The sequence below is a fragment of the Pongo pygmaeus genome, chromosome 2 (genome assembly GCF_028885625.2).
Source record: "Pongo pygmaeus isolate AG05252 chromosome 2, NHGRI_mPonPyg2-v2.0_pri, whole genome shotgun sequence".
NCBI lineage: Eukaryota > Metazoa > Chordata > Mammalia > Primates > Hominidae > Pongo > Pongo pygmaeus.
The window spans coordinates 95,809,937-95,911,439 of record NC_085930.1 but is presented as its reverse complement, the minus strand read 5'-3'; the positions used below and the strand labels follow the sequence as shown (position 1 = coordinate 95,911,439).

General features: G+C 40.4%; 1 protein-coding gene and 1 non-coding gene across 5 annotated transcripts; one reads left to right on the top strand and one right to left on the bottom strand.

Moving 5' to 3' along the window:
* Window positions 1–11,456: 11,456 nt before the first annotated feature.
* On the top strand, window positions 11,457–11,582 carry LOC129034430 (U6atac minor spliceosomal RNA). Its single transcript, XR_008501907.1, has one exon. It is a non-coding gene; the product is annotated as a U6atac minor spliceosomal RNA (small nuclear RNA).
* Window positions 11,583–17,480: 5,898 nt separating this feature from the next.
* On the bottom strand, window positions 17,481–86,254 carry DENND6A (DENN domain containing 6A). 4 transcript variants are annotated; one of them, XM_054479672.2, is made up of 20 exons: window positions 85,906–86,254; window positions 64,631–64,669; window positions 64,487–64,529; window positions 58,357–58,469; window positions 55,872–55,952; window positions 53,698–53,803; window positions 52,999–53,078; window positions 51,358–51,420; window positions 49,911–49,966; window positions 38,404–38,526; window positions 37,747–37,842; window positions 33,847–33,941; window positions 26,732–26,797; window positions 26,585–26,649; window positions 25,281–25,370; window positions 22,946–22,999; window positions 22,737–22,846; window positions 22,446–22,548; window positions 20,830–20,904; window positions 17,481–20,368 (listed from the first exon to the last, which is right to left on the bottom strand). In XM_054479672.2, exons 1-20 carry the CDS (start codon window positions 86,140–86,142, stop codon window positions 20,237–20,239), a joined length of 1,827 nt encoding a protein of 608 aa, XP_054335647.1. In that variant the 5' UTR covers window positions 86,143–86,254; the 3' UTR covers window positions 17,481–20,236. The 4 variants fall into 4 exon arrangements, with proteins under 4 accessions (XP_054335647.1, XP_063517115.1, XP_063517116.1 ...); XM_063661045.1 differs by lacking the exon at window positions 51,358–51,420 and having other exon boundaries at window positions 85,906–86,225; XM_054479673.2 differs by lacking the exon at window positions 22,446–22,548 and having other exon boundaries at window positions 20,309–20,368; window positions 85,906–86,225.
* Window positions 86,255–101,503: the final 15,249 nt, after the last annotated feature.

Sequence of the window (101,503 nt, the reverse complement as noted above, 5' to 3'; positions counted from 1 at the left end):
CACCTCAGCCCCCAAAGTAGCTGGGACTATAGGTATGCCACCACACTTGGCTAAATAGTGTTATTTTTTGTAGAGACAGGGTTTTGTCATGTTGCCAAGGCTGGTCTCAAACTCCCGAGCTCAACCAATTTGTCTGCGATGGCCTCCCAAAGTACTGGGATTATAGGCCTGAGCCACTGTTCCCTGCCAAATTTCTTTTCTTTTCTCTTTTCTTTTCTTTTTCTTTCTTTCCTTTCTTTTCTTTCTTTCTCTTTCTTTTCTTTCTTTCTCTTTCTTTTCTTTCCTTCATCCTTCCCTCCCCTCCCTTTCCCTTCCCTTTTCCCCTCCTGTCCCCCTTCTGTTCCCTTTTCCCTCCTCTCCCTTCCCCTCCACTCCCTTTTTCCTCCTGCCTCAGCCTCCCAAGTAGCTGGGACCACAGACATATCCCACCATGCCCAGCTATTTTATGTATTTTTGGTAGAGTTGGCGTTTTGTAGAGACCAGCATGTTGCCCAAGCTGGTATCCAACTACTGAGCTCAGGCGATCCACTCGCCTTGGCCTCCCAAAGTGTTGGTAGTAGAGGTGTGAGCCACCGTGCCTGGACCCCAAATTTATTTTTATTTTATTTCATTTTTCTAGGTCAGGCATGGTGGCTCACACCTGTAATCCCAGCACATTGGGAGGCCAAGATGGGAGACTCACTTGAGCCCAGAAGTTCCAGACCAGCCTTGGCAATATAGTGAGATGCCATCTCTATTTTTAAAAATATTTAAAAAATAAAATATTTTTCTATTCACCTTTTATCAATACAAACCCAGAAGAGAATCTTTCTTATTTTTAAAAATAAGGAAATTGAGCCCCACAAGAAAAATTGCTATAGTTTATTGATCACTTGCTAAGCCATGTACTTCATTTAATCATCGCTTTTGAACACAGTGTTGTATAAAGTTGCCCAGACTCAAAAGCATGTACTCATAACATATTACACTAGGTATTATGTTTTCCTCATCTCTGGTTATTTTTCTTTCTTTCTTTTTTTTTTTCTTTGAGATGGAGTCTTGCTCTGTCGCCTAGGCTGGAGTGCAGTGGGGTGATCTTGGCTCACTGCAGCCTCTGCCTCCTGGGTTCCAGCTATTCTCCTGTATCAGCCTCTGGGATAGCTGGAATTACAGGCACATGCCACCGCGCCTGGCTAATTTTTGTATTTTTAGTAGAGAGGGGGTTTCACCATGTTGGCCAGGCTGGTCTCGAACTCCTGACCTCAGGTGGTCCACCCACCTCGGCCTCCCAAAGTGCTGGGATTACAGGCGTGAGCCACTGCACCCAGCCTCTGATTATTTTTCTTAGTGAGATCTTTTTAGTCACAAATATATATACAGAATTTACATTCCAGTCCCTTGGGTTTAATAATGTACAGACAGCAGACCCCCTGTATCTTCAGGTTTCAAACCCACAGATTCAGCCAGTAGCAGATGTGGATCCTGCAGATGCAGAATGGCAACTGTAAGGGCCTTGAGCATCTGCAGATTTTGGTATCACGGGGATCCTGGAACCAATCTCCCCAAATACCCAGGGACAACTATAATTATTTTTGCTGATTGTTATGTCTCATTAGAATGCAAGCTTATTAAGGAAACCATATCTCTTCCTTTTTTGTTTCCTTCTTTTTTTTTTTTTTTTTGAGACAGTCTTGCTCTGTCACAGGCTGGAGTGCAGTGGTGCTATCTCAGCTCACTGCAATCTCTGCCTCCTGGGTTCAGGTGATTCTCCTGCCTCAGCTGCCCAAGTAGCTGGGACTACAGGTGCACACCACCACACCCAGCTAAGTTTTTTTTTTTTTTTTTGTATTTTTAGTAGAGATGGGGTTTCACTATGTTGACCAGGCTGGTCTTGAATGCCTGACCTCAAGTGATCTGCCCACCTTGGCCTCCCAGAGTGCTGGGATTACAGGTGTGAGCCACCGCGTATGGCCTGCCTTTGAATTTTTTAAAGCATTTGAGCAGATATATTCTATAAATAGCAGTACTATTTAATAGCAGTAAGTGGTTATTGAGCGCTTACAATATGCCAGTCATTGTACTTAATGTGCATTATCCCATTTAATCCTCTCAACAGTTTAATCCATGCCACTCACCTTGTTCTCTGCGAGACTGATTCAATTCTGTTTTAGTCCCCTTATTCATTGCATGACAGTATAATTTTTGCCATTTCCTTCTAACCTTTGTAAACTCTACTTTGATCTCATCTGACTGTAATTCACCACTGCTCTTGTTTAAAGTTCACATTCTCTAAACATTGTTATTTATCTGCACAGTACAAGAATATCTGTGCTTCTACAGAGAGTCTTGTCCACCCACTTTCCCTTCCAGAAGGGGATTGGTATGTGAATTCTGAGTGTTTGGATCGTTTGGCCCACCCTATTACCTCTCAACAACTCAAGTTCTCTGCCATGAAGTTAAAAACCTTCCCTTACTTTCAGTGCCCTTTATTGTCTCCTCTTTTTTTGTTTTTTGAGACAGAGTCTCGCTCTGCCACCCAGGCTGGAATGCAGTGGCACGATCTTGGCTCACTGCAACCTCCGTCTCCTGGGTTCAAGCAATTCTTCTGCCTCAGCCTCCCGAGTAGCTGGGACTACAGGCGTGCGCCACTACGCCCGGCTAATTTTTGTATTTTTAGTAGAGACGGGGTTTCACCGTGTTGGCCAGGCTTGTCTCCAACTCCTGACCTCAGGTGATCCACCTGCCTCGGCCTCCCAAAGGGCTGAGATTACAGGCGTGAGCCACCACGTCCGGCCTACCATTTAGCATTTATAAAAGTTTCCCAGTTAGGCCAGGTGCAGTGGCTCATGCCTGTAATCTCAGCGCTTTGGGAGGCCAAAGTGGGTGGATTACCTGAGGTCAGGAGTTTGAGACCAACCTGGCCAACATGGTGAAACCCTGTCTCTACTAAAAATACAAAAATTAGCCAGCATGGTGGCGGGCACCTGTAATCCCAACTACTCAGCAGGCTGAGGCAGTAGAATTGCTTGAACCCAGGAGGCGGAGGTTGCAGTGAGCCAAGATCGTGCCACTGTACTCCAGCCTGGGCAACACAGCGAGACTCCATCTCAAAAAAAAAAAAATTCTTTTCACAGTTAAAGAAATTAGGTAGCTTAAAGCTAAATATCCAAGACTACTTACCAGGTACCACTGCAACATTAATAAGGTTATTTCACAAAATCTTCCTCCCCTTGCCCAAATCTCCATCCTTCCTGACTGTACAAATATTTTCATGTTTATTATTTATTTATTTATTTTTTTAAGACAGAGTCTTGTTCTGTCACCAGGCTGGAGTGCAGTGGCATGATTTTGGCTCAGTACAACCTCTCCCTCCCAGATTCAAGTGATTCTTGTGCCTCAGCCTCAAGAGTAGCTGGGACTACAGGCATGAGCCACCACGCCTGGCTAATTTTTGTATTTTTAGTAGAGACAGGGTTTCACATGTTGGCTAGGCTGGTCTCAAACTCCAGCCTCAAGTGATCTGTTCTGGGATTATAAGCATGAGCCACCATGGCTGGCCAGAAATTTTTTCTTTTTTTTTTTTTTTTTGAGATGAAGTTTCGCTCTTGTTGCCTAGGCTGGAGTGCAATGGTGTGATCTCAGCTCACCACCACCCCCGCCTCCTGGTTTCAAGTGATTCTCCTGCCTCAGCCTCCCAAGTAGCTGGGATTACAGGCATGCACCACCCTACCCAGCTAATTTTGTATTTTTAGTAGAGATGGGGTTTCTCCATGTTGGTCAGGCTGGTCTCAAACTCCCGACCTCAGGTGATCCGCCCACCTCAGCCTCCCAAAGTGCTGGGATTACAGGCGTGAGCCACTGCACCCAGCCCAGAATTTTTTTTTTTTTTTTTTTTTTTTTTTTGTGACATGGAGTCTCACTCTGTTGCCCAGGTTAGAATGCAGTGGCACGCCCTTGGCTTACTGCAGCCTCTGCCTCCCAAGTTCAAGCAGTTCTCTGCCTCAGCCTCCCAAGTAGCTGAGATTACAGGCGTCTGCCACCACGCCTGGCTAATTTTTGTATTTTTAGTAGAGACAGGGTTACACCATATTGGCCACGCTGGTCTTGAACTCCTGACCTCGTGATCCACCCACCTTGGCCTCCCAAAGTGCTGGGACACAGGCATGAGCCACCACACCCAGCAGAAATTTTTTTTAATCTATCACAATTACTTAAATATCTTCTAAGCTACAAAACATAGAAATGAGAGAATTAATCTACAAATTTTTTTCCTCTAAAAATTAGATTGACTGATTCATGTAATACCGTCTTCATGGTAAATGGTGGTTGATATTGTTAATGAAATAATCACCTAATGTTAAATTCATCTATATGCTTCTCAAATTTTAACAGAATTCTCAACTTAAGCCTGAGGGTTTGTTAAAACTGGAATGCTTAAAGCTGGGCGTGGTGGCCCACACTTGTAGTCCCAGCTACTTAGGACGCTCATTGGAGCCTAGGAGAGTCTAGCCTGGACAACAAAGCAAGACCTCCTGTCTCATGTCTTTCTTTTTCTTTCTTTTCTTTCTTTCTTTCTTTTTTTTTTTTTTTTTTTTTTGAGACAGAGTCTCACTCTGTTACGCAGGCTGGAATGCAGTGGTATGATCATGGCTCACTGCAACCTCGAGCTCTTGGGCTCAAGTGATCCTCTTCCCTTAATCTCCTGAGCAGCTTGGACTATAAGCATGTGCCCCCATGCCTGGCTAATTTTTAAAATTTTTTTAGAGATGGGGTCTTGCTTTGTTGCTGAGGCTGGTCTTGAACTCCTGGCTTCAAGCAATCCTCCCATCTCAGCCTCCCTAAGTATTGTGATTAAAGGTGTGAGCCACCATGCCAGCCAAGACTGCATCTTTTAAAACAAAATAACTAACTAAATTGCTGGGACTCTCACTTCTAGCCAAGATCAAGTAACAAAAACCAGATTTACCCACTCACCTAAAATAAACAGAAACAAACTAGACAGCAAATATGAAATAATGGTTTTTGAAGACACTGGACACCAGGCATCAAAGGACAATGATTCCTAAAGAGAGGGCACAAATGTGGGGAGCTGGAACATTGTCCAGTTTATTGCCTTGGGAATGTGTCCAAGTTGCAGCACAGAAACAGGGAACAGAGTTAGCCTGGTGGACTCTTTGAGCCGAGAGTCTAGGAAAACCAAACCTTAGGACAGAATTCTAGAGAGGAGACAGCAGCACAGAAAGAGAGAGATCTGCAGAAGTTTCCTTAGAATATTCAGCAGAGTAATTATTAGCACGTGAATCTGAGGTTTTTTGAAAAGATCAACAAAATTGATAGACCGCTAGAAGACTAATAAAGAAGAAAAGAGAGAAGAATCAAATAGATGCAATAAAAAATGATAAAGGGGATATCACCACCGATCCCACAGAAATACAAACTACTATCAGAGAATACTATAAACACCTCTACACAAATAAACTAGAAAATCTAGAAGAAATGGATACATTCCTGGACACATACACCCTCCAAGACTAAACCAGGAAGAGGTTGAATCCCTGAATAGACCAATAACAGGCTCTGAAATTGAGGCAATAATTAATAGCCTACCAACCAAAAAATGTCTAGGGCCAGATTCACAGCCGAATTCTACCAGAGGTACAAGGAGAAGCTGGTACCATTCCTTCTGAAACTATTCCAATCAATAGAAAAAGAGGAAATCCTCCCTAACTCATTTTATGAGGCCAGCATCATTCTGATACCAAAGCCTGGCAGAGACACAACAAAAAAAGAGAATTTTAGACCAATATCCCTGATGAACATCGATGCAAAAATCCTCAATAAAATACTGGCAAACCAAATCCAGCAGCACACCAAAAAGCTTATCCATCATGATCAAGTAGGCTTCATCCCTGGGATGCAAGGCTGGTTCAACGTATGCAAATCAATAAACGTAATCCGGCATATAAACAGAACCAAAGACAAAAACCACATGATTATCTCAATAGATGCAGAAAAGGCCTTTGAAAAAATTCAACAACCTTCATGCTAAAAACTCTCAATAAATTAGGTATTGATGGGACATGTCTCAAAATAATCAGAGCTATTTATGACAAACCCACAGCCAATATCATACTGAATGGGCAAAAACTGGAAGCATTCCCTTTGAAAACTGGCCCAAGATAGGGATGCCCTCTCTCACCACTCCTATTCAACACAGTGTTGGAAGTTCTGGCCAGGGCAATCAGACAGGAGAAAGAAATAAAGGGTATTCAATTAGGAAAAGAGGAAGTCAAATTATCCCTGTTTGCAGATGACATGATTGTATATTTAGAAAACCCCATCATCTCAGCCCAAAATCTCCTTAACCTGATAAGCAACTTCAGCAAAGTCTCAGGATACAAATTCAATATGCAAAAATCACAGACATTCTTATACACCAATAACAGACAGACTGAGAGCCAAATCATGAGTGAACTCTCATTCACAATTGCTTCAAAGAGAATAAAATACCTAGGAATCCAACTTACTGAGGGACCTCTTTAAAGAGAACTACAAACCACTGCTCAAGGAAATAAAAGAGGACACAAACAAATGGAAGAACATTCCATGCTCATGGATAGGAAGAAACAATATTGTGAAAACTGCCATACTGCCCAAGTTAATTTATAGATTCAATGCCATCCCCATCAAGCTACCAATGACTTTCTTCACAGAATTGGAAAAAACTACTTTAAAGTTCATATGGAACCAAAAAAGAGCCCACATTGCCAAGACAATCCTAAGCCAAAAGAACAAAGCTGCAGGCATCAAACTACCTGACTTCAAACTACACTACAAGGCTACAGTAACCAAAACAGCATGGTACTGGTACCAAAACAGAGTTATAGACCAATGGAACAGAACAGAGCCCTCAGAAATAATACCACACATCTACAACCATCTGATCTTTGACAAACCTGACAAAAACAAGAAATGGGGAAAGGATTCCCTATTTAATAAATGGTGCTGGGAAAACTGGCTAGCCATATGTAGAAAATTGAAACTGGATCCCTTCCTTACACCTTATACAAAAATTAAGTCAAGACGGATTAAAGATTTAAATGTTAGACCTAAAACCATAAAAACCCTAGAAGAAAACCTAGGCAATACCATTCAGGACATAGGCATGGGCAAGGACTTCATGACTAAAACACCAAAAGCAATGGCAACAAAAGCCAAAATTGACAAATGGGATCTAATTAAACTAAACAGCTTCTGCACAGCAAAAGAAAGTACCATCAGAGTGAACAGGCAACACACAGAATGGGAGAAAATTTTTGCAATCTACCCATCTGACAAAGGGCTAATATATCCAGAATCTACAAAGAACTTAAACAAACTTACAAGAAAAAAACAAACAACCCCATCAAAAAGTGGGCAAAGGATATGAACAGACACTTCTCAAAAGAAGACATTTATGCAGCCAACAGACACATGAAAAAATGCTCATCATCTCTGGCCATCAGAGAAATGCAAATCAAAACCACAATGAGATACCATCTCACACCAGTTAGAATGGCAATCATTAAAAAGTCAGGAAACAACAGGTGCTGGAGAGAATGTGGAGAAATAGGAACACTTTTACACTGTTGGTGGGACTGTAAACTAGTTCAACCATTGTGGAAGACAGTGTGGTGCTTCCTCAAGGATCTGAACTAGAAATACCATTTGACCCAGCCATCTCATTACTGGGTATATACCCAAAGGATTATAAATCATGCTGCTATAAAGGGACATGCACACGTATGTTTATTGCGGCACTATTCACAATAGCAAAGACTTGGAACCAACCCGAATGTCCATCAACGATAGACTGGATTAAGAAAATGTGGCAATATACACCATGGAATACTATGCAGCCACAAAAAATGATGAGTTCATGTCCTTTGTAGGGACATGGATGAAGCTGGAAACCATCATTCTCAGCAAACTATCGGAAGGACAAAAAATCAAACACCGCATGTTCTCACTCATAGGTGGGAATTGAACAATGAGAACACCTGGACACCGGAAGGGGAACATCACACACCAGGGCCTGTTGTGGGGTGGGGGAAGGGGGGAGGGATAGCATTAGGAGATATACCTAATGTAAATGACGAGTTAATGGGTGCAGCACACCAACATGGCACATGTATACATATGTAACAAACCTGCACGTTGTGCACATGTACCCTAGAACTTAAAGTATAATAATAAAAAAAAAGATGTATAGAATATACCTTAAAGTAACCACTAAAATAATAAAAGAATATATACTTAATAATCACTCAAAAGAGATAAAGTGAAACCATTAAAAATATTCCATTACGGTGGCTCATGCCTGTAATCCCAACACTTTTGGAGGCCGAGGCAGGCGGATCACAAAGCCAGGAGACTGAGACCATCCTGACCAACATGGTGAAACCCCGTGTCTACTAAAAATACAAAAATTAGCTGGGCGTGGTGGTGCACGCCTGTAGTCCCAGCTACTCGGGAGGCTGAGGCAAGAGAATCACTTGAACTGGGGAAGTGGAGATTGCAGTGAGCTGATATTATGCCACTGCACTTCAGCCTGGTGACAGAGTGAGAGTCCACCTCAAAAAAAGAAAAAAAATTAATTTGAAAGAACCCAGGAAAAAAAGAAAAGAGAAGACGAGATAAGACAAACAGAAAACAAATAGCAAGATAATAGACTCTATCCTAACTCTATAATTACGTTAATGAAATGAAATAAACATACCAATTAAAAAGGCAAACATTGAGTAAAAAAGCAAGAATGAACTATACGCTACATACAAAAAACTTTTTTTTCATTTTTTGGTGACGGAGTCTCGCTCTGTCACCCAGGCTGGAGTACAGTGGCGTGATCTCAGCTCACTGCAACCTCCACCTCCCGGATTCAAGCGATTTTCCTGCCTCAGCCTCCCAAGTAGCGGGGACTACAGGCGCCTGCGACTGCGCCTGACTAATTTTTTGTATTTTCTTAGAGATGGGGTTTCACCATGTTACCCAGGCTGGTCTCAAACTCCTGAGCTCAGGCAGTTTGCCTGCCTCGGCCTCCCAAAGTGCTAGGATTACCGGCGTGAGCCACTGCCTGGCCATAAAAAAAAACTTTTTTTTCTTTTTTTTTGAGACAGTCTTACTCTGTCACCCAGGCTAGAGTGCAGTGGCGCGATCTCGGCTCACTGCAACCTCTGCCGCCCGGGTTCAGGTGATTCTCCTGCCTCAGCCTCCGAAGTAGCTGCGATTACAAGCGCCTGCCACCGCACCTGGGTAATTTTTGTATTTTTCGTAGAGACAGGGTTTCACCATCTTGGTCAGGCTGGTCTCGAACTCCTGACTTTGTGATCTATCCACCTCAGCCGCCCAAAGTGCTGGGATTACAGGTGTGAGCCACCACGCCTGGACTAAAAAACTTTTAAAATATAAAGACATAGGCTGGGCGCCTGTGGCTCACGCCTGTAATCCCAGCACTTTTGGAGGCCGAGGAGGGCGGATCACGAGGTCAGGAGATCGAGACCATCCTGGCTAACATGGTGAAACCCTGTCTCTACTAAAAATACAAAAAAATTAGCCAGGCATAGTGGCAGGCACCTGTAGTCCCAGCTACTTGGGAAGCTGAGGCAGGAGAATGGCGTGAACCTGGGAGGCGGAGCTTGCAGTGAGCCGAGATCACACCACTGCACTCCAGCCTGGATGACAGAGCGAGACTCCATCTCAAAAAAAAAAAAAAAAAAAGAAATATGAACACACAAATAGGTTAAGAGTGTAAGTATGGAAAAGATATACCCTGCTAACTAACACTAGTCAAAAGAAAGCCAGGATAATTCTACTAATATCAGATAAAGTAGATTTTAGAACAAAGAATACATGAATCCACAATTATAATTATTATAGTCAAGAGATTTCAATAGCCCTCTCTTATATATACAACAAACAGGCAGAAAATCTGACATGAACAATACTATCAGCCAACTTTACCTGACATTTATAAAACACTCCATCCAACAACAGCAAAATACACATTGTTCTCAAGTGTGTACCCAGAACATTTACCAAGATAAACTATATTCTAGGCCATAAAACAAACCTTAAATCGGAAAGGATTCAAGTCATACCAAATATGTTCACAGACCACACTGAAATTAAATTAGAAGTCAATAACAAAAAGATTTTTGGAAAATCTGCTGCTTTCGTTTGTGTTTTTAGAAAAAAATTTTTGAAGGGGAAATCTCCAAATATTTGGAAAGTAACACTCTTCTAAATAACTCTTGGATCAAGAAGTCATTATATAAGAAAGACACCTGCCAGACACAGTGGCTTACGCCTGTAATCCCTTTTTTTTTTTTTTTTTTGAGATGAGTCTCGCTCTGTTGCCCAGACTGGAGTGCAGTGGCGCGATCTCGGCTCACTGCAAGCTCCACCTCCTGGGTTCACGCCATTCTCCCGCCTCAGCCTCCCGAGTAGCTGGGACTACAGGCGCCCGCCACCACGCCCGGCTAAATTTTTTGGTATTTTTTAGTAGAGGGAGGCCAAGGTGGGTGTAATCATTTTTTTCTAAAAACACAAAGGTCAGGAGTTCAAGACCAGCCTGACCAAGATGATGAAAACCCGTCTCTATGAAAAATATAAAAATTAGTTGGGCATGGTGGCAGGCGCTTGTAATACCAGCTACTTGGGAGGCTGAGGCAGGAGAATCGCTTGAACCCGGGCAGCAGCTGCATTCTAGCCTGGGTGACACAGTGAGACTGTGTCTCAAAAAAAAAAAAAAAAAGTTTTTTTATGGCCGGGCAGTGGCTCCACCTGTAATCCTGGAACTACAGGCACCCGCCACTGCACCTGGCTAATTTTTTTATTTTAGTAGAGACGGGGTTTCACCGTGTTGTCCAGGCTGGTCTTGAACTCCTGAGCTCAGGCAGTTCGCCCCCCCTCAGCCTCCCAAAGTGCTAGGAAAAAGAACTGGAAGCCATTATCTTAAATGAAATAACTCAAACAGAAAGTTAATATTAATGAGCTCACTTATAAGTAGGAGCTGAACAATATGTACAAATGGAAAAAGAAATTATAAGGTATTTTGAATTGAATGAAAATAAATATAGAATATACTATAATTTGTGCGATGACACTAAAGCAGTACTTAGGGGGAAGTTTATAGCACTAAAAGCTTATATTAGAAAAGAAGATGGTCTCATGTCAACAACTTCAACTTCTACCTTGAGTAAAAAAAGAGAGAGAAAATTAAAACCAAAGTAAACGAAAGGAAAGACTAAAGCAGAAGTCTGTGAAATTGAAAGAAAAATATAGGCCAGGCGTGAGCCACTGGACTCTAGCCTGGGTGACAGAGCAAGACTCCGTCTCAAAAAAAAAAAAAAACAAAAAAAAAATAACAACAAAAAAAACACCTCTCAGGCAAAGTAGAAACAGAAAGGGACTTCATCAACTTGATAAAGAACATCTACGTGTTGTATGAAAGGAGAGAAGGTTAGCACTTCCCTTGGCAAGGATGGAAAAGGCCCTAAGGCCTGACAACATGCATATGGTTAAGGCATTGCCACCTACTTCGTGGCATCTAACCATCGTTATTTTTGCTGGGTGCGGTGGCTCACGCCTGTAATCCCAGCACTTTGGAAGCCAAGGTAGGTGGATCATGAGGTCAGGAGATGGAGACCATCCTAGCAAACATGGTGAAACCCCGTCTCTACTAAAATACAAAAATTAGCTGGGCATGGTGGTGGGCCTGTAGTCCCAGCTACTCAGGAGGCTGAGGCAGGACAATCGCTTGAACCCGGGAGGCAGAGGTTGCAGTGAGCCAAGATCACACCACTGCACTCCAGCCTGGGCAACAGAGCAAGACTCTGTCTCAAAAAATAAATAAATCAATCAAATAAAAAATTTAAAAAAGAACATCTATAAAAAACCTACAGCTAGTATCATAATTACTGATGAAAAATTGAGGCCGGGCATGGTGGCTCACGCCTGTAATCCCAGCACTTTGGGAGGCTGAGGCAGATGGATCATGAGGTCAGGAGTTTGAGACCAGCCTGGCCAAGATGGTAAAACCCCGTCTCAACTGAAAATACAAAAATTAGCTGGGCGCAGTGGCAGGCACCTGTAATCCCAGCTACTCAGGAGGCTGAGGCAGGAGAATCACTTGAACCTGGGAGATGGAGGTTGCAGTGAGCTGAGATCATGCCGCTGCACTCCAGCCTGGGTGACAGAGCAGGACTCCATCTCAAGAAAACAGAAAAATTGAATGCTTTTCTTTTAAGATCAGAAACAAAGAGCTGGACAAAGTGGTACATGTCTGTAATCCCAACTACTCAGGAGGCTGAGGCAGGAGGATCATTTGAGCCCAGGAGTTTGAGAGCACCCTCAGCAACATGGCAGAATCCCCTCTCCAAAAAAAAAAGGTTTTAAAAAGAAATTTTTTTTTTTAAATGAGTATGTCTGCTCTTACCAATGCTATTCAACATTGCATTGGGGATTCTAGCCAGTGCAATCAAAGAAAAATAAATAAAGGTCATCCAGATTGGAAAGAAGTAAAATAGTCTTTGTTCACAGATGGCATAGTCTTCTATGTAAAAAATCTGATGGAATCTTCAAAAAAGGCTACTAGAATAAATGAGTATAGCAAGGTTGTAGGATACAAGATCAATATATAAAAACTATATGGACAGTACTAGTATTTTGAACTAAATTTTTGAAAAATTGTAAATTTAAATTTAAAAAAATATGATTTGCAACATCAAAAATATGATACGCTTAGAGATAAATCTGACAGAAGATATGAAAGACATGTTGATAATTACAAAATATTGCTGAGAGAAATTAAAGAAAACATACATAAATGGAAAACAAACATACATATACTTTGTTCATGGTTCAGAAGACTTGAAATTATTCAATTCTCCTTCAAATTTATCTATAAATTCAATGCAATCCCAATCAAAATCCGAGCAGGAATTTGTGTAGAAATTCATAAGCTGATTCTAGAATTTGTATGGAAATGTAAAGTAATTAAGTAATCAAAACAGCCTTTAAAAAGGACACAAACTGGAGGGCTAACACCACTCAGTTTCAACAATAAAGCTACAGTAATCAAGCTATGTGGTATTGGCATAAAGATAGACATATACACCAGTGGCACAGAATAGGAAGTATAAAAATAAACCCACATATATATATGGACAACTGAATTCTGACAAAGGTACAACAAAGCCAATGCAACTGATTTTTGGAAATAATAACCTTTCAACAAATGGTGCTGGGAAAATTGGATATTCATATGCAAAAAACAAAAAATCCTTAAATCCATACTTCACATACACACTAAAACTAATTCCAAATAGTTGTAAACCTAAATGCAAAACCTGGAACTGTAAAACTGCTAGAAGAGGCTGAGCGCGTTGGCTAACGCCTGTAATCCCAGCACTTTGAGAGGCTGAGGCAGGTGGATCACTTGAGGTCAGGAGTTGGAGACCAGCCTGGCCAATATGGTGAAACCCCATCTCTTCTAAAAATACAAAAATTAGCCAGGCTTGGTGATGCACGCCTGTAATCCCAGCTACTGGGGAGGCTGAGGCAGGAGAATTGCTTGAACCCAGTTGCAGTGAGCTGAGATTGCACCATTGCAGTCCAGCCTGGGTGACAGAGCAAGAGTCCGTCTCAAAAATAAAATAAAATAAAAATAATAGAAGAAAACATAGGTCTTTGTGACCTTGGGTAAGAACACAACACTTAAAAGAACAAATTCATAAGTAGAACTAAATCAAAATTAAAAACTGCTTTTCAAAAGACACTTTAAAAAATGAAAAAAAAAAAAGTCATGAACTAGGGGTGGGGGGATCTTTGCAATGTATGTATCTGAAAAATAACTAGTATCAAGAACATATGGAGAGCTCTGGCTGGGCTCAGTGGCTCACGCCTGTAATCCCAGCACTTTGGGAGCCCAAGGTAGGTGGATCACTTAAGATCAAGAGTCCAAGAGCAGCCTGGCCAACATGGCGAAACCCCATCTCTACTAAAACTACATAAATTAGCCAGCCATGCTGGCGGGTATCTGTAATCCTAGCTACCCGGGAGGCTGAGGCAGGAGAATCACTTGAACCCGGGAGGTGGAGGTTGCAGTGAGCCAAGATAGTGCCACTGTATTCCAGCCTGGGCAACAGAGTGAGACTCCGTCTCAAAAACCAAACCAAACCAAACTAAAACAAAAAAAACAAACAAAAAGAACATAGAGAACTCTCAAGGCACAACCACAGGAAGTTACATAATAAGCAAAAGGTTTGAGCACTTTACCAAGAAGATACAGAGAAGGCTAATAAGCACATGAAAAGATGCTCAGCATCAAAGGTCATTAGCAAAATGTAAATTAAAATCTCAATAAGGTACCAATACAAACCTATTAGAATGGCTGACATTAAAAAGGCTGACCATACAAAATGTTATTTGGGACGTGGAACAGCTGGAACTTTCATACAATACTTATAGAAAACAAAATAGTACAACCACTTTGGAACAGTTTGGCAATCTCTTAAAAAGTTAAACATTCACCCACCATATGACCCAGACATCCCCCTCATACCACTCCTAGGTATTTACCCAAGAAAAAAGGAAATATATATCCATCCAAAGACTAGTACATGAGTGTTCATGAGTGTTCACAGCAGCTTTATCTGTAATAGCCAAAAACTAGAAACAATCCAAATGTCTATCAACAGGTAAGTGGGTAAAAAATGTGTTATACCCATATAACAAAATACTACTTACCAATAAAAAGAAATGACCTGCTGATACAGGCAACAACCTGAATGAATCTCAGAATCATAATGCTGAGTCAAAGAAGTCAGACCCCCTCCCCCCAAAAAACAGAAAGAGTATATACTGTATGATTCCACTTACATAAAACTCTAGAAAATACAAACTATAGTGATGGAAAACATCTATAATGGTATAATGGTTGTTTGGCGGAGACAGAAAGGAGTGCAAATGGGCGTAAGGAAATTTTGGGGGTGATGAATATGTTCACTATCTTGGCTGTGATGATGGTTTTATGGGTGTATTCTAATGTGAAAACTTATCAAATTATACACTTTAAATACGTTCAGCTTATTGTATGTCTATTGTACCCCAATAAAGTAATTATTTTAAAGTATTATAAATCATACTTTAAAAAGTATGATTTGTGGCTGGGAAAGGTAGCTCACGCCTGTAATCCCAGCACTTTGGGAGGTGGAGGTGCGAGGATTGCTTGAGCCCAAGGAGTTTCAGACCAGCCTGGGCAACACAGTGAGAACTCATCTCTACAAAACAACAACAAACAAACAAACAAAAAACTGATTTGTTGAGTTCTACCACCAGAGCCTTTGATTATAAAAATATTTACCCATTTCACTAAATGAATGCAATCATTTCAAGTTTCCTACTGAAGTATAAAAATTCATTCACTTAAGGCTGGGCGCGGTGGCTCACATCTGTAATCCCAGCACTCTGGGAGGCTGAGGCGGGTGGATCACCTAAGGTCAGGAGTTTGAGACAAAACTGACCAACATGGTGAAACCCCATCTTGACTAAAAGTACAAAAATTAGCTGGGTGTGGTGGCGCACGCCTGCAATCCCAGCTACTGGGGAGGTTGAGGCAGGAGAATAGCTTGAACCTGGGAGGTGGAGGTTGCAGTGAGCTAAGATGGCACCATTGCACTCCAGCCTGGGTGACAGAGCAAGACTCCCTCTCAAAAAAAAAAAAAAAAAATCATTTACTTAATAAGAAGTATAACTCTGGAATATAAAGTTACTATTTTCCAAAAGTATTTCAGTAAATGTAGAAGCAATTTATACCATAATGTATTCAGACTGGCTGACATGGATCCATGAAGTCCGGCTTTCTAATGGTTAACACAGAAATAGTATAATGATGACAAGAATGGGGAGGCAAAAATAAACAGAACAACACAAGTCTAGTGGTGAAGCTAGTAAAATGGAATGAGGCATGATTATCGAACAACAAAATCTTTTAAAATTTTTTTAAAATATTTTTTATTTTATAGACAGGGTCTCACTCTGCTGCTCAGGCTGAGTGAAGTGGCATGATCACAGCTCACTGCAGCCTCGAACTCCTGGGCATGCACTATCCTCCCACTTAGCCTCCCAAGTAGCTGGGACCACAGGCATGTACCACCATGTCTGACTACTTTTTTTTTTTTTTTTTTTGAGGTGGAGTCTCGCTCTGTCATCCAGGCTGGAGTGCAGTGGCACGATCTCGGCTCACTGCAAGCTCCGCCTCCTGGGTTCACACCATTCTCCTGCCTCACCTCCTGAGTAGCTAGGAATACAGGCGCCCGCCACCACGCTCGGCTAATTTTTTGTATTTTTAGTAGAGACAGGGTTTCACTGTGTTAGCCAGGATGGTCTCAATCTCCTGACCTTGTGATCCACCCGTCTTGGCCTCCCAAAGTGCTGGGATTACAGGCGTGAGCCACCGCGCCTCGCCATCTGACTACTTTTTAAAAACTTTAGAGATGCAGTCTCAGGTGCAGTGGCTCATGCCTGTAATCCCAAGACTTTGGGAAGCTAAGACAGATCACCTGAGGTCAGGAGTTCAAGACCAGCCTGGCCAACATGGTGAAACCCCATCTCTACCAAAAATACAAAAATTAGCCAGGTGTGGTGGCACATACTTGTAATCCCAGCTACTTGAGAGGCCGAGGCAGGAGGACAGCTTCAACCTGGGAGATTGCAGTGAGCAGAGATCACAACACTGCACTCCAACCTAGGTGACAGTGCGAGACTCCGTCTCAAGAAAAAAAAAGAATAATATAATGTAGTTGCTACTTTTAAAAAAGAAGAGGAAGAAGTAAAAATAATTGGAGATTTGGGTTTTTAAAAAGGTAGCAAATGAAGGAGAATCTAGAAATAATTGAGATTATTCAACTAAAATAATTATTTTTTTGAGACAGGTCTTGCTCTGTCACCCAGGCTGGAGTGCAGTGGTGTGATTATGGCTCACCACAGCCTCAACCTCCTAGGCTGAGGCCATCCCCTCACCCACCTGAGCCACCTGAGTAGCTGGGACTGCAGGCGTGTGCCATCACGCTCTGCTAATTTTTTGATTTTTTGTAGAGACGTGGTCTCACTTTGTTGCCTAGGCAGATCTTTAACTCCTGAGCTTAAACGATCCTCCTGCCTCAGCCTCCTGAAGTGCTGAGATTATAGGTATGAGCCACCACATACGACCAATATTTTTACCAGAACATTTCATAAAATCAATGCACTGCTAGGAAAGATATGAAGTCACTTAACTGATCTGTCTAAACAGAACTGTTCACCTGTTCATAGTGAAGTACACAGGGTTTTCATTTGAAGTCCTTAAAAAAACAAACAACCTGGCAGGAAACGAAAGGAATCTCATAATGCATGAGTTTCATTAACTATGCATTTTCTCCAAGCAGTCCAACCCCACTCAGAAATAACACAAAATATCCAAGTGCTTTAAAATCCAAGGCCTTTAATTTAGTTTTTGGTAATGACCATAAATGCCTTCACAAAACCTCTTTTTCACTGTAAATAGAAGGCACTAGGCATTACATAATACCCTTAAAGCAGTGATTCCTCCTGATGCTGGTAGAGATAAAACATTTAATGTCAGGGTTTACATAGTAACAAATTCTTCTTAAAAAAAAAGACAAATCTGAAAATCACACACCAAAAATTATCAGTTAGTCTTTCCCAGGTTCCCAATGCAAATTTACATCATTTTTACAAGTACATAGTTTGAAATTAAGAGATAAACTAGGTATGATATGGTTTTCAACATGTGTTAGGTTTCAGTTAAATACAGTAAAAATGAAGATACCATTATCATGCTAATTGGCATCTTTTGCTACTGTTTAGCTGTGCAAAATAGACTTGAAATGATACATCCTGTAGTGGCATAATTTAAAAGATCCTTGATATGACACCAACAACTTGCAAATTCTGGTCACAAACTGTATATAAATTGTACAGTTATTAAAATATACCTTTTTGAAAAATAATAAGATGACCATTTATACCTAAATAAGGTTTCCCAGAAAGTTATGAAATACTTTTAGCATATAAAAGTAGTTGCCCCTTTTCTGAAAAGTCAGCTGTTGTTTCACAAAATAACTCATATGATCCAAGGCAAACGATTTCTTTCAAATGCCATATTCTCTCTATGACTTTGAGGTATGCTTCAAGAGACTGTATCCATAAGAACAGGGCACATTTGGGTATTAGACCACAGTTACAAACGCAAGGAGTCTTTCTTGGGTCAGGAATGCCCTTAAGAGTTATATCGACAGAGAACAAAAGATAGCTTCTGAAGCCATATCCTTTACAAATACATACAACTAAATTTGGTTATTTAGAGGATAATTCAAGACACAGCTATTAACCACATGCTGTGTCATATGTGCCTATTTTAATTAGTGGCTTCTGCCCAGGCATGGTGGCTCACGCCTGTAATCCCAGCACTTTGGGAGGCCGAGGCAGGCAGATCACCTGAGGTCGGGAGTTTGAGACCAGCCTGACCAACATGGAGAAACCCCGTCTCTACTAAAAATACAAAATTAGCCGGGCGTGGTGGCACATACCTGTAATCCCACCTACTCAGGAGACTGAGGCAGGAGAATCGCTTGAACCCGGGAGGTGGAGGTTGCAGTCAGCCGAGATTGCGCCATTGCATTCCAGCCTGGGCAACAAGAGCGAAACTCCGTCTCAAAAAAAAAAAAGTGACTTCTGCAGGATACTCTTATTCAAACACAAACCAAACAACCTTACTCTACCAAATCACAGTCTTCTATTTTTGGCAAGGTAGTATTGTTTAAACAAAACAGAAACAAAAACAACAACAACAAAAGCTAACCATAACAGTGACTCAGGCGAAAGTTCCCATGTCAAACAACAGTAGGAAAAGTGTTCTAAGAAACATTAATGTTGGGAAAAATAAAACACTACCAAACAAATAATGCCAGAAATCAATCTTATCATCACTGAAATAAGTATCACATAAAAAACTCATGAATGCCTTTGAAATAAGAATAGTTCAGTTTAAAAAAATAGCTGATTATGAGATTTATAATTAAAATGTCTTTGAAAAGCATCCAAGTTCATTAGTTTAAACATTTAGTAATATTTAAATTAGTATTTATTATATTTTTAATTTTTGTTGAGACAGTCTCACTGTGTCACCCAAGCTGGAGTCCAGGGGTGTAATCTCAGCTCACTGCAACCTCTGCCTCCCAGGTTCAAGTGATTCTCACATCTCAGCCTCCCAAGTAGCTAGGATTACAGGCGCGTGCCACCATGCCTGGCTAATTTTTGTATTTTTAGTAGAGACGGGGTTTCACCATGTTGGCCAGGCTGGTCTTGGACTCTTGACCTTAAGTGACCTGTCCGCCTTGGCCTCCCAAAGTGCTAGGATTACAGGTGTTAGCCACCGCACCCAGCCTAATGTTTAAATTAGTAAAGGGTAAGAGAAAATAAACTCTTCCATAATTAATACTAGATGCCTTCTTGTCTTTGGAGAAACTGGTAAGATTAAATTTTGAAAATGGAAGGGAAAATAATGAAAATCTATATGACAACTGAAAAAAACCCATCATGTCTATTAATAAACACAATGAGTAGCAAGAAACATTTTTTTTTAAACAATGATCACTCAACAGAATACCTTATAAAATTACATACCATAATGAAGCTAAGGAAAAGCTTCAAGACTAGCAGCTGAACTGTGAAACATGTAGGACAACAGAAGGCACTACATAAGCATCAATTCCTTCTAACCATAGGACAGTTCAGTCTTTCTGTTCTTAAGAAGATAGCCAGTGTGAATGTTATTTTTATATCCCCCTGAGTTTTAACATGATTGGGCAAAGCAGCACCAATTTAAAAAAATATCTGCAATGCCAGCACTGCAGTATGAAATCACTAATACTGATGGCCCACAAGTCTCTCATAAGAGCACTTTAGAACATGATTAAAAATATAGAAATGCCTTTCGGTGTTTCAGTATTAAAGTGGAACCACCACAGATATCCACTTTAAAAAGTAATGCACTAAAAAGGTCTGTTTATACAATATAGTCTTTCTACCCTGTAACTAGCATTCATGGCAATTTTCCACTCTGCTGCCGCTGAGAGATCTCCTTTGTGCGTCTGGTTGAAATGTCAGTATGCTTCATGATGCATAATCCTTTTTGGCTGGAAAATCTTGGCAAATATCATGTCATGCCCGTTTTGAGCAGTATGCCTTGCAGGTCCTCTGGCAATGCTAAGATAATGGCATCTATGTGTGTCCGTAACTTTTCCATAGTGTCAGGTTTCACAGGTAAGTGCTCTCGATCAGCCTGCAACTACATAAGGAACATTTCATAGCATTTAAATTATCCTCAGAATCTGTATTAATACATTACATTCTCTAAATAAACCATTTTAAAGGTCTAACAATTAGATACTTTCAGTCTTATACCAGAATTTATAGAAACTAAAAAAGGAGCATTCTATTTAAACAATTAGTTATTGAGCTCAATAAAAGGCTTCTATGTAAATTCATAATAATACCTAGAAATATAAGCGACAATGTTTTTATAGAGCTTATTAGATTCTATATACATAACGTTAGAATAATATGGCATCATTATGGTCTGTTTCAGTGACCAAGTATTTTCAGCAATATCTACCATCAATTGACCAATTTCAAGCCCTCTCATTTAAAAAGTTACTTCTGCGAACTATCATGGGTTGTCAGCTCACATGAGAGGAAAATGTCTTCAAAGAAAAGTCAATTTAATCTTTGGCTGTTTTGGCTACATACCAGCTTATTTTTCAACTTCAAGACAAGGTCTACTGTTTCTACTTCTGTGTGTTTCTGGATCCAGAGAAGTAAGTCCTAGAATAAATAAAATCCCAAATCAGTAAGTTCTCAAAATAATATTCAAACCTCTCTATTTCAATAGGTAAGGCTACTGTGAAGGAAAGACAAGAAGGAAAAGGAGAACAAAGTATTTAACCCAGATATAGCATTATAGTGCAAGAATAATTGTCATAGTATCCTAATAACTGTTAGATAATTTTCTGCATTAGCCAGAATAATTGTCTCATATTTGGAAGTAAAACAAAATATACTGAGGTGGCTTTTTTAGATCAAGCAAGAAAACCAAAATTGCAGCTCAAACTGTAATAGTAACCCCCACTGCCACTAAGTAGTGACTAATTTATAAGGAACATTAGTTAACAAATCAAGAGAACTGAACATGAATTTACTACTGGATGTAAACTTCGTGTTTTCAGATATGCTCTTCCTAGGCTTATGTTGCAGGTGCATTCATCATATTCCTTTTCTCAAAGCCACAGTCACTGGGAGTTTATGAGTAGAAAGTTAACACTGAGGTTAGCACATCTCACATTTAAAGCTAAATATAAATGAAAGTGAGACTATTCCTTTTATTTTCACAAGTAGTTTAATTTAAAATAGACTGGTAATACAGAACATAAAAAAAAAAAAAATCAGTCCACTTTTTTTTTTTTTTTTTTTGAGATGGAGTCTCGCTTTGTTGCCCAGGCTGGAGCACAGTGGCATGATCTCAGCTCACTGCAAGCTCCGCCTCCCGGGTTCACGCCATTCTCCTGCCTCAGCCTCTCAAGTAGCTGGGACTACAGGCGCCCGCCACCATGCCCGGCTAATTTTTTTTTTTTTTTTGTATTTTCAGTAGAGATGGGGTTTAACCGTGTTAGCCAGGATGGTCTCCATCTCCTGACCTCGTGATCCGCCCGCCTCAGCCTCCCAAAGTGCTGGGATTACAGGCGTGAGCCACCGCGCCCGGCCAGTCCACATTTTTAAAAGTGTTAATACTAACTAAAAAAGGTAAATACGTCATACAGAAAAAGATGTGGAGTTAGGCTTCTTGGATTAGAATCCTTACTCTACCCAGTAATGTGCTGGTAAATATTTAACAAGTGGTTCTCCAAAAGAGGTCTCTGGTTTGTAGCATTTGCCAATTTCTATGGTGTAGTACTCCATAACTACACCATAACTGTAGGCTATTTCAAGCTGCCAAACAGGCCACTGAATACAGAGCTGAGAAGAGATGTGCACAGTTGGCTCTTGTGAGCCAATGCAAATGGACTCCAGCACACTGTTGGCTCCACTACTTAGCAGGGATGTGATCTGAGGCAAGTCATTTAACTTCTAAGCCAAAAGTTTCCCATGATGCAGTTCATAACACACCTACCTCAAAGAATCATTGTAAAGATTAAAGAGATTATCTATATAAAGCCCCTATACTGTCCTTGGCACATAGCACATGATCTTTTCTAGTCATCATTACTATTTATAAAGAGTGGATAAAGGGTACAATCTTCAACCTCTAAGCATAATTATCTTTATTTTCAACAGTTGTTAATCATTACACAAACACACAGTTTTCGAACCTCTTCACAAAGAGCTTCTAGATGGAGTGCCTCCAATTTTTGGGTCATTTCCTTCCTCCGGGTCTTAAACCAGCCATCAAAATTTGGAGACTTTAGGAAATGCCTATAAAAATACATTTTAAAAAAGTAAAGTTTGATTATAACTTATTTCCTTTCCTCAATACCTTTCCTAGTCAGAGAACCATGTCAAACTTCAGAATTTTTTAAAAAGAATAAGCTTAAGTTTAGCTTTTTGTTTTGTTTTTAAATAAAGCACGACACATGGGTGTAAAACAGGTAAAAAAGACTAACCGGTAAAGTCCAATCCAATCGCCTTTTATTCTAGAGGTTAGCTGAGGTCCTGTTTTCTCAAGTGTTTTCATAAATTCTTCTGGAAGAAACTGTCTTAATTGAGGTGGACTCTAGAAAACAGGACATATAATATTTAGAAATTAGGAGTGGATATGTTCACAGAAGTTAATACAGTTAGAGGACCCAAATAGATTTGAATATATTCATACCTTCCATGGGGAAATACTTTTCTGCAAAGGCATCAGGCTTGCCACATATCTTTCCTAAAACCAAGAAAAAAGTTAATAAAAGGAGTGTTTTCAAAAATATTTAAACAGACCTACTTAAAAGGAATGGGTCTTTTAAGTTTTTAATCATATGCCCTTTCAATGAACAGCAACAACTCCATCACTCCCCACGAGATATAGCTAAATTTAGACTGACTTGGGAAGTCAGATTTCAAATAAAAATTCAACTAAATCTTGGATAAACCAAGGGACTACATTTTCTTTTTTCTTTTTTGAGACAGAGTCTTATTCTGTTGCGTAGGCTGGAGTGCAATGGCATGATCTTGGCTCACTACAACCTCTGCCCCCCGGGTTCAAGCGATTCTCCCACCTCAGTCTCCCAAGCAGCTGGGATTACAGGTGTGCGCCACCACGCCTGGCTAATTTTGTATTTTTAGTAGAGATGGGGTTTTACCATGTTGGTCAGGCTGGTCTCGAACTCCTGACCTCATGATCTGCCCGCCTCAGCCTCCCAAAGTGCTGGGGTTACAGGTGTGAGCCACTGTGCCCGGCCCTTTTTTTTTGAGATGCAGTCTCACTCTGTTGCCCAGTGGCATGTGGCAGTGGAGTGCAGTGGTGCTATCTCAGCTCACTGCAAACTCCGCCTCCAGGGTTCAAGCAATTATCTGCCTCAGCCTCCCGAGTAGCTGGAATTTCAGGAACCCGCCACCACGTCTCGCTAATTTTTATATTTTTAGTTGAGACACGGTTTCACCATCTTGGCCAGGCGGTCTTGAACCCCTGACCTCATGATCCACCTGCCTCGGCCTCCCAAAGTGCTGGGATTACAGGCGTGAACTACCGCGCCCAGCAACGCAGTCCATTTTTTAACGGTAATAGTTAACCTTACTGAGTAACTATAGGCCAGATAATGCACTCAACATTTTACATGCATGATCTCTTGTAATCCTTGGAATGATCCTAGGTGGTAGGTATTATTGGGAAACTGAGGCTTCTTCAAAAGGCTAAATAACCTGACAAAGGTAATACAATTTAGACTTGAAATGAGGTCTACTTGACTTTGGTCTCTGCTCTTTTTTTTTTTTTTTTTTTTTGAGATGGAGTCTCACTCTTTCGCCCAGGCTGAGTGCAGTGGCGCGATCTCAGCTCACTGCAACCTCCACCTCCCGGATTCAAGTGATTCTCCTGCCTCAGCCTCTACAGCAGCTGGGACTACAGGTGCGTAGTTGGCCATGCCTGGCCAATTTTTTGTATTTTTAGTAGAGACGGGGTTTCACCGTGTTAGCCAGGATGGTCTCGATCTCCTGACCTTGTGATCTGCCTGCCTCGGTCTCCGAAAGTGCTGGTATTACAGACGTGAGCCACCACACCCAGTCCATGCTCTTTTTTTTTAAGAGAGTCTTGCTGTTGCCCAGGATGGAGTGCAGTTGTGCAATCACAGCCTACTATAGTCTCAAAGTCCTGGCCTTAATCAATCCTCTCACCTTGGCCTCCCAAAGTGGCAGGCTTGAGCCACTGTGCCCAGCCTAGTCCATGCTCATAAGCACTACAGTAAAGTTTATTTATTCAAACAAATAGATTTAATGGAATAAATAAGTTGACACCCATAGACCAAGAAATAATATTTCTTTCTAAAATATAACAGCAAAGATCTCCAGGATGCCCTATATAATATTCATAGATATATTACTTTATATTAATAACTGCAGAAAGTTTCTCTATGATGCAGTCTCCAGAGCAGAGCCACATCATGGTACTCCCTATACTTTAATATGACATCCTTCTGAATTTCTTAGAATAACCACATTGTCTAGTCATTTATTCCATAAATATTTGAGGGCTACCATATGCCAGTCTGATGAATTAATAACGAGCAAGACAGATATAGTCCCTGTTATCATAGAGCTACAGCCTCATAGACATTATATCAAATTGTATTCAAGGTAACTATCAGAGAAAGAAGCTCTACTATAATCTTCTTTTAAGGTGAAAAATGTAGTAACTACATAACATTTCATATGAAGTATATCATTTAAGATTCACAACAGTCTTGAAAAGGTACTTAGGAAAATGGAATCAGCCACATTTCACAGGTGAGAAAATTGAGGGTCAGAGAGAGGGAGTGGCTTACCAAAGTTGAACAGTTAACACTAGAACAAATAATCCAGGTCTCTTGCAAAGGGGTTTATTTTTAATCACTAAATATACCAGGCTGGCAAAACACACAACTTAAGATATGGTTTTGGAGGGCGGGAAAAACATTTATATACCCTTCACCAAATCATTAAATTATGCAAAAATGTATTTATTAACTTACTAATGGAATGATGAAACTTTGTGTCAGTTCCAAAAAATAGCGTCGAAGAATAACACTTTGAGCCTCAGAAGGACGTTTCTGTTGTACACCCTTAAAAGAGGAAATAATGAGAATCTGTATTCTAGTGCTGGAATATAAAACAATGGATAATTATCACATTCAATTGCTATGTAAATATACATTTATACTTGATATTTAAAAAACTAGAACTTCACCTTGAAGTAATTTAATGTGAAGTTCATTGTGCAATATCCTGTGAAAATAATCTTTACCAGAGCAAAACATAAGAGTTCTTAGCTTAGGGAATACTGTTCATCCCATACTGTGAAAATGTGAGTTCACAGCTGGGCACCGTGGCTCATGTCTGTAATCCCAGCACTTACAGGTGAGGTGGGTGGATTACCTGAGGTCAGGGGTTCAGGACCAGCCTGGCCATCATGGTGAAACCCCGTCTCTACTAAAAAATACAAAAATTAGCTGGGTGTGGTGGCGGGCACCTGTAATCCCAGCAACTTGGAAGGCTGAGACAGAAGAATTGTTTGAACCCAAGGAGGTAGAGGTTGCAGTGAGCCGAGATCGTGCTACTGCACTCCAGCCTGGGCAACAAGAGCGAAACTCCATCTCAAAAAAAAAAAAAAAAAAAAAAAAAAAAGTGAGTTCGCAATAAAGACAATCTTTATTTTATATTTGCTATATTATACTATTTACATTTTTTAAAAAATGATAACAATCCCCTACTGTTAGATGCTACCATGGTAGAATCTATGGCTTTTTCACTATAACTTCCAAGTTTCTAGAAAGACTGACACTCGTGTGTAGCTACAGCCCCAAATTCATGCCCATATTGTTGCTGACTTAGTCTCCTGATTTTCATAAAACTTTGAGTCAAAAAAGAGACCCCGGCAGGGCATGGTGGCTGACGCCTATAATCCCAGGACTTTGGGAGACCGAGGTGGGCCTATCACTTGAGGCCAGGAGTTCGAGACCAGCCTGGCCAACATGGTAAAACCACGTCTCTACTAAAAACACAGAAATTAGCCAGGTATGATGGTGCACACCTGTAATTCCAGCTGCTCAGGAGGCTGAGGCATGAGAATCACTTGAACCCAGGAGGTGGAGGTTGCAGTGAGCTGAGATCATATCACTGCACTCCAGCCTGGGTGACAGAGTGAGACTCTGTCTCCCAAAAAAAAAAAAAGGAGAGATCCTATTTCACATTAGTATACATAAAGGACATATTGCCTAACTGGATATTACATACCTGAACAAGGAAATTTAAATTAATAATATGAGCAACTAATTACCTTCTGTAATTGTTTTATGATCTCTTCATCTCTATTTAAATATGGCTTATATGAAGTATAAACTCCTAAGAGCAAAGAAAAGAAGGTAAACAAAAAAACCCCAAGTACCATATAAATATATATTTAAAAATCAATAAAAGTCAATACCAGGTTTGGAATCCAGAGTCTTTAGATTCTTCAGTTTTTTCACTTTAACCTGCTTAGGAATTTCACCTGAAGGAAGCAGCATAAAGATTTTTATAATTATTCTAATCATACATATTACAAAATTGGAACTTTATAAGATTTATAATCTGTTTATTACTTAAGTATGTTATAATGAAAGCATTCTTAACATCTATTAATATGTTAAGGGTTCATTCTTGGTATTTTAAAACTGGATAACAAGAATACTGGATTACTACAACAGTACAGAAACAATTCATGTAAATTATATAAAATGGATATTTGATCTTTCATTAATATCTATCGTTACTTCAATTTTTCCCTTTTTGTCACTCAACCTGTAATTTAAAATCTATATGCCAAATACAAAAAACTGAAAATTTAGATGCTGAATAGGAATAAAATACCCTTTAAGTATAAATGGAATAGAGAGCAATTCTTAAATGACTATGCAGATGTAGTCTTCAAGGGTTTGTGGGGTTTTTTTGTTTTGTTCTGTTTTGGTTTTGATGCCTCCTCAAATTCGGCTTTTCCATTATAGAAACTTACACTGCCAGCAAGTGGTGATGGTGTGTGCAGCAACCACAGGTCTGAGCCACAGATGGACAGGACTCCTGAGCAGGCTGCTATGTTGAATAGCTTGTGTAGTATATGCAGGCCCTGGTCTTAGGGTCAAAGAAAGCTAACACCTAAACAACCCTTATAACAGGCAGAAAAATGCCTCAAGGTACACACTTAAAAGTGTCATGAACAAACCTAATTTCAAAGATTTTCTCCACCCTCCCTCTTCTCTGCATAAGGGTTAAAAGAACCTAAGAACTGAAAGACAATCTAGAGATTATATTTATAGAGATTATAATATAATTCAAGCCTCTAAATTCACAAAATACCTTTGTTTAAATAGTTACATAGATCAAACTGCTAATTGTGGTATATCTGGGGGTGAGATTTTAAGAAAAAGGAACATTTTCCTTTGCAATCTTATATTGCTAAAAAATTTTAAGAGTATGTATTATGATAAAACAGCTATTTCTATAAACTTTTTACTTTGAAATACAGTTGAACATTGAACAGCATGGGTTTAAATTGTGCATATTCACTTATACATGATTTTTTTTCCTGCTTCTGCCACCCCTGAGTTAGCAAGACCATTCCCTCCTCTTCCTCTTCAACCTACTCAATGTGAAGGCTATGAGGATGAAGACTTTTATGATGATCCACTTCCACTTAATGAAGAGTCAATATGTATTTTATCTTCCTCATGATTTTCTTAGTAACATTTTATTTCCCCTAGCTTACTTTATTATAAGGATACAGTATATAATACATAAAACATACAAAATGTGTGTTAATTGACTGTTTATGTTATTGCTAAGGCTCTGATCAACAGTAGGCTGTTAGAACTTAAGTTTTGGAGGAGTTCAAGGTATACATAGATTTTCTACTACACAGGAAGTTGGCATTCCTAATCCCTGTGTTGTTCAAGGGTTAACTGTAATTTCAATCTTGCAGAGAAGCTGCCAAGTAACACAGTCTATAAAGGAAAGAGTGAAAGAGATTAAAAGAAAATTAGTCTATACTCCAAATGTGTCAACTGCCCCAATAATAATTTTAAACAGATACTTGTTAAAAAAGCAGTATCATGGATACACAGACTTATTTTTTCATTGATTCAGTAAATATTAAGTAAATGCAAGATACTGGCAATACAGAAACAAAACAGCTAATTACCCATATCATGAGCCACAGTCTAACAGCAAAATATGATACAGAGAAATGACAATACAGAGGAAAAGGTGCTAGGATAGAATTATGAACAAGATACTATGGAGACACAGAAGAGTGTCCTGGCCAAAGAGGAGTAAGAAAATTATTGAGGATTCCTAAAGGAGGTAACATTTAAGCCAACTTGTAAGAGAGATAAAAAGTTGGCCGGGTGTAGTGGCTCACACCTGTAATCTCAGCACTTTGGAAGGCTGAGGCGGGTGGATCACCTGAGGTCAGGAGTTCCAGACCATCCTGGCCAACATGGGGAAACCCTGTCTCCACTAAAAATACAAAAATTAGCTGGGCATGGTGGCACACGCCTGTAGTCCCAGCTACTTGGGAGGCTGACACAGGAGAATCACTTGAACCCAGAAGGCAGAGGCTGCAGTAAGCCGAGACTGTGCCACTACACTCCAGCCTGGGTGACAGAGCGAGACTCTGTCTCAAAAAAAAAAAAAAAAAAAGTTATCCATAGGAAGGAGAAAAGGCTTTTTGAGTAAAAAGTTAAATACAGAAGCATGAACATGTTGCTTACAGAGTTGCAGATAATGGTAAGGACAATAATAGCCACCATTTACTGAAGATGTCCTCCGTGCCAGTCTCTGGTCCAAGAACACTGCACAAATTATCACATTTAATCTTCACAATAAGAATTTATTTATAATGCCCATTTCACAGATGAAGAAACTAAAGCATGGGCAGAACTTGATATTTACCTGGTATGCACCAGAACCAGATGGTTACTGCCATCATTCATTCTGATTAATGAGTGCCCTATTAAGACAGGTTGTTAGCTCTGTCATAACTAGACACAGAGGAACATCTTGTCAAGGATGTGGGTGCACTAAAACTAGGTACAATCCAGAAAAAGCAATCCCTTTATATCAGGAGGAATGATCCTTCTGCAAGGTTAACACTAAATATATGTTTCTGGTAAAGTTTCAGGACACAGGAGAGCAAAATCTTAATTCTGCTGTGCCTTCCCTCTTGGTCCTAAAGAAGATGCTTTTTTCTCTAATTTTACTGACCCTGCCAGATTTTTTTTCCCTTGTAGAACTCACAGTGTATCTCAGGTTTCAAAGCCAGAATCCTGAGCAGGGCTGTGTTGCACAACTTGTGCAGCATTTGCAGTGGGCCTGGCTGTTTTTTAACTCAACAAGCAGAAAAATACTCCAAGATATAAACCACTCATAAATTAAAAGATATATGAGATTTCATGACTATGACACCAAATATACAAGCAATACAAGGAAAAAATAAATAAGACTTCAAAAAAAAACAGAAGAAAAAAACAGAAGAAAACAAAAAAAGATAAATAAGACCATTAAATTATAAACTTCTGTGCACAGGCTGGGCGCGGTGGCTCACGCTTGTAACCCCAGCACGTTGGGAGGCTGAGGTGAGTGGATCACGAGGTCAGGAGTTCGAGACCAGCCTGGCCAAAATGGTGAAACCCCACCTCTACTAAAAATTCAAAAATTAGCTGAGTGTGGTGGTGCACACCTGTAATCCCAGCTACTGGGGAGGCTGAAACAGGAGAATCACTTGAACCCAGGAGGCAAAGGTTGCAGTGAGCCAAGATCATGCCACCGTACTCCAGCCTGGAAGACAGACCAAGACTCCATCTCAAAAAATAAATAAATAAAATAAACTTCTGTGCATCAAAGGACACCATCAAGAGAGCAAAAAGACAATACAAAATAGAAGAAAATATTCACAAAGCATATATCTAATAAGGATTACTATTCAGAATATATAAAGAATTCCTATAACTAAAAAAAAAAAAACCCATTCAAACAACCCTATTAGAAGTGGGCAAAGGACTTGAGTAGACATTTCTCCAAAGAAAATATATAAATGGCCAATAAACAGGCTGGGTGTGGTGGCTCACGCCTGTAATTGCAGCACTTTGGGAGGCCGAGGCAGGTGGATCACCTGAGGTCAGGAGTTTGAGACCAGCCTGGCCAACATGGTGAATCCCCGTCTCTACTAAAAATACAAAAATTAGCTGGGTGTGGTGGTACATGCCTGTAATCCCAGCTACTTGGGGGGCTAAGGCAGGAGAATTGCTTGAACCCTGGAGGTGGAGGTTGCAGTGAGCCAAGACTGCGCCACTGCACTCCAGCCAGGCAACAGGGTGAGACTCCGCTTCAAAAATAAATAAATAAATAAATAAATAAAATGGCCAATAAACAATGGAAAGATACTCAATATCACCGATCATGAGGGAAATGAAAATGAAACCCACAATAAAATACTAACTCATGCCCATTAGGATGGCTACTATCAAAAAAAATGGAAAATAACAGGCCGGGTGTGGTGGCTCCCACCTGTAATCCCAACACTTTGGGAGGCCAAGGCAGGAGGACTGCTTGAGCACAGGAGTTTAGGACCAACAACATTGCAAGATCCTGTCTCTACAGAAAAAATAAAAAATTAGCCAGGTGTGGTGGCGTGAACCTGTACTCCCAGCTACTCGGGAGGCTGAGGCAGAAGGATCACTTGGGCCCAGGAGTTCAAGGTTACAGTGAGCTATGATTGTGCCAATGCACTCCAGCCAGAGCAACAGCACAAGACCCTATCACAAAAAAAAAAGGGAAAATATTTAAATACACATTTCACCAAAGATATATGAATGAAAGGAAGTAGATGAAAAGGTGCTCACCATCATTAGTCATTAGAGAAAAGCAAATTAAAATCACCATTTCAAAAGTTCTAGAATGGCCATAATGAAAATGACAACATCAAATGTTGGCAGAGATGTTAAGAAATAGGAACGCTCATACATTGCTGGTAAGAATGTAAACTGATGGGCCACTTTGGCAAACAGTTTAGTGATTTCTTAAACAGATTTATCAATTCATGCTGCTCTACCAATGATTTTGTGCAAAAGTTATCTACCTACATCTAGCAGACAGACTTCTTCCACTGGAAACAGAAAACAATCAGTAGTCTACTACATTATAATTAATAGTCTAAATTAGTAGGCCCAAACCATGAAAATGTCAAGATTAAATTAAGCTTTAAAAAAATTTATCATGTCATCTCATATCCAAGACTCTAGCAACTGTTGTTCTCTGAACTATCATTAATACTCAGACAGAACAGTAACAGAATGGCAGGAGACCATGCCATTTACAGAGTACCATGCATCAGGCACTGTGTTTAATCCTCCTAGCAGACAAAAAATTTGAGGCTTAAAGATGCTATTCAGCCTATTAGCACACAGTTCTGATTGCCAAGGTGAAGCTCTTTGCTTTTTCCTCTATTTCATAAGGCTTCTAAAAATTTCAGTAAGACTGAGTCCAGAATTTGTAAACAGTACTATTTAAAATGTTATCCTTGATTCTAATACTTCCATTTAGATATATGTATATACCAGAAGGAAAATCTTGTAAAATCAATTTATTAAGTCATGTTTTAAATATATATCTATGTATAACAAAAGGAACAAGTTTTAAAAGTAGTGGCTGCTGGCCAGGCGCAGTGGCTCAGCCTGTAATCCCAGCACTTTGGGAAGCCGAGGTGGGTGGATCACTGGAGGTCTGGAGTTTGAGACCAGACTGGCCAACATGGTGAAACCCCGTCTCTACTAAAAATACAAAAATTAGCCAGGCGGGGTGGTGGGCGCCTGTAATCCCAGCTCCTTGGGAGGCTGAGGCAGGAGAATCTCCTGAACCCGTGAAGCAGAGGTTGCAGTGAGCCGAGATCATGCCACTGCACTCCAGCCTGGGCGATAGAGTGAGACTCTGTCTCAAAACAAAAAACACCAAAAAACAAAAAAGGTAGTGGCTGGGAGTGGTGGCTCACACCTGTAATCCCAGCATTTTGGGAGGCCAAGGTAGGCAGATCACCTGAGGTCAGGAGTTTGAGACCAGCCTTGCCAACATGGCAAAACCCCGTCTCTATTAAAAATACAAAAATTAGCCAGGCACGGAGGCGGGTGCCTGTAATCCCAGCTACTTGGGAGGCTGAGGCAGGAGAAACACTTGAACCTGGGAGAGCCAAGATAGTGCCACTGTACTCCAGCCTGGGCAACAGAGTGAGACTCTGTCTCACAAATAATAAATGTAGTACATTATAAAGTTATTAGAAAATAACTTTATAATCCCAACTATTTCAGTGGAAAATTCATGAATGTGCATTGTCATGTCAGAGAGATGTCTTCCACTGGAAAGAGAAAATAGTCAGTAGTCTGCTACATTACAATTAATAAAATAGTCTAAATTACTATGCCCAAACCATGAAATAAATGTCAAGATTAAATTAAGATTTAAAAAATTTTCTCATATCTTCTCATACACAAGACTCATGTCCTTAATTAATGTACCATTTAGTTGTCATCTAGGTTAACAAAACTTCCAACCTCAGAATTCATATACTTAAACATCTGTTAAACTCCTACCATGAACAAGGTACTGTATGTCTTTTCCATATGAAAAGACACTGTGAACCGCTCCCTATATCAATAACCTGTGCTACACGGACATACACTTGTTTTGAGACCTAGCTGAGTATTCTGTGGTAAGTCGGGAATAATTCTAGTTTTCTATAAGGTTTTACTCAAGCAGTATTGGAAAGTTCTGTTTTATTGGGCTTCTATATATATAGAAAGTTCTGTTTTATTGGGCTTTTAAATATACACATTATATATTTAAATATACATTACATATTTAAATATATTACATATTTAAATATATTATATATTTACATATTTAAATATATATTTATATTCAATATATTATATTAAAATATATATTTAAATATAATATACTTAAATATATATTTAAATATATATTTAAAAATATTATTTTTAATATAAATTTTATATTTAAATATAATATATTTATATTTTTATTTTAAATATTTTTTATTTATAAAAATAAATATTTTATAAATATAATATAAATATAACATAAATATAATATAAATATCAATATAAATTTAAATATATAAATATAAATATTTAATATTTAATATAAATATATATTTAATATTTAATATAATATTAATAGTATATTTAAATATATTTAAATATTATATAAAAATATATTTAATATATATAAAGCTAACATTTTTGAGACTTCATTTTACTATAATTCACTCAATGTCTATAACACTGTAAGTATATTTTTGGTAGGAGGACATGACAGATTATACATATTATAAGAGCCTGCATATTTTAGTGGGAAATTAGCAAGAAATTATATTCTTCTCCAAAGGCCTTGAAGAAAGCTGCCATCAACATAAAAAATAATCAAGGATGAAAAGAAAGAAACCTGTTCAGCAACACTGCACACTAAAAACAGAACACCAAGTTTATACTTTACCTGTAGGTTTAAGGTCTCCTATTCGAATAATGTGTGGCCAGTGCTGGAGTGTCTTAGCAAAAAAAGGGTTGGTTACTCCTAATATAACTGAGGGCCTATAAAAAACAAAACAAAACAACACAAAAAAGGTGAGAAAAAGATGAATGTTAAATCAGTGAAGAATAGTTTACTTTTTTTTTCAATGAACAATACACAGATTGCTTTTTCCTTTATTCAACACATTACATATCAACTACATGCCAGGCAACACGTTTTACACTAGACATATAAAGATGAAAGGACACGGTCCTTCCAACAGCACACAGGAAGATATACACACCCAGTTATGATGCCAAAATTAGAAGACAGTGAAGGTGGTTTAAAATGCACAACAATCGGCCAAGCGCAGTGACTCACACCTGTAATCCCAGCACTTTTGGAGGCCGAGGTGGGCAGATCACGAGGTCAGGAGTTCGAGGCCAACCTGGCCAACATGGTGAAACCCCATCTCTACTAAAATTACAAAAAATTAGCTGGGCGTACTGGCGGGCACCTGTAATCCCAGCTACTCAGGAGGCTGAGGCAGGAGAATTGCTTGAAACCAGGAGGCGGAGGTTGCAGTGAGCCGAGACCGCACCACTGCACTCCAGCCTGGGAAACAGAGTGAGACCCTGTCTCAAAAAAAAAAAAAAAAAAGCACAATAATCACAAAGGAAAACCTATGTCTACCAGGGGATTAAAGGACAGCCTCACCAAAGAGATAATATTTACAGGAAGACATGAAAGATGAGTAGGCGTTTTTTGCCAAGTGGATGAGAGAGGGAAGAGTGATGCAGAACAAACTATGTGCAAAGCAATGAAGTGACATTATGGCCTGTCTGTAGAACTACACAGAGTTTAGCATTCCTGGAGCAAAAGCAGAAAGGATGAATAGTCAGAAATGAGAATATTGTTGCCTGATCATTAGTACCATGTTAGTATGCTAAGAAGTTTAGATGTTATCTTACAGGCAAAGGGAAACTACTAGATAACCAAGTGGAGGAATGCCGCATGAAAGAAAAAGTGCTTATTAGAAAGATCAATCGGCCAGGCGCGGTGGCTCACGCCTGTAATCCCAGCCCTTTGGGAGGCCGAGGTGGGCAGATCACCTGAGGTCAGGAGTTCCAGACCAACCTGGCCAACATGGTGAAACCCCATCTCTACTAAAAATAAAAATTAGCCAGGTGTGGAGGCAGGCGCCTGTAATCCCAGCTACTGGGAAGGCTGAGGCAGGAGAATCACTTGAACCCAGGAGCTGGAGGTTGCAGTGAGCCAAGATTGCGCCATCACACTCCAACTTGGGGGACAAGAGCGAGACTTCGTCTAAAAAAAAAAAAAAAAAAAAAAGATAGATCACTCTGGAAGAAATTTGGAAGTTATCTTATGAGGAGAGAAGGGGTTGAGGGAAAAGCAAATTTGGATATGCAAAACATGAGAGGCAGTAAGACTGGAAAGGGAGCTACAGAAAGAAGATAAGAAATGTAATCAGAGATATTTTAGGATATCAAACTGACAGAATTTGGTAAAATTTAATGTGGGGCATGTTACGAAGGAGAAATTTATGACAAGGTTTTGAGAACTAAGTGAAAACTAATGCCATCCATGAAAAGAAAGAAGAGGTATGAGATTAGGGGAGAAAAGAGGGAGACAAAAATAATTCAGTTTGCACATGTTTAGTTTCAGATGCCATTAAGACTTCTATCTTCTATGGTGCAATGTGCTTAAAACATCCCCCTCCTCCCACAACACACACACACGCCTGGTTATATAGGTCTGGACCTCACAGAGATATTGCTAGAAAGACATATTTCGGTCATTAACATGGGGTATTAACAAAAGCCATGGGTACAGATAAGACTGTACAGAAAGGGCCAGGCACGGTGGCTCACGTCTGTAATCCCAGCACTTTGGGAGGCTGAGGCGGGTGGATCACTTGAGGTCAGGAGTTCGAGCCAGTCTGGCCAACATGATGAAACCCCGTCTCTACTAAAAATACAAAAATTAGCTGGGTGTGGTGGTGCGTGCCTGTAATCCCAGCTACTTGGGAGGCTGAGGCAGGAGAATCACTTGAACCCAGGAGGTGAAGTTTGCAGTGAGCTAAGGTCATGCCACTGCACTCCAGCCTAGGCAACAGAGCGAGACTCTGCCTCAAAAAAAAAAAAAAAAAAACTGTACAGAAATAATTATCAGTCTGGGCCAGGCGTGATCGCTCACGCCTGTAATCCCAACACTTTTGGGAGGCCAAGGTGGGCAGATCACGAGGTCAGGAGTTCAAGACCAGTCTAGCCAATATAGTGAAACCCTGTCTCTACTAAAAATACAAAAAATTAGCTGGGCGTGATACTGTGCACCTGTAATCCCAGCTACTTGGGAGGCTAAAGCCGGGAGAATCACGTGAACCCGGGAGGCAGAGGTTGCAGTAAACCAAGATGGCGCCATTGCACTCCCTCCTGGGTGACAGTGCCAGACTCCGTCTCAAAAAAAAAAAAAAATTAACAGTCTGAAATCAGAACTCAGAACACAATACCTAGCAAACACCAACATTTAAGGGATTCGTAGAGAAAAGAAGTCTGCAAAGAAGATTGGGATGCACCACAAGACAGCCCAGGAGAGAATGGTATTAGAGATTTAAAAAAAAAACTTTTTTGAGACAGGGTCTCACTCTGTCCCCCAGGGCTGGAGTCCAGTGGCATGATCTGAGTTCACTGCAACCTCTGCCTCCTAGGCTCAAGCCATCCTCCCACCTCAGCCTCATGAGTAGCTGGGACTACAGACGCATGCCACCACATCCAGCTACTTTTTGTATTTTTTTTGTGGAGACAGGGTTTTGCCATGTTACCCAGGCTGGTCTCTAACTCCTGGGCTTAAGTGATCTGCCTGCCTCGGCCTACCAAAGTGCTGGGATTACAGGCATGGGCCATCATGACCGGCTGGTGATTAAAATATTTTTAAGGTTAAAAGTGTAAATGTTACAAGAAGGAAGAGGTGGCAGACCACCCTGGGTAACAGGGAAGGGAGGGGAGAGGAGAGGAGGGGAGGGGGAAAGACAGAAAGAAAAGGAAAAACAGGGCAATGATATGCCCACTGGGTGAAACAGTGAGAAGGGTCTTGATGATTTGGCAAGAACAAATTCGGTGAATATGAAGAAGTCAATCCGCAGTTGACTAGAAGCAACCAGAAAATCAGGAAGTGGAGATAGTACATGCAGATTTTTGTTGTTGCTTTAGAAATCTAGCTGTAAAAAGAAGGTGAGCGATAGAGCAAGAGCTAAAAGGGAAAGGATAAGATTATTTTTTCTTTTTACAGATTGAAAAGATTTTTCTTAAAGAAGTAGAATTGAAAGTACAACCCAGTGGCTATTAATGACAATATAGCTTCCATTAATAAATAAAATCACGTGGGCTGGGCGTGGTGGCTCACACCTGTAATCCAGCACTTTGGGAGGCTGAGGCAGGCAGATCACAAGGTCAGGAGTTCGAGATCAGCCTGATCAACAAGGTGAAACCCCGTCTCTACTAAAAATACAAAAATTAGCCGGGCGTGGTGGCGCATGCCTGTAATCCCAGCTACTCAGGAGGCTGAGGCAGGAGAATCTCTTGAACCCAGGAGGCGGAGGTTGCAGTGAGCCGAGATCGCACCACTGCACTCTAGCCTGGGCGACACAGCAAACCTCTGTCTCAAAAACAAATAAATAAAAATAAATACATAAAATCACTCAAATAAGGTACTAACTCTTAAAATCTAAAATTATTTCCAGCAGCTCCTCAAACTTTCCTTTTATAAGATCATTCTGCCTATAAGCTTTTATTACCAAAAATAATTATACACAATTTTGGTTATAAAGGTAATACCTGGTCAATAGAAGTTATTCTGTTTACTTACGGAGCTTGGGTACGGGTAGTATATTCTTTGAATTCACTATCATGAATAGTGAAATAAGGTCGGAAATCACTGAAGTACTTTAATGGAGAAATACAGCTGTGGAGCAGGAAGAACATGTAAAATAAAGGACACAGAAATTAAAGGTCCTAATCTATAACTAGAAAACATCTATACAAATGGTATACACACAAAGGGATACTTTGTTTATTTTAATAAATGGTAAACTCATTTCACAGAATTAGAAAGACAGATATATGTAATGTGAAATGGCATACTGAAAGAACACACTGGGTTTGGGGCAGAAGATGCAGTGAAATTCTGGCTCTACTGTTCACTAGCTATGTGCCTTTGACTCTATACTGATCATTCACACAAGTAATATTTATCAAGGAACAACTTCATGTAATGAATCAATGTGCCTGTCACTCAGAACAACAAAGGCATGGTTCTAGCCCTCACGGAGCCTGAATCAATTTTCTCATCCATAAAATGGTGCTATAATAAGCATTACCTTCTGATAGGGTTTTTGCATGGATCAATGCAATAATGGGTGGGGAAAAATACGACAGGTGGGAAGTGCTGCAAATATCACCAACAGGTTAAGTTCTGCAGCATCCAAAACAAAAAAAGCCAGAAATAGTAACCAAATAGACTCACTTAACAAGTGCCAATACAGTCTCTGATGATTCCGATGGTGATGGCGCCATAACCACAAGTGGCTCCCCCAATAGCACCAGCTCCCAGAGCATCTGACTATGAAGGAAAACTGGGCAGAAACACCTGAAAGGTGATGCACAGTAGAAATATTTTTTAATGTAGCCAATCCTGTTTTTAAAATTCCTACATAATCTTTCTAAAAACTCCACATTGATATAAATTCTTCCTGCTATTTGTATCTTGATCTGATACACAAATTCATTTAGAATATGGTGATGTATAGAGACTAAGTCCCTTTTATCCACACAAAAATATCAATTTGACTCATCCTAATTTTTACAAAATTAAATGTAATATATTGACACACAGAGTAACTGACAATAAAAGCATATAATTCTCAAATTGTTGTACCATATGATAGATCTATTTTATCAATATTGCTTTGATACTTTGAATTTCAATCCTAAATATTTTTAAGCAAACAAGAAAAATTAATTTTCCAAGGGCACTTATTGGATATACTTAACTTAAAACCCAATACTTTTGACATTAAAGAATGATGACAAATCACAAGGGGGAGTGCTAATGCTGAACAAGAGCGAACCTCCTGGGCAGATACTCCCTCTACAGAAGTGCTGAGTATTTTTACAGCAGCCTTGGAATTGGGTGGAGGCCTGTTGGGACACAACTCTGCTAGTATGTTACCAGGCCTAAGACACTTGGTAACTTTCACTTATTTGGGAATTTCCTCCTGGCTTGGTAAAAATTTTTCCTAGTAGATTAGGGGGGAAAATCTTATCTATTTATGAAAATCACAACCAATCCACTCAGTTGAAAAGACACACATGCAATAAAAAGGAAAGAAAAATCAAACAATTAAGTGCAAAAATATGCAACAAATTATGAGATGGAAATTAGGGGAGTTAATTTTAACTATTCAAAAACAAGATAAGTGCCACAAAAGAAACAAACAACAACAAAAAAAACCAGCTCATGGTTAAGGCAAAGGAGCTCTTCCTCTTCCCTTCCCAAACAACTCAGTCCTAAAGCAGAACATGGTAGGTATCTCTGCCAGGAGGGAAAGAGAGCCATATTGACCAGGGAGGTGTGTCAGAGCTTATGTAAGGTAAGGTGGACATCTACACGCAGATAGTGGCCTACTGTGGAACTGCTGGAGCCCAAATGTGGTGAGGAAGGTATACATGTGTGGGGATTATTTGGTTTCAGTTCACAGAGCCCAGGAAGCACAGACGGGTAGCCTGATGAGTAGCATCAAAGACAGAATGAGTTGAGGAGGTTGTCACAATGTGGGACCACCTGGCATAAGGTGTCAGAGCAGAGAAATGAGGGTATCTCCATGGAGAAGTACCCTGGAGTAGGGTAAGCACACAAGCAGGGTAAGGAGGGCATTCATGTGAGGCTTGACCTGGTGTTGAGAGTCAGAGCCCAAAAAGGGGAAGATGGCACCCACTTGGAGACGTGGTCTAGTGGGACAGAGTAACCTGAATGAGACAGGAGGGTATCCATGGGGGTGGGGGTGGGGGGTCAATCCAACAAGAAGAATCAGAGAGTGAGCAGGGTAAGGAGGGTATCCATGCAGAAGGGAAGCCAGGTGTAGAACGTCAGGGCCCAGTGGGAATGAGAAAAGTATCAGTATGGGGGACAAAGTTGCAGCAGAGTCCTAGCCAGAGCAATCAGACAAGAGAAAGAAATAAAGAGCATGCAAATTGGTAATGAGGAAGTTAAACTGTCACTGTTTGCTGATGACATCATATACCTAGAAAACCCTAAAAACTCATCCAAAAAGCTCCTACAACTGGTAAATGAATTCAGCAAAGTTTCCGAATACAAAATTAACGTACACAAATCAGTAGCTCTCCTATATACCAACAGCAACCAAGCTGAGAATCAAATCAACCCCTTTTACAATAGCTGCAATACATAAAATAAAATACTTAGGAATATACTTACCCAAGGAGGTGAAAGACCTCTACAAGGAAAATGACAAAACACTGCTGAAAAAAATCACAGACGACACAAACAAATGGAAACACATCCTATGCTCATGGATGGGTAGAGTCAATATTGTGAAAATGACCATACTGCCAAAAGCAATCTACAAATTCAACGCAATTCCCATCAATGCCCTCCTTACACTGCTTGTTCCCATCATTCTTCACAGAACTAGAAAAAAACAATCCTAAAATTCATATGGAAGCAAAAAAGAGCCTGCATAGCCAAAGTAAGACTAAGCAAAAAGAACAAATCTGGAAGCAATACATTATCTGCCTTCAACCTATACTGTAAAGCCATAGTCACCAAAACAGCATGGTACTGGTATAAAAATAGGCATATAGACCAATGGAACAGAACAGAGAACCCAGAGATAAAGCCAAATGCTTACAGTCAACTGATCTTCAACAAAGCAAACAAAAACATGAAGTGGAGAAAGGACACCCTATTTAACAAATGGTGCTGAGATAATTGGCAAGCCACATGTAGAAGAATGAAACTGGATCCTTCTCTCTCATCCTTTACAAAAACAAACTCAAGATTAATCAAAGACTTAAATCTAAGACCTGAAATCATAAAATTTCTAGACAATAACATTGGGAAAAAACCCATCCAGGCATAAACTTAGGCAAAGACTTCATGACCAAGAACCCAAAAGCAAATGCAACAAAACAAAGATAAATAAATGGGACTTATTTTGCTTCTGTACAGCAGAAGAAATAATCAGCAGAGTAAACAGACAACTCACAGAATAGGAGAAAATCTTCACAATCTATACATCCAAACAAAGGACAAATATCCAGAACCTATAAGGAACTTAAATCAGCAAGAACAAACAAACAATCCCATCAAAAAGTGGGCTAAGGACATGAATAGACAATTGTCAAAAGAAGATATACAAATTGCCAACAAACATTAAAAAATGCTTAACATCACTAATTATCAGGGAAATGCAAATCAAACCCACAATGCACTAGAACCTCACTCCTGCAAGAATGGCCATAATCAAAAAATCAAAAAATAATAAATGTTGGTGTGGATATGGTGAAAAGGGAATACTTTTACACTGTTGGTAGGAATGTAAACTAGTACAACCACTATGGAAAACAGTATGGAGATTCCTTAAAGAACTAAAAGTAGATCTACCATTTGATCCAGCAATCCCACTACTGGGTATTTACCCAGAGGAAAGGAAGTCATAAAAAAAAAAAAAAAGATTCTTGCACATGCATGTTTATAGCAGCACAATGCACAATTGCAAAAATATGAAACAAGCCCAAATGCCCATCAATGAGTGAATGAAGAAAAAAAAAAAAATATATATATATATATATACACACACACATAGTTGTGTGTGTGTATATACATATTTGTCCCCCATGCTAATACTTTTCTCATCCCCCCTGGGCCCTGACATTCTACACCTGGCTTCCCTTCTGCATGGATACCCTCCTTACCCTGCTCACTCTCTGATTCTTCTTGTTGGATTGACCCCCCACCCCCACCCCCATGGATACCCTCCTGTCTCATTCAGGTTACTCTGTCCCACTAGACCACGTCTCCAAGTGGGTGCCATCTTCCCCTTTTTGGGCTCTGACTCTCTGTTTTTATATATATATATATATATATATATATACATATATATATATATATATATATATACATATATATATATATATATATATATACATATATATATATATACACACACACACACACACACCATGGAATACTACTCAGCCATAAAAAGGAATGAAATAATGGCATTCAGAGCAACCTAGATGGAATTGGAGGCCATTATTCTAAAGTAACTTAGGAATGGAAAACCAAACATCATATGTTCTCACTCATAAGTAGGAGCTAAGCTATGAGGATGCAAAGACATAAGAATGATACAATCAACTTTGGGAACTCAGTGGGGAAAGGGAGGGAGGGGGTGAGGGATAAAAAGACTACATATTGGGTACAGTGTACATTCCTCGTGTGATGGGTACATCAAAATCTCAGAAATCATCACTAAAGAACTTATTCATGCAAACAAACACCACCTATTCCCCAAAAACCTTTTGAAATAAACAAAAAACCTAAAAAAAAAAAAAGTTGCAGCATTGATTACTAACAGAGGTACTGATTAAATCAGTTAATAAAGAATAATTTAATATATTATATGAGTGTGTATACACGCATTTACATATATACACACACACACACACACACACACATACATACATACACACACAAATCCTAGCTTTGTCCACTCGAGAGGGTCTAAAAGCAATGATATCTCAATATCAATAAGCACACCAAGTGCCCAGATCTTGTCTTCTAAATCTTATTCTCTGCTAAAAAGAACCAAGGCTTTTTAGAGAAATGGCTGGTTCTAGGGCTTGGGAAGAGAAAATACAAGATGATCTGGAACCCAAGAGAATGGAAAACATGTCCACACAAAGACATATACACAAATGTGGACAGTAGCATTATTCATAATAACCAAAAGTGTAAACCATCCAAACCTGCATCAAAAGGTGAATAGATAGACAAAATGTAGTATATCCACATGGATTTTTTTTTTTTTTTTTTTTTTTGAGATGGAGTTTTGCTCTTGTTGCCCAGGCTGGAGTGCAATGGCATGATCTTGGCTCACCACAACCTCCGCCTCCCAGATTCAAGCGATTCTCCTGCCTCAGCATCCCAAGTAACTGGGATTACAGGCATGTGCCACCACACCCGGCTAGTTTTGTATTTTTAGTAGAGATGGGGTTTCTCCATGCCAGTCAGACTGGTCTCGAACTCCTGACCTCAGATGATCTGACCACCTCGGCCTCCCAAAGTGCTGGGATTACAGGCGTGAGCCACCGCACCTGGCCCATCTGCATGGAATATTATTCGACCATTAAAAAAATGAAGTACAGACAGTCCCCATGTTACAATAGTTCGACTTAGAATTTTCAACTTTATGATGTTGCAAAAGCAGTACGCATTCAGTATGCTCCTCAACATATGACAGACTTACCTCCAGATAAGCCCATTGTAAACTGAAAATATCAAAAACGCACTTTCAACTTACAATTTGCAAACTTACAATGGGTTTAACAGGACATAACCCCCTCGTAAGTCTAGGAACATCTGTACTGATTCATGATACTGCACAGATGAACCTTACAAACATTATTCTGGGTGAAGGAAGACAGACACAAAAGGTCACATTTTGTATGATTCTAGTTAAATATAATGTCCAAAATAGGCAAGTCCATAGAGACAGAAAGTAAGTTAGTAATGGCAAGAGGCTGGGAAGAAGAGGGAATGGGAACTGCTAATAGGTACAGGGTTACGTTTTGAGGTGATGAAAATGTTCTAGAATTAGCAGTGATGGTTGCACAACTTTGTGAATATATTAAAAAACTAGTGAATTGTACTTTAAAAGGTTGAATATTGTATGATATGATAATTACAAACCAGTTTATTTAATTACCAAAAAAAAAAAAAAAAAGATAAACCTGGAATATCTCACACCAGAAAGCAAGAAAGTGTTCAAAGAATGACAGAGATATGGCAAAAGAACATAGAAGCCAGCCTGTAGTAAGTTCTCACTGGCTAAACTGGGACAATCTGAATATCAAAATAGGTAATAATGGATTAGAATCCACTGAATAAAACAAGAAATCAGAGTCCAAACAGACATATAAAAATAGTGTGATGATTTAAAATATGTCCAGGCTGTGCATGGTGGCTCACTCCTGTAACCCCAACACCTAGGTGGGAGGGTCACTTGAGGCAAGAGTTTAAGACCGGCCTGGGTAACACAACAAGACACCCTCTCTACAAAAATAATAAAATAAAAATAAAAATAAATAAATAAATAACATCTGTCCACAAATTCTTTGACACTCCTTTCAAAACACGGAGCCTAATTCTCCCGTTCTTGAGCGCGGACTGGATTACTGGTTTGATTGTAATTAACAGAATACGGTAGAAATGACAATGTACAACTTTGAAGGCTGAGTCATACAGGACACTGTGGCTTCAGCCTTCTCTCCGTGCTTGCTCTGGGAAAAGTTAGCTCCATGTTGTGAGAACATTAGGCAGCCCTATGGAGAAGTCCATAAGGCTAGGGATGAGACCTCCTAACAACAGCCACAGAGAACTGCGATCGCCAGCCAACAGCTGTGCGAGTAAGCCTTGTAGGGAAGCAGACTCTCCAGACGCCTATGTCCAACTGACTGAAACCACAGATAACAACTTGACTGCAACCACATAAAAAACTCTGAGCCAGAACTACCCACCTAAGCAGCTCCCAGATTTCCAACCCTCAGAAACTGTGTGAAATGTTTGTTCTTTTAAGCCTAAGTATTGGGATAATTTGTTACACATCAATAAATAACATATACAGTTTCAAATATCTCCCCCCAAAATATCTAATTACAAAAGAAAAAACAATTAACTTTATCAGTGGAGAAGCTTGGAGGATACCACATTAATCAAGTGATCAAACTGAACATCATCAATAACAAGTCAAGCTCAACTTGTGTGCCACCTCCTGACAGATGCAGAGCCTCAATCTAATCAGGAGTAAATACCAGACAATCCTAAACTGAGGAGTTTCTGCAAAATAACTGTCCTGTAATCTGCCAAATATCAGGATCATGAAAGTCAGAGACTAAAGAACTATTCTAGGCTGAAGACGACTAATGAGATGTGACAGCTACATGCAACAGATGATTCTCAACTAGACATTATTGTAACAACTGGTAACATTTGAACTGGTCTTAGTATTAGATATTAACTTATCAATGTTGATTTTACCAATTTTGATGGTTGCGTTGTATACTTGTTTGTAGGAAATAGACTCTAAAGTATTAAGGGATGACAGGGCACCAAGTCGCCAGCTTACTACCAAATGGTTCGGGAAAAAAGTCTTCTGCATTGTACTTGCTACTTTTCTGTTGGTTTGTAAAAATAAGCAAAGGAAAAATGAAAAAGGCCTACATGAAAACATCTGACCAATTGACTTTAATAATGGGATTCCTTTAAGGCACCAAATTGCAAATTATTGTCTTTCAAGTATATTAATATATTATTAGCAAAGGGCACAAATAGAAGATAGGAAGTATAGTTACAAGATCAATCATTCTTTGAAAGCTTTGTATTATACTGATAATATGTTATCAAAGCTGTTTTTTTGAGTGGGAGGTAAGTTTTTAATATTCAGGGAAGGAAACTTCTCTCGAACTAAAAAATATTAGTAGTAGGCCGGGCACGGTGGCTCACGCCTGTAATCCCAGCACTTTGGGAGGCTGAGGCGGGTAGATCGCGAGGTCAGGAGATCGAGACCATCCTGGCTAATAACGGTGAAACCCCGTCTCTACTAAAAATACAAAAAATTAGCCGGATGTAGTGGCACAAGCCTGTAGTCCCAGCTACTCGGGAGGCTGAGGCAGGAGAATCGCTTGAACCCAGGAGGCGGAGGTTGCAGTGAGCCGAGATCGCACCACTGCACTCCAGCCTGGGCAACAGGGCAACAGAGTGAGACTCCATCTAAAAAAAAAAAAAAAAAAAAAAGGTAGCGCGCACCAAATTAACTGCAGTATAGGATTACTGAAATGAAGGTCTGTAAGGAAATCACTGGGTCTTTTTTTTTAGTACCACATTTATATTCCCATTCTGGAGTACCATGCCTTTATGCTAAGCTCCCACCACCAAAACAGCCATGCCTTGGGAAAATAATTAGAAATTCACTTCTTTTTTTTTTTTTTTTTTTTTTTTTGAGACGGAGTCTCGCTCTGTCGCCCAGGCTGGAGTGCAGTGGCACAATCTCAGCTCACTGCAAGCTCCACCTCCTGGGTTCACGCCATTCTCTTGCCTCAGCCTCCCGAGTAGCTGGGACCACAGGCGCCTGCCACCATGCCCGGCCAATTTTTTTTTTTTTTTTTGTATTTTTAGTAGAGACGGGGTTTCACTGTGTTAGCCAGGATGGTCTCGATCTCCTGACCTTGTGATCTACCTGCCTTGGCCTCCCAAAGTGCTGGGATTACAGGTGTGAGCCACCGTGCCCAGCCAGAAATTCACTTCTAAGAAATAAACAGTGGTTTCAACCTTTTGAGTAAGATATAATAGGTTATTATAATCTGAAACCTAAACCCAAAGGAAATTAACATGTGTCAGATAGCATCAGATACATTTTATGTGGTGACAGGCTTTCTCAATCTCTGAAACATAGAAACAGCTATAACTGTTGTCTACTCAGCCAATGCGGTAGAAAGCCAAAATAACTTGTTTCTCAAGTCACAATAGGGAACAGGGGAGAGAAGCAGGTGGCAGGAGGTGATAACTGATGTGTCTCTCATTGTACTAGGAACAAATAGCAAATATCATCAGGTAAAATGTCCCTGACTCTAAGGCAAGAAAATGTCTATTTCTTCCAACAGAAAACTGCCCTTCAATTCTAATCTCACCTCAAAAACAGAATGAGGAAACTATTTCTGTGATCAAGAAAGCTGAAACCAAAGGCGTGGTCCATGGAATAGACCTTGACCTAGTGAAAGGAGCGCCTACACTCAACTGTATCTCTGCTACTCAAATTCAAATGCCTTTCTAGGTCTCTTTACTTTGCTTTCAAGCTCAGTCTTGGTGTAAATATATCACCTTCAATATAACTGGATAAATATGTAAACTTTCATTCACACTAATAAACATGAAATGTAAGCTCTACAGAAACAAAAAGCGCACTGTCACAAATAAAGCATTAATCTAATCATTAGATATTAAATGCTTGATATAATACTATCACTGTATGAGATTATTTTTCAAAATTTGGTTTTCTCATCTCTTGGAAAACAATAATTTTTTTTTTTTTTTTGAGATGGAGTCTCGCTCTGTTGCCCAGGCTGGAGTGCAGTGGCACGATCTCAGCTCACTGCAACCTCCGTCTCATGGGTTCAAGCAATTCTCCTGCCTCAGCCTCCTGAGTAGCTGAGATTACAGGCACCCGCCACCATGCCCAGCTAGTTTTTGTATTTTTAGTAGAGATGGGGTTTCACCATGTTGGTCAAGCTGGTCTCAAAATCCTGACCTCATGATCTGCCCGCCTCGGCCTCCCAAAGTGCTGGGATTACAGGCGTGAGCTACTACATCTGGCGGGAAACAAGAATTTAAAAACAACAAACTAACTTGCCCCACTCTTAAAACAATATTATGTAATCCATATCCAGGAGACGAGACACGTGCTAATCAAAGGTGTTAGTGATGGGGGTAATTAACTAAGGGTTGAGCATCCCTAATGTGAAAATTTACATTACAAAATGTTACCAAACGCAAAAGGTTTTGAGCATTGACATGATGCCACAAGTGGAAAATTCCACTCATGACCTCAAGATAAGTCAAAGTCAAAATGCAATCAAAATTTAGTTTCATGCACAAAATCATTAAAAATATTTTTTAAAATTACGTTCAGGCTATGTGTATAAGGTGTATATGAAGCATAAGTGACCCTTGTGTTTAGACTTGGGCCCATCCCCAAGATATCTCATTATGTATATGCAAAAATCCCCAAATGCAAAAAAGTCCAAAATCCAAAACACTTCTGATTCTGACCATTTCAGATATGGGATATGCAAGATGTACCACAAAAGCTAAGATAATTAGTAACAAACAATAAAGCGTAAGACTCATACCCAGAAGTTCAAAAGAAAAAATGTCCGATAATTGAACTCTATATTAATTTATGCCAATTCTGCAAATTATTCCTTAATGAGTCAAGTATCAAAGCGAGAAATGTACACATTCTTCTTAGTATATTTTGCCTGTAATATTTATTCATTTATTTTGGGGACACTCCCTCTTTTCATCCTAATAATGCTATAACATGTAATTTTTCAGAAAATTAATTTGTTTTAAAAGTCACATTTATAATTTATATGCAGTAAAATTTACCCTTACCAAAGATCTAGAATAGTTCCATCACCTCACGAAATCCCCGCAGCCCTTATGTAGTAGATTTCCTCCCCCAGCCCCAGGTAACCACTGATCTGATTTCTGTCCCTATAGTTTTATCTTTTCCAGAACATCATATAAATGGAATCATTCAGTATCTTTATATTATCTGGAAACTTTCACTTAGCATAACGCTTTTGGAAGTCTTTCACATTGTTGTATGTATCAACTGTTTCTTCTTTTTTTTTTTTAACTGCTGAATAGTATTCCATGTGCATTCATGTATTACATTTTGTTTGTCCATTTACCAGTTGATGGATACTTCGGTTGTGTATAGTTTTATACTGTTATGAATAAAGCTACTGTATAGACATTTGCATACAGGTCTTCATGTAGACACATTTTCATTTTTATTGAATAAATACCTAGAAATAGGATGACTGTACTGTGCTAGAGCAACATATAAAACTAACCAATCTTTTTTTTTTTTTAAACTAACCAGTCTTTTGAAGCAGTATTCCATGTAGTTTACAAGTCATAAAAAACAAACAAAAAGGTCAGCCAGGGGCAGTGGCTCACACCTGTAATCCCAGCACTCTGGGAGAGCAAGGCAGGTGGATCACTTGAGGTCAGGAGTTCGAGACCAGCCTGGACAACATGGTGAAACCCCATCTCTACTAAAAATACAAAAATGTAGCCAGACATGGTGGTGTGCACCTGTAGTCCCAGCTACTTGGGTGGCTGAGGCAGGAGAATCGCTTGAACCTGGGAGGTGGAGGCTGCTGTGAGCCAAGACTGCAGCAGTGCACTCCAGCCTAGGCAACAGAGTGAGACTGTCTCAAAAATAAAAGAAAAAAGATCCCACCAAAAAAATCCATTTTAAGTCTTTCATGACTTTTTGAGCATTTCGTAACTGCTCATTTATAGCAGTGGTTTTTCCAGTTGGCCTATACATCAGAACTACCTGGGGAACTAGAATTTGGGTACCAATCCAAAGATTTAGTTGCTCTGGGTAAACGCGCCGCAAACATTACTTTTTATTTTTCCTCTATTTCTTTTCTAAGTGCTAACAGTATCTCTTGTTTTTTCATTTTCCATGTTGACATTTTTCAAACATACAGAAAAATTAAAACAACAGTGTAAGAAACATCATGTACATATCACTCAGATTTAATGATTAATAATATTTGCCATTTTTCATGTCATCTATTTTTTTTTTACTGAAGTATTTTAAAACAAAACACAAACCTCATGACATTTCACTCCCAAATAAAATGCATCTCTTTTTTAAAAAAGCATGTTTTCTAACATCATTACAATATAATTATCACACTAAACCAGACAAAAATATTTTTACATATAATACATATTCTATATTTAAATTTCCCTAATTGTCAAAGCTTATAACATGTACCCAGGGATGAACCATTGATTTATAACATGTAAAACATAACAATTTTCTTCCAATTTTTTCCACATCCTATATAATATTCATTTTTTAAATAAATTAACACCACCACCACAAATCAAAAGAAAGTCAGTTAACAAAATTTTTTATTCTTTACCTGAAAATATCCACCTCATGAACAGTAGGTAAAATAACAGATATATTTGTGTCCGCCTGAGAGACAGAAAAGAAAAACAATAAGAGAAGATATCATCAAAATTTACAGAAAATTTTAAAATATATCTATCTCATGATCAATAAGCCATGCTGCCCTGTCTAACTTTTAAGATCCTCTTCCTTTAGGAACAGCCAGAGAGGGAATGGGTCTTACCAATGTTCCCTAATATAGCAGAAGATCCAAAATAATGCAGATATCATGGATAAAGAATTAATCCCGGCCAGGCATGGTAGCTCATGCCTGTAATCCCAGCACTTTGGTAGGCCAAGGTGGGCAGATCACAAGGTCAGGATATCGAGACCATCCTGGCTAACACGGTGAAACCCTATCTCTACTAAAAATACAAAAAATTAGCCAGGCATGGGGGCAGGCGCCTGTAGTCCCAGCTACTCGGGACGCTGAGGCAGGAGAATGCGTGAACCCGGGAGGTGGAGCTTGCAGTGAGCTGAGATCGCACCACTGCACTCCAGCCTGGGCGACAGAGTGAGACTCCATCTCAAAAAAAAAAAAAAAAAGAATTAATCCCAAACTCATGCCTGTAATCCTAGCACTTTGGGAATCCAGGAGGGAGGATCACTTGATGCCAGGAGTTCGAGACCAGCCTGGGCAACAGAGTGAAATCCCATCCCTACAAAAAATATTAAAAATTAGCCAGGTGTGGTGGCATGCACCTATAGTCCTAGCTACTTAGGAGGCTGAGGTGGGAGAATCACTTCAGCCCAGGAATTAGAGGCTGCAATGAACTACGATCGTGCCACCGTACTCCAGCCTGGGTGACAGAGGGAGACCCTGTCCTTGTTTAAAAAAAAATTAATCCAATAGTCAAAATTAGATTAATTTGCAACTGTATGAAATACTCCCATTAACATTGGTTGATATGTAACAGAAATACTAGTTTTCCTACTGCTATCTGTTTTTTATTCAATTCAAAGAACAAAGTACAACAAAAAAATTTACACCAGTTAAAACATTTCAAATGAAAACTGCAACCCCACCCATGAACAGATGGTGCTTTTGGAAAAATAAAGGGCAATTGTAACTACAGAATCCTTTTAACTGAGTTTCCTAAAATCAGAAGTCTGCTGGTCACTCTTCTAAGAGGTTTTGCCAGAATCAAAGCTTATTGAAAAAAATTCACTTTCCCCTTTTCCTCACAATTAAAATATAAATTCTGAGTTCTCCAGTCTCTACTGGAGAAATAACAAGAAAAAAAGACCCTAAGAAACATTAGAGAATATATTACCAATTCATTAAAAATTATTTAATGGGATATTTCAGTAATATTCAGAAATATGTAATAAACTCAAGGAACTTTGCATTTGCTAGTTTAAAAATTCTGTTAAAGAGACTATATGTGCTGGATCATTCTACCATAGTACCACACTACCTGCTGAGTTAACTGCACTATTTGAGTTGTCCCAGGCTTGTCATGACATGTGGGAATCCGTACCTAAAAGAAAGACAGGAAATTATTTTTGGTTATAAAAGAATGGGGGATGAGAAGTGCTGTATCCTGCTGCTAAAAGGGTATGGTCAGTAATGCCAAAAAAGCTACAAAAACAAAATTATCTATGTCAGAGTTAAAAACTAAGGTCATATTTATTTTTTGTCACAGCAGAAAGTAAGTAAATCAAGGTCTCCATACCCACACACACACACACAGTAATCACTAACTCCCTGAGAAGCAAGTATGTTGAAAAACAAAATGGACATCAGCTTCATACTGCTTCCTGTTTATTGCTCAAATCTTTGCTTCATTAATATACACACACCCAAACACACCCTCTCAAGTTTGCCAAATTTTTGGATAAATCTCACAGGAAACAATGAGAACACTCAATCCAGAACTATCAGTATTACTTTTGATGATTTTCCAAGGACAAACACAATACAGATCCTACAAAAATGGCCAAATGCAGAGAGAGAACACTGTCAAAAATAAGTCCTACTCGATAGTGAATTGCAAAGCACTTAGAGCAGAACTTACACAAAGTCTGAGAGCAAAATGCTAATTCATTTAAAAGAAAAATCTAACAGAGAACAAAACCCTGGGATGAACATGTGTGGTCTGACATCACGTGTTAAGAACATCATTTAGGACTAAGAACCAATGGCTTTCCCAATTTCTCTTAATTTTTATTAATTCATATTCAATTCTACCAAGTAATCTGTTTCTGCATATCACTCATCTCTGGAGGCACTGGCAGGGCCATGGAATTGCAGAACTCCAGGAGGCAGCATTTACATACACATGTATTACACACAAATGACACTCTTCTGCAAACTCTACAGGATGCCATGAGATCAGAGGTGCCTGAAGTTGTGTGACTAATGGTTCTAGGAAGCAAAATGTATTGCAATATCTCTATAATGCCTCACATCAATGACAGACAAGGGAAAGCAATAACATGATTAATATTAATAGAAGGTTAAAAAAGCAAAGCCCATGTGTGAGCTTCCTACAAAGTTCTTTTTTTTTTTGAGGCAGGGTCTCGCTTTTGTCGTGCAGGGTGGAATGCAGTGATGCAAACGTGGCTCACTGCAGTCTCGACTTCCCAGGCTGAAGCAATATCCCAAGTACCTAAGACTACAGGTGTGCACCACCACGCCCCGCTAATTTTTTTATTTTTTGTAGAGACAAGGTTTCGCCATGTTGCCCAGGGTGGTCTTGAACTCTTGGGCTCAAGGGATCCACCCGCCTCGGCCTCCCAAAGTGCTGGGATCACAGATGTGAGCCACCACGCCTGTCCAAAAGTTCTTTAAAAAGATCACAATTAGCCTAGGAAACATAGCAAGATTCTTTCTACAAAAAGTTTAAAAATTAGCCAGGTGTGGTGATGCATGCCTGTGGTCCTGGCTACTTGCGGGGCTGAAGTGGGAGGATTGCTAGACCCCGGAAAGTTGAGGCTGCAGTGAGCTGTGATCACACCACTGTACTCCAGCCTGGGTGACAGCACAAGACCCTGTCTCAAAAAAATAAAAATAAAAATACAAATACAAAGGAGACAATTGAGATATAAGATATTACCTTCATTACCACCCCCATGATGGGCAGGTGTAATGTTTTCCCTGGCACTGGGGCAGGCCATCGATCAACATCATTACAAGCTAAAAAATATAACAAAATATTGTCTTAGAATAAGTGAAAATATCAAAGTATTAAAAATGAGGCATTAGAAATAAGAACACTACTTTCCATATAGCAGAAAAAATATACCTGGAAGAATGAAAGATAAAAGGCAAAAGAAAAGTCAAAGTGATGAAAACATTTTATATTTCACTCAGAAATACACATGTTCTAGGATATAAATTGGTTAATTTATATCCTAAGTATTAAAGGGAGTTTTTGTATTCATTTATTACTACTAATTAACTACAAAAGCACATCAACTGGCAAAGGCCTTCCATCTGTAGCAAGTGACATAAGGATTTTTCAATAGTACTCTGAGTATTAGAACTGTCAACTCGATATTCATTTATTATTATTCTAATAATAATAGGCATCATCAAAGTAGTTAGAGGAGATAACAAAAGACAGTTTTGGATATCTGTAGGTACAGATGCCAGACAAATAGTTTTTATACCTTTCTCCTACCATATATTCCTTAAGTTCCTATCTGAATTTTTATAAATTGTTATAAATCAACTTTATTTTTATCACTCATTTCCAGTAAAAATTTTAAAACTCCTGCATAAAGGTACTCAACTCATACAATGTTAAACTTACCTGCTTCCAAATAAGGTTCATTCTTTTCAAAATACTCTGGTGCTATCTGTTTGAGCACAGTGTGAAAAAAATGAATATAAGGTAGTTTGCTGATCAAAACCAAGGACTGAGGAAAAAACAAAAACAATGTTTTAAAAATTGCTTTGTTATTCATTTCTTGCATAATCAATTACTAACAAGTTAAATTCAGCAAAAAGTGTGGATTTTAAAATAAAAAGGCTTTTACAGTGGATAGTTAAAAGGAAACAAAACCATAGCTGCAGAACACAAAAAGTTTAACCTTATTGCTACACTTTAAGAGCATAATGGCATGTAACAGATTTTCCTGCTCTTCAAAAAAAGAATTTCCTATCAACAAACTAATGTCATGAGTAACTTCAAAAGCCTAGCTCCTGTTATCCTTACAATAGCAATATCAGGAATTAGCCATATGAACTTTTCCTATTAAAGAAAGAGCAAATTTCGATATTTTTCCAAAAGACTTATGAGTTATATTTTACAGTTCAACGGTCATAGCCACATAGTTGGAAATTGTAACCTTATGGTTTGATCATTTCAGATACAAATTATCCCAATTTTTAAACTTTTTTTTTTCTTAAAAACCACTTTTTATCTTTCTAACACCAATTAGCGGTCAGGGCAAATTCTGAGTACAAAAGGGAAAGGTATGTCTTGCTAGCTAGGATTAAATAGGAAAGATTATTTTCTTTATTTTTGTTTCTTTCTTTTTTTTTTTTTTTTGAGACAAGGTCTCACTCTGTCACCCAGGCTGCAGTGCAATGGTGTGATCATGGCTCACTGCTGCCTCAACGGGCTCAGGTGATCCTCCCACCTCAGCCTCCTGAGTAGCTGGGACTACAGGTGTATGCCACCAAGTCTGGCTATTTTTTGGGGGGCAGGGTGGATTTTTGGTAGAGAAAGGGTTTTGCCATGTTGCCCAGGCTGGTCTCAAACTCCCAGACTTAAGCAATCTGCCCACCTTGTCCTCCCGAAGTGCTGGGATTACAAGTGTAAGCCACTGTGACCTACCTGATTCTTTTTAAGAAACAAAAAGAATTGTACATTTGGAATAGAAACAATAATGGCTAAGATGTTGCTAAAGTTTATCTACTGGCTCTTAAAAAAAGATATAATAGTTCAGGCGTTTATTAGTTGCAACAATATTACAATCTGTTTATTCCTTCCCTTATTCTAAAATGTAAAACTTAAGTGGACTCCTCTGCTTTTGACAGAATCCTGTGCAGTAACTGTAACTTACTGTCAGCAAAAATTCAACAGAGGTTAAACATATAGAGACAGGTGTCTATAATATAATAATAATTTTAAAGAAAGATAAAATATAAACCCAAGGCCAGGCACGGTGGCTCATGCCTGTAATCCCAGCACTTTGAGAAGTCGAGGTGGGTGGATCACCTGAAGTCAGGAGCTCGAGACCAGCCTGGCCAACATGATGAGACTCCGTCTCTACTAAAAATACAAATATTAGCTGGGCATGGTGGCGCACACCTGTAATGCCAGCTGCTTGGGAGGTGCCTGTAATCCCAGCTACTCGGGAATACAGTACCTGTACTCCCAGCTACTCGGGAATACAGTACCTGTACTCCCAGCTACTTGAACCTGGGAGGCAGAAGTTGCAGTGAGCCGAGATCGCACCACTGAACTCCAGCCTGGGCGACAAGAGCAAAACTCCACCTAAAAAAAAAAAAATATATATACATATATATAGGCCGGGTGCAGTAGCTCACACCTGTAATCCCAGAACTCTGGAAGGCTGAGGCATGTGGATCACAAGGTCAAGAGTTCAAGACCAGCCTGGCCAAGATGGTGAAACTCCGTCTCTACTAAAAATACAAAAAATTAGCCAGGCGTGGGGCGGGCACCTGTAATCCCAGCTACTCGGGAGACTGAGGCACAGAATTGCTTGAACCCAGGAGGCAGAGGTTGCAGTGAGCCGAGATCGTGCCTCTGCACTCCAGCCTGGGCGACAGAGCGAGACTCCGCCTAAAAAAAAAAAAAAAAAAAAAAAAAAAAAATATATATATATATATATATATATATATAGCACGTTTAAAGATAAAATACCAAAGACTTTAAAGACTCTTAAATCTAACACTTTCTATTTTTCTAATCACAAAATAAAAAATACTTTTTTTATTAGTATGTATGACAATTACCTTCTGAAAGTAGCCTCTTTTTAGAGTTTTATCTCGAACTTGTCGGAAATACACATATCCATAAAAATAAGCAGGATCCTTCTATAAAGAAAGTGACAAGTAAGTGTGTGTCGGAGGGTACATATATATATCTATATCTATATCCATATCTATATCTTTTAATATTAACATCAGGCTCCTTTATAAACCCAAATCAAGACATGAGATATACACGAAGAGCTAGTTACGCTTTTCCAGCAACAAACAAAAATCATGACAGCAACAGCCAGATCAGAACCTTCTAACTCTTGACATGGTCCATATGATATGTGTAAAAACTTAAAATTGAAACAAAAAAAACCCTCCTAACTTGCCCAAAGATGGCAAAGTACTAATTACAATCTAAGTACTAAAGTCAAATTTTCCCCCTATAACTTACTCAGCTTACATTCTTTATTCGTATCTATACTAGGTGACTGAAGTTAAAAAAAAATCAAATTCTGTTTTCCCCAATGTTTTATTTAGTTTCTACAAAATTTTACCTACAATTTTGAGATTGTCAAGGATAAGGGATCAATCTTAAAACAAAATGAGGTATCCTAACATACAATTTCAAGAGAGAAAATAAAAGGAGTTAAATGACAATGTAAATCTTATATAGTCAGTTACATGTTAACCCAATAATAATGAAGCATAACAATGTTTATCAACATACAATCTGAAAGGTAATTGCATTCCAAAAAATTTAAGAAGCATTTACATCTTAATGGAGTAAACTTTGGCTCAGTTCCTTATTTGATTATTATTCCTTTAACAAATATATATTGACCACCTACTTTGAACAGGGTAATGTGTTAGAGAAGATAAAAAGATGCATAAGACACAGTTCTTCCTCAAGGATACCATGATTTAGGAGGGATAAGAAAAGTAGAAAAATGAGGCTAGGTGCAGTGGCTCACGCCTGTAATCCCAGCAGTTTGGGAGGCCGAGGTGGGCGGATCATGAGGTCAGGAGATCAAGACCATCCTGGCCAACATGGTGAATCCTTGTCTCTACTAAAAATACAAAAATTAGCTGGGTGTGGTGGCACGTGCCTGTAATCCCAGCTACTCAGGAGGCTGAGGCAGGAGAATCGCTTGAACCCAGGAGGCAGAGGTTGCAGTGAGCCAAGATCATGCCACTGTACTCCAGCCTGGTGACAGAGCGAGACTCCGTCTCAAAAAAAAAAGTAGAAAAATGAATATTATTATAATAGGAGGATGGGTACCATGAAAAAACACAAAGTGTTACAGGAAAGCCAAGGGGAAAAAGTAAAGATTTCATGGAGGCAGCTGTTTTTGAATTGGGAATTGAAGGATGGATATGACTTAAACAAAGACAAAGGCATTCCAAGTTGAAAGGGCTAGCAGTTTCAGTAAAAACACAAAAGACAGAAAAATGCATGCTATCTCAGGAAAAAGCACATAGTTCAGTTTGACTAAAATATGGCACATATATGGCACACATAGAAAGGAGATGAGGGTGAAATTTTGATGATAAAGTTCTTATTTTGCAAGGTCCAAAAAGTGAGGACAAGGAAGTAGTACTATACCTCTTTACTCGTTAAACAATTTGTAGTCATTTTAGATTTTACTTATATAACATATATGCACACTTTAGCTGCAACACTGTATAAGATACATTGTGCTGGAATAACACAAGAGGTGGGATGACCTTGGGTAAGTTTCTTATCCTCAATAGCCCTCAATTCCCTCATCTACAAAAGGATCTCTCTTGGAGCACTGTAGGGAGGATTAATTAGATGATATATGCTTACTAATACAGTATCTAGACCATAAAAAGCCCTAACAAATAACAGCTATTATTATCATTGGTTGGAAGAATATATTAGTAGTGACAACAAGGAGGAGATGGCTCTAAGAGACATTTCACAGGTAGTATCTCTGCCATTAGTGGAACCAGGGAGGTAAACTGTAAAAACTGTTATCAGGCAAATTACGTCAAAGTCACACTGGATGTGCTGACAGGGCATCCAGATGAAAATGTTCCTCATGTACTTAAAAAAAAATCTAGGCTGTAAGGTCATCTGAATTATTAAAATGTTTTAAATAAATAATAACTAAAACAAGGCTCATTCAAAAATCAAAAAGAGACAACTATGTTATCATGTATGACTACCTCAACTCTAGATGATATTTACTGTACAGTACAACTCCACTCCCACATCTAATTCAAGAATTTATTAACAAATGAAAGAAAATTACCTCAACATTCTAATCCATTTTTATAAATCACAGTGACATTATGTTTCAAACATAGTAACTGTATAAAGTCTCTTTCATTCAGATGCTGAATCCTTATGAATAAGACTCACTTAGGAAATTCAGCTATATAATATAGTAGCAAAACAAAAGCAAAATATTTCTGAATAGTGTAGAGGTAACCGAATAAATGAGTTCTAAAGTTTCCTCTCACATGGACATTTTTCTATGACTACTTTTCCAACCTTTAAGTAAACTGGTAAATCTTTGTCAAATTGATCCAGGAGACAATGCAGCGACACCCTCCTCCCAGAAGACTGTCGAAATCTAAAACAAAACTGGGTATCTCCAAGACAACCTAATGAAAATAAAAATGAAATAAATTAAGGATAGCTTAGTATAACATTTATCTAGTTTCATCAATTTTAGAGCTGAAAAAAATCCTATCATTTTAACCCATTCTGTCATGTTTTGGAGGAAAAAAAGGAAATCCTAAGAGTTCAAGTGACTTGCTCAAAGCCATCCTTGCTGGTTAGAGGCAAAGCCAGAAGTAAAACATGCATCTTAACTCCTAAGTCTCTTTACTATTTTTCCTATTCCATATCCCTCATGTAATTAAACATTTTTGGAATATATCTGCATATAATGTTGACTCACAAACATAATAATGAGCAAAAGATGCCAAACACAAAATAACACATATTGTTCAAATCCACTTTTATAAAATGTTTTGAAAGCAGGCAAAACTAAACTGTCGTGCTTAGGGATGCATGGCTGGATGATAAAAGTATAAAAAAAAGAAAAGTATTGTTGTAAGAAAGGACAGTGGTTACATTTGGAGGAAAGATTCACCTCAATTTCCTTGTCAACAAAATCAAGGAGTACTATTAGATAATCTCTAACGTCACTTCCAGCAGTAACATTCAAAGATACTAAAATAAAATTCCCCAACTTGACCTATGACTGTACTGAATTCCAAGCATCTTACCCAATATGATCACTAAGAAAACTAAAGATCTACAAGATCCAAAAAGATATAAAAGTTATGCTGTGAGCACCATAGCTTTCTGATGATTCACTCAAAAATAGAAAAATTTTAATGGAAATTGACTTTTTCTTTTACAAACGTAGTTATAAGAATTAACTTACATAATTTTATTTTTTTGAGACAGAGTCTCGCTCTGTTGCCCAGGCTGGAGTGCAGTGGCGGGATCTAGGCTCACTGCAACCTTCACCACTCGGGTTCAAGAGATTCTCCTGCCTCTGCCTCCTGAGTAGCTGGGATTACAGGTGCGTGCCACCACGCCTGGCCAATTTTTTGTATTTTTAGTAGAGATGGGATTTCACCATGTTGGCCAGGTTGGTCTCGAACTCCTGATCTCAGGTGATCTGCCTCCCAAAGTGCTGGGATTACAGGCGTGAGCCACCGTGCCCGGCCTTTTTAAAAAAAATTTCACTAGAGATGGGGTCTTACTATGTTGCCCACGCTGGTCTTGAACTCCTGGGCTCAAGTGATCCTCCCACTTCAGCCTCCCAAAGTGCTGGGATTACAGGCGAGAGCCACCACACCCGGCCTTAAAATGTTATTTTTATATCTGTACAAACATAGCTACAGAGTGGATCAAAATGTCTAAGACTAAGACAAAACGTGAAGCTTCAAGAGCCAGCCCCCTCCCTTGACCCTCAGCTTATATAGTCACTCTCTGTGATTAGGGTGGTTAAGCTGGGTTGCTGACAAACAGTATTTTAGATTAGAGCTTCTCACAATTTATTCCATAGACTGATGCCAGTCCATAAACTCTTGTTACTGTTCCATAACCAAATAAATACGCAAGTTGAGAATATACATTTAGAAACTTTCATAGCAACTTGATATTACTGTAATAAATTTGGACTTTTAGACCTGGCACAGTGGCTCATGCCTGTAATATCAGCACTTCAGGAGGCCAAGGCGGGTGGATCACCTGAGGTCAGGAGTTTGAGACCAGCCTGGCCAACACGGTGAAACCCCATCTCTACTAAAAATATAAAAATTAGCCAGATGCGGTGGCAGGCACCTGTAATCCCAGCTACTCAGGAGGCTGAGGCAGGAGAATTGCTTGAACACAGTAGGCAGAGGTTGCAGTGAGCCAAGATCATACCACTACCTCCAGCCTGGGCAACAGAGCAAGACCCTATCTCAAAAAAAAAAAAAAAAAATTAGACTTTTATTTTACATTTCTTTTTTTCCTCATTTCATTTTATTTTTCTAATAATTCAATTAAATTGTTTTCCAAAAATATTGGTCCGTAACTGACTGGAAATATTAAAAACCCCAACTGGCCCTTCAACACGGTATGAGAAGTGCTGCTTTAGCAAATGGGAAGTGTAAAGCACATGATGATGTCCCTGCTGTCTACAAAGAAGAAATGTGTTGAGATGAATATTGTCTGCATGTCAAGTCCATCCAGAACAAGAAGGATTAATGTTTCTCTCAGATTCATCATTGCTTCAAACTCTCTCTACTAATACTGAGTTTTTTTCTCTGGACATGTTTAAAATACAGTGACTACTGTCCTTGGGCACTCATCACAGCTTAAGCCTCAGGAACACCTACATCCAGATGATGTTAATGGTAAATGATAAGGAAAACAACACTGGACAAATATTTGTCAGAGGGAAGGCCCTCTTTAAACTTAGGCTCCTAAAGATAAAAGCCATTCAAATGGAACAAAAAACTGAAACCTAAAAAGCCAACCAAACAAAGCTTTTTTAAAGTCAGGAGAATCTAAGGTGGCGGAGGGGTGGGCAAGGGCAAACCATTCCAATCTCAAAAGCATTTTTATCTGTGTCATTTTTTCATCCAGTCTAACATGCTGTTTTAAGTGTATATACAATAGAAATAAAGGCTTGATTTATGTCTCTTTCCTAAAGACTGCTCTACTGTGTCTGGATTTTCTTCTACAGCAATTAAAGGCTATCCTGGGAAATAATAAATCCATTTCAAAGTTGGTACAGTAATCCTTTTTTTTCTTGAGATGGAGTCTCACTCTGTCGCCCAGCCTGGAGTGCAGTGGCACAATCTCGGCTCACTGCAACCTCAGCATCCCTGATTCAAGAAATTCTCCTGCCTCAGCCTCCTGAGTAGCTGGGACTACAGGCACACACCACCATGCCCAGCCAATTTTGTATATTCAGTAGAGATGGGGTTTCACCATGTTGGCCAGGCTGGTCTCAAACTCCTGACCTCAAGTTATCTGTCCGCCTCAGCCTCCCAAAGTCCTGAGATTACAGGTGTGAGCCACTGCACCCGGCCTCCAATTTTCATTTAATAAACACATAAAAAAATCAAACTGTATGGATAACTACAACTGAAAATAGGAATTTCAAATATTTACAAAACATATAGTTTCCTGCTACCTAGGATAATGATGATCTGTTAAGACAGCAAAGTGCCTGCTTTCAGGTCTTTTGTAGATTTTCCTTGTACCAACCATACTTCAAGTCACAGGAACCACACTTCATTTGATGTGCAGCACATAAAAAAAGCATTAAATAATATCTATGAGAAAAAAAATCAGTCGGGCGTGGTAGCTCACACCTCTAATCTCAGCACTTTGGGAGGCGGAGGTGAGCGGATCACAAGGTCAGGAGATCAAGACCATCCTGGCTAACACAGTGAAACCCCATCTCTACTAAAAATGCAAAAAATTAGCCGGGCATGGTGGTGGGCACCTGTAGTCCCAGCTACTCAGGAGGCTGAGGCAGGAGAATGGTGTGAACCGGGGAGGTGGAGCTTGCAGTGAGTGGAGATCACGCCACTGCACTCCAGCCTGGGCAACAGAGCGAGACTCCATTTCAAAAAAAAAAAGAAAAGAAAAAAAAAATCAGCCAGGTGCGGTGGTTCACGCCTATAATCCCAGCACTTTGGGAGCCTGAGGCAGGCGGATCACTTGAGGTTGGGAGTTCATGACCAGCCTGGCCAACACGGTGAAACCTCATCTCTACTAAACATACAAAAATTAGCCAGGCATGGTGGCAGGCAAGGATAGTCCCAGCTACTTGGGAGGCTGAGGCAGGAGAATCACTTGAACTGGGAGGCGGAGGTTGCAGTGAGCTGCGATCGTGCCACTGCACTCCAGCCTGGGTGACAGAGCGAGACTCCATCTCAAAAAAAAAAAAGAAAAAAGAAAAAAAAAAATCTATAGGTCATTCATAAGCCAAAAGTACTTAAAAATTTTTTTGATAATGACACATGCAGAGGCTATAAAACTAGATATAGGCTATCTAAACACCACAGAATTAACTTCTTAGCCTTGATGTATGCGTGCGGGGGACTTTTCCTCTACCATCTTAGGTTCACTAACTGGGGCCTGTGAAACAAACAGACAACAGATTAACGAGAAAAGATTTAGTTCGAATGCATACAAAGGCTTCAGAGAAAAAAAGTAAAAACCCAAAGAGGCAGTTAAACTTGGCAGCTTAGATACCATTTTAACAAAAGAAACTAAAATGCAGACAAAGGAAAAAGGATTTGGACTTCTAGGGGTGGTAAACTGTGGGAAAGTAAACATATGGGTAAAACTAATGAAAGATAAGGGTTATTTTAGCAAGGCTTATTTATGCAGAATTAAGCTGGTACCATCTCCAGTGATAAGAGTTTTCTCTGGTGATTCAGAATCCTTCTCCTCTTCCTGGTATGGGAAAGGGGAGGGGTGACACCTTCACAAAAGGAAATGTATGTCCTGCTTTTAGGCATATAGGGGGAGGGTAAAGGGCTCTTTTTGCATCTGCTGTTTCTCAATTGCCTTCAACTCAAAATAATTCTTAAGCCAAAGTGGTATATTTGGGGGTGGTATATTCTGATCCCCTTCATGCTCATATAGAGAAGTGAAAAAGAGAGAGGAGCCATGACAACCAGCTATGATCTGAAAGAGAAGAGCATCCAGCATAATTCACTGGGATTCCATGCAGAAAGTCAGTTCATTCCGCAATCCATACAACTCAGCTTACTCTGAGTCCTGGAAACCTAACCCATCACAGTATATAAGGAGTGTATGTATAGATTTTATAAGAAAAATGTTAACTGAAATGAAGATACATTCCTACAAGACCTCTGCATCATTATTTCATAAATGGGCCAAAAACACTAAAATAATTCCAGGTCAGAAAAAACGCCTTACTGGGATCTCTAAAAAGCAGTATCTAATTTACCAAGATATCACTTTTCTTTCATATAGTTCACCAAAGCTGAGTTCCAAATGTATAGGAACAAAATTCTGCAAGCATTTATACAGAAAGGAGAAAATGCTAAAAAAAATTTTTTTTAACTGTCAAATCTCTCAAATCAGATTAAATGAACTAACACAATATTAGAAGTAACCGGCCGGGTGTGGTGGCTCACGCCTGTAATCCCAGCACTTTGGGAGGCAGAGGTGGGCAGATCACGAGGTCAGGATTTAAGACCATCCTGGCTAACATGGTGAAACCCCGTCTCTACTAAAAACACAAAAACAAAAAATTAGCCGGGCATGGTGGCAGGCGCCTGTGGTCCCAGCTACTCCGGAGACTGAGGTGAGAGAATGGTGTGAACCCAGGAGGCGGAGCTTGCAGTGAGCTGAGATCGCATCACTGCACTCCAGCCTGGGTGACAGAGCGAGACTCCATCTCAAAAAAAAAAAAAAAGTAACCACAAAAGGAAAGAAAACTAGACTGTCTCTGCTTTATAGGGTTATAACTGTGTGTGGCCTGAGAAGCTGAATGTTTTGGTCACTATAAGCCAAGAAAAGCTAGTTTGAAAGTGAAACACAAGAGGTAACCTGAAGGATGTCAACGATTAGGACCACACAAAAGGAAGAGCTTCAAAGAGACCAACAAAACCAAGCTCAACAATAAACAGACCCTCTTATGTATTTTTCTATACACCAAGCACTATGCCAAGGCTTTACCTATATTAACTCATATAAACCACTGCATGTAACTTATGTCCTTGCTTCCTAACCAAATTTATCCTGGCTTTTTTTAGGTTCACTGCTTTTACAGAGTTCCTGGTAAGCTCCCAGATTCTGAACTGAAAGTAAACTACATACTATATAAACTATTTAATACATACTCCATGAATCCCAAATATACCAATGTTGCTGATTTTCAACCTCTTCGCTATTTTAAGAATTTATTGTTCCTTGATGGTTTACCCCATCACACCATAACAGTTATTTGAAGAGTTGAAGCTACTAAAATCAACAATGACATGACTAGGCATCACTAAAATAGGAATAAAAATCATTGATCTGTCTGCAATCTAATATGCTATTTCAATCAATTTTCATACATTAACAGTATAACCAGTATTCTTAGTATAAAATTAAACAGAAACACTGTATGAAAAATAGTTACCTGAATTTGAATCTGGAAAAGACAAATAGCAAATATTGGTTTTCTGAAAAAGAAAACAAAAGTGATGTATGCTGACACATACATAATCAATAAAAACAAACAGAAATATAACAGTAAACTATACAGCGCAGTATTTTTACTTACTTCTCTGTCAGTAAGTTTGGAATGCTGAGGATAAATTACCTGGAAGAAAAGAGTTAAATTTTGTTAAACAGATTATAAACATTAGTTATAAACATATTATAGGCCAGGCACGGTGGCTCACGCTGGTAATCCCAGCACTTTGGGAGCCCAAGGCAGGCGGATCACTTGAGGTCAGGTGTTTAAGACCAACCTGGCCAACATGCCGAAACCCCGTCTCTACTAAAAATACAAAAATTAGCCAGGTGTGGTGGCATGCACCTGTAGTCCCAACTACTCGGGAGGGTGAGGCGGGAGGATCACTTGAACCTGGGAGATGGAGATCGTAGTAAGCCGAGATCACGCCACTGCACTCCAGCCTGGGTGACAGAGCAAGACCCCGTCTCAAAACAAACAAATAAACAAACAAAAAAATATATATATAACATTAGTCTAAAACAGTAGTTGGTTATGGTCAAATCACTTTCAGAAATAGTTCACAGATGCATGGATAAAGAAAATGCAGTACCTATACATAATGGGATATTATTCAGCCATTAAAAAAATGAAATCCAGGCCAGGCATATTGGCTCATACCTGTAATCCCAGCACTTTGGGAGGCCGAGATGTGCAGAGTTCAATACCAGCCTGGTCAACATGATGAAACCCCATCTCTACTAAAATACAAAAATTAGCTGGGTATGGTGGCTCATGCTTGTAATCCCAGCTACTCGGGAGCCTGAGACATGAGAATCACTTGAACCCAGGAGATGGAGATTGCAGTGAGCTGAGATTACGCCACTGCACTCCAGCCTGGGCGACAGAATGACATTCTGTCTCAAAAAAAAAAAAGAAAGAAAAAGAAAAAGAAAAAGAAAAAAATAATAATGAAATCCTGTCATTTGCAACAGCATGGGTAGAACTGGAGAACATTATATTAAGTGAAATAAGCCAAGCACAGAAAGACAAATATCACATGTTCTCACTCATATGTAAGGGCTAAAAAGAGGAACTCACAGAGATAGAAAATAGAATAATGATGGTAAGTTACCAGAGGCTGGGAAGAGTAGTAAGGGTTTGAGAGGGGGGAATAAAGAAAGAATGGTTAAGGGCTACAAAAATACAGTTAGATAGAAGGAATAAGATCTAGTGTTTGGTAGCACAATAGGACAACCATAGTTAAAAATAATTTATTGTATATTTCAAAATCACTAAAGGGTAGATCTGGAATGTTCTATCACAAAGAAATGATAAATGCTTGAAGTGATGGATATCCCAATAACTCTATTTGATCATTATACATTGCACGTCTGCATCAAAATATCACATGTACCCCATGTATATGTGCAACTATTATATATCCACAATAATGAAGAATTTTTTTGTGTTTTTTGTTTGTTTGTTTTTGAGAAGGAGTTTCACTCTTGTTGCCCAGGTTTGAGTGCAATGGTGCGATCTTGGCTTACTGTAACCTCCACCTCCCAGGTTCAAGTGATTCTTCCCCTCCCAGGTTCAAGCAAATCTCCTGCCTCAGCCTCCTGAGGAGCTGCAATTATAGGCATGTGCCACCACACCCGGCCAATTTTGTGTTTTTAGTAGAGACGGGGATTTCACCATGTTGGTCAGGGTGGTCTCGAACTCCTGACCTCAGGTGATCCACCTGCCTTGGCCTCCCAAAGTGCTGGGATTTCAGGCGTGAGCCACCGTGCCCAGTCAAGAATATTTTTTTTTAAATACTGGGAAGCCGGCCGGGCACAGTGGCTCACACCTGTAATCCCAGCACTTTTGGAGGCTGAGGTGGGCAGATCACGAGGGCAGGAGATTGAGACCATCCTGGCTAACACAGTGAAACTCCATCTCTACTAAAAATACAAAAAAATTAGCTGGGTTTGGTGGCGTGCACCTGTAGTCCCAGCTGCTGGGGAAGCTGAGGCAGGAGAATGGCGTGAACCTGGGAGGTGGAGGTTGCAGTGAGCCAAGATCGCGCCACTGCACTCCAGCCTGGGTGACAGAGCAAGACCCCGTCTCAAAAAAAAAAAAAAAAGAAATCGGGAGGCTGAGGCGGGTGGATCATGAGGTCAGGAGTTCAAGAACAGCCTGGCCAACATGGTAAAACCCCATCTCTACTAAAAATACAATAATTAGCTGGACATGGTGGTGCATGCCTGTAATCCCAGCTACTCAGGAGGCTGAAGCAGGAGAATTGCTTGAACCAAGACCTGGGAGGTGGAGGTAGAAGTGGGCCCAAGATCGTGCCACTGCACTCCAGCCTAGGCTACAGAGCAAGACTCTATCTCAAAAAATAAATAAATAAGATAAAATAAATAAATAAATAGTTCTGCAGCACTATTCACAATAGCAAAGACATTACATCAAACTAAATGCCCATCAATGACAGACTGGATAAAGAAAATGTGGTACATATATACCACGAAATACTATGCAGCCATAAGAAAAGAATGGGATCATGTCTTTTATGGGAACATGGATGAAGCTGGAGGCTATTATCCTCAGCTAACTAATGCAGGAACAGAAAACCAAATACGGCATATTGTCTCTTATAAGTGGGAGGAGCTAAATAATGAGACATTATGAACACAAGAAGGAAACAACAGACACTGGGGTCTACTTGAGGGTGGAGGGTGGGAGGAGGGAGAGGAACAGAAAAGATAACTATTGGGTACTGGGCTTAACACCTGGGTGATAAAATAATCTGCACAACAAACCCCTGGGACATGACTTTATGTATGTAACAAACTTTTACATGTACCCAGAAACCTAAAATAAAAGTTAAAAGACAAAAAGCAAAACAAAAAGAAACAGTTCACAAACTTTAATAATGAAACAACGAGGAAAGCTGGGAGCATTGAGTAATATTTACATTAGGTAAAAAAAGTTTTTGGTTTAAAGTTATCTCCAAAAGATTGGTAAAATCATTAAGTTATCAAGAACCATTTACCAATTGACTAATAACTCAAAGCTTACTGAGTCTTTTCTTTGGTAGCCTATAATCTAAAGAGAACATAATCTTCAGCTGGCGTCTACTTCAATAAATAATATTTTTCAACTGACTCCAACAAGTAATACACATCCTAACTACTTAGTTACTAGTAAAAGAAAAATGAAAAGGAAAAATAATTATCTGCAGTTTAAGAAACCTCAAGGACCATCTCCACAATAAAGGCTATCCTAATTCTCTCTGGTCCCTTTAAAGGATCATTATGCATTTGCTTAGGTTATTTCAGTGCCTGCAGTGACCACAGCCACCTTCTGATGAAACTCCTGCCCCATAGCCCCTGCAAGGAAGCAGGGCTAGGTCAGATCAGCTACCACCAGAACAAACACTAGTAAACAACACACCCAAGGGCACACACTCTACAAGCCAACCAAGCTCTATGTTATAATCAACCTGACCTCCTTAGGAGATGAACATTACATTTATCAAAGTGACAAAAATTAAACACTCAATGCTTGACTAGTCAACTGGCACTATACGTTAGTCACAGAAGGCATCTTGTGTGCATTGGTAGTAATGCCTCTCTCATGCCACCAATTATTAAAGGCCAGTGATTTTCAAACATGATACCGGAGGTGCCTTAAAGGCCACCTGGTGGTACTAATGGCTGTCTTAGGAGAGTCAGGCCCCCCCCGCAGCACAAAGAGGCTGCAGCGAGCCAAGATCATGCCACTCCACTCCAGCCTGGGTGACAGGGTGAGACCCTCTCTCTCAAAAAAAAAAAAAAAGTCCTTCTTGGCCAGGTGCCATGGCTCACACCTGTAATCCTAACACTTTGGGAGGCAAGGGTGGGCAGATCACTTGAGGCCAGGAGTTCGAGATCAGCCCAGCTAACATGGTGAAACCATGTCTCTACTAAAAATACAAAAAACTTAGCTGGGAGTGGTGGCGGGCGCTTGTAATCCCAGCTACTCAGGAGGCTGAGGCACAAGAATGGCTTGAACCTGGGAGGCGGAGGTTGCAGTGAGCTGAAATCACACCACTGCCCTTCAGCCTGGCAAAAGAATAAGATTATTTAAAAAAAAAAAAAAAAAAAAAAAAAAAAGGCCTTCTCTTGCTGTTACAAGATGTCTTAGAAAAAGTCCTTCTCTAATCTTTTAACAGTTAAATCCTTGTTTCCAAAAGCATGGCACACATGCCAGTGGAGATGTTATATGGTGCACAGCCCTTCTAAAATTTGAATAGTTATATGTACTGTACTTAATTTAATGTGTGTTAGGAAAAAAAACAACACTCAAAATCAATATACCATGGATACAAATGCTTAAGATATAGCTAAGTAAAAAAAAGGGGCAGAGGGATGTGAAGAATCCAGTTAAAGAAAAATATTAATAGTACAAATAATATGACAAGGAATTACTGAAACTTAAAAAACAATGAATTAAGTTTTTGTAGATTTTCTTCTAACATTTTATGGGCTTTTTCTTTAATTCTGAGTTATAGCTCAAACTGCTATTTTTTATTTTTATTTATTTTTTATTTTTTTGAGACAGAGTCTCGCTCTGTCACCCAGGCAATGGTGTGATCTCAGCTCACTGCAACCTCCACCTCCCAGGTTCAAGCGATTCTTGTGCCTCAGCCACGCAAGTAGCTGGGATTACAGGTGTGCACCACCATGCCCAGTTAATTTTTGTATTTTTAGTAGAGACAGGGTTTCACCATGTTGGCTAGGCTGGTCTTGAATGCCTGACCTCAAGTGATCCACCCGCCTTGGCCTCCCAAAGTGTTAGAATTACAGGCATGAGCCACCGTGCCCAGCCTTAAACTGTTATTTTTTAAATCGTCAACTTTCCCAACACTATTTGCTCCAAACAAACAAAAAACTATTTCCCATTGATATGTAAGGCTCTAATGGTACCTTCTAATAAATTCCACCTGCTATTCCTATGTCCTATCATTTTAATCAATTCTCTACAGTGAAAGACAGCAGGAAGATGGACAGAAACCAAATCCTTACATTATTTCAACTATAAATTCAATTGTGCCTTGAGTCAGGCTTACCTGTGAACTTTGCAATAACATGAATCAATAAACTTTGTGTTCTTATGCCAGTTTGGGTTAACTTTGTTGTCCTTTTTTTTTTTTTTTTTTTTTTTGAGAGTCTCCAGAGTCTCGTTCTGTCACCAAGGCTAGAGTGCAGTGGCACAACTGTGGCTCACCCCAGCCTTGACTTCCTGGGCTCAAGCGATTCTCCTACCTTAGCCTCCTCAGTAGCTGGGACTACAGACTTGCACCACCACACCTGGCTAATTTTAAAATTTTAAAATTTTAAATTTTTAAATTTCTGTAGATATTGAGTCTTGCCATGGTTGGTCTCAAACTCCTGGCCTCAAACGATCCTCTTGCCTCCCACCTCCCAAATTGCTGGGATTACAGGCCACTATGTCCAGCCTTCCTGTCACTTTTAACAGAAAGAATCATGGTTACTTTTTTTTCCTTGATGGCAGAAAGCACTACTATATCTTAATTCATTAGATCTCAACGTTCTTCCTGGCTTTGTATCAGACTGCATTTATGGGAAGTTTGACTCTTTCCCCTATCAGCTGGGATTAATATAATCCTTCTCAGTTCCTAAATAGAAGCACTTGGTAAGGGTTAATTATATCCCATTCTTTGTAAGCTGTTATATCATCTTTAATATCCAACCATCTAAATGCTGAACTACTCAGCCATTTTTGTCAAAATCACTAACTCATCACAATATCTCATTAAACCAGTCCAATACATCTCATTTAGCCATTCCTAAAGGAAATGACTCTTTTTTTTAAAAAAAGAACTTTCTGCTATAATCCACTTAGACTGAATACCAAATTCTTTTGGCATTCATTGGATAATTTCTCCTGATACTTTTTCCAGGATAAATATAGATTTATAGAATATAGATGTTTAAATTTTAACAAAGATATCTCTACAGCTTATCAGAAATCAATAGGAGATTCTCCCAGCACATAAATGCCTTGATAAACAGCTACTATTTTCTTCTGAGAAACATGTTCTTCAAGACCCATAAAGAGTACCTCACACACTGAACTGCCCTCAGAGGGGGCATAAAATGGTGGTTGGTTTCTACAAAGAGAACGAAAATAGTTTAAGATGAGATTTTTTTTCCAGGCAATTGGGGAGATAAGAAATACAGTTGGGGCTCAAATCCAGAGATACCTAGTCCAGTTAGATGGTGCTATGGACTGAATCCCCCAAAAATTCACGGTAAAGCTCTAACCTCCAATCATATTTAGAGACAGGGCCTTTGGGAGGTAATTAGCTCATGAGTGTAGAGCTCACATGATGGCATTCATGCCCTTATAAGAGGAAACACAAGAGATCTCTCTCTCTCTCTACCATGTGAGGACATAGCAAGAACACAGCCATCTGCAAGCCAGGAAGAGGACCCTCACCAGGAACAAAATTGGTAAGCAACTTGATTTTAAACTTTCCCCAGCCTCCAGAACCAAGAGAAATAGATTTCTGTTATTTAAGACATGCAAGCCAGGTGCGGTGGCTTTTGCCAGTAATCCCAGCACTTTGGGAGACCAAGGCAGGTACATTACTTGAGGCCAGGAGTGACCAGTCTGTTCAACATGGCAAAACCCTGTCTCTACTAAAATTCCAAAAATTAGCTGGGCATGGTGGCACACACCTGTAATCACAGCTACTCAGGAAGCTGAGGCACAAGTATGGCTTGAATCCAGAAGGTGGAGGTTGCAGTGAGCCCAGATGGTGCCACCGCACTCCACCCTGGACAAGAGAGTGAGACCCTGTCTCAAAACAAAAACAAAACGAAACAAAAAGATACTCAGTCTTTTGGTATTTTGTTATAGTAGCCACAGCAGACTAATACAGATGGTTTGTGGGAAGACAAGACAAATATTTGAAAATAGGATGCACTGGTATGGTTACCATATGCACAGATCCTATTCTTTTATCTTTCTAGCTTTTAGGAAACACAGTTAACTAGATATTCCCACCTGCCCTCACAGAAGGCAACAGACAAAATATCAGCATTTTGCCTTCTTTTTCATTGTTGTTGTTACTTCTTATTCCACCATCCTAAGCCAAATCTTCAGCTTCTTCCTATCATCTCTTCTTCACTTCAATTTTTTCTTTAAAGCCCAAATCTTCTTTAAAGTTCACATTTACTCACCTTGACTTTGGGCAAAAATAAATGATACAGCTCTGCATCTTCAAACTCTTAAGAGGCAGTGGGGAAGGATGCAAAGTACAGTACTGGTACCAAAACCATGTTTTGGTCCTAATTAGATGTGTCCTTGTGGGAAATCATTAGCCAGTCTATGCCTCAGTTTCTGCTTCCATAACATGAGGGTGTACCTTCCACATCAATGGTCCATTGTTGCTCACTGATGAAGTGGGGCAAGGTGAGCCTGAAGAAGTAAGGAGAGAGAAGACTATGTAGGGGATTGTGGGCTACATTAAAGAAGCTGCTGGAGAATTTTTAACCTTGAATGAGTCAAAAATACAGGCTGGGAAGGGGGGAGCTCAGCCACTACTGGTGAGGAGCTATAGGAATTACAAATGCAACAGACAGCCTAACAGCAGCTCAGGAGGAAAGGCGAGATATAGAGATGGTACAGGGTGCTGAGCAGGATTATGGACAGAAATTTCTGAGAAACTAGAACTGTTAGAAGAGCAGCAGCAGCAGTAGTGGGAACAATGGACTGTATGTTCTTTGAAGCACAAAAGTTAACTTCAGGTGGAGTAAGTTACTTTTATAACTCTTACCTAATCTCAAAATAAAGTTTAAAAAAATAACAGCTCTAATTCACAGCATATACAATAGTCAACTCAAAGTGGATCACAGGCCTAAATGTAAGTGCTAAATCTATATAACTCTTAGAAGAAAACAGTAATACATCTTCACAACCTTGCATTAGGCAATGGTTTCTTAGACATGACACCAAAAGCACAAACAAAAAAAGGAAACATAAATAAATTGGATATCATCAAAATTTAAAACCTTGTTTCAATAACAACAAAAACCCCAAGGTGACAGCGGTATTAGGAGGTGAAACGTTTGGGAGGCAATCAGGTAATGAGGGCAGAGCCCTCATGATTGAGATTAGTGCTCTTATCAAAGAGACCCGAGAGCTAGCTCTCCACCATGGAAAGACACTGCTAGAAGGTGCCATCTATCAATCAGAAAGAGTACCCTCACCAAACCCCACATCAGCCAGTACCTTGATCTTGGACTTCTGAGCCTCCAGAGCTATGAGAAATAAACAGATATTGTTTATAAGCTGTCCAGTTTGTGGTATTTTGTGAGAAGCCTGAACAGCCTAAGACACAATTAATATAACTAATAAGGGTCTAGTATATAGAATACATAAAGAACTCTTACAATATAACAATAAAAAGACAAATAACCCAATTTTCAAATGGGCACAAATGTTAATAGATACTTCTCCAAAAAATAAAAATGAAAATGGCCAATAAGCACATGAAAAAACACTGTTTAGCATTAGTTATTAGGGAAATGCAAATAAAATCACAATAAGACACGGCTCATACCTACTAGGACAGCTGTAATCAAAAGGACAGACAATAACAAGAGTTGATAAGGATGCAGAGAAATTAGAACCCTCATATATCAGTAGTGGAAAACAGTTATGGAAGTTTCTCAAGAAGTTACAACATAGAGTTACAGTATAGCCCTGCAATTTCAATGCTAGGTATATATCCAAGAAAAGTGAAAACACATGTTCACACAAAAACTCGTACACGAATTTTCATATTAGCATTATTCATAATAGCTAAAAAGTAAAAACAAGCCTGGACAACACAGTGAGATTCTGTCTCCTCAAAAATGTTTAAAAATTAGCCAGGCCACGGTGGCTCACACCTGTAATCCCAGCACTTTGGGAGGCTAAGGCAGGCAGATCACGAGGTCGGGAGATCGACACCATCCTGGCTAACACAGTCAAACCCCATCTCTACTAAAAATATAAAAATTAGCCAGGCGTGGTGGCGGGCACCTGTAGTCCCAGCTACTCGGGAGGCTAAGGCAGGAGAATGGTGTGAACCCAGGAGGCAGAGCTTGCAGTGAGCCGAGATCACGCCACTGCACTCCAGCCTGGGTGACAAAGCAAAACTCCGCCTCAAAAAAAAAAATTAGCCTGGCATGGTGGCAGGCACTTGTAGTCCCAGCTACTCGGGAGGCTGAGGCAGGAGGGTTGCTTGAGCCCAGGAGGTCAACGCTGCAGTGAGCTATGATGATGCCATTGTGCTCCAGCCTGGGCAACAGAGCAAGACCCTGTTAAAAAAAAAAAAGAAATAAATAAAAAAGAAAGAAACAATCCAAATTTTCATTAAATAATGAATAAACAAAATGTGATATATCCATACAATGGTATATTATTCAACCATAAAGAGGAATAAAGTATATATACATACTATGACATGGATGAACGTATATGATTCCACTCCCATGAAAAGCATACAGACAGAAGCTTATTAGTGGCTGCTAGATGCCAGGGAAAAAGGGGAATGGGTATGTGGTTTCTTTTTGGGGTGAAGAAAATGTCCTGCAATTAGATAGTGGTGTTAGTTGCACATCCTATGAAAACCTCAAAACCACTGAATTATACACTTTAGAAGTGTGAATTTTATATATGAATACCTGAATTTTTAAAAATGGAAACATAGACAATAATTCAAACCTTAAAAAGGCATAAGATCATAGTCTCTCTCCCATTGAGCTTGAGGTTTTCTTCCTTCAATAACCATTGTTAAACAATTTCCTATGTATCTTTCAAAGAAAAATTATGTATGTACTTTTTCTTAACATAAATTATATTCTACGGGAAGCTGAGGCAGGAGAATCGCTTGAACTCAGCAAGCGAAGGTTTTGGTGAGCCAAGATTGCACCATTGCACTCCAGCCTGGGCAACAAGAGTGAGACTCCGTCTCAAAAAAAAAAAAAAAAAAAAAATTATCTTCTGTTCTGTTCTCACTGCTTTACACACTGCTTTTTTCCTTAAGATCTTGAAGATCACAGTATTTCAGTACATGATCTATTCATTAATTCTAAAGATGCTTTGAACTTTCCTGCTTCTTCCCTTGCTCATGCTTAGGAACTGATTCACCATTTATCTGCCTATCAAATTCCATCCAGCAGGGGAAATAAGTGATTTCCATTGCCTCTTTTTGTAATTTTTGTAATTTTTCCTCAATAAATATTGTGTATAATTTTTTAATTATATAAGCTGAAATTTTAAATTACGCAACCCTTAAGGTTCAAATCAATTTTCACCTTCCACCAGAAATTTTCACTTAGTCTCTGGACCACTGACTATATGGTTTTGTTTTGTTTTGTTTTGTTTTGTTTTGTTTTGTTTTTGAGATGGAGTCTGGCTTTGTCACCCAGGCTGGAGAGCAGTGGCATGATCTCAGCTCACTGCAACCTCCACCTCCCGAGTTCAAGCGATTCTCCTGCCTCAGCCACTCAAGTAACTGGGACTACAGGTGTGCAACACCCCGCCCGGCTAATTTTTTTGTATTTTTAGTAGAGACGGAGTTTCGCCATGTTGGCCAGGCTGGTCCCAGACTCCTGACCTCAAGTGATCCACCCACCTCAGCCTCCCAAAGTGCTGGGACTACAGGCATGAGCCAGCACACTGGGCCGACTATATGCTCTTACTTGTCTCTTCAGTTAAATTCTGGAGAGCAGGGATTCTCATGTCTTCATCTACTGATTAACATAATAGAATCCTTTGTGCATGTCAGGTGCTTATTATGGCCTATGCAAACAGTCCCAGTGCTCCTATTATAACAGGTACCAACAAAAATTTAATGATGCTACCCTCATACTGATCCTGTATTACTTACAAAGGACTCTTAAGGTTAAGTAGGAATTCACTAAATGAGTAATACAGATAGAATTCAAATAAACTAGATCAAAAGAGTAATTATTTCATTATTTCAGAAAAACTCAAATAAATAATTACAATTGCTAGCTTTATCAAGTGTTTTCCTTGTGCCAGGCACTGTGTTGTATCAATTAATTCTCACAATACACTAGAAATGAGAACTATTAACATTATCATCTCACTTCATCTGCCCATGGTTATAAACCGTTATCAGTTAGAAACCCTACATTCAGGAAATCCAACTTTATGTCACTGACATAGGTCACACTGGTCTGGGTTCAGTTATTCTTTTGTCCAAACAGAAGCAAGTACCTACTGTGCATTTCACAGGATAGTAAAGCATTTTGCCAACTAAAAGATCACAAAAATGCTAAAAGCAGTTCATACAACTCAGAAAATAGCCCTAGGTACTATTATTACATTTAGTATTAGCACGTAAACAGGAACACTTTGAGAAATGAAGTAAACTATTACTACCAAGAATTTAAGAATTTTAGTTCAAGCTACCACTAGCATTTCACGTCTTCTTTGCTTCAGTTTCCCTAAATAGTAAACAAAAGTAGCTTAATTTTGTACCCAGGATAACACAGTATAGTGGGGGGAAATTAGGCTTCAGAATCAAAAGGACCAGGGTTCAAATCCTGGCTTATTAAGCAAGTGATATGGGGCAAGTTACCTCTTTAAGTTTCAGTTCCCTTATTTAAAAAGTGTTTAGCTCATGCCTGTAATTTCAGCACTTTGGGAGGCCGCGGCGGGTGGACCACGAGGTCAGGAGTTCAAGATCAGTCTAGCCAAGATGGTGAAACTCCATCTCTACTAAAAATACAAAAATTAGCCAGGTGTGGTGGTGGGCACCTGTAATCCCAGGTACTCAGGAGGCTGAGGCAGAGAATTGCTTGAACCCAGGAGGCGGAGGTTGCAGTGAGCCAAGATTGTGCCACTGCACTCCAGCCTGGGTGACAGAGTGAGACTCTGTTTCAAAAAAAAAAAAAAAAAAAAAAGAGTTTATAGGCCAGGCACAGTGGCCCATGCCTGTAATCCCAGCACTTTGGGAGGCCAAGGTGGGTGGATCACGAGGTCAGGAGTTTGAGACCAGCCTGACCAACATGGTGAAACCCCATCGTCTCTACTAAAAATACAAAAATTAGCTGGGTGCGGTGGCACGTGCCTGTAATCCCAGCTACTCAGGAGGCTGAGGCAGGAGAATCGCTGGAACTTGGGAATCAGAGGTTGTGGTGAGCTGAGATTGTGCCACTGCACTCTAGCCTGGGTGATAAAGCGAGACTGTTTCAAGAAAAGAGTCTACAGCCAGGCATGGTGGCTCATGCCTATAATCCTAGCACTTTGGGAGGCTAAGGCAGGTGGATTGTGGGAGGCTGAGGCAGGCAGATCACTTGAGGCCAGGAGTTCAAGACCAGTCTGGGCAACACAGCAAAACCCTGTCTCTACAAAAAAACAAAAAACAAAAAAGTAGCCAGACATGGTGGTACACACCTGTAGTCCAGCTACTTGACAGGCTGAGGTGAGAGAACTGCTTGAGCCTGGGAGGTCCAGGCTGCAGTGCACTGTAGCCTGGTGACACAGCATGACCCTGTCTCAAATAAATAAATAAAGTCTAAATATTACTTAACAATTAGAGTGACAGAAAGGAATAAATGAGGCTAGGTACAATGGCTCATGCCTGGGATCTCAACACTTTGGGAGGTGGAGGCAGGAGGTTCCCTTGAGCCCAGGAGTTCAAGATCACACTGGGCAACACAAAAATAAAACAATTTAATCAGGCATGGTGGCACACACCTGGAGTGCAATGGCACAGTCTTGGCTCACTGCAACCTCCGCCTCCCTGGTTCAAGTGATCCTCCTGCCTCAGCCTCCAGAGTAGCTGGGATTACAGGTATGCGCCACCATGCCCAGCTAATTTTCTTTTTTTTGTATTTTTAGTAGAGATGGGTTTCACCATGTTGGCCAAGCTAGTCTCAAACTCCTGACCTCAGGAGATCCGCCTGCCTCTGCCTCCCAAAGTGCTGGGATTACAGGCATGAGCCACCACGTCCAGCCTAGAATTCTTGTTTATATGGGTTATATCTATCAACATTCATCATTGTAGAAACTAAAAGTATCATTAAAAAAAATTGTTAATTTATTTTAAAATAATAACCTATTACTCATTAACATATTCAATTTTTATGAAAAGTAACTATATTCAGGTTGAGTATTCCTTATCCAAAATGCTTGGTGGGATCAGAAGTGTTTTGGATTTCAGACCTTTTCAGATTCTAGAATATTTGAATTATATTTACTCAGTTGGACATCCCAAATCCAAAAACCTGAAATCCAAAATGCTCCAATGAGCATTTCCTTTAAAAAGCATCATGTCAGTACTCTCAGGTTTTGGAGCGTTTCGGATTTTGAATGTTTAGATTAGGAACAAACAACCTGTATTCCTAAACAAAACAAAAACCTGACTGAGAAGATGGCATCGTTTACATGTTTGCAAATATCTTTAATGTCTGATTTAATAGAAATAACTAGATTCTCATATCTGCTTCAGCATTCATTCTTTTTTTTTAAAAAAAATTTGTTTTTCTTTAATGTTTGCTCTTGGCAGAATCGTTCTATGTTCATTCTATTGCAATATGCTGTTCTGGTTGAAGAACATGAAGAAAAGCCATATACAGTTTGAAAACATCCTACAAATCCCCTGAAACGGTCTCAGAGATGCCCAGAAGTCCTCAGACCACATTTTGACAACAGCTGGTTTACAAGAAAAACAGAAGAGTTTATATAAAGAGAAAATTTAAAAACATACTCCAAACATGCCTACACATAATGATCATCTGGAACTGATTCTGATTAAGCAGATGGGTGAGCCCCAGAATCCTCATATGTAACAAATGCCCCAGATGATTCTTATGATAAGAAGAACAAAATAACTCAAATAGAATCTCAATGATACAAAAATAGCCTAAATTTACCAAGACATAAATGTTTAGCCTCATTTTCAATAAGCATTAACAGATATTTCCATATCCCAGGTAAAACAGAACATAATCCTTTATTTCAAAGTTACATAATGGTGTAGAATTTTCAGGCACATATACCCTTGGCTCTCAAACAGCTCAAAGTTACTAAAGTTTATATCATAAAACCCAAGCTTAGAAATCTTTCAAAATAAATATTTGATTACATAGGATTATAACTGCTCTCAGGTAAGGCAGTAAACGCTTGTTGCCTTCCAATACCATTCTTCCTTCTCCTTTTATTAATATAGGCATACCTTGTTTTATTGTGCATCATTTTATTGTGCGTTGCAGTTACCAGTTTCTATAAATTACAGGTTTGTGGCAAGCCTACATTAAGCAAGTCTATCAGCATCATTTTTCCAACAATGTGCTCACTTTGTGTCTCTATGTTACACTTTGGTAATTCTCACAATATTTCAAACTTTTTTGTTACCATTGTATCTGTTACAGTGGTCTGTGATAAGTTATCTTTGATGTTACTATTGTAATTGGGGGCACCACAAACCATGCCCATATAAGATGGCAAATTTAATCAATAAATACATGTGTTCTGACAGCTGCACTGACCAGCCATTACCCCATCTCTCTCCCTCTCCTCAGGCCTCCCTATTCTGTAAGACACAAAAATATTTGCAATTGGGGCAATTAATAACTCTATAATGGCCTCTAAGTGTTCAAGTAAAAGGAAGAGTCACACATCTCTCACTTTAAATCAAAAGCTAGAAATGATTTAAGTTTAATGAGGAAAGCATGTCAAAAGCTAAGACAGGACAAAAGCTAAGCCTCTTGGACCAAACAGCCAACTTGTGAATGCAAAGGAAAAGTTCTTTTTTTCTTTCTTTTTTTTTTATGCAACAGGGTCTCACCACGTTGCCCCACCTGGTCTCGAACTCCTGGGCTCAAGGAATCCTCCTGCCTCAGCCTCGCAAAGTGCTGAGATTACAGGCCTGAGCCACCACACCCAGCCAAACGAAAAGTTCTTGAAGGAAATTAAAAATGCTACTCCAGTGAACACATGAATGTTAAGAAAGTGAAACAGCCTTACTGCTAATGTGGAGAAAGTCTGAGTGGTCTGGATAGAAGAGCAAACCAGCCAGAACATTCCCTAAGCCAAAACCTAATTCAGAGCAAAAGCGCAACTCTTCAATTCTGTTACGGCTGAGAGAGGTGAGGAATCTGCAGAAGTAAAGGAAGCTAGCAGAAGTTGGTTCATGAGGTTTAAGGAAAGAAGCTGTCTCCATAACATAAAAGGGCAAGGTGAAGCAGCAAGGACTGATAGAGAGCTGCAGCAAGTTATCCAGAAAATCTAAGAGAAATGATGAAGGTGGCTACACTAAATAATGGATTTTCACTGTAGGTGAAACAGCCTTCTATTGGAAGACTATGCCCTCTAAGACTTTCAAAAAATTTAAAAATTAGCCTGGTGCATAAGCATATGCCTGCAGTATCAGCTACCGGGGAAGCTGAGGCAGAAGGATCACCTGAGCCGAGAGTTCAAGGCTTCAGTAAGCCATGATTGCATCACTGCACTCCAGCCTGGGTGACAGAGTAAGACCACCTCAAAAAAAAAGAAAAGAAAAGAACATCTGCTTTGTAAAATTATATTTATGAAGAGTTTTTTTGTTTTTTGGGGTTTTCTTTTTTTTTTGAGACAAATTCTTGCTCTGTTGCCCAGGCACGACTACAGTGGTATGATCTCAGTTCACTGCAACCTCTGCCTCCTGGGTTCAAGCGATTCTCCTGCCTCAGCCTCCCGAGTAGCTGGGATTACAGGAATGTGCCACCAAGCTGGCTAATTTTTGTATTTTTTTAGTAGAGACAGGGTTTTACCATGTTGGCTACGGCAGTCTTGAACTCCTGACCTCAAGTGATCCACACGCCTCAGCCTCCCAAAGTGCTGGGATTACAGGCATGAGCCACTACACTCGACTTATTAAGGGTCTAATCATCTTACAAACTGTTTATGAGAATATTTATGAATAAAAGCAGACTCATAGTAGACATGTTTAGGAGACTGCCACCCAGACTATGCTTTGGAAGTGTCCCTCCTATTGCAGGGGTGAGCCTAAGTGACTGCTACTGCTACCGAAACCTTGTCTCCTAACCACAAGTGAACAAAATGGGACACCTGTCCCATGCTGAGCCAATCAGATACTCCAGTATTAAGCTTCAGCCTCATTCCAGAAAAAGAGTTTGGCTAAAATCAGTACCATGGAAACCCAAAGTCAAGCAGAGCAATAGGGGAGCAGAAACTGAGGCCACTGCAGCACAAACCAGCTTCAGCATGGAGAAAAGAACACACATGCAAAGACCAAAGACAAAAAAAAAAAAAAAACACACAGCTCCAGAGACAAAGGCCTGGGGCTTTCCAAATCCCACAGGTTCATCCCTGCTTCCCACACACTTGGATTCCAAAAGACTGCCTGGAATGCTTACAATCACTGTCCCTTTACTTAAGTTTATTTGAGGTTTCTGTTCCTAACAAGTTAATCCTTGACAGATACAAAATTATATAAAGAAAAAAAGTATTAACAAAAATGCCAAATATTAATAGCAGTTGCCTCTTAGTAGAATTAAGAGTGATATTTTCTAGTGTTTATAATTTCTTTCCTTTTTTTTTGAGACAAAGTCTTGCTCTGTCGCCAGGCTGGAGTGCAGTGGCCCAATCTTACTGCAACCTCCGCCTCCCAGGTTCAAGTGATTCTCCTGCCTCAGCCTCCCAAGTAGCTGGGACTACAGGCGTATGCCACTGCGTCCAGCTGATTTTTGTATTTTTAGTAGAGATGGGGTTTCACCATGCTGCCCAGGGTGGTCTCAATCTCTTGACCTCGTGATCTGCCCTCCTCGGCCTCCCAAAGTGCTGGAATTACAGGCATGAGCCGCCATGCCCGGCCTAGTGTTTATAATTTCTTTACTTGCCAAGTTTTTATCAATGAGTATGTTATTATTCACTCAGGAAAAAAAAAAACGAATAAATAAAGTAATTCTGTATTCGGATAATTAAGGCTTTACTAAATAATTGGTAATTTCAAAGCTAAAAGTGAGGTACAGTATATCAAACCCAGGAGGTTTCAAACCTTGTTCCAGAGGACACTTTGATTCTGTAGTAATGCCTCCAGAGCCACTTCAGGGGAAAAGAAGCTCAGCACACCCACTGCAGTCAACACTTTGTTCAGTTTCTTTCTAGCTCAAAGACCTCCTTAACCCCCTTCACTTAGGACAGGGCCTTAAAAGACATTTTATGCAAGATGAACCACTCCCCCTTCTACTCAGGGCTTTAGCCAATTGTATCAGAGTGGGATCCTGCCCCAAACCAGGCCAGATTATCTTCCCCTGGCTTTGGAAGTGAGTTAAAGATTCACTCTTTTTCACTGAAGTGGCTAAAAACGTTAGCTTCTCACCTTAAAGATCAGAGAAGGGCTAGGCATGGTGGCTCACACCTATAATCCCAGCACTTTGGAAGGCAGAGGCAGCAGGACAGTTTGAGGCCACAAGTTTGAGACCAGCCTGGGCAACATAGCAAGACCTCGTCTCCACAAAAAAATGTAAAAATAGCCGGGTGTAGTGGCGCATGTCCGTAGTCGTAGATACTCAGGAGGATCCCTCAAGTTTAGGAGTTCGAGGTTGTAGTGAGTTATGACCATGCCACTGCACTCCAGTCTGAGCCAGACCGTGTCTCTAAGGAAAAAAAAAAAGCCAGGCGCGGTGGCTCACACCTGTAATCCCAACACTTTGGGAGGCTGAGGCAGGTGTATCACTTGAGGTCAGGAGTTCAAGACCAGCCTGGCCAACATGGTGAAACCCTGTCTCTACTAAAAAAAAAAAAAAAAAATTAGCTGGGCGGGCTGGGCGTGGTGGCTCACACCTGTAATCCCAACACTTTGGGAGGCCGAGGCGGGCAGATCACACCGTCAGGAGATCGAGACCATCCTGGCTAACACGGTGAAACCCCGTCTCTATTAAAAATACAAAAAATTAGCCAGGCGTAGTGTGGGCGCCTGTAGTCCCAGTGACTTGGGAGGCTGAGACAGGAAAACGGCATGAACCTGGGAGGCGGAGCTTGCAGGGAGCCAAGATCGCCCCACTGCACTCCAGCCTGGGCAACAGAGCAAGACTCTCTCTCAAAAAAAAAAAAAAAAATTAGCTGGGCGTGGTGGCATGCACCTGTAGTCCCAGCTACTCAGCAGGCTGAGGCAGGAGAATCACTTGAACCTGGGAGGTGGAGGTTGCAGTGAGCCGAAATTATACCACTGCACTCCAGCCTGGCTGACAAAGTTAGACTCTGTCTTTAAAAAAAAAAAAAAAAATCAGAGAAGGGGAAGAAGGCAGTTTGCAGGGAGCATGAATAAACAAGATCTGCACACAAAAAAAGAGCAAAACCAAGGTTTCCCTGGTTCTGAACTCTAGCCATTTTCTGAAGCCCTACTAGGTTTATGTCTTAAATAGCTGGAAACAAGTATTTAAGCTGTGTCCTTAGAGTAAGTTCCCCTTTACTGCTTGAGGTAGCTTAAATTAGTTTCTGTTGTAGACAAAGATACACACACAAGCCCCATTGCAACAAGATTAGTCATTAAGGTTCCAGATTAGATTTCTATTTACACAGGGAACAAAGTTCCCTACTAAAAAAAGGTATTGATTCTAGTACCTCAATTTCATTTTACAAGTGAGAAAATTGAGGCCCAACTTCCCAACGCAAAAGTCAGGGGTTCTCTTCACTTAAAAAGAAAATTTCAGCCGGGTGTGGTGGCTCACACCTGTAATTCCAGCACTTTGGAGGCCGAGGCAGGTGGATCACCTGAGGTCAGGAGTCCAAGACCAGCCTGGCCAACATGGTGAAACTCTGTCTCTACAAAAATATAAAAATTAGCCAGGCACAATAGCACGTTCCTGTAATTCCAGCTACTCAGGAGGCTGAGGCACGAGAGTCACTTGAACCCAAGAGGCAGAGGTTGCAGTGAGCCAAGATTGTGCCATTGCCCTCCAGCCTGGGTGACAGGGTGAGACTCCATCTCAAAAAAAAAAAAAAAAAAGAAAGAAAGAAAAAAAGGAAATTTCTAGAAAATCAATGCTTCTCAAATGAAGACTTAAATACATCTTACTGTGTCCCAGGAACTGTTCCAAATGCTTTACAAACATTAAATTACCTAATCCTCACAACAATGCCATGATATAGGTACTGTTATCCTGTTATAAAGAAGAATGCGAGGCTCAAACAAGCTAAGTAACTTGCCCAAAGTCACATGGATTCAAACCTAGGCAGCCCAGCTTTAGAGTCTGGGTTTTGTTGGGGTTTTTCTGGGGACAGTGTCTCGATCTGTCACCCAGGCTGGAGTACAGTGGCACGAATACGGCTCACTGCAGCCTCGACCTTCCTTTATTAGAGAATCTTCCCCATCCTTATCCTACATCTTCTAAAATCAGTGATTCTTAATGTGGGGACAATAGAACAGAAGGTCCATGGATAAACCCAGATAGTCCATGGAACCACATACATGATTTCATCTTAGCCTTTTCCTACTGGAAAGTTCACAATGTTCATATTTTTAAAAGATCCAGGAAGCAAAAGGTTAAGAACTCCTGACCTAAAAAAAACTCTATACAGTGGCATACACTATGGAAAATGAAATTCAAAATAAGTCCTTTAATAATTCACATTTTTGCAGCATCTCAAATATGTTTTCTATCTGGTCAAAAAACATATTCATGTTATAAAGAATGTCCCAAATAATGAGAATCCAAAAGAATCTCCTTTAGCTATTTAAAAACACAATCAACTACAACAATCCATTCTTATGCTTTCTGGTTAAATTGTATCTTGCTGTACATATAACTTCAGGTTAACATGGCAAGGTGAATAATAAATGGCTTATAAATCTCTTATTCAAAATATTTGGGAACTGTTTTTCTTACTTTAATAAGATAAAGAATTGCTCACATATTCACCCATTCTATCAAAAGTATTTATAGAATGACACTAGGTGCCAGGCACTGCATTTGGCCTTATCAGCTACTATGATTAATTCTTGGTTCTCCTCTAAATTATTGCCTCAATCTACAAATACAGGTTAGAGCACATCCTATTTGTATGCTCCGCAACTAACATAATGCCTGGTTCTCAGTGGAAACTTAATGTCGCTGAACTGTGTTATAATAAAACACCCAGAAGGCAGGCCGAATACGAAAGCAGTAGTTTCGCATTAAGAAAACTCCCCCTAGCCAATTTTCTTAGTCAACCAGGCCACTACAGTCAGAATGAAATCGAAATCTGTCACCAATACCAAAAAAAAAAAAAAAAAAACCAAAACAAAAACGTCTAAACAAACGCCCTTCTGATAACAATTTTCTTTGACATACGAAAACAAGCAATTCCTTATGCTAAAAAGACCTTAAACAACGTCAAGAATAGATGTTTCTAAAGCCTTTCAATAAGGGGCCGTACATAAGAATGGAAAAGTTGACTGATTCACAAGCAAATGATGTTCCCTATATTCATCTTGACACTAGTTTCACACCAACTGTTCCAGAGGCAATATAAAAAATAACAGAAACGAGGCCGGGCACAGTGGCTCACGCCTGTAATCCCACCACTTTGGAAGGCCTAGGCGGGCAGACCACCTGAGTCGGGAGTTCGAGACCAGCCTGACCAAAATGGAGAAACCCCGTCTCTACTAAAAATACAAAATCAGCCGGCCATGGTGGCGCATGCTTGTAACCCCAGCTACTCAGGAGGCTGAGGCAGAAGAATTGCCCGAATCCGGGAGGCAGAGGTTGCGGTGAGCCAAGATCGCGCCATTGCACTTCAGCCTGAGCAACAAGGGCAAAAACTCCGTCTCAAAAAAAAAAAAAAAACAGAAATGAGGCACAAAAGGAGGAAAGGGAGAAAATGCATGCTGAGATAAGCATTTCGGCTCAGGCTGAGGGAAACGCTCGAAGAGTTACTGCAAATGACTAAAACAATCTGAGCCTTAAAAGTTGGTTGTGCAAGTTCGGCTATTAGAGTTCATCATCTGTTATGGGCACTGTTCTTGAAAAAGTACCAAACAAACATCCTGCCTGCAGGCTTCTCCGGGTGGGTGCTACTAACCCTTTTAGTTAATTCTGTGACTCTGGGTTTAAAAGAAATAAAGAAAGAATAGGATAAACATCAACAAGTATTTAGGAGGGGCCTAGAGAGAACTTTTCACCCCTAGCCGCAGCCCAAGATCCTCCCACGGGAAGTGCCGTAGGACCACAGCCCGAAAGAGCGCGGGAGGGAAGACTGGCCACGCCCGGATGCGCGGCGGACAGGGTCCTGGCAGCCCAGACCGCGGGCCGCTGGCTTTGCTGCAGCCGCCCCGGCGCAGGGGCGGAAGGCGGAGAAAGGGCGGGGCCGGGCCTCACCTCCACGGCCTGGCCCAGCTCCAGATCGAAGCCCACCACACACACGCAGTGCAGCCAGGCGGAGAAGCCGTCCCAGCGCAGCAGGCCCCGGCCACGGCCATCGTCCTCTTCATCGTCCTCAGGCGCGCCTCCCACCGCCACAAGGGCCGGCGCCTCGCGCCCCTCGGCCCCTGCCACCGCCTCGTCCAACGGCCTTCGAGAGCCGGGCCCCAAGGCCGCAGGGCCCCTCAAAGCCATCCGCCGCCCCCTGGCTGTTCGCGCCGCCTCCACCGCGGACCGCGCCGCAGAGCGCGCTTGCCTCCGCGCAGGCGCAGACGCCGCTGTCGCAGCCGCTGGGGACCCACTCAGTCCGGGCGGGGCTGAGGGTCACGTGACCCTGGGAGCGGACGTGGGGACGTCACGCTGCCGCTTGTCTCGGATTGTGAAGCCCGGCCCTGTCCTCCTTGTCTGAAAGCTCTTTGGGACTGAAATGGTTGTTTATGAATCCTTGTCAACCTCGTTCTCAGTCAACGACCAGGGAATAAATTATTCGTGGAATGACACCGTTCATAATTATTATAAGGTATTATTAAATTATGAAAGCGTAGGCCGGGCGCGGTGGCTCACGCCTGTAATCCCAGCACTTTGGGAGGCCGATGCGGGCGGATCATCAGGTCAGGAGTTCGAGACCAGCCTGACCAACATTGTGAAACCCCCCTCTCTACTAAAAATACAAAAAAATTAGCCAGGCGTGGTGGAGCGCGCCTGTAATCCCAGCTACTCAGGAGGCTGAGGCAGGAGAATCACTTGAACCCGGGAGGCAGAGGTTACAGTTAGCTGAGATTGCACCACTGTATTCTGTCTACCCTGGGCGACAGAACGAGATTCCGTCTGAAAAAAATAAAAATAAAAAATATGAACGCATAATGGTAACGGTGGCTAACATTGAACGCTTACTTTGTGCCAGTTGATATGCCAAGTACAAGTGCGAATACTTACAAATATTACCTTATTGAATCTTCACATAATCGCAAATAAGTAGACAGTATTTATTTCTTTTTACAGATAAGGAAATGGAGGTTCTGGAGGTTACATGACTAGCCCAACAAGTATGACAACTCCGATATCGGCTTGCGGTTCACTCATTCAGTTTGCTGATTCAGAGATCTGTGCATTCACTCACCTGTTCCTTCTCCAGCAAGGCCTCCCCACCCTACCACCTCCTCCTTTCTTAGTTTGGCTGTCTGTGACTCACTCAACACACATCCCCAGACCTTTCTGGAACTCCAGGTTGGGCAGATTGGCCTCCACAGCAACCTGTGGATCTCTGAACACTGGGGCAAGGGCCTGGTCTCAAGCAGCTTCGTATTCTGAGATCAGTTTTTACTGATTATTGGACCAGCCAGGATACTAACTAGTATTTATTCAGCACCTACTATGTTGAGTATAAATAGCATAGCAAAAGTAGGAAACACACAGTAATACCTCAACAGAAAAATGAGTAAACCAGCGAGTTGTCACGCCTGCAGTCCCAGCTTCTTGGGAAGCTGAGGCCAGCTAAGTTCAAGGAGGATCGCTTGAGCAGGAGTTCCAGGCTGCAGCGCGCTATGATCACACCTGCAAACAGCCATTGCACTCCAGCCTGGGCAACATAGCGTGACTGCGTCTCTAAAAAACAACACAAAACAAAAAACACTGCAGAACTTAAGCATTTTGCTGCACTGCCCAGTCAAATCCATTCCATTTGACAAATACTGCCCTCTTAACATTCTTAGAATTCTTTCTGGAGCAAGTGTTAGTGTCCCTGCTTTCAAGGAGGTGGTCAAGTATGCACAGACATCAGTAGTGACGTTTGCTGGAGACTTCCTTTAGACAAAAATGAACTTAGGGACAGCACTTAAGTTAGAGGCCAAGTCTTTGGCCAAAGTAGCCTGCCATCCTACTCCAGAGAACTGCTGTGGTTAAAAGAGGAAAAACTGTATTCTGTGATCAAGTGAGGCTCTAAACCCAGTATTAGGAAAGAACAGTAGCCTTTTGTATTAGAAAGAACACTGGCATGGAAGTCAAAAGTTCTGGATTCTAGGGCCAGCTAGAATCTACCACGATTGTGGTAGGCAAGCTGCTCCAAAACCCAGTTTCTGGTAAATGAGAATGATGATTACTAACTCACCTCACTGACTGTTGGGAAAAGCTAAGCTATCCTAATGTACACATTTTACCAGATACTGCTTCATTATTAATTATTAATGATCTCAAAATACCAGTTGGGGCCAAGCACAGTGGGTCACACCTGTAATCCTAGCACGTTGGGAGGCTGAGGCGGTAGAATCACTTGAGTCCAGGAGTTTGAGACCAGCCTGGGCAACATAGGGAGGCCCCGTCTCTTAAAAAAAATTAAAAATTTAGCCGGGCATGGTGGCACACACCTGTAATTCCAGCTACTTGAGAGGCTGAGGTGGGAGGATCACTGGAACCCAGAAGGTCAAGGCTGCAATGAGCCATCACTGTGCCTCTCTACTCCAGCCTGGGCAACACAGCAAGACCCTGTGTCAAAAACCAACACCAAAAAAGAACATTAGTTGTTCCACAGGGCTGGTTCTTCGATGCATAGACACAAACTGCCATTCTGTGAAGTGTTGCTTTATAATATTGGGTTAAGGATAATCTTGTCAAAATGCAGTACCCTGAAAACAACATATTAGGAGAGCCAGAAATTTCCAGAGAAAGAAAGCACACCAAAGCTCTAGAGAATTTTAAAAGTAAAAAACTTGTTTGGGGAGAATAAAAACAAAAACAAAAAAAGCACTACTTAAATCTTTATACACAGAAACAGAATAACCACCAGGGAAAACAAAGCAGCTATGGCTTTATTTCCCTCTACCTTCATAACTTTGACATTCTGCCTTACAGTCTATTTTCACACAGTTTCTGTTGTTAATGGGAGCTGAGGAACAAGGTACTGACACCTTCTTATGGTTCCTCAAAAGAACCTTTGACTCTGAAAGGATCTTGGATAGGATCATCTCTCCAAACTTCCTGTTGATGGATCTTCTCACATTCAGTTAGCTAGCCTCTTTTCTAACACTCTCTATTAAAGTTAAGTCACTAGCCTGTAATCCCAGCACTTTGGGAGGCCAAGGCCGGTGGATCACCTGAGGTCAGGAGTTCCAGACCAGCCTGGCCAACACGGTGAAATCCTGTCTCTAGTAAAAATACAAAAATTAGCCAGGTGTGGTGGTGCACACCTGTAATCCCAGCTACTTGGGAGGCTGACGTGGGAGGATCCCCTGATCTGGGGAGGCAGAGGTGACAGTGAGCTGAGATCACACCACTGCACTCCAGCCTGTGCGACAGAGTGAGACTCCGTCTCAATAAATAAATAAATAACTAGCCGGGTGTGGTGGCTCACGCCTGTAATCTCAGCACTTTGGGAGGCCGAGGCAGGCGGATCACTTGAGGTCAGGAGCTTGAAACCAGCCTGGCCAATGTGGTGAGACCCTGTCTCTACTAAAAATACAAAAAATTAGCCAGGTGTGTTGGCGTGCTCCTGTAATCCCAGCTACTTGGGAGGCTAAAGTGGGAGAATCACTTGAACCCAGGAGGTGGAGGATGCGGTGAGCCAAGATAGCACCACTGCACTTCAGCCTGGGCGACAAGAGCAAGATTCCATCTCAAAAATAATAAATAAATAAATAAATAAAGTTAAGTAACTACCTTTCAGAGCTACTATTTTCTGGGTGTTCATAAGGGCTAGAAAGTTCTTCCCTTTACAGAGACAAAATCAGCTACTTTGTAATACACACCCGTTGGTCTAAGTTGTGCTTGCTGAGATTACATAGAAGAGTCCAACTCTTCTACATGATAACCCTGCGAACGTTTGAAAATAGTTATCCCACATCCGCATGCCTTCTAGTTTTCAGGGTAACTACCCCACATCCTCCAACCGTTCCTCAAAAGATGTAGTTTCTAGGCCATTCATCATCCTGTTGCCCAACTTGGGCATACTCCAACTTGTCAACATCACTCTTACAGCCTGGGAGGAAACACCATCCTCCAGGTGTGATCTTACCATTGCAGAATGTACTCTGGGACTATTGCTTTCCTTGTCCCAGCCACCAGGCTTCTTTTAATGCCAGTTCATATCACATTTACTTGTTTTGGCAGCCAGGTCACATCACTGGCTCAGGTTGCATTTACTGTCAACTAAAGCCCTGGATCTCTTTTCATGTGAGGAGCACTTAAGTCAGGGTAGACCGTGTTAGCCAAGAGCATGACTAGATTCATGGCTCTGCTGCTCTTCTAATATTACCAAGAACACTGAACACAGGATTAAAAACATTCCAAACTTCTCTACTCACCCCTAACCAAACTCCTGGCATTTCAATAGTTTTAACAGAAGAAAGAAAAAATAAAAGGTTGAGCATTAGACAATGGTGTGAATTGTGAAATGCATTATCAAGTCTCTGGGCTTAGTTTTACCAAAAGGACCCACCGGGAGTCCAAATGTCCTAGATATTTACCTAGATGGGCAGCCAGGGGGCTTCCCTCTTGCACTTAAGGTAAATGCTGCCAGGGCTGCTGGGACATAACTATACTTGTGGTGGTGAAAAAAATACATGGAAATATACACAGAGGCCCAATACCAATGTGTTATCAATAGAGAACTGAGTTTACTTCTGTACTTCTCTGGAAGACAAAAATGCTCAAATACAGATTTTGAAGGGAGGATCCAGCCAAAGAAAACTATAAAATGCACGATCAGGGCCAGACGCTGTGACTCACGCCTTTAATCCCAGCACTTTGGGAGGCCAAGGCAGGCGGATCACTTGAGGTCAGGAGTTTGAGACCAGCCTGGCCAACATGGTGAACCCCCATCTCTACTAAAAATATAAAAATTAGCTGGGCATAGTGGCATCCGCCTGTAATCCCAACTGCTCAGGAGGCTGAGGCAGGAGAATCACTTGAACCCGGAAGGCAGAGGTTGCAGTAAGCCAAGATTTCACCACTACACTCCAGCCGGGGAAACAGAGCAAGACTCCATCTAAAAAAATAATAATAAAATAAAAAATAAAATGCACTATGAGGTTTTCCCAGTTTGTGACAGCTTTAAAAAATGGTGGTCGGGTGTGGTGGTGGCTCAGACCTCTAATCCCAGCACTTTGGGAGGCCAAGGCAAGAGGATTCTTTAAAGCCAGAACTATGACAGCACACACCTGTAGTCCTAGCTACTCAGGAGGCTGAGGCTGGAGGATCACATAAGCCCAGGAGGTCAAGGCAGCAGTGAGCTGTGATTGCACCACTGCACAGCCTGGGCAACAGAGTGAGATTCTGTCCCCTTGACTGTTCCAAAAAAAAAAAAGAAAGAAAAAATAATGAAGAGCTGGTTTTTTGTTTTCATTTTTACATTCTTAATATGATACAGTGCCTGGCATGTGGCAGGCACTCAGTAAATATTTAATGAATGAATGAATGCACTTTATTTTATTTTATTATTATTATTTTTTTGAGACGGAGTCTCCCTCCGTCGCCCAGGCTGGAGTGCAGTGGCGTGATCTCGGCTCACTGCAAGCTCTGCCTCCCAGGTTCATGCCATTCTCCTGCCTCAGCCTCCTGAGTAGCTGGGACTACAGGCGCCCGCCACCATGCCTGGCTAATTTTTTGTATTTTTAGTAGAAACAGGGTTTCACTGTGTTATCCAGGATGGTCTCAATCTCCTGACCTCGTGATCCGCCCGCTTCGGCCTCCCAAAGTGCTGAGATTACAGGCGTGAGTCACCGCGCCCGGCCATGAAGGCACTTTAAAAAAGCATCTTGACTTTGGGAGGCCAAAGTGGGCGGATCACAAAGTCAAGAGATTGAGACCATCATGGCCAACATGGTGAAACCCTGTCTCTACAAAAAATACAAAAATCAGCCGGGCATGGTGGCACATGTCTGTAGTCCCAGCTACTTGGGAGGCTGAGGCAGGAGAATCACTTGAACCCGAGAGGCAGAGGTTGCAGTGAGCCAAGATCATGCCACTGCACTCCAGCCTGGCGACAGAGTGAGACTGTCTCAAAAACAAAAAACAAAACAAAAGCATCTTGAACTGCTCTTTCCTTATTTTACAGAATTTTCCTTTCATGGTCACTGGTATGAATACATGAAAAGTTAACATTAAAATGTTTCTTAAGTGTAATGCACTCTTAGCTTAAGAAAGTAAAGATAACACCCCACTTATTTAAAGGTTACTTTTTGGCTAGGTGCAGTGGCTCACACCTGTAATCCCAATACTTTGGGAGGCCAAACTGTGGGAGGAGTTAGAGACCAGCCTGGGCAACATAGGGAGACTCCATCTCTACAAAAAAATTTAAAACATTAGCTGGGCATGGTAGCCAACACCTATAGCCCCAGCTACTTGGGAAGCTGAAGCAGGAGGATCTCTTGAGCCCTGGAGTTCAAGGCTGCAGTGAGCTATGATCATGCTACTGTACTACAGCCTGGGCAACAGAGCAAGATCCTGTCTCTATTAAAAAAAAAATAAGTAAAATAAAAATAAAGGTTACTTTTCCGACTGTCTGATGCAGTTAGCGCTAGGAAGTGGGTTTAATAGGCTCAATATAAGCCAAAATGCAAAACAGGGACTATAATCAAATGCCTACTCTTCAATCAAAGAGATGTGAGGTCTTCACTCATAAGTTATTTTGCCTAGGTTACACATAATTCTGGCTAGTCCAAGTGCAGTGGTGTTTACAACTAATTGAAACTAATTGAACACTACCAATTAGAGATTTCTTCTTCTTTTTTTTTTTTGAGACCAAGTCTTGCTCCATCACCCAGGCTGGAGTGCAGTGGCGCAACCAATTAGAGATTTCTTTGTTCCTTTTTTACTCCCACTGCTTTGACTAGCCTTAAAAATAATAATAAATTTACACATAATTTTAACAGATTTACTTGTCTGGTTTCCCAGACTAAGAAGCAAATAAGAAGAGCAAAGAGGTTGCTTGAGGCAGAGCATGACAAGAGCAGAAAACAAAACACCATAGGTTAATAGAATAGAAGGAAAAGAAAAAAAGGAGTCAGAAAACAAAACTTTAGATGATGCACAGTAAATTAATAGTCTTTCCTTATGAGGCATAGAAGTTCCAGGAAATAGGCCAGGAGCAGTGGCTCACACCTGTAATCCCAGCATTTTGGGACGCTGAGGCAGGCAGATCACCTGAGACTGGCAGTTCGAGACCAGCCTAACCAACATGGAGGAACCCCGTCTCTACTAAAAATACAAAATTAGCCAGCTGTGGTGGCATATGCCTGTAATCCCAGATACTCAAGAGGCTGAAGCAGGAGAATCGCTTGAACCCAGGGGGCGGAGGTTGCGGTGAGCCAAGATCACGCCATTGCACTCCAGCCTGGGCAACAAGAGCGAAACTCTGTCTTAATAATAATAATAATAATACATTAATTCCTTTGAACTAGAGCTGCAAGGTAAAAGAAAGAATAAAAATATAAAAATATTTTTAAAATTCCCAAGTTTCAAATTATATACCATTCTGAGTAGCATAATGAAATCCCAGGGTGGTCCATCTTGCCCAGGAAGTGAATCTTCCCTTTGTCCATGGTATCCATGTTGTATGTGTCCCCAACATTTTTCCACAGACCAGAATGGGGGGATGGTTTTCGTATGATTCAAGTGCATTACGTTTATTGTGCACTTTCTTTCTATTATTATTGCATTGTAACATATAATGAAATAATTATACAACTCACCATAATGTAGAATCAGCAAGAGCCCTGAGCTTGTTTTCCTGCAACTAGATGGTCCCATCTGGGGGTGATGGAAGACAGGGACAGATATCAGGCATTAGATTCTCCTAAGGAGCAGGTAGGCTAGATCCTTTGCATGCGCAGTTCACAATAGGGCTCGCATTCCTATGAGAATCTAATGCTGCTGCTGATCTGACAGGAGGCAGAACCCACGCAGTAATGCCAGTGATGGGGAGCGGCTGTAAATACAGATGAAGTTCACTCACTGGCCCGCCGCTCACCTCCTGTTGTGTGGCCCAGTTCCTAAGAGGCCATGAAGTCCAGTACCAGTCCCTTGCCTGGGGAATTGGGGACCCCTGGTATATGCAACTCTACTGTTAGTCACTTAGTAGTTGTCTGCATTATCAGATCGACTGTTAACAGTATCGCAGTGCTTGTATTCAAGTGACCCTTATTTTACTTAAAAATGAATGGCCTCAAAGTGCAAGAGCAGTGATGCTGGCAATTAGGATATACCAAAGAGAAGCCATAAAGTGTTTCTTTTAAGTGAAAAGGTAAACGTTCTTTTTTTTTTTTTTTTTTGAGACAGGGTCTTGCCAGGCTGGAGTGCAGTGGCGCTATCATGGCTCACTGCAGCCTCCCAGGTTCAAGCGATCCTCCCAGCTCAGCCTACCAAGTATCTGAGACTACAAGCATAGGCCACCACACCCAGTTAATGCTTGTATTTTTTTTGTAGAGATGGGGTCTCCCCATGTTGCCCCGACTGGTCTCGAACTCCTGGCCTCAAGTAATCTTCCTGCCTTGGCCTCCCAAACTGGTGGGATTACAGGTGTGAGCCACGGTGCCCGGCCAAAAGTTCTTGACTTAATAAGCAAAGAAAAACTCATATGCTGAGGTTGTTAAGATCTACATTAAGAACAAATCTATCCGTGAAATTGTGAACAGTATTGTTATACTTGTTACATTTGTTATCAGTTATTAATCTATTACTGTGCCTAATTTATAAGCTAAACTTTATCATTATGATGTATTATATATGTATATGATGTATTATATACATTATATATGATGTATTATATACATTATATATGATGTATTATATATACATTATGATGTATTATATATGTATGATGTATTATATATATGATGTATTATATCATAATATATATATTATGATGTATTTTTATATATATATATATATAGGGAAAAACTTAGTGTATACATGGTTTGGTACTATCTGCAGCTTTAAGCATCTACTGGAGGGTCTTGGAACATATTCCCTATGGAAAAGGGGAAACTACTGTATCTATTCTATACCTGTGTGACCATTGTATTTTGGAAGCACATAATTATCTGATTCAGAAGATCGTAGCTGGAGAGGAATTTTGTCTTAGGTTGACTCTGCCTCAAGTGTCACTAATATCTGATTTAGATGGTATTTAAATAAGGGTTTCAACTTTAGGTAGAGTTGATGGTGAAACAAGATAAGACTTTTCGAGTTATTGGGATGGAATGGATTTTTTTTCTTTTTTTATTTTTTTGAGACTGAGTCTCCCTCTGTCACCCAGGCTGGAGTGCAGTGGTGTGATCTCTGCTCAAAGCAACCTCCACCTCCTGAGTTCAAGTGATTCTCCTGCCTCAGCCTCCTGAGTAGCTGGGATTACAGGTGCACACCACCACGCCTGGCTATTTTTTGTATTTTTAGTAGAGACGGGGTTTCACCATATTGGTCAGGCTGGTCTCAAACTCCTGACCTCGTGATCCACCCACCTCGGCCTCCCAAAGTGCTGGGATTACAGGCCTGAGCCACTGCGTCTGGGGGAATGGATGTATTTTTGCATGAGAGAAGGACATGAATTTTGGAGGTCAGGAGTAAAATGTTATGAACTGAATGTTTGTGTTCCCCCAAAATTCATACACTGAAGCCCTAACGCCCAATGTGATGGTATTTGGAAGTGAAGTCTCTTGGAGGTCATTAGGTTTAGATAAGTTCATGAGGGTGGGGGTCCCCCCATGATGAGAGTAGTGTACTTACTAGAAGAGGAATAGAGACTAGAGCTTGCTGTCTCTCTACCATGTGAGGACACAGTGAAGAGGCTACCATTTTCAAGCCAGGAAAACGGGCCTCACCAAGAATCGAATTGCCTGGCACTTTATCTTGAACTTCCCAGCCTCCAGAACTATGAGAAATAAATACATGTTGTTTAAGCAACCCAGTCTGTGGAATTTTGTTAGGGCAGCAGAGCTGACCAAGGCGGCCATTATCCATTATTCCCTTTCTCCTTAGTAATGCAGGCTGGCCAGGCACAGTGACTCATGCCTGTAATCTCAGTACTTTGGGAGACTGTAGTGGGAAGATCACTGGAGCCCAGGAGTTCGAGACCAGCCTTGGCAACATACTGAGACCCTTTCTCTAAAAAAAAAAAAAAATATATATATATATATGTATATATATATACACACACATATACACACACATACGTACACATATATATACACACACAGATACACATCACACACACACACACACACACAAATATGTATGTAATACAGGCTGATTAAATCTGGAGTGGCACTGATCCCAAGTAAAATACTATATTTCTCAGACTCCATTGAAGATATATGTAACCATATGAAAAATAAGTGCTGATCGGAATACCTGGTGGTTATACTCGTTAAGAAGCAAGCAGAAAAAAATAAATAAAGCAAGTACTTGTTGCCCTTTTGGAGTTTTCTGTTTTTGGGGGTTTTTTTGTTTGTTTGTTTTTTTGAGACAAGGTCTCACTTGTTGCTCAGGCTGGAGTGCAATGATGCTATCTCAGCTTACTGCAGTTTCTTCCCTGTGGGTTCAATTGATCTACCTCAGCCTCCCAAGTAGCTGGGACTATGGGTATGCACCATGACACCCAGCTAATTTTTGTATTTTTTTTGCAGAGATGCGGTTTTACCATGTTGCCCATGTTGGTCTTGAACCCCTGGGCTCAAGAGGTCTGTCCGCCTTGGCCTGCCAAAGTGCTGGGAATAGAAGCATGAGCCACCTTGCCCATGTTTGTTGCCCTTTTACCCCTTTGCTTCCTCCTACTGCCATCCTGGACATGAAGGCCAAAATTTCAGCAGCCATTTTGGGACTATAAAGAAAATATCAAGAGAGTCACATCCATAAGGTGCCAAACCAATGCCAGCAACAGTCTGCCTCTGAACCTCTCCTCACACAAGAAAAACTAATTTATCTGTTTAAGGCACCATTAGTTAGATCTGTCACTGGCAGCCAAATGCAATTTGTAACTGACATAAGTCAGCTTTTTCATTAGAACTTTTACCATGTGCAAAACTACATCAGAAAGTTCAAATAGTATGTAGAAGTTAGAAACAAATTTGTGTTTAGAGTTGACTTCTTAATTACTTTTATATAAAAACAGACTTGAAAATAGGTTTGTTCTTTTGAAGAAAAACTAGTAGTACTCAGCATTCACTTTGTTCAAATTCTCTCAGTATTCCAAATAACTTTGATGTGGGAAGAGAAGAGGAACCTTACTTGACTTTTGGTGATTGACACTTAATATGTAATGTTGGATTTTTTATTTAGCAGGGAGAGTTGGTGAAGTTAATGATATACTATTTTTGGAAGATAAGTATGAAAAGGGCTTGAAAATCTTATGCTTGGGCACTTTGGACTTCTTTTTAAACTTGCTCTTTGGAGTAAATCAGAGAGAAACAGAAAAGTCTGCTATTCCTGAATTAAAGGCTTTTGAATTATCTGGGAAATAGTTAAAATGCAAATTCTCATGTGTCATCCCAGAACCACAACTTAAGAAACAGTAAAAAAATTAAAAAAAAAAATAGACTGCTCAGTTGACCAGGTGCACATTGATTTTTTTTTTTTTTTTTTAGAGACAGAGTCTTGCTCTGTCACCCGGACTGTAGAACAGTGGTGTGATCATAGCTTACTTACTGTAGCCTCAACATCCTGGCTCAAGCAATCCTCCCACCTCAGCCTCCCAAGTAGCTAGGACTATAGGTACATGCCACCACATCCAGCTAATTAAAAAAAAAAATTTGCAGAGATGGGGGTCTCACTATGTTGCTCAGGCTGGTCTTGAACTCCTGACCTCAACTGATTCTTCTGCCTTGGCTTCCCAAAGTGGTGAGATTACAGGCATGAGCCATGGTGCTTGGCCTCTGTTGAAATTTATAAGAAATTACAGAAGATACTGAATAAGAGCAAGTCTACTAAGACAGTGTGATCCTTTGACCTGGGAGGCAGAGACCCTTTCAGAGTGCTCATGAGGTCAAAATTTGTCATAATGGCCAGGCACAGTAGCTCATACCTCATGCTGTAATCCTAGCACTTTGGGAGTCTGAGGCAAGAGAATTGCTTGAGGACAGGAGTTTGAGACCAGCCTGGGCAACATAGTGAGACCACATCTTTAAAGGAAAAAGGAGAAAAAAATTGTCATAACAATGTTAAGATACTATTTGGTATAAAAAGTAGCCAGGTGTGGTGGCATGCACCTGTAATCCCAGCTACTTAGGAGGCTGAGGCAGGAGAATCATTTGAACCTGGGTGGCAAAGTTTGCAGTGAGATAAGGTCACATCACTGCACTCCAGCCTGGGCAACAGAGCAAGATTCCATCTCAAAAAGAAGATATTATTTGGCCTTTTTCACAATTCTTGGGTAAATAGTGGAGTTTCCAAGTGACTACATGACAGGTACACAATGGAATTAATGAAATGCAGAAGCACATAAGAACCTATATCTCTTTTATTAAAGAGATCATGACACTTTTAATTAATACAAGTATTGATAATCCATATAACAAAACTTTTTTCATGTCCAGTTTTTCTGACAACCAAAAAATTGCCTAATTAGCAAATTAAACTAGTGTATTTCTGAATTAAAGTAACGATTACTATTTTTTCTTAAATACTTTTGTTTTGGCCAGGAGCAGTGGCTCACACCTGTAATCTCAGCACTGTGGGAGGCTGAGGCAGACTGACTGCTTGAGGCCAGGTGTTCAAGACCAGCCTGGGCAACGTGGTGAAACCCTGTCTCCACTAAAAATACAAAAAATTAACCAGGTATGGTGGCACGCACCTGTAGTCTCAGCTACTCAGGAGGCTGAGGTGGGAGGATTGCTTGAGCCTGGGAGGTCGAGGCTGCAGTGAGCCAAGATCATCCCACTGCACTCCAGCCTGGGCAATGGGAGTGAGACCCTGTCTCAAACAACAACGCAAAGTTCTGTTTTGCCAAACTAGGGTTTTATTGTTGTTGTTGTTGTTGTTAGTTTAGTTATGGAGTCCCACTTCCTTTACTGCCCATCATCCATTGTACCCTCTGCTGCTTAAGAATCCCCAGTTTTCGGCCAGGCACAGTGGCTCACACCTGTAATCCCAGCACTTTGGGAAGCCAAGGTGGGAGGATCCTCTGAGGTCAGGAGTTCGAGACCAGCCTGGCCAACATGTTGAAATCCCATCTCTATTAGAAATACAAAAATTAGGTGGGAATGGTGGTGTGCGCCTGTAATCCAGGCTACTCGGGAGTCTGAGGCAGGAGAATCGCTTGAACCCAGGGGCGAGACTGCAATAAGCCGAGATCGTGCCACTGCAAGCCAGCCTGGGAGACAGAGGGAAACTCCGTCTCAAAAAATAAATAAATAAATAAATAAAAAAGTCCCCAATTTTCTAATGGGGAGCCACCTCCCCAGTGATCTCAGTCCATGAGGTTCAAGAGGAGGTGAGCACTACTCCTGGATTCCAGCATGCACATGTAACCCAGGCCTAGACAATCAGTGTATTCTATATACCTAGAACAATGATGGGTGCAGTCATATAACCATGCATGACCCGATCAAACAATGCAGCTCAACTCTGGGAGTCATTAGAACTGTTCTGAAAGAGGCACTGTCCTGACACTGGGATTGCTGAAAGGATAGAATATAAGCTTGGAGCCTTATCACTCTAAAGGAAGAGCATACCCAACAAAGAAAACGCCAAGAAATAGAAAGAGGAAGACAAAGTCCAAATGACATCATTCAGCCCTGGATTCAGCCAAGGCTGAACTTGTCACACACATGAGTCAATAAATTTTCCTTTTAGACTGAAGCCAGTTTGAGCTAGATCTTCTGACATGTGCAACTGTAAGAGTCCTGACTAATATAATTACATATGGTTAATAGTCCTGATTCATTACATTAGTCTTTTAAGTCCTGATTCATTACATTAGTCTTTTACCATGCCAAGTGCTTATATAAAATCTTCCCGGCCGGGCGCAGTGGCTCACGCCTGTAATCCCAGCACTTTGAGAGGCCGAGGTGGGCAAATTGTCTGAGGTTGGGAGTTCGAGACCAGCCTGGCCAATATGGTGAAACCGGGTCTCTATTAAAAATACAAAAAATTCGAGGCCGGGCGCTGTGGCTCATGTCTGTAATTGCAGCACTTTGGAAGGCCGAGGTGGGCGGATCACGAGGTCAGGAGATTGAGACCATCCTGGCTAACACAGTGAAACCCCATCTCTACTAAAAATACAAAAAATTAGCCGGGCATGGTAGCCGGCGCCTGTAGTCCCAGCTACTTGAGAGGCTGAGGCAGGAGAATGGCGTGAAACTGGAAGGCGGAGCTTGCAGTGAGTGGAGATCACGCCACTGCACTCCAGCCTAGGCGACGGAGTAAGATTCTGTCTCAAAAAATAAAATAAAATAAAATAAAATAAAAATAAATAAAATAAAATTATCCCAGCTTAGTGGTGCACGGCTGTAATCCCAGCTATTCGGGAAACTGAGACAGGAGAATCACTTGAGCCTGGGAGGCGGAGGTTGCAGTGAGCCAAGAACGTGCCACTGCATGCCAGCCTGGGCAACAGAGTAAGACTCTGTCTCAAAAAAAAAAAAAAAAAGAAAGAAATCTTCCCTTAGAGTTTATTTGCCCCCAAAAAAGCCATATGATACAATACTTACCTAATGAATTGTTTCTGGATTTTTATATCCTAAAACAATCTACAAAAGCAACCTAAGGGTCCATCAGCAGATGAACGGATAAATAAAATATGGTACAGATACAATGGAGTACAATTCAGCCATAAAAAGGGATGAGATCCTGTCATTTGCAACAATATGGATGGAACTGGAGGTCATTATGTTAAGTGAAATAAGCCAGACACCGAAAGACAAACTTCACATGCTCTCAATTATTTGTGGGAGCTAAAAATTAAAACAACTGAACTCATGGAGACAGAGAGTAGAAGGATGGTTACCAGAGGCTGGGGAAGGTAGTGGAGGCATAGGGGGAAGTGGGGATGGTTAATGGGTGTGGAAAGTAGATGGGGATGGATACCCCCATTTACCATGATGTGATTATTATGCATTGCATGCCTATATCAAAATATCTCATGTACCCTATAAGTATATATACCTACTGTGTACCTACAAAAATTTTAAAATAAAATAATCCACAATTTTTTTTTTTTTTTTTTTTGAGACAGAGTCTCACTCTGTTGCCCAGGCTGGAGTGCAGTGGCACCATCTCGGCTCACTGCAGCCTCTGCCTCCTGGGTTCAAGCGATCATTCTGCCTCAGTCGAGTAGCTGGGACTACAGGCAGGTACCACCATCCTTGGCTAATTTTCTTCTTTTTTTTTTTTTTTTTTTGAGACGGAGTTTCACTCTTGTTGCCAAGGCTGGAGTGCAATGGTGCAATCTCGGCTCACCGCAATCTCTGCCTCCCGGGTTCAAGCGATTCTCCTGCCTCAGCCTCCTGAGTAGCTGGGATTACAGGCATGCGCCACCACGCCCAGCTAATTTTGTGTTTTTAGTAGAGACGGGGTTTCTTCATGTTGGTTAGGCTGGTCTCGAACTACCGACCTCAGGTGATCTGCCCGCCTC

Bases quoted from the DNA above. Each gene is read 5' to 3' on its own strand.
- DENND6A (XM_054479672.2), bottom strand. From the start codon at position 86,142: ATGGCTTTGAGGGGCCCTGCGGCCTTGGGGCCCGGCTCTCGAAGGCCG. The intron at 38,527-49,910 runs GTAAAGAATAAA...ATCACCTTTCAG, and splicing joins CATGAGGTGGATATTTTCAG to GTGTTTCTGCCCAGTTTTCC. The intron at 22,847-22,945 runs GTATGAATATAT...CCTGTTTTCTAG, and splicing joins AAAGTATTTCCCCATGGAAG to AGTCCACCTCAATTAAGACA.